This window comes from Talpa occidentalis, unplaced genomic scaffold, assembly GCF_014898055.3.
Source record: "Talpa occidentalis isolate TD23 unplaced genomic scaffold, MPIMG_talOcc4v2.1 talOcc4.8, whole genome shotgun sequence".
NCBI lineage: Eukaryota > Metazoa > Chordata > Mammalia > Eulipotyphla > Talpidae > Talpa > Talpa occidentalis.
The window spans coordinates 98,695,378-98,839,556 of record NW_023605194.1 but is presented as its reverse complement, the minus strand read 5'-3'; the positions used below and the strand labels follow the sequence as shown (position 1 = coordinate 98,839,556).

Sequence of the window (144,179 nt, the reverse complement as noted above, 5' to 3'; positions counted from 1 at the left end):
CTTCATAGGAAAATTGTTCATTGTTGAAAAAGGGTAAAACTTTCAAGTAAGAATGGATCCGACAGCTCAATCAGTAACACCCAGAAGGTTCTTTCCTCTCTCTTTCTATTCTGCCTATTCCAAAGTCAGCTTCGGCATCAAGACCATCTCTAGTCCTCTTGAAGTTTCAACCTTTTCTCTCACAATATCCATATCCACACATCACCCAGAAGAAGAGAGCAAGTATAATACACAAGTTTTTGGGAGTAAGAAGACTTCTCTCTCCCAAGAGCTCCCTAAGGACTCCTGGGTGCCACTGGTAATGATGGAAATATGTGTCCATAACTCCAGCCAGTTAGGCTCATCCTAAATCACGCTGGAAGTGACATAACATGGCTGAACATGGAAGGAAGGAAGGAAGAATGATGCACAGCAGAACCAGGTGTTCACTAAAGGTGAGTCTACTACACAGTCCTATCTGCCTGAGCCAAAAGCCTTTGAAGACAATCACAGTCTGTGCTCCAGACTACAATACAATCGCATGTTTATGTTGAAAGTGTATGAGAAAAAAATGCTTTTATTTTTGAAATAGAGTCTAGTAAATATACTTTTCCTTTAGGGGAGAAGCTACAGAGATTAAATGAATTACTCAAGGTTAAAAGGCTTTGAAACTAGGATTGTACTTTAGGTATCCTGAATCTCAGTCCAGTATCCTCCCTACCAAACTCTTGCCCATTAATATTTAATTTTATAATATTTTCTAATTTTAGTGAAATTGATTCTAATCATATTGCATAAATAGGACCCATTTTTATATTAGATTTGAGCTTGTGAGTCATGGGCAGGCATCTGTGAAAACAAGGAACACACACTCATCCATGCATAGAGTATCGACATCGAAGATTATGATAACTCTTTTACGTCAGAGTGTTATAATTTTGAGCTGTGAAAAAAATCAATAAATACAGTAACAACAGAATAGGTGCAGACAACCAATCACAAGACAGTGTTTATGTTCCAACTTTACTTTTAATTTGTGTGACATTCACACATAAATTCAATTGTGGGGCTAATTGAATTTTTAACAAACTTTCTGATTCCGGAATACTTTCAATCTACAAATTTTTTAGGACTGTGGAAAGGCTATGGTACCTTCACTTTTAAGAAACATACATAATTTGAAATTAGATTGGCTAATCACAAATTTGACCCTGGCCCTAAGATTAAACATGCTATTTAACTTTTTATGGTTTTCCACTAAATGAATGAATGAAATGAATAAAACTAAAAATTATCCATTAAGTTTAATCAAGAGTGTGTGTATATATATACATATATATATCAAAAAGCCATTCTTTTAATTCACTGAAATCTGTGAAGCGATTGGCAAGTAACAGAACATCAGAGAGCAATTTTGAGTAAGAAAAGATGGCACACTGGATTACATCATTGGAAAGTAGGAAGAGAATAAAAGAGAAAAATCTTGAAAGGTGAAAACTCTTGAAAGGCAAGTGTTCTAGGAAAAAAAGAAGGAAAGTTAAACATTCTTTTTTTAAAAAAGGAAAACTTGAGGAAGAGAAACACAAATCATGAAAGCAGTCAAGGAAAATACATATGAACAAAAGTGTTTGAGTTTTATTTTTGTTTTCTTCCTGAAGCCTCCTGAGGCATGGTTGTCAGGTACAGTTTGAAGGTGAGCAAGGATTAGAAAGAAATGGCCGATGGCCTCTTTTTTTCCCTATATGTAACTACCACACTCTGAGACACAGATTCTGTGCTGATAGATTACTGGCAGCAGGCAGAATGGGTGACAACAGCTCCCTTGGCACGCTGCCTGGCTTATCTCTACATTTGAAATACAGTGAACCTTAGACATTTACTTAAACATCCCAGAGAATTATAAGAAATATGTGCCAGAGGTTGACTAAATATTGGAATTTATACAATCACTATAATTTCCAGTTAGAATATGAAATGTGTTACCTTTAGGGGTCTAAGAATTTGATTATCCTTATAAGAGACATATGTCTTACAGATTCAAATCTCTAACATGAATTAATTGCAGCCTAATAAATGGTGTTAACCTATCTAAAAATGAAGGAAAAGATAGATTAATAGAAGTCAAGTGGCCCACTTAGAGGTTTAGGCAATGGGATTTTTAAAAAGTTAAATGGATCAGTTTCAACACTCAACTAGAGAAGGAGATAGTCTAAGCTATAAATCTCATTAGAGAGGTCTCTTTCCCCACATTTTCCCAATGTGGTTTTCTCAAGGTGCAGATGAACTATTCCCCACCCCAAACCATCTATTTGAGCTCATTGTTTCCATGCTATGAAGGAAAGTTTGATTTACTAATTTCCTTTCCAGAACTTTCCTGAAGTTTGCACACAAGCATTCCATTGGTAAAATAAAATTATATCCAGGTATAAATTAATAAATTCAACCAACCACATTACACATAAATATAATTCTGATTCATTTATGGTTGTCCTAAGAAAACATTGTCTTTAAAATGCGAGTTGGCGGCCTGGTCCTTCACCTGCCCAGGCGAAGGTCGCCCAGGCAACCTTCAGAAGTGATGTCTTTGCAAGTAAAATATGTATCCTTCCCCAAACCTAAATACCAAATAGATCCAAACTGGATATGATGCTTTTGGTTTTGTATTTCTGGAGTTATTAACCAAATGATGAATAATTGCAATGTTTCACTAGGCAAAATAAATCAAAGTGTATGTTCTTTATAAACCTTGTAGCTAGAATTAGTATTTTTTTAAAAAATCTTAATCTATTCAGGGGTCTCCCTGGTGGCCTAGGGGTTATGTCTCAGCACTATCACCACCATGGCCTGAGTTCGAATTTGACCCAGACCTCTCCTGTCTCACCCGCTGCTCCCCTCAGTAGTGTATTTCAGTCAATCTGCCTATTCTGTTCCCCACTCTGTTTCTGGTGAATCTTCTTACCCCCCCCAACCCCCCACACCTCTGGCCTACACTTCAGTTCTTGTATGCATAAAAAGAAAAACTTAATCTATTCATTATTTCTTATGTCTTCTTGATTATAATAACTGTTAATAGTCTCCATATTTCTTCTTTTTTTATATTACTTTAAAAAAAAAAACAAGAAAAATCTAGATGGAAAGTTAATAGATTAGTATAGCCCAAGAGACTCTTAGGTCTCTAATGGAACAAGTCAAATTGGCTCACATTCTTAATTCTTAATTAACAAATTCTTAATTCTGAAATTTGTCCAATGGGCACATGCATTATTTGGATAACTTGGAAACATTAAGGGAAATTCAAAATAGGTGCTAACTCTTTTCAACAGTCAGGACATGTCCATACATGTACAAGATGTTCTTTCTTTCTCTAGAGAGAATTGATGCTTAAAATTATAGATATCAGTATCCTGGGTAGATTCTTCTTGCTTTCCAAACATAGGGTTTATGTTCACTTTCCCTGGGTTTTCCCTAGCTGATGAGTAATGAATAGAAGATGAGTAATGTTTAACTGATATGAATCTCGCTGTAAGCAGGTCCATAACTATTTTCAGAATTGATCAATGTATATACCACATTAATTTATCTGCCTTAAAGGCACTTACAACTCTTTCAGGCCATTTATATAGTTCATCTCAACAAATGATTTAATGGCCTATCAGATTTAATAATATATTTCAAAGGAACTCCATCTTCTAGCAAACTAAGAATTCAAAACCTGAGAAGCGACACCCTTTCTGATACTCAGAACTATGTCTCTTTTAAATTTAAAATAATATGTAGGGCCCCCCTGGTGGCGCAAGGCTTAAGACGCAACTTATAAGGGTAGCTGCAACCACTGCAGCATGAGTTCAATTCCCAGCCAGCTAGGGAGCAGCCCACATGGCGCAGCAGACCTCTCCTGTCTCGCCCACTTGCTCCCCTCAGCAGTGTTCAGTCAGTCTGCCTATTCTGTTCCCCACTCTGTCCTCTCACTACCTGCACCCCTGCACCTCGGGCCTGTACCCCAGCTCTTGTATGCATAAATAAATAAATCTTTAAAAAAATAAAAATAATATGTAGCCTAGGAGTTTCTGTTCTTTGTTTCTCTGTTAATCTAATTTTCCTTTCAGAATACCCACTGACTCAAATTGTGACATATTCAAGTGTGTTTACCTCTGAAAGAAATGCAGCTGTCCATTTATGGAGACTTCTTGAAAAGATTTGTGAGGATAGATTTGTGCCTGAAGGTGACTTAATATCTACATCTGGATAAAGACTGTGGCTATTTTTATATGAGGTAGAATAATTTCATTGTTATTTCTAACATGGAAAAAATAAGTTTGATTTTTTTTTCAAAAGTCATGTAAACCATTCTAGCTTTAACCCTATCCACTGCCAAGCAGACATCAATGGCAGGAGATTTCTGATGATGATGTAATGCCAAGGGGGTGGGGTGTCAGGGTTGAATTAAGATAATTCTGGATATCAAACAAAATTACAGTGCTCTACACACCTATGAAATCTCCTTCAAAAATAAATTCATCTAAAGACTCTAGAAGATGAGTAATGTGCAACTTTTATAAATCTCACTGTTAGAATTTCCATAACTATTTTCAGAATTGGTCAAAGTATATACCACATACCACTTACCCATGCCAATAAACTTTTGAGATCACTTTTTGATCTAATAATCACATTACCAAGTCAAAGGAAAGAGGTATATCATAGAGACTATTTTCAATTAATAGTAAGCTGGTAAGTTTCCTCACTTCTCAGAAACCCCAGAAATGTGTCGATAATAGGACAATTGGTAAGGAAAATTAGATAATGTGAAGTTCTCTATAAATTCTAGCCACATCAAAATCTTGTTGCTTTTCCATGACAATTTCAAAATCACTTTAAAAAATACAAAACAGAAAGAGATTGAAAATGTCTTTGCAGTTGAAGTTGTGCATCTGCATTTATCACTCTTCTCCAGCACTCCTTAGCACTCCACTCCAATGTGTTGGTGTTTTCTTTTGTTTTTGTTTTATTGCCTTCTCTTTCCCTTGCAGCCATTCTTGGGGGCAAAAAGCATAATATAAACAACTGAAAGTGGGAAAAAACTCATTTTCTGCAAAGCTAATGAGACTTGAAAGACTAGACAACAGTTACGTGAAAGAGACAAGAGGATTACAGTTTCTGGCATTCACAAGCTGGCTTCCAGAGGAACATAACAACATTTATAAAATTTCTACTAATAACCTTGACTCTGCTCAATCTGTTTCTTAAAAACCTTTGAAACAAGGTCCTAGCATATGATCTTTGAGCGGTTTATCTCAGAACAGCAGCAGCTAAATTTCACGGCAAAATAAAAACCTAAATGTAATGAGTAGACTGTCCTCACCCCTATAAATTTCAAATGTGTTTTTCATGAAAAAAAAAATACAAATGAAACAGACTTCAAACAAAAGTGATACACATGCATGTGCTAAGAATGAGTATGGCGAGCAATAGACCTTGCTCTTCTGTCACCTTGTTAAGAAAGTCATTTAGCTTAATGGTCAATGAAAAAAATTAGCAAACATCAACAGCCCCACACTCTGAAAATGGGTGACAGCAATGTCCACAGCCACCCAGGACAACAGGATTGTGCCCTGACCCACAAAAGTCCAAAGTGACTCTGCAGAATGTTCAGAAAAAGAGGCAGAAGTTTTACCTGTGAAGCAGCAAGTGTACTTATGGAGTTCGTTCCTTTGTTCATTCACAAAATAAAGGTTACATTTAATGTGTTCCTGTTAGTGACAAATGACTCTCTTCCAATCTGCCATTACACACTGAGAGCTGGGGTCCAGCTGCTCTTAAATCTTAGTCACATCCTGTGGCACAAAGAGCAGCAGTGGTTTGGCTGTCCTAATTTATCAAATCAAACCTCCTCTTACCTCGACTTCCTTGTTCTTCTCTTTGTTTCTGCCCATTGAACTTCTCCCATTGCTGGCAGTCTCCCGAGCTGGGATTACGGAAATCTGGTGGAGGGGCATATTGGCAGTGCTGCAGGTTGCCAGTCCCTGATTGGATGCCTTATCTCTTCACTCGCCCTGAGTAGCCCACCTGCACAATTGTTCATATCCTTGCTTTGCCAAGCTCAGTTCTAAACAAAAAGGGGAAAAATGGTTTTTGAGACACTGTGCTGCAGAAGCCAGGGTTTCTGGCCAAGATGTCAAACACACTGAAAGGGAATTTAAAAGAAATGCAAGAGCAAATAATCCAGGGACTATTGCATTCTCAAAAGGACGATTTACTGCAAGTCATAACTGCACTGCTTTGTCACTGGAGCACCCCCTCTCCCTTAAGAGCATTGTGGGAGACAATTCAATTTCTATGGTACCTAATAACTGTCATGGAAACCAAGGAAACCTAGGTCTCACAGGCCCTTATTAGCAACTGCTTCCTTTAATGGCACAGACTCCCACATTTGCAGCGGCTGCCACTTCTGCTTTTGTTTCTCCCCTGATTCCCCAGGAGTCCACTAAGCACCCAGAGACACTGCATCCTGCTGACTAGGTAAATAATCAGAAGGCTGAACAGCTTAGTGTCCTATTTGGAGCCCAATTTCTTCCTTGAAAAGCACTGCTAGCTGATTGTGTCCTTCATGTACCCACATTAATCAGCTTAGGTCAAAGGATCTTTGTCCAAGTGAAGAGCAACTAACCAAGGAGGTGTTAAAAAAGGGAAAAAAAAAAGGAGGAGGTGTTTTTTTTTTTTAAAGAGGTATAAAAGAGAGAGAAAGAGAGAGAGGGAGAGAGAGAAGAAACTGGAGACAATTGCAAATGTGCTCCTGTGGCTAGGTGGCTACTTGTAAAAGAGAGTTAACTCTTCCCTGCATCTTTCTTAGTAGGAAATCATCAACAGGAGTGGGGTAATAGCATTATCATTCTAGGTAGAGCGCACCACTGTCCATTTCTGCTTTATTTCAACTCCTATGTTCCCTGAAACAGACCTGCTTGAGTCAGAAGTAGGATCTCCTTGCTTTTCCAGGAAGGAAAATACTCTACTAAGGATTTTATTGTCCTCCCAATTGTTATACCATTTGGAGAAAATAGATGGTTATCTGAATTCCTGCCTACTACATATATATCTACATATATATATGTAGATATATATGTGTGTAACATATATATATCTACATATATATATATGTAGATATATATGTGTGTATATATATGTATATATATATACATATTTCACTGGTGTGAATTCTCAAAATACATTAACTTTTAAAAGATGGCTTTTAACTTTTAAAAGATGGCTTTTCCCCTGTGCCTATTTCCTCTTTGTTACGTATTTGATATTCTGTCTTTAAGGGGACAGAAATGTCATTCTCATTTTAGAAACACAATTTTATATTTTCTGGACATTGTGAAAGACTGGATCTTCCACCATCTCTTGTGTTTCTTCACACATCCCCCACCCCCCGCCTAATGAAGCAGAATTCAGAAAATTTGCTGTGGTTTTGCTACAAAATCAGGCAACTGATTGGAAGTTCTAATTTGTCCCTAATAATACAGGAGATCTTCAAAGTAGCTTCCAACTGCAATTCATCTCTAACTACCTGTGTACTCCATAATAATTATGCTATTTCTACAAGATGTGTCAATTTTTTAAACTCTAGATAAAAAGTGAAAAGTGTAGGTGCTCTCATTGTCAATTAAACCCAAAATAGTCCACGTAAAGATTGTTAAAATGCCTTTAATTTAAATGTCTGAAGAAATAAATACTTCCATGTGCTTTGAACTTTTGTTGAACTCTGCATTCCTTTAACCTAAATTTGTCACCTTCACAAAAGGTCTGGAGGTGGTTCTCACCTCTAGGGTGCATCAGGCTCCTCTGGAGATATGTTACTTACAAAGATCTCTGACACCCACTACACCATAGATTCAGGTTCGTGGTGCTGTGGTAGGAACCTGAGGTGAACAAACTCTTTAAATATCACTGATGATTCTGATATAAACCAATTCTGGAAATCACTGCAATATATCAAGTAAAGAACCTCAGAAAAATAAGATGGTTAAGTTTTGCCTTGCAGCAAGTATCTCTGAAATAGTAAGAGAGAGGTAGGCCTAAATGTGGCATTTGTTCATTCATCATCAATCTTAGATTTACAAAGTGTATTTGTGAAACACAGAATGTAAGAAACTAACAGCCAATCTCTTCTAAAAAGTCACGTTAAAAGTTAAGTTGATAATGTTTAAAAACTGCCATAGTTTAAGGACCTGTAATTGTGAGGCAAACATTTCCTTATTTTAAAAATAATCATTAATCCTTCCATCTCAAAGGACTATCTTAATTTAGGGAATATTGGAAATAGAAGTCTAAACTTAATTGTGTGTGACAAATATTAAAATGTAAATTATGAACCTATTTAGAAAAGTAATATTGTCAATGTTTATCCATGAAAAGGTTCTAGATGATTTAGACTTCAGTACTTTTGCTTAAAATATTCACTGAAGTTATAGGAAAGGAGATTTTTGGCTTGAGTTAACTAAATGGCTGTCTTAATCCTTTACTTCATTATGTGTGTGGTTATACTTTGTTTACTCTGAGAATTTTAAAAAATCAGATTTGAATTTCAAGTTAATTTGATTTATGTGGTTGAGTTATTTCAATTAGATTTCTTTAGCTAAAACTTTAGAATATAAATTGAATTTCAGGAAAGCAGTATTTACCTTGTTAGAGCATTTTACACACCAAGTCAGAAAAAGTTTACTATGTCTTTTCAAGAGTATGCTTCAGATAGAACAAGAAAATTAATAGCCAGGATATTTAATAAATATTTACCTAGACTATATGAGTTATTGCCACAAATTGAGCTTTTAAAATTATCAAGCTGTATCAAGGGAAAAAATGCTTTTAACACTTTGTGTGTTCTAATCCTCCATAGGCTTGAGACACTGGAATGCGCATCAGCGAATGTCAATGACTTGCATTTATCTTTACCACCTTTGCTCAAGCAGCTCCCAACATGCTCTGCCAACTGGAAGCAGAAAGTCTCTCTGGGATGACTCATTATGTAACAATCCAAAGCTATGAAAACTGTTGTGGAATGCATTTCTCCTATGGGAGTACAGTCCATCTTGTGCAGTAATTAAACCCTACGGAATAAACAAGCACTACCAGACACGGGCCGGGCCACGTTAGAGAACAGCCATGGATTCTAGAAGCCATTGAGTTAATATGTATCCATGCACACAAATGCCATACTTGATTCAAATTTCCAAACTTGAAATTATCAACTATAATCATTGCTAAAAGCACCCTAGACTCCACCTGGACACTATCCCATACACATGCTTGAATTACATTTGTTTTGCTTCCACTTCCTAGTTTACAAACCTCAGGCTCTGGGAGCAGTACCTCAATTACTACAGCCAACAACTAAATTTGGCATTTTGCCATAGGTAATTCTAATGCTAGGACCTCAGCTTTCCCTAAGATACTCAAATTTGGAGCTTCTCTTTGCTCTCAAAAGCCTAGTTTGTTTCTAATTTAAAAAGAAAATGAGGGGGCCTCCCCGGTGGTACAGGCAGTTGAGAGCAGTGCTGTGAAGTTGTCTGCAGCCTCTGCAGCATGGGTTCAATCCCAGCCAGGCAGTGAGAATCCCACATGACGCAGCAGACCTCTTCTGTCTCGCCTGCCGCTCCCCTCAGCATTGCATTTCAGTAGATTTGCCTGTTCTGCTCCCTGCTATGTCTCTGGTGAATCCTCTCACCCTCCCACACATCTGACCTGTACCCTGGTTCTTGTATGCATGAATAAATAAATCTTAAAAAAAAAAAACTAGCACAAGCAAATTTAGTAATGAATGCTATAAAAATATTTTAGAAAGGTAAAAGAAGGGGCCTCCCTGGTGGCGCAGCGGTTGAGCACTGGGCTGCGAAGCTGCCCGCAGTCTCTGCAGCGCCAGTTTGATCCCCGGCCGCTGGGCGAGGGTCCCACATGGCATGAGATCTCTCTTGCCATGCCCACTGCTCCCCTCAGCAGTGTACTTTGTCAGTCTGCCTGCTCTGCTCCCCGCTCTGGCTCTGGTGAATTCACTCGCCCTCCCGCGCTTCTGACTGTACCCAGTGCTTGTATAAATAAATAAATAAATCTTTAAAAAAAATTTTTTAATAATAAAAATAAAAAGATAAAAGAAAATGAGGGCCTCCCTGGTGGTACAAGAGGTAAAGTTGTAGCTCTATGAAGATATTGGCTGCCACTGCAGCACGAGTTTGATCCCCAGCCAGGGAGCTATCCACATGGTACAGCAGACCTCTCCTTTCTTGCCCACTGCTCCCTCAGCAGTGTATTTTAGTTAATCTGCCTGTTCTGTTCCCACTCTGTCTCTGGTGAATCCTCTCATCCCCCACACCTCTGGCCTGTACCCCAGTTCTTATATGCATAAATAAATCTTTTTAAAAAAGAAAATGAATCAAAGTATGCATTTGATCCTGTAAAACCTACCTCGATCTTTGCCAGCTTCAAGAACAAAAATGGGCCTGTAAGAGGGTCATTTTGAGTGTAATCAGCAATCCTGCAAGATGGAGGCTGACTGAAGCAGCTTCTCTCCTCCAGCTACCAAACAACAAAACTATTACAAGGCAAAGCCAAAAAACCCTCGAGGGAAAAATGGACATATACAGCACAACTAGGAGCATCTGTCTGACTGAAAGGGGCAGAAAAAATTTTAAGTGAACTTTAGCATGATGATGGGGCAGCCCAGCCTACAAGAGTGAGGAGTGGCTGCTGTGCATAGTCACCTACGATACACAAACTCAGGCACACAAACTGAGGGTCCTGAGACCCAGGACTGCGCTAATAAAGGAGTGAGTGAGCAGGCACCCAGGACAGAGGGTGCATTGTTGGAGAGCTGCAGTGTGGGTACACAGAGCAGAGACAAAGGGCATGAGTCTGAGGCTCTTAATATAGCACAGCTGTAGCCTGAATCTGGTCAGATGAGCTGGCTCTCCTCGTGGAAGAGGCCTCTCCTAGAATTCCAGGCTGAGACATCCCAAACACCTGCCACCTCCACCCAAGGGCTGAAATCAAAAAAAAAAAAAAAAGTGAACAAACTTGAGCTCTTTCCCCTACCAGTAATAGGAGGAAACAGCCCAGGGTAAGAGTCCATGCTGGAAAAGAAAACAGAAAAACTCCCAGCCTTTGCAACCAGAGTACAATAGGAAGTTCAAAGTCAAGAGTTTCCTGCAGATGATCCTTCACTGCCCTGCTGTCTCAGTCTTCTCTATGCCTACAACTCCTACATGGTACTAGTCTTCAGATTACTTCCACAGGTACAAGACAACGGTGTGAAAATCTATCCCTACTAAAATCCATAAAAAATTAAAATAAAGAGACAGAAGAATACATCAAAAATGCCAGAGGAGGGGGGAAATAAAACACAACCCTAAAAGGAGCGCTGACTCAGTGGAACTGCAGAGCATGACAGAAAGAGGTCATGGCAACAGTTCTGGCAAAGCTTATGGAACTCAAAAATAATTTTAAAAAGGATATAAAACAACACAATAGAGATAAGGAAAATATGAGTGTAATGGCAGGAGGACACGGAGCAGGATCTCCATGATTCGAGCAGACAGGGTCAAGGAGGAGAGAGTCCTGGAGCCCTCGGTGGCTTTTGCAGGCTTTTATTGGGATTTACCAGGTACATGGCAGGCAGAGGTGGCAGGGGGCCGGGAGGCTCTTTCTGGACTCTCCAGCATTCTCTGGTGGTCTCTGCTTCTCTTTTGCTTTCTCTTTCGCTCTCGTTCTCTCTGCTTCTCTACTGGTGTCCCTGTGATGCCACCCTTAGAAGCCCAGCCTTAGCCCAGGTGCACCCACTTACGCATGCCCACACCCTACTCCAGGTGCCCGCCATCAGGCATGCATGCAGGACCACAAGGATCCATCATCAATCCTAATGGCGGGAGGGCAGAAAAGCCTGATACTTTTTATTTATCCTACAATGAGTTACAGTTAGAAATAACAGAGCTAAGCAACACTATGGCTGATTTAAATATAGTTGAAGGCCTCAATAGCAGACAAACAGAAGAATTTACTGTCACTAGGAAGATACGACTTATAATGGAAAGTCAGTTTTAGAAACACAAAGTACAATACAATCAATACTTGAAACATAATATGGATGATTGAGTGTAAGTGTCCAAGAAGCTTTGAGCACCAAAAATTTACCCTAGCTCTAAACAGTTCACATTAAAAATGAATTAGGGCCCAGATTGCACCATGGTAGGGATAAAGTCATTAAGTTGCTATCATCAAGGCACAGAGATAAGTGTGATATTGGCATGTGGGAGTTCAGGACACTGTTTAAAATAACATAGAAAATTTGTTTAAGAATATAAATTGGTGTAGGTCATATATAGTTGTTAGAATGTGACACTGATTAAAATTGGGGAGAGAAAAGAATAGAAACCTGGCCAAAAGTCTAGAAGAAAGAGAAGATTTATGGAGTGTAATAACAAGGTTATAAATACATTGATAGAGGGCACAGAAGTAATAAAGATAAGATCTTTAGGTGAATTCTGAATTGGGTAATGATATTTCACAACACATCCCTGGTAAGTGGGAGGAACCCTGGATTGGATGGGTTTGCAATATACATACCCCTGCAGAAGACACTTGTTGCCACTGTCACAGGTTACTGGGAAGAAAATTTGAGCAAGATATCACTGCCAAAAGAGTTTATGAAATCTTGTAAAATAGAAAGAAAGAGGAAGTTGGGTTGAAATCTATTTTTATTGGAAAACAATGAAGCACATACTTATGTTGTGTTAGGAAACAACTCAAGCAAAACAAGATAATGGGAGTAATGAGAGGGAAAAATAAACCAGAAGAATAATTAAGACTTTTGGTTCTGGGTTTACAAAAAATCTGCTATGAAGTGGTACGTCTTCTTGTGTCCTATCTGATGGTTGGCACTCACTCTTCCTATATTTGGTATGTACAGGTATCTTTTGTAATTAGAAGAACATCCTTATCATATAGAAATTTTTTCCCCATAGACCTTCAGAGACAGTTGGATGATCAACCTTCATTACTGACAACAGGATATGAATCAGATGACGTCTCAAGAGTTTTGATGTCAAAACACCCACTTTCATGCATCATAAAATTAAAGAGTAAATGAATCAATTGCTTCTTTTTTTTTTATTATGCAAGAACCAGGGTACAGGCCAGATGCGCGGGAGGGAGAGAGGATGCACCAGAGCCAGAGCAGGGAACAGAACAGGCAGACTGATCACATACACTGCTGAGGGGAACAGGGGGCGAGACAGGAGAGGTCTGCCTTGCCATGTGGGATTCTTCCCGGCCAGCCAGGATCAAACCCGCACTGCAGAGGTTGTGGACAGCTTCATGGCACGGTGCTCAACTGCCTGCACCACCAGGGATGCACGAATTAAGTGTTTCTTATATAGCTTTAATATAACAAGGAAAAGAGGAAAGCAATGTTCAGAAGGATAGATTTTCATTTCTAAACTTGAAATGTTAACTGAAAGAATTATTAAAAGCATCTCAGTCTTGTTTAGACATTATTCCTCATCAAGTTTGTTTTTCTTCAAATTACAAATGCTTTTTGGTGAGAGGCAAGTGACAGATGTACAAAAATTGAAAAATAATTTACTAAAAGCTGAGCATCAAAGAAGGTCACACACTTGGATGGTCAGGAAAGTGCAAATGATGTTGCAGTGGAGGTCTCGACTTCCATAGGCAGGCAGGTATGCTCAGCAACAACAAAAATGACCCACATGCATAGGAAAAACAGGAAAACCTAAGAGGCAGGATACACTAGATGTGGGTTCTGATAAAGGACCAAGCGAAGACAGAATCCTGGGGACAGTCTTAGCGGAAGGGTAATTGGACAGGTCCTGAGATGACACATCGTTTTTAGGAAATGTGAATGACGATCAACGAGAAATGAGACATTAATCAGATGATGATAATGAGATCATCTAAGGGAAACAGCTAAGGGCAGCAGGTGAGTAACAAGGGTGGTGTGAGAGCCAAGAACAGAGAAAAGCAGCTTAAAAGTAACCTAACTGTAGAGTACACATCAGGCTCTGCAGTTTGCATGTTACATTAGGTTTGCCAATAAGAGTTTGAAGGAGCTCGAAAGATGATGGGAATGGATTGGAAATAGCTGGTTAAGTGGCAGGTCAGGTATGTTTTGAAATAATGGAACAAGTCTTTTCTACCTTGAAAATGGCCAACAGTTAGAGATCTATCTAAATCAATGCAAAAAGAGAAAATTCTGACAATCAGCACTGTGAAAATAGAAATAAATTCTCTTTTAATCTAAAGTGTAGGAAAAAACTTTAGTGTTCAAGTTGGAAAAACACAAACACTTATTTGAATAATTAAATACATTAAAAAAATCTTTTTAAAGGTTGGGTTTAATGACTTCTGAAGTATCTTTTAATTTGTGAATTCTGTGACATTAATGGTGTTTATCCTTTAAGTGTTAAGATTATTACTTGTATAAAGATAGTAACATACAAAGAAATACACTTCAGAAAAGTAGGGCTTGATACAAATAGGCAGGGAATATACTAATGTTAATGACTTACTATAAAGAGGAGAAATATGTCAATTTTCTAGGCAGTAAGGGGCTGCTGTTTTCATTTTCTTTTTTATAAATAGTATTAATTATTAACATGGGAGTAGTATGTTCTTACATGTAAATTTTTTGGGGCATGGCCTGACATGAAGCAAGTGATAATTAACAGTCAACAACTCATATCTGGGTTAAAATTATAGAATAAAAGTTTCAGCCACAAAATTGTATAACACTGCAGATAATTTTTTTTAAAAAAAGATAATGGGTATGTAACAGGGTGGTCCCCAGGAAAGGGGGAAGTTCCAGGTTCCCTGCCCCACCCAAGGGAGGGTGGAGCTGAGCAGGAAGAGGAGAAGCTGCAGAAGAGACTGAGGAAGGAAGCAGGATGGAGCCAGGAGACCTGGAGGAGGCGCATGGAGCCTAGAGACATGTGAAGAAACTGCGCTTGTCTTTTGGTCGTGGACTGGGTGACACAGATGTGGGTGAGACCCGTGGAGAGGTGACCATGGCAGCTTTTATCTTGATGTTGATTTTGCTCTTTTCCTTCCGGGCTTGTCCGGTTGTTTGTGACCCTTTTCTGTGGGTCCCCACTGGAAGATGCTTTAGACTTTTAGCAGGCTTTGGGGCTTTGCTCTGCGCCATTCCCATATGGATGGACTTTTACCCACGAGGGGATGGGTAACTTTGGGTGCTTCATTTAGAAACTAGACTCTTTGCCTCACCTGTGTTGTTTCCTAGTTTTTATTAAAGTTCCTTCCCATTAAAGTCTCCTATGTTTTGTGTTGATGCGGCGGATGGCAGAACCCATTTAGAATAGGCAGGTTTGCGGGGCTTGGGCTGCCCCTCTCCCTGTCCTATAACAGATTTGGCGTCCAACGTGATTTAGGACAGAGCCATCCGTGGTTAGTCAGCCCCATGGGGAAATTGGGCTTCCCTATGGCACTGGCTACCATAAGCGCAAATGTGATTTTTGGTTTCTCCGGTGTGTTTGTTTCATATGTCGATTTGCTGTTGAAAAACTGGCTTGGGCTTTGCCTTGTTTGTAGGGTTCCAGAGACCTCCAAAGAAGGTGAGGAAGCTTGCCTCCATTGGCAGGACTGGACAACCCGGCCAACGAAAATGCCCTGGTACCCTCGAGAAGAGGAAAGCCCAGGTGGAGTCTGATGAGACCAACTTTATACCTGAAGCCTGCATCGACCAGATGCCAACGGTTCGCTCTGATCCTGTATGGAATATTTCAACAAAGCCAGCTAGAAATTGCTGTTGGTTGTTTCTGCCCTGTGATTTTATGCAAAAATGGGAAAAATGGTTTAAAGGTAGATTTAATTTGCAAACTTTTGCTATGCTGTTAAAGTTTGGGATCAAGGTTGAGAGAATTCGTTTTTGCATAAGTTGAACCATTTTAACATTTTTTCCCTGTGATTTTGATATATTTGCTGTCTTGTTTTAGCTAACGCTCCAATTTTTTTTTTCTTTTGGCTGGTATAATGGACTATTTTTCAGAATGGAAAACTGTCATACTGGACATTCATGGACAATGCTGCTGACTAATTGTTGCTTCTCTTATACACATTGTAACCCTAAAAAAGACTGTCTCCTAAGACTACACCCTGAGATTGTGCCACCATAGATATGGTGGAATAAAAATTAAAAGGGGGGATTGTAACAGGGTGGTCCCCAGGAAAGGGGGAAGTTCCAGGTTCCCTGCCCCACCCAAGGGAGGGTGGAGCTGAGCAGGAAGAGGAGAAGCTGCAGAAGAGACTGAGGAAGGAAGCAGGATGGAGCCAGAAGGAGACCTGGAAGAGGCGCATGGAGCCTAGAGACATGTGAAGAAACTGCGCTTGTCTTTTGGTTCGTGGACTGGGTGACACAGATGTGGGTGAGACCCGTGGGGAGGTGACCATGGCAGCTTTTATCTTGATGTTGATTTTGCTCTTTTCCTTCCGGGCTTGTCCGGTTGTTTGTGACCCTTTTCTGTGGGTCCCCACTGGAAGATGCTTTAGACTTTTAGCAGGCTTTGGGGCTTTGCTCTGCGCCATTCCCATATGGATGGACTTTTACCCACGAGGGGATGGGTAACTTTGGGTGCTTCATTTAGAAACTAGACTCTTTGCCTCACCTGTATTGTTTCCTAGTTTTTATTAAAGTTCCTTCCCATTAAAGTCTCCTATGTTTTGTGTTGATGCGGCGGATGGCAAAACCCATTTAGAATAGGCAGGTTTGCGGGGCTTGGGCTGCCCCTCTCCCTGTCCTATAACAGGTATACCCCTTTAAACTCTTCCTAGGGAGTAGTGAAACACACTACGAAGCCCAGTATCTCGTATGTAAAGAAAAATATTCCTACTTGTTGATTAAATATAAGTACACATGTTTTTTATATTAATTTTTATATCATTGTTCATTTTTAAACAATATTTGCTTCCCTCCACCCCCTCAGGTGTAGTCCCCATAGTTTCCTTCACCAATAATATAAGTACATATGTTACTGAATGACAATTTTTAAAAAATAAAATTTACAAGAAACTAGCATGTAACTTATACCCAAACTATAGTTCATATGCTATAGCTTTTCAAGATTAGAACATTATAATTGCTTGATATTATAAATTTGAGTCATTATATTTTAGAAAATAATAATAGTAAAAATAGTAATAACTGTGTTGAGCCATCTACTAGCTGCCAAATAATGTATCAATTATTCTCAATATTATCTCTTTTAACTTTTATTATCATTTTTCCAGGCAGAATTACTATTTCCATTTAACAGAGAAAGAAACTGAGGAACTAGAGATACTTGACTTGCCCAAGTTCTCAAAATATAGTCAGGTTGACAAGATTAAATTTAGCTCTACCGGACACCTATTAAAAAAACATGTCAATAGCATCCTGATTGGAACAAATTCAGTTTTGATTAGTAAGGTGTTGATCAGATTCATCATTTCCATGATTATATATGTCCTTGCCATGCCTGCTATAAAGGCAAACACACAATGAATGCTATGAAAGTTTTAGTAACAACAACACTCAGCATTTAGGGCTCCGCAACAAGGTCTTTGCTTTTACAGTAATTGGCAAAATGAGTGTATCTATTATAAGTTCCTGTACTGTCTGGCCATTTTCCAAGAAAGTGGAGTCGATAGAGTACTAGCAGCTCAAAACTCTAGAAAATTAACTTCAAAATGACTGAAAAAATACTTGAAACATAGAAACGCTAAACAATTTATTTTTATGCCAGATTATGAATCACTGAACTGAAAAGATAAATGTTTGGCAAAATATTATTTCCTGAAATTTTTCACAGATGGTAGTCACCACGAATGCCAAATAATCTTGAGAAGTACCTAGATTTGAGAAAACAAACCTAATTCCCTATCCTAAAAGCTCTGCAAGCATTGACTGGTGAATTAAATAAAACATTCAGTGAACATAATTGCATAAGAAAAGAGAAAGCTGGGAGTGGGGGGGAAGGTTGAACAACTTTATCTAAAATACTTAAAAAGTCTAAATTGAATTATTTGGGCTTGAATATTTGCTGATACAATTACTGAGTTGGGTAGAATTTAATAATTATTTTTAGTCCCTGCAGAGGGACTACATTGAAAAAGAAAGAGCACTTGAGAAGAATATTAAGAGGTACTTATTTCCAGACCACACAATGAACAAATATCTGTAATTGGTTAGAGAGTAAAATGCAATCTAAACCATGATTCTATTGTGAACATTTTACATACTTTTAAATTTGATGTCATTTCCCACATAGAAGAACAACTACCTAATAAAATGCTACTGTTATGGGGAAAATAGCAACAATATAAAAAAAAGTCATAAAAATAAAAAACACAAATCTCTGTTTAGAATTTAAACTTAACTGGGGATTTTTTCATCTGTTATAAAAGCGTCAGCAATTATCCAAGGATCATTTTTCTAAAAATAGCTATAATTAGCCAATGAATAAGACATGAAATAAAATGATCATCATTTGGGTCATATTAAAATTACCACTGAAGAACAAAAACTTTAATGTCTGCAATCATATTGTCCAATAATCTACTTTTCCTTTCTTTTTTTTTTTTTAACAAAAGGCTATATATACTTGTATTGGCTATAAACTTTTAAATAAAGTCAATCATTTGCTATTAGAGTTTATATGAGAAGAATACTAGGAAAAAACATTTAATGACCCTCTTGAGGCAATACATAAAGAGATAAAAGGCATGCAGCTAGATTAGGCAGCATGTAGAGCATAGATAGTTCATGACACATACTAGGCACTTGAAAAGGGTTAGGTTACAAGAACTTCGGAAAAAAAAAACAGAAATCAAAACATTGGGTGATGGTGTAAGAAGTGTGGCGAATAGTATTAGGTAGGAAGAAGCACAGGGTTTAAAATAAAGGTGGGAGTTCTTTTTCTACTGCTCTGAAGCTTGATAAATAACTGTGAAGAAATTTAAAAGTGGGCAAATATAATTTTCCAGACACTGGACAACAGGCAGCACAGACCCATGATTACTGGTTTTCTGCATGGAGGCAATTTCTGAACTGTGGTACACAGAGGACAAAGATCTACTAGCTGAGGAGATAGAAGACTGAGGGTGGGAAGTGAATGTGGCTGGAATTTGTGGAGCAATGAGCCACAGAAAAGAACCTACAGACAGATGGGGCCTCCCTGGTGGCACAGGGGGTTGAGCACCTCACTGTGGGGCAAGTCACAGCCTCTGCAGCACAAGTTCGATCTCCGGCCAGCCAGGGAGCTACCCACATGGCGCAGCAGACCTCTCCTGTCTCACGCGCTGCTCCCCTCAGCAATGTATTTCAGTCAGTCTGCCTCTTCTGCTCCCCACTCTGTCTCTGGCAAATCCTCTCACTCCTCTCACAGGCATCTCTGGCCTGTACCCCAGCTCTTGCATGCATAAATAAAAAATCTTTAAAAAAATGTAAAAAATAAAAATGAAAAATAAAAAAAAAAAAGAAAGAAAAGAACCTACAGAGAAAGAGCCCCAGGAAACTGGATAAAAGATCCTCAGGGTCTTTAGCAGCACACAGTCTGCACGTTTGTGAGGTAAACTCCACCAAATGAGGAAAGGCAAGAACAACTATTTGAAAGCAATAAATCAAATGCAATGTTTACAGCAGATTCAAGTTCTAACAGGTTAAAGGGGGGAAAACTGGTGGAATCATAAGACATGCAGCAGAAAACCTTGAATGGCTGTGCCTTAGAGTAAATCCTACTCCAGATACTCCCTAAATAAAGTTTAAAAGCTAGGCTTTCAAAGGTACAAACTCAAGCAAAAACAGCATTAAATTTGCCAAAAACAATTTTCTGTGCTTTTTAAAATGAAAACAGCAAAATCTAGATTCTAAACAATGGAACATTCAGAATATCTGACATTATAAAATAAAACATGACTAAATATGTAAAGAAGTAAGATATGATTCATAGTCAGAGATGAGGGGATTAGCAAGGAAGCCATCATAACAGCTATTACAAGTTGCCTCAAAGGAAAACATAAACACAAGGAGGAAAGAAGTGTAAAATATTAAAAAAGGTAAGTTCTAAATATAAAAAACATAGCATCTGAAATAAAATTCACTAAATATATTTAAAACCAAATTAGATATAACAGAAAAAAAGGTAAGTAGCTATAGATATAACAACAACAAAAAAAAACCTCTAAACTGTACACATATAGAATAAAGCATGATAGAAACTGAAAAATAAGTGACATATGAGAGAAAATCAGTTTAACATCCTTGTGATTGGAGAGTGAGAGGAAAGAAGTAGGAACAGAAATTATATTGGAAAAAATAATGGCCAAAATTTTTCTAGATTTTATGTTAATTAAATCCATAAATCCAACAAGTTTATCAAAGTGAAAGAATAAAAAGAAAATCAGATCCAGGCACACCAGCTTCAAATTTCTGAAAACATTTGGCTAAGAAAATTTTAAGTAATGCTGGAGAGAAAACAACCTGTTTCATACAAGAAAAATAAAAATTGCAATGACTTCATTTTAGACTATCTGGACTAAAATTAAAAAACACTTGCCAAATCCAAATTAAATACCAATGAAAATATTCTTCAAAAATGAAGGAAAAATAAATTATTTTCACCCAAAAGAAAATTTTGGGTGAATGCTAGTAGTATTGCATTATAAAAATCGTTAAAGGAGTTCTTAAAGCAGAAGGAAAGTAGCATCCACACAAAGACGTGATGAGTGCCAGAAAGACAATATGTAAGTAACTATAAAAGCCAGTTTTGTCTCAATTTGAAAAATCCAATTTAAAAATTGTTAAAAGTAATTCACTGTAGGGCCTCCCCGGTGGCACAGCAGGTTGAGGGCAGTGCTGTGAAGCTGTCCACAGCCTCTGCAGCATGGGTTCTATTCCCGGCCAGCCAGGGAGAAACCCACATGGCGCGCAGACCTCTCCTGCCATGCCCTCTGCTCCCCTCAGCAGTGTACTTAGTCAGTCTGCCTGTTCTGTTCCCCACTCTGTCTCTGGTGAATCCTTCCACCCTCCCGTGCCTCTGGCCTGTATCCCAGCTTTTGTATAAAACTAAATAAATCTTTAAAAAAATAAAAAAAATTTAAAAAAAGTAATTCACTGTATAGATTTCATACATAATGCTATAAATGCAAGGATCTTTCATATGTAAAATACAATCATATAGAATAGATATGTAGAAAAGTATGAAATAGGTGGGATCAGTTAAATATAAATATTTAAATACAGAAACCACTATAAAAGAGATACAATTAAAAAGTCAAAGATGGAGATAAAAATTGAATTCTAAAACATCTCAATACAAAATAAGGCAGGACAAATGGAAAATGAATAAAAACATAAGGGACAATAAAGCATACAAAAGAAGGATATATTATAATCCCAAATTATTGCTATTTATATTAAATAGTTATCTAAATACTAATTTAAAAGGCAGAAATTGTCAGATTAGATAGAGCCAGAGCAAACCAGATATAACCCACAAACACACTTTGAATGTATAGACACACATACTTTAAATATAAAAGTACTGAAAGAGATATAGCATGCAAACAGTATTCAGAATAAATTAGAACTCAGGCAAACTAGAATAAAGAAAAAAATACTAAAAATGACATTTTATCAGAATAAAGATAATTTTTCATTAGGAAGATAAAAAACATAAACATGTCTGCATAGTGCAAAAAATCTACATAAAGCAAAAATTGGTAGAAATGAAAGAAAAAGTAAACAAATCTACAATTACAGTTAGTGACTTCAAGAAATACCCAAACCAATAAAATCTCTAAATGGAAACCTAGGATAAAGATTTGCAATCTTGGTTTAGGCAAATATTTTTATTTATAAGAACGTTATGAGTAGGAAAGAAGAACATTTGATAAATTTCTTTCAAATAAAAAACTAACATGTTTGAAAGACTAAATTATTAAAGAAATAAAAAGACAAACTGATGGAAAAAATATATATATTAATAAGTAACAAGCTATGTTATATAAATAATATGCCAATAAAAGCCAATTTGAAAATGTCATCTGTTTTCTGTCTGATACTAATTCATAGAATAATTGGTATCATACACAAGATTCTGGTTTGTTTTGCTGTTGCTTAAAAGAATGGACTGAAAATGTGATAGTGACATATAAACTTAAAAATTTTCACTGGAACAATGAAACATGAACTACTGATTTGAACACAAATCCTTGATTGTTTTGGGCACTTAGTGGTTATGACAAAAAAAGTGATAGTAAAATTATGGTATGGAATGATTGTTTTCGAATGTTGATTGTTCAGTATTTCCTGCCAACAATCTGTTATTTTGTCCCAAGCCCTTCTCTTCTCTAAGACAGTAGTGGCCAATATATTTGTCACAAGCCACATGCAACTAATAAAGTGAAATTAAAATTCACTTTCTCAGTTACTCTAGCCACAATCCAATCCACATGTGGCTGTGATCACCTCACCATATACTGAAGAATAAAAAATGTCCAATGTCTAGGGAGCGTTGTTGGGCAGCACTCCTTAAAAACACAACCATGTTTGTGGTCATATAATGTTGTTGATACTAAATCTTACAAAATTCCATCTTCTTTAAATGTTTTGCAGTAATTTTATCAACTGATTATTAAGTGACAAATTTAGGGTTGTTTGAATATGACATTAGAGATAACTTTTTTGTTTCAGTATAAGCTAGGATTTGTAGCTGGTATCCATTAAAAACTTATGATAAGCACATCAAGATTAGAGAGTTGAGTTTGTTTAAAAGCAATATATATTAAGATATACCTGTTAATGTTTTCTCTATATATAAATAATATTTCAATACATTTAATCATCTTCAGTGAGAAAGCCTTTTTAAATTTAAAATTTGAAAATGACATTAATTTAATATGAGAAATGAAAAACTTTCCTAAAACAAAGCGAGTAAACCTTCCCCCAAAGATGACTTTTTGAAGAAATATGAGAATTGATTGTGCCATTTAAAAAAATTTAGAGCAGAAGCTTGTACACCTTTTCTACTGTTTTATAACCTTCAAATGTAGTGGAAGCATTTTTATTATTCTTCCTAAGGAAAAAAAAAACTTTCTTCATGCCATAAACTCTGTCAGTGAAAATGAAAAGCAGCTCTACAATAACCTTGTATAATAATCTGCCATCTATTTTCGCATCCTCCTTTAAGATCGTTACCTGTTTACAGAAACAGTTCTGTGAAATATTTATTTTATCACAAAAATTCACACTAATAATAAATGATATGTGTGATCATTTTTAATTAAAATTAAACAACTTTGTTGGATGTTTACTGAGTGTCCAGAAAATTTTAGGCACTGTTAGGTATGCAAGAAAGCAGGAGGAAAAAACATTGTGAAGCAGTTAAGACATAAAACAAGTTCTATTTAGCAATTAAGATAATACAGCATCACGCATAAATCTGTGTGGCATTGATAATAACGGCAACATAATTTTCAGCATGAATGAATCAGTATGTCTTTGAGGAGAAATTTGTTGCTGAGAAAGTGAGATTGCAGTGGTGTACTAAAATTTATCAGAAGAGTAGAGTATTAAAGTAGATGCAAGGGAAGAAAAGGTAAGAGAAGATAATTCTGAGTGAAAGAAACTAAATAATTCAATTTAGTTTCAGAACTACAAATCTAGGTACTGTATATAAATAATATCAATTTAATTTGCATTTGATTATTATGGACCACTCTAAAATTCAAGAATAAATTTGTATGTGGTAAACAAATCATCAACTCCAAAACAAGCCCTTTGTCTATAGTCACAAAGAAAGTTTTAAAATTTCTTTATGGTATTGGACTTCTTAAGTACTTACAGTATATGTTCAATTGAAAAATACAAATTTTATGCTAAATACCATCTACATCAAAAGTTCATTTTAAGAAGTAAATGAAGTACCTTCTACAAGTTACAAGAGGTTAATTTTATAGTTCTCTATTTTCCAGGTCTAGAAAATTTAATACAGATACGTGTTCTCTCTCAACTTCTACATATATGTCCCTAAATACATGTAAAGGGTCACACTATTTAAAAATATATTGTTAATATAAAGAGAAAATGTCACTGATATCCTTAATGTCATGCATTTCAAGTCTAAATTGACAAGTTGTGTTGGAGTCTAGGCATGCACAAATATACAAATAACTAGAACATGTTATTCAACTGAGATAGCGATAGTGAAGAATGCAGGTTGAGCAGTTCAGAGAGGAGGGAAGACATGATAAATTGGAGATATTTTCTAAATGTTCCAGCAAAGGCCTTCAGTAGGTATTAGGACATGTGAGTCTGAAACTCAGGAGAGGGCTGGACAAGAGATAGAAACTTTGGAATTGTCTGAATATAGACGAAGTTTAAGCTCATGCCACTCTAAGTTCATCAAGGAAGTAAATGCAATTAGAGAAAACAAATGAGGTAAAACCAAAGTCTAATTACAGCCAAAGTCAAGAGTGTGCGTATTATATGGAAATGAAATGTAAACTCGTAAGAAATATATCTCCGTCATCTTCACATGACTATTTTGGAGCACTTTTTCCAGCCCAGGAGGCTTCTTTCTCCTCTTCCATTTGCTGGGTGTTGACAATCAGATCTACTATCTAAGCTCTATTCCTCTTTCTCGCCTTCTTCACTCTCCCAGCATGCTTACCTTACCAGAAATGCTCCCATTTTCCGACCCAGTTACTCTCAAACCCTCAAAAAACCTGTAATTTTTAACAGGCAATGATTCAGGGCAAAGTCTTATCAGTGTGTTTGTGAATTTCCACAAAAAAAAATAATTATGTGTAAGTTGTGTTTTTCATACATAAACTTCAGCTTAAGTCCACACTTTTTCTAATAGATAATAAATGAGATAATATGAAAGTGAAGTGTAATATTTTGTTATATAAGACCATATAGTGAGACCATACCTGTCATGAATTTATGTTACATGAGAACCATTGTATTCTGTTATCTGAATGAATGTAGTCACACAAAAATTGTTATTTACAACTGTTATTTACAATAACAAGTACAGCCACATGCTTAATGTATTAGAACAAAACCTTGGCACTGCTGCTGCCATCTGAGTGGGAGCAGGCTGGGCTGTCTAGGCAAGATGGTGGGCTGGAGACTGTGGGAGCACAGCAAGGTGGCTGATGATGAGGATGAAATGCACCCCAACATTTACATGGGGAGCCTCTTCCACTGACGGCACCAGAACTGGGTACAGCGCATGGAGCAGTTCCAGAAGGAGGAGGAGCTAGCCAGGGAAAGAGGAGGAGCTAGAAGGGACTGTCGTGATTATAGGTGCAAGTGCCTCAGTTGCGAACCCAAGTGAAAGGAGCTGAGGTGGCTGAGGTGGCTGCTGTGCTGAGGCACACGCAGGAGGGGATGTGGGAGGAGAAATTGGAATAGATGTGCAAGAAGGAGAAGACTATGCCCTGGAACGTGGACACACTCAAGAACGGTAGCTTCAGCAAGGCCCTGGTCTGAGGCCATACCTACCATACTCCCACCACTTTGATGTGTGCTGAACTCTATGGCCTTCCTGCAGCCCACTCCCTCTTTTGCCCCACCACAGAGCATGGTCAATACCAAGCCCAAGCAGTCAGAGGAAGAACAGTCAGAGGAGGTGAAGAAGAAAGATAAAACCTTCCTATAAAAGTATAAGAAATAGACTGAGCACTTGGGCATGCTCCTCTGCTGGTACCACCAGAACTATCTGTCTGACGATGTCCACCTGGTGTGTGAGGAGATGGCCAACTCCTGGTCATCTGGGGCACTGACTGAGACGTGCAGGTGGCCCACCAGATCAGGTCTAGAGCCTGAAGGTGGCCCCCATGCCTGCTTCTGCAACAGGGTGGTCCCCAGGAAAGGGGGAGGTTCCCTGCCCCACCCAAGGGAGGGTGGAGCTGAGCAGCAAGAGAAGAAGCTGCAAGAAGAGACTGAGGAAGGAAGGAAGCAGGATGGAGCCAGGAGACCTGGAGGAGGCACATGGAGCCTAGAGACACGTGAAGAAACTGTGCTTGTCTTTTGGTCGTGGACTGGGTGACACAGATGTGGGTGAGACCCGTGGGGAGGTGACCATGGCAGCTTTTATCTTGATGTTGATTTTGCTCTTTTCCTTCCGGGCTTGTTTGGTTGTTTCTGACTCTTTTCTGGGGGTCCCCACTGGAAGATGCTTTAGACTTGTGGCAGGCTTTGGGGCCTTGTTCTAGACCAATCCCATTTGGATGGACTTTTACCCACGAGGGGACGGGTAACTTTGGGTGCTTCATTTAGAAACTAGACTCTTTGCCTTACCTGTATTGTTTCCTAGTTTTATTAAAGTTCCTTCCCATTAAAGTCTCCTATGTTTTGTGTTGATGCGGCGGATGGCAGAACCCATTTAGAATAGGCAGGTTTGCGGGGTTTGGGCTGCCCCTCTCCCTGTCCTATAACACTTCCAGTAGATCTTCACTAAGATCAAGAAGGCCCATGGTCAGTACAGTGAGGCTTTTGACCATGAGCTGGAGGCCTTCCAACTAACCAACCCTAAGCTTCCCTTTGCTATTTCGCCAGTTCCTTCCTGTTGAAAACACAATAAGACTATTTCCCAGGTCCAGAGCTTCCCTATGTTCCCCCTCCCCTACATTATGCTTCCCCCTCCCCCCAGGCCATGGTATGCTCCCTGCTCCTGGATCTTTGTGTAATAATCTTTCTTTGTACTGCCAATTGTCTCCTGCTTTCCCAGGCTTACTGTACCTTAACCTATTAATATACTATATTTTTAAAATATAACTTGAATTGTTAGGGGGAAAAGGATGTCCTAAAGCTAATTCCATACAGGCTTTGTGGACTCCACCCCCACCCCAGGCCAAAGCCAAAGACACTGGGAACTCCAAATCCCATCACCACCAAAGGGAAGGTGGCTGGGACCTGAGGGTGGGGTTAAGCAGCCAAGTGTAGTATAAAGCCAGACACGTGGGCTTTGGAAGGGTCCCCCATTTTGGCTCTCCCCCAACTCGCAGCATCCAGCCAGCTCAGAGAGTGCTTTTTGGGTTTCCAGGTCGGCGGATCGGGTAGGACGCATTAAAGACTTTATTTCCCTATTTTCTCCCTGAGTTGTACATTTTCCTTCTTTCCTTTTCCCTTGTAAATAAACCTTTTATTAACCTTTTGTGTGTGCCTGTAGTGGAGTATTAATAAGTTCCTTTTAAGCGCGCAGGTGAGGACCCACAGCCAGGCAACCCGCTCAATATCGGGGCTGCTCTATAACAGAAGGACTAAGTTAATATATTTCATACATGTCATCTATAGGCTAGTTGTGGCCATGGCTGATCCTTCTCCCCTTAGAGTCTTGTGCTGATTTAATTCTACCACAGTCTCCACCCTGAAATCAGTCAGGAGGAGAAACCAGCAATGCATAGCCTGTCCCTTAGAAAAATGCACAATACACTGTTCACCTTTGGCAACTACTCTCTCTTTCCCTCTCTCATTTACAAATACTATATTTATCAATCACATGGTATTATTTTATGTTAAAAACATTTTTATGAGATGAGATTATTAAACCTTACTAAACTATTTCCAGCTGCATGATTTCAAGCAATACTATCAATAATTTGTAAACTTGTTCATAATAAATTAAAAGGACAATAAAATGTTATTTCAAGAGACTGTTAAGCTGAAGTAAGATGAAGGAAAATTCATTAACTCAATGCTTATCTTCAAGTCTGTAGTCAATGTTAATTTCTAATATACTTGAACAGATACATACACATATGTGTGTTATAGATTAGGGAGTAAAATAGTCTATTTCACCTCTAACCATTAATTTGAAGAAATGGAAAAAGCTCTGTATATTTGTTTGTTTTAAATTCAACACACAGGATGTTTACTAATCGAGTTTTTTAAATATGTTGAAATAATGTAATAGGAGGCACAGACTTGGTATAATACTTGACTTTACTTGTGGAACTTTTTGCCTCAGAGAAACAACATAGTGATTTGAATGCCAATAAAATTACCCCCAAATAAAGTGGGTTGAAATTGCACTTGTCATGCAACAAAATTAGGTGAAGAGTGGTGTGTTCTTAAGAAGCCCTTTCTATGTGTTATTATTATCAAAGACACAAAGCTCAATGCAAGCACAGTTTGAAACAAATAAAAGAACAAAACCCTTCCCAGCTCACTTGGTCAAAGACAGGAACTCACTAGAGGTGGCATTAACATAAAGAACTGTGAAGAGAAGGAACAATGAAGTGTGAACTTCCATCTATTATTTACAACAGTTCAAGTTAATCTTATGCTTAAGACACTCTCCATAGTCTCACAACACATACAGATAAATAAAAACACAGATATGCTGGTTTCCTATTACAATGCAGTGACACTTGATAGAGTTGTGGAATATCAAATGAATTACTTTGAAAATTCTAGACAATTTGGCTTCAGAAAATAGAAGCAGGCTTCACTGTGAAGTATTTAAATCAGTGTATTTTCTCCCAGACTTAGTACTGTAAACCTGAGTTTTACCTTACTCTATTTAATATTTCCAGAAACCACCAAGTAAAACAGGCTGGCACTATGCATATTCATCTTGGATGAAATGAAGCCCAATGCATAAGCTATCGTATATACATATACATTATGTATATATGCATGTATTTATGTATGCATATGTAATGTATATATACTAGATATACATTCTTAAAATATATTTATAGACCTTTGAATTGTTATGAATGTGAGTTGAAGGTTGATAAGCAGATTTTTAGAAGTGGTGAATGTTTAATATATTTCAACATCAATATGGTTTGGGGTTTTTACATTAAATACATACATGGCAATGTTTTTTGTTTGTTTTTTAATACTCCATATATGATTTTTCTCAACATCTGCATATATGTGTATTGTTAATTGCTTTTCTCCTATTTTGAAAGTAGTGATTTTATTTTATACTTGGAGAGCTTCTAGTACAAAAAATGAATTTAAGAAAGTAACACTGACCATTTTCTAAATGAAGGATTACAGAATATAACTGGGAAATATGAAGAGAATCTAATATTAATTTGACAAGCAATGCTGAAAAACTCTACCCTACTAAAAATTGTGAGCATATATTATTTGCAAATATATGTTCACTGCTATCTTTCCTGAAAGTATGCAGTTTTATTAGCCCTCAGATATTAAGTCCAATTTGACATCTCATAGGTAATTACTATGATAGTGTTAACAAGTTCATAACACAATTAAACAGTTATCACATATTACATAATGAAGTCAACCAGCTACAACTTTCAGTATATAACAGATATATCCAGACATCTGTCACATAAATAAAGAATTGCATGGCAGCATCTAAAGGTACTAACCAAATTTTTTTTTAATTGATATAACATTGATTTAACATTGTATATGAGTTAGAGGTACAGGCTTACCTTCCCCCTCTCCCCCCCCACCCCCCGATGCATGTCACCACACACATAGCACCAAGGCCGTGAGAGTCCCTACCACAGAGCACTATGTCCCCTCCCCAACTTGCTCTACCTCATCTACCTCCCCCTTTGGTAGCCTGAATTCTATAATTTCTAGGATTTGTTTTGGTTTGGTTTTATCTAACCCTTTGTTTTGTTTCTCTGTATTCCTTATATAAGTGAGACCATGTGGTGTCTGTCTTTTCCTTCTGACTTACTTCACTTAGCATTAGCCCCTCCAGTTCTATCCAAGTTATCACAAATGGCAAGAGTTCACCTTTTTTGTTGCTAAGAAGTATTTCACTTTGTACATAAACCACACTCATAACCACACTAATACACTCATCTGTCCTTGGAGATTTAGGTTGTTTTTATAACTTAAGTCAATTATTATTTAATACAATAAAAAGAAAATTTAGCCATGGATAGAGCTATAGAGCCTACCCTAATCACAAGAACATCCACACCCTTTATACATCTATCAGAAATCGCTCCCGCCTTCGCTCTAGTTCTCTACACCTTTGCTATGGCACCTAGCCCTTCACTGTCTTCTACAGATCTCATGTCTTATTTTTTTAATCCTGAAAGCTATTTGTGGATAGGATTCATAGCTACCTCATCATTTTATGTCATCACTACTAGCATTCCAATTCCTTGGTTGACTGAGAAAATGACACAAATAACAGCTCTCACCTTATTTCCTTAATTAATATATTTTCTAATAGAGTGAAATATGTTTATCATTGCCTTATATCTTTTGTCCTCAGAAGCTGTTCATCCTGGGCCAGGATCCAAGAATGATATCCCTCTGTCCCTCCAGCTTGAGTCTCACCAGGCTAAACGAGTAGGGCTTCAAGTCCTAATTAAAATAAATCATTCTGTGAGAGGAGAGGCTAGATGTGAGGGACAGATGGTGGATGACTGGACTTAGGCCAGGCAACCGCTCTAAGAGCCTCCCTCCTCGCCCTTCCTCAAGTCACCCCGTAACAGCCCCAGTTTTTAAACATGATATTTCCTCCCTTAATCCTAAAAGAACCCTCACAGGGTTGTCTGGAAGTAAATAAGGGATGGAAACAAGCTCCAGTAGTAAGTCTATGAAAAAAGAACATGGAAAATGAAAATAAAATTAAAAAAGCACCCTGCAGAAGTCTGGAGAGCATATGGAACTGATGTGGCTCTGCTAGTATGTGTCACAACAGTGTGCACCAAGAGAAAAATGAGTCAATATTACTCTGTCATAACTGGAAAATAAAATTAAAATATTAAAATTTCAAAAAGAAACTAATTAACCAACGACAAAGGAAAAAAGAAAAAGAAGGACCTGCTAAAGGATGTTAAACTTTCTACATGTGTGACTTTGATTAAAATTTAAAATTAAAGTTTTCTTAGTAAATTTAAAGGTTATGTGATTCATGGTGCTTTGGTGGTAGGCTTAGTGTCATAACATACATTTGTAGATGTGTGTACCTAGAGCCCTAAGAAATGTCATATGTGATAAATCAATATTACCACATTGTTTTTTAAATATAATAAGCAAACAAATAAACATAGGTCATATAATTTAAGTTCATTTTTAAATGCAGAAATAATGGCTTATACAGATGAAAGTATTGTAGCTTAGTTTAAAAAATAAAATATATTGACCAATAGAAAAAAATGGTGCCATAATGCACTTCCTTCTCGTCTTTTTACTCTGTCATTCTTGTCTCAAATAAAGGCATTTCAAGATAGATTATTAGCAACATAAGGGTAACAATAAAGTTTATCTTACTTTGCACAGACAGCAAAATACCTGAAACATAATGTCAAGAACTGCAAAGCTAACAAGACAATCTGCTTCAATTTCATGGATGTTGGCAAAACACGCTGGATCCCTGAGTCATAGACAAAAGACAGTTAATTACTTTTTGCAACAGTAGTAGCCAAAGTATGACCATTGTCTTGCACCAGTTCCCTACATCCCAGTTAGAATGATGCAATAAAAGAGAGGTGAAACCTATTTATACAGTGGGTGGCATTCTAGGACAGGGACGATAAGCTTAATCTCAATGTTTTATTATGTGCCTCTCTGCCCCAGAGGGGCACAATATTTTTTATTATATTGGACTGACAAGATATTTCTCTTCTTTTCCAGAAGAGATTATTTCTATTTTCCAAGTCTGTTTTCTCTACAAAATACTCTTGAAAAGACCATCCAGAACAAAAGCTGTCAGCGTCTCTGTTCACAAGATGTGCAAAAACACAAAAGGCACATGGAGAATTATCTCTCCACACATAATAGGTGCTCATTTCCAGTTTTTGATTAGCTGATGAAAACAATGAAATTTATTCCAATTATAAGCTCTATTTCATATAGTGACACTAATTATTAGTTTACTCTTAAGTGGCCAATGTTAATAAAATAATTTTCACCTTTTATATGAAAATAACTCATTAAAAGCTTAATATATCTTTATTCTATACTAGAAAAAGTTCTGTTGGCAGAAATCTTATCCTTGTCATGAAATGAATTTAACTCCAGATAGGAAATAGCAATAAAACCACAAATATACCAGACCTATAATGCATGAGTGAACATAGAAAATATTATTTTCAACACACCTCTGCATTCTATGAATGAGAAGAAAATTGAATTGCAAAATAAGTGCAAGGATTAGTGAAAATAACTGTAAAATATCATCATTGAGGACAGGGTAAAAGAAAGTAACCAATTGGTTTGTTGAGAATTCACAGAAAATGTTTTATGGGAGCAGATTTACAGGTGAATGGAATATCTTTGTTGCAAATGGGGAAATGCATACTGAATAAAAATTAGTATTTTTATAAAAAGGTTAAAAAGAAGTGTGTTGTTATATAATAGATAAGGTATGTGGGCTTTGGCTACTAAGCAAATAGATAAGTTATGTGGATACTTCAAGACAAAACAACTGCCAAAAACTTAATTATATTAAAGAAATGAACATTAGTCAAGAAATTTTAAGTTTTCATATTTGTGATGAAATATCAATATATATTTTTTGAAAGAAATGGAGTCATTTAGTAAGATATTTAAAGGCATATCCAAGTAAGTTTTACTAACATTGATTTGTAATCATTTTTAATCTGTCACACACAGGCATAAATATACATATATATATATATATATATATATATATAAGTGAAAACATACATAGCTCATGGTGAACATTCATATTATTTTTTCAAAACTATTATTAACTATGATATTATTGATCCAGAGCTAACATTACCATGGCTAGTCACTAAATTATTATTTTGTATATGTTTTAAATTTTGCATAATAATTTTATTTAAATCCTACTATTAATATAAACTTTTTTCTTTCCTTATTTTTTTTAATCTTTATTTCTTTTAATTTTTTTTTCTTTTGTCTCTCACTTCGCTGGCAGGCACATTTCTTGGATATTTTTCTCCACACTTAGGATTGATAGCCACACTGCGATGACTGACTTACAGAGTCAGTACCAGGTAGCAAGGGTGAGGTGGAGGGCCAGGGCATGATGAAGACATGCCCAAGAGCAGAAATTGATAAGAAGAAAAGCTGATGTCATACTATAGTAGGAGGAGGTTGTGCTAAATGCAATGACCCCAACGTAGCCCTTTCTCCTCCAAACTCTCTTTTGACCCCCATGTGTTTTGAAAATCACTTCCATGTTTTGATTTCAAGGAATATAAGATATTGTCACATTGGCTTTGGCTACTAAGCAAATAGATAAGGTATGTGGGTAGAGAGTAGAATTGGGTAGGGGGCATTAAAGAAATAGAACATGGCTTCAACACACACAGAATTAGACATCCACTAACAGAGGCCCATGGTAACTTTTCCATATGGTTTGGGGTATAACCCATGAAGCTAGTCTCATGTTCCTGCCATTTCATTAGTGAAAAGATAAAATTCAAGGATGAAGACAACTTACCTTTCTTTTCCTCTTTTCTCTCTAGGAGTGCTTTTTTGTACATACCTGAGACATTTTCTTGAATTTATCTTTCATTCCTTCTATTAAGCTAGGTATAGAAATGGAATAATACAGGATAATAAAGATCTGTGGAGGAGCCTATTGTCTAAAGTAATATATTCCCAATACATACACAGGAGACCCACAGATGCTGAAGAATATATACCAGTAGAAACATTACAAACCTGGACTGAATGGCACAAAGTGAGGACAAAATGAGAAAAGGGTCTCAATTGTTAAAATTCTACAGGAAATGCTGAAAGATTGGTTGTAGCATTGGAAACAGAGTTAATAATAATTCAAAGACTTACTGCATAAGTAAGTCTCCATACTGCAAGAATGAAGATGCCATCAACTGTGTTGGGAAACCATGATATGCTCTATTACGGGTAAAATAAAAAAAGAAGTCTTTGTAACTTTGGATGAGGAAACAGTTTCTTAGATGTGATATCGAAAGCACAAGTAACGGGCCTCCCTGGTGGCTCAGCGGGTTGAGCACAGCGCTGGGAAGCTGTTCTCAGCCTCTGCAGCGTGCGTTCGATTCCCGGCCAGCCAGGGAAATGCCCCATGCCATGGCAGACCTCTCCTGTCTCGCCTGCTGCTCCCCTCAGCAGGGTATTTCAGTTATCTGCCAGTTCTGCTCCCCACTCTGTCTCTGGTGAATCCTCTCACCCTCCCCCACCTCTGGTCTGCACCCCAGCTCTTGTATAAAAATAAACAAATCTTAAAAAAAAAAAAAAAGCACAAGTAACAAAAGCAAAAAGATATGATGGACTTTGGTCAACACTTAAAACGTTTGTGCTTCAAAAAGACACCACTATCAAGGTAGTAAAAGGACAAACTACAGAATTAGAGAAAATATTTGCAAATTATATACCTAATAAGAGACCTGAATCTAGAACTTTTACGAGTCATTAAGAAGACAATCTAATTGAAAGGTAGGCAAGGACTTAAAAAGTCCTTTTTTCAAAGATATAGATGTGACCAATAATCACATGAAAATATACTTAGTATCACTGACTATCAGCACAGTCTGAAAAACAAATTGAAGATCCACTTCACACCCACTGGGTTGGCTCTGGTGGAAAGGCAGACAATGACAATTGTTGGCAAGGATGAAGAAAAATTGGAAGCATCATACAATGCTGGCATGAATGTAAAGTGGGACATCTGCTTTAGAAAAAGTCTGGCATTTTCTCAAAAGGTTAAACATAGATTTACGCTAGGAATCACTCAACACTCAACTCACTTCTAGGTATTTACCTAAGTAAAATATATATCTGTGACTGCATAAAAACTGTTGCGTGAATGTTTATGGTAGCATTCATAACAATAGCCAAAATGTGGAAATGACGTATATGTCTGTCAATTGATGAATGGATGAATAAAATGTGGTGTATTCACATTATGGGATATTATTTAAGAATGAAAAGAGTGAAATACTGATTCACGCTACAACATAGCTGGACCTTGAAAACATGCTGAAGGAAAGAGCGACATACATAAGGTCACACTTTGTATCATTCCACTTAATCTAAATGCTCAGAATAGACAAAATGTTTAACCTTTTGGAAAAATTTTAGAGAGACAAAGATTTAGTGGTGTCTAAGGAATAGAAGGATAGGAGGAAATGGAGGGTGATTTCTTTTTGCAAATATGATAAAGATAAACCAAAACTGAGTGTGTCATCTGTGAATATAATTAAAAAATCAATGAAATGTACACTTTATATGTGTGAATTATATTGATATGTTATGTGAAATATATTTCAATAAAGCAGTTACCAGAGGGAGAAAAATAAACTACTGGCATGATCATTTCACACCTAATCCCAACGACACCCATGTAAATAAAGCCCTGGCTAGAGAATGTTTATAAAAGCAGAGAATGACTGTTAGCCACAGCAAGAAAGCAGAGACCAGTTTTACAAACACATGCAAATAAGAATTTTGCCATGAATGAGTTTGGGAGCTGGCTTTCCTCCAAAAGCTCTAGATAGGAGCCCAGGATGGGCAATATGTTGATTTGAGTCCTGTGGGTTCTAGAGCTGAGTGGACACGGCCTTCAAACCCACTGAATGGTGAGATAAAAAATGAGTATTGTCTTAAAAGCCACTAACCATGTGGTATTTGTTATGGCAGCAACAGAAAACATATACAGTGACCTATAAACATAGGTTTATAAAAATTAATTTTGCAGCTTTCATGGCTTTAACCCCCCCCCATATACAACAAACAGTCTAATTCTAATACATCCTTATTTTTTTTTTGTTTCTTAAACATGCATGTGGTTTTTCAACACTAATATTTTCAACACAGAATTAATTTGGCTGTGACATGGGCCTACTATGTGCACAGCACCCATCTGAGCTGCTTCCCATTATCCCTTTCTTCAGAGAGAAAGGGAATTAATGCAACTGAGGTCATTCTCCCTGTTACACCCCCAAAAATAGACTTTTGTCTTTCCCTTACAGGCTTTGTGATTCTGTCAGCACCTATGAAACAGGCAGCTCACTTGCTATCTTATAAGCAAGATAAAATTCCAGAAGCATGCTAGTTTCTGACACTATGATTATAAATCATTGTGGGCACTAACAGGGGGTGAAAAATAATTAGGAGACTAGGAATAAAGGTATTTAGAAATCATCCTAGAGTAGAACCATGAAAGAAGTTAGTTCACTGCAGGACTCTCTTCCAAATCATGGTTTGTACCCCCTTGGCACCATGGCATTTATATCCAGATGACCTCTATTTTCAGTGACTGTCTCATACAGTATTTTCATCTTTTCTACTCTTAGAATACTTCCAAAAGAGAATATAATTAAATATGATTTGATGGTTAAGAAATAATAGAGTTATTAAATTCTGCAAATATTTAGCAAGATATTGGGAGAAGAGCATATTGATTTAAGGTGAATTTTGTGATTATAACACACAGGGTACAGTGAAAATTTCTTTTAATTCTACAAATAGAAAGTCTATTTGAATGCATATGAAAAACAAGAAGGCCTTTGATGTTTTTTACAAAGCTGCCAGTGATGCTATCTCACGGTTTTAGATTCAATTATATGAAATTATTGACATTTGAGCAGATTTGACCTTACCCTACACATATGAAATGAAGATAAGGAATCTAGTGATGTTTCTCATTCTACAATGTCCAGCCAAACACAGTGAAAGCCCCTGCTCAGCACTGATGCCCACACACGTGGTGGAGGCAGGGAAATTGTCAGGGAAACATTTGCACATGATGGAAAAGATTTAAGCATAAACTGTATTTCAGTTTGTCTTTCTGTTTGTCTATGGTGAATTTTTCTTTGACCAGAAATACTTGGATCTCAGCTTTTTCCCTCAGGCTACTTTTCCTATGAATGTGTTTTTCCTAACCATGCCGAGCCCTTAGGAAGCACTTATGCCATGCCTCACTGTGCCTTCCACAAGCTTCTTCCTCTCTCCCTACAAAATAACCCCGTTTCAAGTCTAAGTACCTCATTTCCTTCTTTCTTTTAGCTTATATTTCTCTTTCTTTTTTCACTATTTTTCTTTTTAGATTTCCATTCTTGAGGATGAAAATGATCTGTGGCCTACCCTGGTGGCCTAACGGTTAGTCTCAGAACTATCACTGCTACAGTGTGAGTTCGGTTACTGGCCAGGGAGCTACCCACATGGCACAGCAGCCCTCTCCTGTCTTTCCCCACTGTTCCCCTCAGCAGCATATTTCAGTAGACCCGCCTGTTCTGCTTCCCACTCTGTCTCTGGTGAATTGGTTCATGCCCCGCACCTCTAGTTTACACCACAGTTCTTCTATGCAAAAAATAAAATAACTATCTGTAAGGATATCTTATTCAACCTCTTTTTCTAATGCAGCAATCATCCCTTAAGATCTTTTTTTCCTAATTAAAGTAACAATGATTTGTAACATCATGCTAGTGTTAGGTGCACAATATTATAATTCAACATATTTAAACACCACAGTATAGCCACCACCCAAAAGACTAGTCCCCATCCATCTCCATACAACTGACCACCATAAACCATTTCACCCTCCCTCATCTATTGGTAACCACCAATAAGGCCACAATTCAGATTCTGTTTCAAAAAGTGCAGTAATAAACAACAAACTGTGCCATGATTTGCAATGGCTCTAATTGTTAGAAAAATATTCTTTATAATATAACATCACACAATATGAAAGTTGCAAGTGACTTTGAGTATCATCTAATTCAACCCTCTATCAATCTACTGGGCATTACTTAAGTGGGAGGTATGAAAAGTAAGCAAGTAACTGTACAAGGTAAGTTAGTAAAAACTGCAGTGAAGGAAATAATTCTGAATAATGTGATAAGATTTCAGAAAGTCCTTGTCCTGGATGGCCAAGGATATTCTCACTGACCCTTATTCTCCCAAAACACAAGCACCAGGTATTAAATAAATATTTATTAGATGGGAAACTAAGTAAAATTAAAAAGACAGTAGTCATAAATAAATGTAGACTTATATTGAACTTTTAGGCAGCCTACACATTCTTCTTTTTGGTTTAACATATGTTTAGTAAGTAGAATGGATTAGGTGAAAGAATCCAGTCCCTGAGCAATGGTCCTCTGGGGAACACTGCTTTGAAACTTGATTAAATTTATAGTTACTTTACAGAAAAATGCACACATACATATGCATGTAACAGTCTCCATCCTCTTTATTTTATATCCCCTTTATCAACTTTGCAGATGTGACTTGTAACAAGAAGAATTTAATTTCTTGAAGACTTTTGAATGTGACTTTTGGACGGGAAGTTAATTTTTATCAAGTAACTTTGTTCTTTGCTCCAAGTTTTCATTATTGAGGTTGCTCATCTATGTTACCAAGGAATGGTGCAAATATCAACCATGCTTTCAACATTTGAAAGCAACTTTTAAAGAATTTTTTTTGTTAACTTTCAAAGAATTTTGTAACATTTCCAATTGTCTATAAGTATCTGCAGCAAGAAAAGAAGTCAGCTGTAGCCTGCAGCAGCAGCTCTTTAGTGTGGTCAGTCCCAGAAGCACACACTACTGGTACTCAGCCATATCACCTGGTCCTATCATTTCCTAGTGCAGCAGCTCTCTGGCCTTGTGGGTTTTCTCTCCCACAACCAGTACCTTTATCCCAAAGATCTCCTCTCAAGCTGCCTAAATCAATGTTGCCTGTGTGCTGTTGGGCGAACACAGTAGCCTGCAAATTTGTTTCCATGGAGTATCCCTGAACTGAAGATGGGCAGAGGTGGAGTCACAAATATGTCAGATCTCCTGCTGACAGATCTCCTCCTCCTCCGGTTAACAAAGTTAACCTTAGCTGATTAAAAAAAAAGCAATTATTTCCCTTAAATAAATGTCTATCCTTCACTTTAAGTTCTCTTTCTGTGATGAACTTAATGTATTATATATACAGATGTTGATTTATAATGATGCATATCTGAAACATTAATAGTATTACACAATTTTATTTCAACAAGTTTTCTAAAATGTCTAAAATTTAATGAATCCTTTTGAGACACAGCCACAAACAACAACAACAACAACGAAAATCCCAGTGTTCATCAGTGTAGTATATAAAGACTTCACATTTTATTCCATTTCTTGATTTTAAAATATCTCTCTTGAAAAGCTGGTTATTCAAGATCCTGTCTCCGGTGAAACTGACAACTTTCAGAGCAACGGAAAAGATTTGTTTGGGATGGCTGGCAAAGCCTTTGATGCATATATTCACAGATATAGAAACCAATGAGTCACAATGATGCCTGTTGAACTTCTTTGTTCCCTAAAATTGCAAATTCAGATACATTGCCAAAAACTGCAGGTGCTTCATCTATGCAGAATAACAAGATTTTCTTTCTAGTTGAAGTCTGATTTGGCATAGAAATTTTTTACCATTTGAAGATACTGATGGCCTTAACAGTTTGAACAAGAGACCAAAAAATAGGAATTCTTTGTTGATATTTTATGCTTGCATATAAGAACTCATTGTATTACAGCAGCAGTTTCATCTAGCTATATGTTAGAGGGATATGGCAGCTTCCTTTCCTTCATCATACACTTCGAAATAGTAAAATAGTATTAGTAACTCTGGAATAAGTGGTGTCCTGCTACAGGAGCATTGATTCAGTTTGCCTCTTCGTAAACCAACCTAACATTTCCAGACATACAGCTTCACCAAAGCTTTGTAATGTGTATTCATTCTTTCTTTTAGCAGTATGATGAACAATTCTATAGAATGCTAAAGACGAGGTTTTTGTATCAAGATATTTGAGTGTTGATAGAACAGCAGCTTTCTCAAATTGAAAATTCTCCTACATTATTACACATTGATAAAATTTTAGGATAAACAAAAAATTCTTCTTCACCTTTCTAGGCATGATTTGTATTTACTGGCAAAAAAAAAAATATCCTGGCCATTGGCCTCCCCTGGTGGCGCAGGCAGTTGAGCGCCATGCTGTGAAGCTGTCCGCAGTCTCTGCAGCACCAGTTCGATCCCAGCCAGCCGGCGAAGGTCCCACATGGCACGGCAGACCTCTCCTGTTGTGCCCACTGCTCCCCTCAGCAGTATATTTCGTCAGACTGCCTGTTCTGTTCCCCACTCTGTCTCTGGTGAATCCTTTCACCTTCCCGTACACCTGGCCTGTACCCTGGTTCTTGTATAAGTAAATAAAATATAAATTAAAAAAAAAAAATCCTGGCCAGATAAAGGAGGAACTGCAACATTTATGTACATCAAGCTTAGCAATGAAGATGAAATTAAATTATAGGTCAGGTTTTTTTTGTTTTATACTTTCCAATCAGATTAACCTGATGTAAAAACATGCAGATGTCCACACTCATGATGGTGAGTACATTTTGTGTTAAATCCTATTGAAGGAAACTATTCTAAATGCTTTACTACATGAAACTCACAAATTTGTATTATCTGTTGATTCATTGACAATTGTATATTTTTTTAAACTAATGAAAATTTGATCACATTTGAGCTTAATATTTTTCATAAAGATGGGATATATTTTATAAGTAAACTTTATGTTTAACAAATCTATAGATTAGAAGTACATAATATCCATTTATTTGATTTTCAAGCTCACTACTTTATTGATGTAAACATTGTCAAGCTCATGGTGTCTCAGTTTTCTCATGTGTAGAATGAAACCTCTGCCTAAAGTAAATTATATAACTTCACAAATAAGCTCATTTGCAAAACCAAATGATTTTAGCTTTGTTTTTTGGGTCATGTTCTATGTATGTTGAAGTTTTTATACAAACAGACCTCCCTCGTGGCGCAGGCAGTTGAGCGTGGCACTGTGAAGTTGATCTCAGCCTGTGCAGCGAGGGTTTGATCCCGGCCGGCCTCGGAAATAACCACATGGCACAGCAGACCTCTCCTGACTCGAGCGCTGCTCCTCTCAACAGTGTATTTCAGTCTGCGCATTCTATTCCCCACTCTGTCTCTGGTGAATCCTCTCACCCTCCTGCACATCTGGCCTGTATACATTGGTTCTTGTATAAATAAATAAATCTTTAAAAAAAAAGAACAAAGTTTTTATACAAACAAAAGAAGGGATTTTTAAATCAATGTGTATTTCTTTTTCCCAATGTATCTACATTTTGACACTAGGTTGGTAAGTATAATGTGAAATTATAAAAATTTGGCTAAGGACTTGTAATTTAATCTTATTATAGATTAGATAAACAGTGGTTCAGCGTAAGCACATGCTTAAAAATGTATTAGAGTCTATAACAGTGATCTCACTGGAGCACTACTTGCTGTTGTGCTTTCAAGGTATGTTAATAGAAAACAGAATCTCAAAGGAGATGATAATCATACACTATTCTAATTTTATCAGATAATATTTCTTATTTTATTTGTAACCATGGAATGAAATTGATAAAAGGTATAAAAACATTTTGTTACCAATAGGTAAAAAGAAAGAATGCATTGAAATGCAGAACCACATCATTTGATGAACAATTGAAAAAAAAAGAGAATTTTTACAAGGACAAACTTGGAACAATCCTGAGAGATTTCAAATAATTGAATAGCTTTTATTTACAAAAAAAATTCAACATTCTTTAGTGCCTCTAAGGAACAGAACCAGGAAAAATAAGTGAAGTCACAAAAGTTAAATTTCCACTCAGTATAAACAAGGATATCATCTCTCTACATTTCTTCTAAACCATGTATTTGATCTTTTTCATTCATGTATTACACTTTGATCTGATAAATGTGTAAATAATCTACCCACACTATTAGTAACAAAAATGCTGAAGCGCCAGGTTACACATTGCTATGTGGTCGCCCTCAGAGTTGCATCAATTCACTGATCAAAACTCTGACCATGGTGATTCGATCACTTACAAACCAATACTCTGACAATGGTGATTCGATCACTTACAGATTCAACCAACTAACCTGTCATTGTGCTTTCTTTCATCTACTTGTTTTACAAGGTTTTCATAAAAGACTTTTATAGTCTTTCTATATCTACAACAGCCCAGTAAGTTTTGAGTTGAATAAAAGCAAGAAAGGAAAAAACTGAGTTATTTATACATGTTATTAACATCAGAAATTTGTCAGTTCCCACTCACTGTTATTTCTATTTGCTCACAATTTTAAAAATTAATTTCTTTCATAAATTATGTTATTCGTGTGCTTTGCTTCTGAATTGCCCCCAGTTAAACCACCTAGATCTATCATTAATTCTTTGATTCATTATGTTTTTTTCAAATATGAATAATTGATTCATTTTTAAATTTCTTTCAGTGCCTTAGGATAGAATTATTTTTCTCCAAAACTTTAATTTATTTTTGGAATATTTCTGCAGAACTGTTCTCAATGGAAAAAAAATTAAGCAAATTTGTGCTTGAGCAGGTCCATATTGTCATCTGTATGTATCACCTAACTCAAATAGAGTGTTGCCCTTTTTATCTCTCATAGCTTTTGTTTCTCTCAGCTTTTGTTTCTCTGTAACAAAAGCTAAAAGTACCATTTTCATTGTGCTTAATTGTTCCCCAGCCTTTATTCTGAACTTTTATAATCCAGATGTTATTCTTAAATTTTCAAACTGCAGCTCTACATTGCTTAAAAGCAATAAAATCAGAGAAAGTAAGTTGTAGCAAAGATTTCTTCAAAACATATAGAAAATCTGTTTTAAAAGAATTTTCTGTCATGACACTCAATGCTGGATACATGTAAGTTATATGTGGAGGTCCTTAATAAGATCCAGTATTAAAGCACCCTATAAAAAGAGTGTGGGGCATTTTCCCCCAAATGGTTTCAGATGGTGTTCATGAATTTAAAAAGCTTCTTGTCTAGATTTTTACTAGATTGTATATGTGTATATAAGAAGAGGAGGGTCATTTAAAAAGCTGATTGGTTGGGGAATTAGAGAAAGGCCAATATTTATTTTTTGTAGGGTGACCACATAACCTGAGTTGCCTGAGATGGCCCACATTTCTGCCAGTTGGCTCAGAATCAAACTAGCTAATGTTCCTTTCCCTTTTGAAAGTATCCTTATGGGATAAATTACATGTGTTTATCTTCATTTGAGAGTATGCAATTCTTCATCTGAAAGGATTTTAAGAAGTGCAAAGTGAATTCTGTTCCTGTATATTGAAAAGCAACTGAATACCTACTATCTGGCAGAGTCACAATACACTGTGGTGACTAAATGCCCCAATACATTCTGTAAAAGAGTCAATATATAAGAATTGGCTGTGTCCTTAATCTTTAAGCTATAGATCAAGTATCATTTTCAAATTGAAAACAGTAGTAGCAGAAAAGCAGTATCTTTCAGTGTAAAATTCTTCAGTTCTTTTGTTTTTAACAACAATTTGTAAAAATAATAACGATAAATAAGTACCCATAAAATTACAGCAGGTCCTTGAACAATATTATCTTGCTCAATATCATTTTGTAATCACATTGATGAGGTAAGAAACAAAATTTCCTGGAAGGAGCCACAGTGCAGTATGCATATTCTCCTCATGTATGGGTGGTTTTTTTCTGGGTACTCTAGTTTGGGCACCTTAGAGTCACTGCCATGCTTAACTGTCCCAATCTGAGTGAGTGAGTAAGTGCACTCTGCAATGGAAAGTCATCCTGTCCAGGGCTGGTTTCTGCTTCTTCCCTGAGATGCAGGTTCTGACCACCTCACATTCTAAACTGGAATAAGCAGATTACAAAATGAATGAATGAATAAATGAATGCATTCATAGAAACTAAAGTTTAATATTAGGAATCTTTGGTGTTTATTTAAAATTTGGGGATATTTTGCAACCAGAAATATGCCATATAAAATTAATTTACAACAACTAGACTATAGTAATAGTGAATTTACTATAAATTGTTTTCCTTAAAGTTTCAGTTTTCAAAAACCTACCAAATATGTTTACTGAGGTCATATATATTTAGCATTGCTTTTCTCAAATTTAAAAGAAATTAGGAAATATTTAATTTTTAAATATTAAAAACTTATTTTTAAGTGAAAATAAGTGAAAAACTTATTTTCTCTGATTCATTTCAAAACAAAAATTAAGTGATAAAAATCGAATAATTTTAAATATTAAGAAAATATGGGCCTCCCAGTTGGCGCAGGGGTTGAGCGCTGGGTTGCGAGGCTGCCCGCAGCCTCTGCAGCGCTTGTTCGAGTCTCGGCTGCCCCCTGGCCACCGGAGGAGGGTCCCGCATGGCGCGCAGGCCTCTCCTGCCACCCACTGCTCCCCTCAGCAGTGTACTTCGGTCCTTCTGCCTGTTCTGCTCCCCGCTCTGGCTCTGGTGAATTCTCTCACCCTCCGGCGCTTCTGACTGTACCCAGTGCTTATATGTATGTATGTATGTATGTATGTATGTATGTATGTATATATAAATAAATAAATAAATAAATCTAAAAAAAAAAAGAAAATATAAGAAAGTATTTTCATCCATGGAGCAATAAACTATTAATCTCACTGGTATCTAATGAAAAGTTGTATTTTATTTAATATTTTAAAAATTAACATTAACAAAGCATAATGGCATTTCTCCAGATAAATATCACTTGTTTTAAAGTTTTAAAAATATATATTTGTCTTGTTCCTTTATTTGAGATACTTTGCTGCTCTTATTTCATTCTATAATACGCTCCTTAGGTTATTCCTGACAACCCAGAGATTCCCAGTGGTAAATTTGCCTTTGAAATGTCTCATCCTGCTGTCTGTTTCTGGTTCCTACTGTAGACTCTATGAAATAAAACCTTACACTTCCCAGCTACTTCACTCTGGTCTGAAAGAGAATGTATTCATAGTTTCTTTTATGACTTTTTTAGTACAACAAGAGAGTAAATCCAAATCAAAACCACAGTGAGTTCCACCTCACACCTCTGAGAATGGCCCATATCAAAAGGACAGAAACAACTACTGTTGATGGGGATGTGGCGGAAAGGGATGTTCCCTATACTGTTGGTAGGAAGGTAGATGGTCCAGGCCCTATGGAAAACAGCATTGAGATTTCTCAAGATATTAAAAATGGACCTACCATGTCATCCAGCAAGTCCACCCTAGGTATCTACCTGAGGAATACAAAAATCTTATTCAGAAGGATATATTTACTCCTCCTCCTAAGCTAGTGAAGTGCAGCACTGTTTATACCAGTCAAGTTATGGAAACAACTTCAATGTCCAAAGACAGATGAGTGGGTCATCTACCAAGAAAGACACACTCTTGCCATTTGCAACAATATGGATGGAGCTGGAGGGGGTTATATTAAGCGGAAGGAGAAAGACAAATGGCAGATAGTCTCACTTATATGTGGAATATAGAGAAACACAGTAACAGGTCAGATAAGGCTAAACTAATATCAAATCTAACTGCATATTTGAGGCTACCAGAGAGGGAGGGAAGGAGGGAGAATAAAGTGGGGAAGGAGAATCTATGGTGGGTACAGTGGGATAACAGCTTATGGGGTGTTCCTCTAAATTGTATACAATGTTGTAAGCCAATGATAGCTCAATTTAAAGAAAAAGAAAGAAAGAAACTGAAACCCTGATGCGATTGTTTTATGAGATGGGGGACCTTTGGGAGGTGATTACTGTCATGAGGTTGGAGCCCTCGTGAATTATTTAATACCCTTACAAAAAAGACCCCAGTGTAGTCGCTCACCACTTCACCATGTAAGGACATAGTGAGACAACACAAAGACCACTAAACAGGCCACCTCTGGACACTGAATCTACTGATGACTTGACCTAGACTTCTCAGCTCCAGAATTTTGAGGAATATATTTCTGTTGTTCAAAACCATTCAGTCTTTGAGATCCTGTTAAGGCAGAATCTGACAGATTCTGTTAAGACAGAACTGACTGAAGCAGAAATTGTTAACAGGCAGCGAGGATACTGCTATAGCAAATACCTAAAAATGTGGAATTACTTTAGGAAATGGGCAGTAGGTAGAAACTGCAAGTTTCAAGGTGTGTGCTAGGAAAAGCCTACATTGCTGTGAATGTACCTTTAAAATCAATTTTGATGAGAGCTCAGAAAGAAAAGAGAAGAGCTGTAGAGATAATCTCAATCTTCTTAGAATATCCTTAAGTTATCCTGAACATGTCAGTAGAAATATAGACAGTAAAGATCATTGTTAAGTTCTCAGATGGAAGTAAAGAACATTGAAAACCAGGTGAGAGGCAGTACTCATTTTAAAGTGGCAAAGAACTCGGCTTGAGTTGTGCTAGTGTTCCAGTGCTTTGTGGAAGGTAGAACTTGCAAGTGATGAAATTGGAAATTTATCTAAAGAAATTTCTAAGCAAAATGCTGAAGCTGCAGCTTGGTTTCTCAGAACCGCTTATAGGAGTAGGTGACGAGAGTAATGAATTAAACACAGAATTGACAAGCAAAAAGGAAGCAGAAGTTAAAAGATTTGGAAAAATCTCAGTCTACCTATATTGCAAAAAAATAAGAATAGTAAGGGTTTAAACAAGTGACTGGTGAGATTAGTATGGATCAGCTATCTCAACAGAAGTCTGATGCTGTTCTTCAAAACAATAGAAGAATGCCTTGATCTCTCTTTTCTCTTTATTTTTTTTTTTTTTTTTTTTAATAATAAATTTTATTGTTGTATTCCCCATACAATTGCAGCCCCCCCATTCTGACCCCAATCCCTCCCCTCCCGCCCCCACCCCCAAAAAGTGTCTCTGGTTCATAGTTTTTTGTTGATTTTGATTTTCACTTTCTTATAGTTATTCGTTTTCCTGGTCCCTTATTTAAGTTTTCTAGATTCCTGCTATGAGTGAGACCATCCGGTATTTTTCTTTTTCTTTTTGGCTTATTTCGCTGAGCATGATCCCTTCCAGCGCCATCCATGTTGCTGCAAATTGCATGTGTTTATCTTTTTTGAATGCTGAGTAATATTCCATGGTATATATGGACCACATCTTCTTGATCCAGTCATCTATTTTTGGGCATTTGGGTTGTTTCCAAAGCTTAGCTATTGTAAACAGTGCTGCTATAAACATAGGGGTGCAGGTGTTCTTTGGAATTGATGTTTCTGTGTCCTTTGGGTAAATACCTAGGAGTGGAATTGCTGGATCATATGGAAGCTCTATGTTTAGTAGGTCCAGAAATCTCCACACAGCTTTCCACAGTGGTTGGACCAGTTTGCACTCCCACCAACAGTGTAGAAGAGTTCCTTTTTCTCCACACCCTCGCCAGCATTTGTTGTTGCTAGTTTTATTAATATGTGCCATTCTCACTGGTGTAAGATGGTATCTCATGGTAGTTTTGATTTGCATTTCCCTGATGGCAAGTGATGTTGAACATTTTTTCATATGCCTGTTGGCCATTTGCATTTCCTCTTGAGAGAAGTTTCTTTTTAGCTCTTCTGCCCATTTTTTGACTGGATTATTTTCTTTGTTGTTGTTGAGTCTCATCAGCTCTTTGCAGATTTTTGTGATCAGTCCTTTATCATTAGTGTTGGGTGCAAAAATGTTCTCCCAGTTGGTGGGGTTTCTCTTTGTTTTTGTTATTGTCTCTTTTGCTGTGCAGAAGCTCTTTAATTTGATGTAGTCCCAGCTGTTTATCTTTGCCTTCACTATCACTGCTTTGGGTGATGTGTTTGTAAAGATGTCTTTGATGTGCAAATCACGTAGTGTTTCGCCTATATTTCCTTCTATATATTTTATGGTTTCAGGTCTTATGTCTAGTTCTTTAATCCATTTTGAGTTGATTTTTGTGTATGGTGTGAGGTAGTGGTCAAGCTTCATTCTTTTGCATGTAGCGACCCAGTTTTCCCAGCACCATTTATTGAACAAACTTTCTTTGCTCCAATGCATAGTCTTTGCTCCTTTGTCAAAGATTAGTTGACCATAAATCTGTGGGTTTATTTCTGGATTTTCTATTCGATTCCATTGGTCTGTATGTCTGTTCTTGTTCCAATACCATGCAGTTTTGATGATTATGGCTTTGTAGTAGAGTTTGAAGTCTGGGAGTGTAATGCCTCCATTCCCTTCTTTTTTTTTCAGTAGAGCTTTGGCTATTCGGGGTTTTTTGTGATTCCATATGAATTTCATCAATAATTGTTCTATTTCTTTGAAGAATGACATTGAAATTTTGATTGGAATAGCGTTGAATCTGTATATTGCTTTTGGAAGGATGGCCATTTTAATAATGTTTATTCTTCCAATCCACGAGCAGGGGATGTCTCTCCATTTCTTTGTGTCTTCTTCTATTTCTTTTAACAGTGTTTTATAGTTTTCTTTGTATAGGTCCTTTACCTCTTTTGTTAGATTGATTCCCAAATATTTGATTTTTTTTGTTTCAATAACAAAAGGGATGGTCTTTTTGATTTCTTCTTCTTCAGATTTATTGTTTGTGTATAGGAAGGCTACTGACTTTTGCGTGTTGATTTTGTATCCTGCCACTTTACTGAATTGATTGATGAGTTGAATTAGCTTTTCTGTGGAGTTTTTGGGGTTCTCTATGTATAATATCATATCGTCTGCAAATAGTGATAGTTTGACTTCTTCTTTTCCTATTTGGATTCCTTGGATGTCTTTCTCTTGTCTTATTGCCCTGGCTAGGACTTCTAGTATTATATTGAAAAGCAGTGGTGAGAGTGGACATCCTTGTCTTGTTCCAGATCTTAATGGAATTGCTTTCAGCTTTTCACCATTGAGAATGATACTGGCTGTTGGCTTGTCATAGATGGCCTTTATGATGTTGAGGTATGTTCCTTGTATCCCAAGAATTTCAAGGGCTTTTATCATGAATGGGTGTTGCACTTTGTCGAAAGCTTTCTCAGCATCTATTGATATTATCATATGGTTTTTATATTTCTTTTTGTTGATGTGTTGGATAACGTTGATTGATTTTCGGATGTTAAACCATCCTTGTGCCCCTGGAATGAATCCTACTTGGTCGTGGTGAATTATCTTATGGATACATTGTTGGATTCTGATGGCTAAAATTTTATTGAGGATTTTTGCATCAGTGTTCATTAGGGAGATTGGCCTGTAGTTTTCCTTTTTTGTGTTGTCCTTGTTCGGTTTTGGTATTAGTGTAATGTTGGCTTCATAGAACGTGTTTGGTATTGTCCCTTCCTTCTCAATTTTTTGGAAGAGTTTGTGAAGGATAGGCACTAATTCATCTCTGAATGTTTGGTAGAATTCATTTGTAAATCCATCAGGTCCTGGGCTTTTGTTTTTGGGAAGGTTTTTAATTACCATTTCAATTTCGCTAATTGTAATTGGTCTGTTTAGGTGTTCTATTTCTTCTTTATCTAGCTTTGGGTGATTGTAGAGTTGTAGGAATTTGTCCATCTCCTCTAGATTGTTAAACTTGTTTCCATATAACTGTTCATAGTAGTTACTGATTATTCTTTTGATTTCTGCTGAGTCCGTTGTGATTTCTCCTCTTTCATTGATGATCCTGTTTATTTGTGCTTTCTCCCTTTTTTCCTTTGTGAGCCTGGCTAGGGGTTTGTCTATTTTATTGATTTTTTCAAAGAACCAGCTCTTGGTTTCATTGATCTTTTGGATTGTTTTTTTAGTTTCAATTTCATTTATTTCTGCTTTGGTTTTTATTATTTCTTTTCTTCTACTGGTTTTGGGGTTTTTTTGTTGTTCTTTTTCTAGATCTTTGAGCTTCGAGATTAGGTTGTTTCTTTGAGTTCTTTCTTGTTTCTTGATGTGAGCTTCTATTGCTATATATTTTCCTCTTATTACTGCTTTTGCTGCATCCCATACATTTAGGATATTGGTGTCCTCCTTGTCGTTCAATTCAAAAAATTTTTTAATTTCCTCTTTGATCTCCTCCTTAGTCCAGTGGTCTTCCAGTAGTGTGGTTTTTAATCTCCATGAGGTAGGAAAGTTCCTTGCCTTCTTTTTATGGTTTATTTCTAGTTTGATGCCTTCATGGTCAGAAAAGATGGTTGATATGATTTTAATCTTGGTGTATCTGTTGATGTTTGTCTTGTGCCCCAGTATGTGATCGATCCTGGAGAATGATCCGTGTGCGCTTGAGAAAAATGTGTACTCCGTTTTTCTGGGGTTTAGTGTTCTATAGATGTCTGTTAAGCCCAATTGCTCTAGGTCCTTATTTAGAGCTTTGGTTTCTTTACTTATTTTTTGTCTTGTTGATCTATCCATTGTTGATAGTGGTGTGTTGAAGTCTCCCACTACGTATGTGTTTTCTCTGATGTCTGTTTTCAGAGAGGACAACAGTTGTCTGATATATTTTGGTGCTCCTTCGTTTGGTGCATATATGTTAATGAGTGTTATTTCTTCTTGAAATATTGTCCCCTTGATCATAATGTAGTGACCATTGGGGTCTCTTTTTATCTTTTTGAGTTTGAAATCTGTTTTATCTGATATAAGTATAGCTGTTCCTGCTTTCTTTTTTGGCCCATTTGCTTGTAGGATTGTTTTCCATCCTTTAACTTTGAGCCTATTTTTATCTTTTGTAGCTAAATGTGTTTCCTGTAGACAGCAAAAGGTTGGGTTTTGTTTCTTAATCCAGGCTGCAACTCTGTGTCTTTTTATTGAAGAGTTTAGTCCATTTACATTTAGAGTTAATATTGATATGTTAACATCTGTATTTGCCATTGTGTTTGTCTTTCCTTTGATTTTATTTATTTATTCTTTTAATAACTTTTTTTTTTTTTTGGCCTTCTTTCATTGTTATTCGTCCCTCTGAGGTTCTGGCTTTAGGACTCCTTGTAGTATTTTTTGGAGTGGGGGTTTAGTTGCAATGAAATTCCGGAGTTTCTGTTTGTCTGGGAAGGTCCATATTCTTTCTTCAAAGAGGAAGGAGAGCTTTGCGGGATAGAGTATTCTTGGTTGGCCTCTGTTTTCTTGGAGTCTGTTGACTATGTCCCTCCACTCTCTCCTTGCCCGTAGTGTTTCTTCGGAGAAGTCTGATGTCAGCCTGATTGGCTTTCCTTTGAATGTTATCTGTTTCTTCCCTCTTGCCAGCTTCATTATTTTTTCCTTGTCCTGGATTCTTGGGAGCTTTACTATTATGTGTCTTGCTGTATTTTTTCTTTCGTCGTGGAAGTTTGGTGTTCTTCTTGCTTCTTGTATATCAATTTTCAGCTCCTTCTTCACATTTGGGAAGTTCTCTTCAATTATCTCTTTGAATATTTTCTCTGTTCCTACTTCTCTCTCCTCTCCTTCTGGTATTCCTATAACTCTTATATTTCCTTTCCTCATGGAGTCAGATAGTTCCCGAAGTCTTTCTTCATTCTTTTTCCTTCGTACTTCTCTTTCCTTTTCTGTTTTGGTTCTTTTTATTTCTGTGTCTTCAAGAGCACTTATTCGTTCTTCCATTTCATCAATTCTGCTTTCATTGCTTTTCCCAGAATTCTTTAGTTTTTCCACTAATTCTTTGATCTCCTGTATTTCTTTTACTTCCCTCTTTAGGGACTCAATTTCATTCTTCTGATCGTTGATTATTTTTCCCTTATCATTGTTTTCCTTTATGACTTCTGTCAGTTTTTTAATCACGGCAATTTTAAATTCTCTTTCTGGAAGGCTCAGAAGTTCTTCCAAGTTACTGTCGTTGCAATCTGAGGGCTGGTTTTCTTTTTGTGGTGTGCTTTTTTTCTGGAGAGTTGCTAGGTTGCGTGTGGTTCTTCTCCTCCCTACTGTCTGTTTTCTAATTTGCCGTATGCGTTGGGACACTGTGTAGTTGGGACTGGCCGGCATCTTGGGTGAGCTTCTCTGCTCCCCTCTGGTTCCTCCAGGAGTCATCTGTCAGTTTCAAGCAGTCTTTATTGGAGAAAGGTCCCTGTCCTAAAATGTCGATGTGGGGACACACTCCCCTGTGCACCTGGTCTGCCCCGGCGGTGGGTTCCTGCTCCCCCACTGGGCTTGGACTGCAGGCCAGAGGGGGTCTGGCGTGGGCGAACTTCCCCCGCTCACCTCTGGCTCCTGAGGAAGCCTTCTGCAGGTAGTCTTTACTGAAGAAATGTCCCTGTTCTAAAATGGTGATGTGGGACACACTCCCTGCGCGTACGGTGTCAGGCACACTCTTCTGCGTGCCTGGTCTGCCCCGGCTGTGGGCGCTCGCTCCCCCTGTGGGCTCAGACTACTGGTCGGAAGGGGCCAGGCGTGGGCTAACTCCCCAGCTGGCCACTATCTCCTTCAGGAGCCTGTGCTGGCTACAAGTCGCTAGGTGGCGCCAGAGATCTCTCCTAGAGCCCTTGGGGAGCTGATTTTCCACCCCGTGGGGCAGGGAGCAGAGCGGGGATGGTAGGGTACACCTCAACGGCTTTGGGGTGCTGTGTCTGCCTTGTGCCCCACCGTCGTGCGGAACCCACGCCCCTAATTTCGTGCCCCGGGTCTCAGTTCCAAAGCCCTCAGTTCCAGGACGCGGGCTGTAGCCCAGATCAGTGGCGCGGGAATGGCGCCTTTTGAATCCCGCTCCCCTGCCTGGGCGCCTGGTTCCTGCTCACTCCGGGAGGGCCTCCGCGCGTCTCCCCGCAAGCCTAGGTCGTCTCCCGGCAAGCCTAGGTCGCAGGCGCGGGGACCTGGGCAGCTGCGATCCGATCCGCGCAATCCGCGCCGCTTTCCCCGCGCAATCCCGCTCCGCGTCTGTTTTTCCGGCGCGCCGCTTCCGCGCAGGCTTACCGGGCGGCCGGGGCTGTGTGCTGGGGCTGGGCTCCTCCTGGGCGGGGCTCTCTGCAATGGCGCCCGGAGCTCACCTCCGCGGCGGATCCTGCGGGGGTTCTCCCCAGCTCCCGTTCACAGGGTGTGGTGGCTGCAATAGTTCCTTTCCACTCACAGTCCCGCTTGCTGCGTCCTTTGTTCTTGTTGGCAGTTTTAGTTTGTCATTTTCCTCCTCTCTGCGGGTCGGAGAGTGCCGCCTCTGTGGGCGGGGGAGGGGAGCAGGGTTCTGCGCTTCCCTGCCTTCTGGTCCTCTTTTATGGCAACTTTCTTCTTCGGGCAGTTTGCTGGTGTCGTCCGTTTATCTTCCGTGTCACAGTTCTCACTGGGACCTTCCGCTTTTCCTCCCTATTAACTTTTTTTTAATGGGAGATCTTACTCGCAGCGTCTCCTCGCCGCCATGTTGCTCCGCCCCCCTCCTCTCTTTTCTCTTTAGAGCATTTGCCAAATCAAATGAATTTGTGTGTTTTTGATATGTGTATGTTGCAAAATGATTAACACAGTATGGTCGGTTAACACAGCTATCACTCATATAATTACAATTGTGTGTGTTGGGGGTTAGAGTTAGAACTTTAAGTCTACCCTTAGTCGGGCCCTAATATACAATATAGTATTGGTAACTATAGTCACCATGCAGCTTATGCTTTTGTTTTGACATATTCATAGTGAGTGGAAAAGAGAAGTAATTCCTAGGGTGTTCTTCCAAGGTGGAGTCTTAGCACCCTCCACAGTAATGACCTAAGTGTTTGACAGAAGAAGATCAAAAGTTGATATCTCTTTGAAGAAAGTACGCCCTCATTTTTGGACTTAAAGAATTAAAAAAAAAAAAACCTTCTGAAAACAATAAGCCATTCAAAAGAAAAGGAAAAAAAAAAAGTCCAGTACCTTAGTAAATAAGGAACAATTAACAAACACAGAAGAAACAAAAGACAGGAAAAGACTTGGAAATACACTAAATATTAGAATTAAAAGAAACAGAAAGCAACTATGCTTACTGTGTTAAAAAAAAAGACAAGATTTAAATGAACATGAGTTAAGAAGTAATTGTGAGAAATAGGCTAACATTTTTAAAAAATAACATTGAATTTCTAGAAATAAATACTATCGCTAATGTTAAAAATTTAAGGACTGACTTAAGAGCAGTATGACTATTATACCCTCTGTATTGACAGTTACTTTTGGTGAATTTTGGGGTATAGAATTATGTTGATACTTAGAAATCACATTACATCCCTAATGCCAATATATGGGTCTGTTTTATCAAAACCTTTGCCAATTTGATGGAAGGGAAATTATAATCCATTATTTTTTAATTTGAATTTCTTTTACTCTTAAGGAGGTTCAGCATCTTTTTATTCGTTTACAGCATTTTTCATTTATTCCTCTGTAAAATACTCATTGATATTTTTGTCTGTGTTTCTAGTGAATTATCTATTTGCTGCTTATTCCATGGTAAAATATATTTTATGCTAGGATATTAACAAGGCGTGTTACATATTTTCTCCTTGTGGGAAATAAGTAAGGTTCTACTATTTCTGGAAGGCAACTATTTTAAGAGTCACTGAACCAAAGAGAGGAAGTTTGTATTTTCAGCTACAATGAACATTGAAAATGGAAATTAAATTATAACAATGACTATATTTATTTGCTACAAAGCAATCAATAATTGCATTGATTCCCAAAATCAGTACTTTTATGCATACTCTATTCTTTATGTTAATAAATAGGTGTTTTTGCTTGTAATATATTTTCCTAGACAAAATGTATTTTTATTTTTAATAAATTTGATCATAAAGTGGATATCTAAGAAAATATTGCCACAAGAGAGAATAAACTCAAGGCAGAATATAATTTCTAATTTCATAAACAATAAGTTTCTGAAAAATAACAACTTTGTAAATCTTCTAGTCTGAAAGTTTTCCTAATTATTTTCATTCATTTGTAAAGGATGTGTGTCTTTTCTTTCTTTGTTCAATTTTCTGTTTCTATTTATCTCCTTTGCAATCATAATTTGCAAAGATATTACTATTCTAAAAGATATTACTCGTACCTTAAGTAGCATAAATTTCCATTATATTAACATCATATATGTATCATAAAGAGTGAATAGTGGGGCCTCCCCGGTGGCGCAGCGGTTGAGCGCTGGGTTGCAAAGCTGCCCGCAGCCTCTGCTGCGCCGGTTCGATCCCCGGCTGCTCCTCGGCCACCGGAGAAGGGTCCCACATAGCACGCAGACCCCTCCTGCCGCCCGCTGCTCCCCTCAGCAGTGTAATTCGGTCCTTCTGCCTGCTCTGCTCCCCGCTCTGGCTCTGTTGAATTCTCTCGCCCTCCCACGCTTCTGACTGTACCCAGTGCTTGTATAAATAAATAAATAAAAAATAAATCTTAAAAAAAAAAAGAGTGAATAGTGATGTCAACATAATATACTAATATCATAGTGACAGTCTACTACACTGATGTCATTGTTTCAAAATGTAAGCACTTTTGGGAATAAAAAAGAAAAGAAAAAATTTTGTAAAAAAGTAGCTTTTTGGATAATTCCCTAAATAAAAAAATGCTGTTTTTCCCTGTTCAAAGATAGAAATTGAGCTCTCCAAGGAACAGAATCATCTCAGAATCTTGGGGTACCCAGGGGAATAAGGGAACTAAACATACCTTGTGAGTGCCTCCCTTCCCATCCTTAAAATGTAACAGTCTTTAATTTTGTGGCAAAGGGAAAAAAACCTTCAAAAATAGCCAAGGTCTCCTAGCTTTGCTTAGGAGGTATAAACACACACACAAACACAGCAGAAATCAGATCCTGGTCCTAATTTATCCTCATGAACTATTCCAAAAAAATTGATGATTAGACCTTTACCTAAGTTTCTGTTTTTTCCCATTGTGATGCTTTTCATCCGTGCCCCACTGGAGCTATACTGAACTGATAGTCATCTCGATCTAGAACACTAACAAAGACATCACCTAAGAGCAGTGTGCTAATAAATTGTCTCACACCATCTGGCTGGCAAATGGCTCTCTGCTCTATGCATGTCATCATGTCTACACTGTCAACCTGGCAAGGCAAGTTATTCAAGTATTAATGTTTTCCCAATTATGAAAGCAAATGCAGGAGGCTACTGACCCCAAAGCCTTCTTCCCATGTGTACGTGTGCATATTCCCTTTAAAAGTCAAATTCTCTAAAGAACACAGAAGTTTGTTTTTCTCCACTGAAGGCTGTCTTTTCTTTTCACCTTTGGAAGTCAAGAGTTTCTCTCTTTCTCACAAGGTATGAAATTACAGATTAGTGAAGTAAATTATGCTCAAGAACATTCGGGAGAAATGCTACTTTACCTATTGCCATTGACTTAAATATATCGATTTACAGACCCTATTATATCTTTTGCCAAAAACAAACAAACAAAAAACTACATAATAGGAAATGAAGCAATGAGTGAAAGTCTTTTGCAATAAATTTTATCTCTCCCACCTCCCAACTTTGGTCTTCAACAAAGTTTTATACTAACATAATTTAGAAGATACCGATTTTATAAGAAATTTAAAAAAGAAAAAACATAAACGGATACTAACATTTTCACTTCACTTAAAAGGAGCTTATATTTTTCCTAGAAAGCATACATATAAACATTATCTGTACTTTAACTTAGCTTTTGAGGCCACTCTACAAAAGACATCAAGTAACTGAGCATCAGATATTGCTGTCTTTGCACAGCATAATGGCAAAGAATGTCTGTGTTAAAAATAGACCAATTCATAAATTGTGTCTCATTTTCAAACCCATGTAGCAGGCAATGTGATCAATTCCTGAAATTAACCAAATCTGGTGCCTTCACCCTTACTTGCAATCCATTTTAAGCAAAGGAGAAACAGGATTGTAATGAAGCACATCCTTACAAATCACTGCTACAAATCAGCACCAGCCATGTGGAATACTTAAATTGGAATCAATGTTAAAACCTCATGTTGCCATTATTATGCCCTGAATCTCAAATCTCACCACTCCTCTCATATGTTGAGATGCTTTTTCCTACACTTCTCTAGGAATGATAAAGAAATGAGAGGGTGGATCTCCCTATTTACTATACTTCATCCTTTCCCTAATTTGGACTACATTTGGTGATGCTTCTGCTGTCTCTTTCCAAAAAACTACAGCAGGAGCTCAAGTGGTTTATAATGAGAAAATTGTAGCTGTGATAGCTATAAGACAGTAAAATAAAGTCGGATAAGGTTGGATATAGAAGAATTTTTATAGTTGCCAAAAGTTGTGTTTTTTTTTTAATAAGCAGTTGGCTTTCCCTTGATCCAGATACCATAAAAAAATTAATGTCATGATGTTTGATTTTGTCCTGTAATTTCTAATGGGATAGTTGCGAGGTAAGAGCTTGTGTGATCACTTGATTCCTGGTTCATAAATAGGCAACAAAGAATTGATACCAAAGGTATGAGAAAAGGGACAACAACCAGACAAAGGCGATATCTTGTTTTTATGCAGAAAACAGTGTAGATTCAATAGGTAAAGAGATTAATCCAAAAATAATGTGCTTTTTATAAATTAAGTAAGCAATCTTTCACAGCATTCCCTAACTGTAAGCTTCATCTAATGCCCTAATACAGACATGTACTTGGTTGGTTAGATCTTTGAAGAAACAACCAAAGTGAGAAAATGCTTTTCAAAGTCATAATAACGAAGTCTAGCACCACGCAACTCTGCTTCACTCGCCTATTTTTAAATATGATTCCACACTTTCACAGAAGAATAGTACTGAAAGGACCCCTAAGAGAAATTTCCAGCATTACAATGTAAAACCTAAAGGCACGAAAATAGAAGCAAAAACAGAAAGCATTTTTAGTGTGTTCTTTCATTAGAAATACTTATTTTTCAATTACTTGAACCTAGAAATGTAATTTGTTTTACTTGTTTTAGCTCCTACATTATATTCTCCATTGGCTTCATAAGCTAAAGCTTTCTAACTTTTTGGAAGGGGCTCCAAAAATTACTGAGCATTTACCAATTACTAAGAACTATGTTAAAACACTCTGATATGTTTATACCATTGCATTATTAATCCTTCATCAGAGAAATACAATTTACCCCATTTTATAGGTGAAATAACTGAGGCTATAAAAAAATTATGAAATTACCCTACGTCATAGAGGTAGTAAGAGAAGCTGGAATTATGCTGTCTCCCCCACTATATTTTCTAGAATAAAGTATTTCTATCTTAGAATGTTGAAGTCAGAATATTAACTATAACTTATTATAATTAAGTAATAGAATGAGATCATGGATTACTGTATATTAATTTCCCTAACTATACTAATTCATTTATTCATCCTAAAGGGACACAATAAATATTCCATGCATTAAACTGAACTGAGTTTCCACACTTTAGATGAGGTATTTTTTTAGATACCTTTTAGACACCTTTCAGGTATCTTTTAGATACCTCTTACATTTGTTTAGATAATGCAATTAAATAAGGAAAAGATTCACATTTCCTTTCTTTAGATTAAAAACTATTTTTCTATTTGGAGAATAATTTCATTATATAAATGCCATAGCTGTTTAGTATGTACAAGTTTAGTAAAGTAACTATTATTTGAAATTTAAGTAAGAAATATTGTGAAATAACCAATACTTTAACAGAGAGATGTATTTCATGGTTCCATAAGATTCAATTTCTTTAACCATCTTGTTTGAACCATTATTAATATCGAAGAAACAAAATTCATTGGTGATTTTATCACACCATATAAAAGAAAACAATGCTTTGTGAGAGTACTAAAGCTTAGATGACTTTTCTAACTCTAAGCTATAAATTATAAAATACAGCCATTTATGTTTTATTGAAGAACTTCACATATTAAGCTCTCAAAGCTCAAACTAGTTGTTCTTAATGCTGCCACTTGCTATCTTCTATTGCTTCATTGCATAATCTTAACCTGATTTACTTTAATACATTTTCTCTCCATTTCCCTTTTAATATATTTCTTTGATCTACATAATCTAATTTGACAAATCCAGAAATACAGGATTAATTTTCCAGCAACTGAAATGTTTTCCATTTAGTGGATCTATAATTTGAATTACACTAAAATTTGTAAATCTGTACTTTATGATTCTATTAGATAGGTCTTTATATCATTCTATGCTTTGACTTCTAATTTATTTTAAATCCCTAAATAAAACAAAAATACTTGTGTTATGAGATTTTTAGAGGCAATAAGCTGTAAAGGTTGGTCCAAGTTAGATTTGCTCTTACATAAAAAAATTTTCAGTACTTTCAAAAACATGTATCTTAGGAGAATCTTTTACTTATCTCACTATGTTCAGAGCCATATGGAGCTAAAGATTAAAAAAAAAAAAAAACATTCTCCATATTCAGATATAAGATAATATTCTTCAACCCAGAAGTAAAATTAGTAATACAGGAAGTCATATTATGCTTTTAACAATAACATTTTACCTTTAAAGCATACCTTATTGTCACTTACACTGAAGAAAGAATATTGTAATTTAAGAATTTTGTACATTAAAAATAATACATAGTTATCAAAACTATCACCTAAAGGGAAATGCAGGTCTTATGAATTTCCCAAAGGCAAATGTTAATTGAGGTTTTTATAATGTACCTGCAACAATTCTATGCTGCAACCTGAAACACTGTCTTGTTGCATAAAAATCATCTCCATTATAAAAGATAATTACGATTATGTATTCCTCACCAATTTTCTGGATAGAAATGAGATAAGAAAGGATACAATCTGGACAGTGTAAAATTTGAACTGTGAAAAAAAAATCTTGCCAAAACATCCTTGTTCCATAAGTTTTAGAAAAATTGTATGGGAATGAGTTATTTAATTTTTTAAGGAATTAATGACTTCAATTAATCAAAATAATTAAAAAGGAGAAAAAAGCAAATGACATGCCTTTTAGAAATAAAATTTTCTAAAATATTGTTTTACTGTTCATTTTAAATCTTAAGATTTAAAATATTATCACAAGTTAAAAATCATTAGTCCTAAAGGATAAAAATATGACTTCTTTTTGTAAGTATTATTTTGCTTTTCAAGAGTTGATTCAGTTTCACATACTTTATTTCAGATGTATGAACTTAATGAATTCTGGCTAAAAAAAATCTACATTTTCCATAGAGATGTGTCATGGATCTTATAAAATAATTATTGTTAGAAAAGCACACTATACTTTGATTTGATAAACTGAAATTGTTTCAAAATGTGAATATGCATTCAACAATAACCTCAGAACTGCACGAGATGACAGAATATCAAAATATATAAGGCGATTATGATCAAATCAAAAATAGACATAACATCACAATAGTGGTACGGAACTTCAACACCCCATTATTACAAATGCACACACCAAGACAAAAATTAAATGGAAATTATATCCTTAAGCATATTATACCATAGGACCTTAATAGACATTTATAGGGCACTATACCCAAAAAAGCTAAATATACATTCTTCTCAAGTAGACATAGTGTTTACTAGGCTACACGGAAATATATGCCTGTCAGTCTGTGCATTCATAAAGTGCTTTTTACAATTTTCATTATTTTATATACCTCTTTATCAAAATATTTTCCATGTTGATAATGACCTCACTCAAGCAAAAATCAGTTTGAAATAAACTATTTCTTGAAAAAGTCTCATTTTGGAAGATAAGTATAACACAGGCCACTGTAACAGGACCAATTACACGAGGCATATTAAGAAGCAATGATGCATAAAACCTTTTTCAGTATCAAGTCAGAGCAGGACAAAGGTGAATTCATTAATATAAAAGTTAAAACAAATGAAACAGAAAGTCACAGTTGTTAATTATGCAGAGAAAACAAATTAAAGTTTGTCACATTTTAAAAAAAAAGCCTTGTTCAATAAAGAAGTTATTCAAAAAGAATTTTGTCAATATTGTTTCCAAGGTGATAATGTTAGAAATGTGTGTATATACATATATACGTGAATTTTTTAAAGGCAACTAATGAATGTGGAGGAGCTAATGTCTTCAATATTGTATTTTCTATCATCCATGCACAAAGATGCAACGGACAGCAAATATGAATAAAAAATGAAATAACTATCTTCTCTAATCAGCAAGAACCACTGCTGTAGCTCATGACACGAAATAATAGATAAAATTGTGTTATATTAGTAAATGATGTTCATGACACTGATCTCTATTCTGTACATGAATTTCTAACTGAAGAGAAACTGAATTTTTCTTTGAGAGACTTCCCATTTTTGCATTCACTCATTTGTATTTAGAATTACATAGTAATTTGTTTCCATTTTGAGGTGTGAAGAGCTTTACTCCAAATAACAAAACTGCCATAACTCTCCACTGTAGAAAGTATATTTAAATAGAAAGAGGTGGAAAAATGCACACATTTTCCATCACTCAACTTAGATAAAATGTTTACCTAGCAAATTCATCACAATGGAGTTTTAATCAAGTGGAATTCATTCATTTGACTGAATTCTTTAAGGAATATAAGTTTAAGAAAAAAATATGAGTTCATCTCTACTGAGTTTTTGGGAAGAGGAAGTCTATAGCTAACTACCATTTTAAATGTGAAAAGTTATTTGTAAGCTAAAATCATTCAGTGTCCAAAATGCCAGTAAATAGCCTATGTTGATAGGTATTACCTCGTGAAGCATAATCCTCTCTTTAGGGAATAATCATAATGGATAGCAAAAAGACAACAAATTTTTTTTAACATGCTCATTAAACATTCATTTAGATGAATTCTAACACAGATGAAATGAGAATAACTTCTAAGGAAATTGTCATTGCAAAAGCTAAAACTCTACTTAGATCATATTTTTTTTACACCCTTAGCAAAAACTGAGTTCTCCATATGAGGACGAGAGAGTTATTCAACAAGCACCTAGGCTGAGTAGGACACGTTTTGCTAAATCAGTTAACTTCCTGCTCTGTAAGAGCTCAGAAAAGTCAATGTTGATTGAAACCAATGACTTATTACAGAATGTAAACAGTAAGTAATTTATGATCATTAACCCAAGATTTGGAAGATTTCATGTTGGATTAATTAGCACTTTTTCTCTGACATTGTCCCTGCAAGGTATGTTGGGTTTGTTTTAAATGATCTTTCGAGGGCCTCCCTGTGATGGTCTAGCAGTTAAGCCTCAGCTACCACTGAGAAGGCCTAAGTTAGATCCAAACCAGGGAGCTAACCTACATGGCACAGCACACTCCTCCTGTCTTGCCCACTGCTTCCTTCAGCAGTGTATTTCAATAGATCTGACTTTTCTGCTCCCCACTCTGTCTCTGATGAATCCTTACCCCACACACCTCTGGCCTAAACCCCAGTTGGTCTATGCAAAAATAAATAAAATCTTTAAAGGATCTTTCAAAATAAGGAATTTTCAAAATTCTATACTTAAAAATTTCCACAGCATGGAAATCAGCGCTGAAAATAGTCCGGGTTTATTACACTTCTAGTTTTTAAAAAATCCCTACAAAGTAACAAATTGGAGAAGCTTTTCAATAATATATGACATATTCTTCAATATATATGAACAATAATATAGTTACTTCACTAAGTTTTCTTTTTCAGATGTAATTATTCTACTTCTTTAAAATTTTTATCACATATACTATTACGAAGAATATTTAATCACAATTTGTACCCTTTACCTCCTCCACAGTTTCCAGATTCTTCATTAGTGGAATAGACGAGTGGTAAGATTATGTGACAAGAGTGTGATCCAGCCAAGAATACATTTGTTTCTGGCTCTTAAAAATCTTTCTGGCATTTTACTATTCTGAGCTCTAATAATACTGCCATAGTTCCCAATTTAAAATTTCTTAGATGTGTAGTGATGGGGGGACAAGAAGCTTCTGTGAAATTCTGATAAGAAAATGTATAGTCATCCTTGATAAAAATTGCATGGGTCATATTCAGTCCCAAATTCATTGTTATTTTTTTGTTTAATGCATCAAGCTTGATACAAATATTCAACAAATATTTTCTATAAATATAAAATTATTTAATCATTTCAATGCTGTTGTTATTCAATGATCAAAAAATTGGAACTTAAATGGCAGACAATACATAATCTTCACTTAACAAAAGAGTAGAAAATTGATAATTATTGACATACAGTATCCTAATGGAAAAAAAAAAAAACACATGATTTCCATGGAATAGAAGATTAATATAAGTGAATAGGTTCTGGGGAAAAAATGGATTTGCTAGCCATAATTTAAATTTTAGATGATTTTATTTGTTAATCTATATTTTTACTTTTTTATGAGATATATTAATAATTGTATTACAAACTTTCTCCCTTTTTCATATGTGACTCTCGATTTTAGATCTTTCTGAGCTGACTTACCACCTTTAAATTACTATGATGGATTTCTAAGATCCAGATCTTCGTGTGCTCTTCATGCAACCTATCTGCTTATTATGGCCTATATAGCATAGTTGTCTTACCCTGTTTAGTGGAAATAGTCTGCTTGAATGAAAAACAAAAGAAAAATGGAGAGGCAGAAGGAAGAAAGGAAAAAAAGGGAAAGGGAAAGAGGAAGAAGTAAGGAAAGGTAAAAGGCAAGAAGTAACAAATGTCAAAATAAACAATGCATATTGCATTATCTCAATCTACTGAGTCTATCATAGAAAACTGAAGAGAGGCAAATCTCAGCATCTAAAGGCAGTCTGTAAAAGAAAGGAAATCTATTTTTTATATTACATTTTAGAAACTGAATTAGCAAATTTTCTCAACTTCAATATAAACCAAAATGTTATAAATATCAAGGTTCAGGAAACATTCCATTTTCCGTCATTCATGACTCCACCAGTACCATTTGTTGGTTTGCTCTGCATCACATAAAATGAATTAGTGTTAGAGTCTAGAACATCAATGTCATGAGGCATGTTACCATTCTTGACCGTGAAGTCTATATACTCGTCACAAGATAACTCAATGCATTCCCTATAGATGGTCAGTATTGAGTCACTTTCATGAGGCCCTCAAAAGCCATTACTACTGATAAAATCAAACTTATTTGGTTGCTGAAATGAAGAACACTATATCTATTTCCTCAGGTCAAATCAGCATTCCTGCAGCACTGTCCCTTTAAACTAGCTCATCAACTGCAAACTTTTTATCACAAATAATTAAAAAATAGAATCATCTAAAAAAAAGACATACTTTGCACTATTTATTGAAATTAATAAAAGTTAGCTAAAAGAAAGCTTAAAAAATAAAATAAATTAAATCTTCCATTAAAGCAAAACTTGATCCTTAATTTTAAATAAAAAAAAATTAATGAATCTCTGCAGCACAATCTTCTTTATCTAGGATAAAAATAGGTGAACTTACAAAATTCAGCCGTGTCTTGTCTAATCACAGCAGGACAGCTGAGTATATTCTCTCAGACCTCTTCTTGGGTACATTTCCTGAAAAAGAAAATTAAAATAAATAAACTAAATGCAGAACTTTAAAAAAATAGTAACTATAAAGAAACCAAGCTTGTATAATGGAAAGACCACACAAATATTGTACAAATTGTGGGCCTATCTAAATAGTCTTAAAACTAAAAAGGGAGCATTTCTAATGTCACTTGTGCTTAGATTGAGATAATGTGAAAGAATTTATAACAATTTCCATACAGTTCCAAAATATATAAATACATCAGTAACTTCAGTTTTGTTTGCTCATAAAAACATTCAAAATTATCTCTTCTGTTATGTCAAAAAGGTCTGTCATTTATGAGCTGCTGAACATCTAAGACACTCAATAACCCCAATGACAGAGGAAAAACTAAAAAAAAAAAAATCAAACTGGAATCACTGGCCCCAATTTGGCACAGTTGTTTCATGAAGATACAGTCTGAAATTGACAGAATGTTTTAAACACAATGAGGATGAATAAAAAGATGAAGCACTTGAAGGATAAACAAAAGAACATTGTAGAAAGCTAAGCAACAGCTTCATTTCTGGATTGTTATATATTCTAAGCAATACATCAAGAGGAAATATTCATAAGTCATCTGCTTCACTGCTTCTTATTTTTCATGTATAAAACAGCATCCACTATTCCACCTTTTATTTCTTTTAGGATCCACTCCAATAGAAAACAAACATGAGTACAATATTGAATTGTCTGTGCTTGGTTGAAAAGGCTAAGAATGCCAACAGCCCATACAGAGAGCTGGCATCAGTCTCTTAGAGTCACTCCATATTCATTTTTATATGAAGAAGGATCACAAAATGGTATTGTGACAAACTGGACAGTGAAAGATATTATTGATCAGCTTTAGAAGAATACAGAGAGTAACATTGCAGTTATTGATAAAAATGACATTTTCATATCAGAGTTCTATCTATTATATTTATAGAATCAATGTGCATGGAACAAAAGCAGAAGTTGGATAATGCTATTTCAGTAATTTTGCTTATACAACAGAATTATTAACTTGATTAACAAAGTTAGCTTCTGTCACTGGAAACACACCATAACCCAATATAGTAGGAAAACTATATTGAAATTATACACCAAATAATATACAAAATAAAAATCAAATAACAAAAATGTATCCACAAGAGAATACACTGTATCAATCTGTAAGAATTTCCACTAATTTTTAAATTACTAATGAAATATTTAAAAGCTTAGTTATTTTCACTTTCATCAAATAAGTTTTTTTTTTTAAGATTTATTTTATTTATACAAGAACCAGGGTACAGGCCAGATGCGCAGGAGGGTGAGAGGATTCACCAGAGACAGAGCCGGGAACAGAACAGGCAGACTGATGAAATACACTGCTGAGGGGAGCAGCGGGTGAGACAGGAGAGGTCTGTTCGCCATGTGGGTTGCGCCGAGGCTGGCCAGGAATCGAATCAGTGCTGCAGAGGCTGCACACTGCCTCACAGTGCTGGGCTCAACCACCTGCGTCACCAGGGAGATCCGTCATTAAATAAGTTTTTACATGAACAATGTACTTCCAAATAACCAAGTAAGTAGCCTATTTTCAATCAAATATCCACCAACAATTGCAAGTGACTTGTGCAAACTAGAATAGCCAAATACTGACATCCTATTATAATTATGGTTATCTTCAATTTTCCTTAAATAATATCAAAAATATTACATCTTCCAAAGGATTTTGTTTTTACAGGTTTATACACTTTGGATGGAAATAAAATAATAATATCTGAGTTCCAAATACAATATATTAAGAATTGAATTGTAAATCCAGCATAAAAAATTATTGCCAGCATGAAAAAGAAACAAACTCTAACGAACTGTACAAAAGTCATCATTAACTGCAGGAGAGAGATTAGTATTATTTTTTTGCATTACACATTTCACTTTATTATCATTTTAAGTTCTCTAGCCAGCCTTGTAAAAACTTAATAAAGCACATATTTTCCCTCTTCATATGAATGCATCCAACATTTACTTCTTTTTTGTGTAATGTGGCATTAGAGATAGTAAAGAGGAAAGAGAAATCAGGAAAGAGCAAAGCTTACATAAATACCCCCCCACACACACACATGTCAGGGAAATATATATGTATATCTACACAGTATATATATCTGGGAAAAGGAGGTGTTTTGAGAATAGAATGTAGTCATTGTGGGTATTCTTACATATTTGGACATTTTGTGAGATGGATGTCAAGATATCTTTATATAAGTGCTTGAGGAAAATTCTGGGAGAGAACTAAGTGTATAGAGAATTATCCCAGAATTTAATGATTCAGGCAGAAGAGGAGGAATGTCAAGATTTAATTAACAGATAGTACATAATGATTAGACATGAAATTTACTTTTCAATCCATTCCCCTATGACTACTGCAGACTATTTTGAAATAAGGAAAATATAAGTCAATGGCAAATTTGCTGCTGCACAAAAATGTTAGACAGTTTTGGTTATTTGCATTGGACATAGTACATCTAAAGATACCCCACTTATTTAAAACAAAACTTTATTTTTATACTTTTATGATAACTGTTCAATCCAAACAATTATTATGACAAACTTTTGTTAAAAGGTTATAATTGTTCTATTATAATAGGCTAGGGTCAATATATATACAACTCCATTTGGATTTACAAAGAAGAAACAAGTTTAATAAAGATTTAATAATATAAAAAGTGTTGATTTAATAATATCCATTATAAACTACTTTGCTAAACAAGTAGTCTGGCTTCAAACTTTAATAACCATAAATCTCTCTTTTTATTTGATATACCTGTCTACTTATTGAATCTACTGTTATATGTATGTGTGTATATAATATATAATTAAATGTACAACATACATATTATAAAACTTAAAAATCTTTCATTGGTATTAATGCACTGACAATATTGAATACATTTTAATTGTATTTCACATCATCTGTCTTTTGTATTCTGCAACATAAAAGTATTGCTGGGTGTTTAAATCTAGAAGGAACTTTCATGATATAATTATTATATGCTTTAATTATTAATCCCAAAGTAAATGTTAACATACTTAAATTAGAGATTACCATATAATGATCAACTCCTTATAGCACAAGAAACATTCATTATATTTAGTGTAGAGATTTGGTCAATGCAAAACTGTTTGTTGTTAAATTCACTGTTTCTTTCCAATAAGGTTACATAGTGTCTCATCATAATATGTCTTAGCATTTTTCCTAGGAATTGGAAATGCATAAAACTTAGAGTAAAATTATCAGAAACCAATTATTTTCATAAGCTTATTTTATTATAATAAAATATATTACAACAAGAAATAAAAAAAAAAAAACTCTTACAAAAAAATAAAGTATTTGTAACATAGATAAACTTTAGATGATGAAGACTGAATGACTTTCAAGAAAAACTATCAAAGAAAAAAGTCCTGAGAAAACTATAAAAGCAAACGTGTTTCCTGAACATCCCAGAATGTGGACATTTTAAAAACTATTCATCAAGAGCTACTCTTGTTGAAAAAATCACCCATTTCATAAAAGAAAGTTTTTATTTTCTTTCAGTTTCACAGAAGCATAGTAGGGTTTGGGAATGTTTGCTCTATTCTGAAAATTTCAAATAAAGTAAATCAATACAGAGAGGGAGGGAAAGTCAACACATTTTGATACTTCATGTAGAAGATCTTGTAGTTAATCTGAACTTCTGTAGTTACAAAAAATATCAATCAGTAAATGAAAATAGGCATTAACCTATTAATGTCTAGTGAGTAGACAAATTAATGCAGTGAGTAGGCCCCACAACAGTCAGTGATAGCAACTTAAAATTATTAAAATCTAATTTGGAAAAATAAAAAAAAACTATTTTTGTTGAAGAATAGACACTTATTGAAAAAACAAGAAATGGCATATTTTGAACATATAATGTGCATAATCTTGAATTTGGCAAGACAAGTGTGTTCAGAAGATCATCCAAGAAAGTTTATGTGAGTGATAATGAAAATTTCCTGCATTTGGCAAAGATCATAGTAAAACTTGACAATATTATGAATGAATATTTATTCAGACTACAATATTGGCATCAAGTAATGTGACACATAATTTAAGAAATGTTATACAAAATTGGAATATTTATATTTATTGCTGAAATAATGAATAATTCATTTTGAAGGAAATACGAAATGTTACTCAAATTATTTTAGATACAGTGCACAACATAAGGTTTGTATAACAAATTATAATTATTGAGAATTTGATGATACAAAATTTCATGTATTTTCATGTGAACATTTTTGAGAAATTTTTTCAGAAGAAACAACAAAAAAGACTATTTTTATAAGCCCTTAAAATTCTTACGGGGCAAATTTTTATGATTAAATGGATGCCAGTAACACAAAATAGGCAGAAAACATAGTAAGTTCTAGTAAAATTTTGATTTCAGGAGAAAGAACTCAAAAGAATTTTTGGGAAGAGTCTCCAAACATTTTTGTGAAAGGTCAGATAGTAAATATTTTACTACTTTAGAGAAAAAAGTATATACCAACCCAGTATGTATGTGTGTCCCTTAAAAGCACAGGTTACAAAGCAAAGCAAAGCAATAATGTCTGAATCTTTACACAGTGATACTAACCTTTGCCACGTAGAAAAATACCAGAATTAACAATCTGACTTAATTCAATGATGAACTCATTGTTACTTCATCTTTAATCCAAAATTAAATGTTACATCAATAAATCAAATCGATGTAAATCAATATACTAAATCAATACATCAATTAGTACACTGAATCAAAGAACAGAATACTTTCTACTTTAAGAGACTATTTTGCAATATTAAAATAAAATAGCTTTGGGCCTCCCCTGGTGGCGCAGCAGTTGAGCGCTGGGCCGTGAAGCTGTCTGCAGCCTCTGCAGTGCCGGTTCAATCCCCGGCCACTAGCCAGGGTCCCACATGGTGCGACAGACCTCTCCTGCCATGCCCACTGCTCCCCTCCGCAGTGTATTTCATCAGTTGGCCTGTTCCGCTCCCTGCTCTGGCTCTGGTGAATTCTCTCACCCTCCCACGCTTCTGACTGTACCCAGCACTTGTATAAATAAATAAATAAATCTTTAAAAAAAAAAAAAAGCTAAGTTCCATCTTTTTTAAAAAAATAAAATAAAATAGCTTTCTTATTATTTTAGTGAGTGCTTATCCCACCTTAATGGTTATACAAGTTATCTATAGACCTTTATAAAAAGCAGATTCTGATACAGTAGGTCAGAAATGAATTGTAAATTACATTCTAAATAAATTTACAGATTTTTAATTTTTCTAAAAACATGTAATTTAGGAAAGAAATCCTTTAATACTGAATTTTGATCAAGTATATTTGTAATTTATAATCCAGAATTTTGTAAAAGCATAGGCAATAAATTAAAAGTGTTTTGAATAACAACAGAAATAATAATACATTATACTTTTACATATATTATCATTTTGAATTTAAGTATCAATAATAAAACCTGGGAGGTGAGATGGAAAAAATATTTCAAATATAAACATACCTTTGTAAGCATATATGGATTTTAGTTTCTTCATAATAGTTTATTCTGATAGAATGCAGAGACATTTTTCAAAATAATTATGCTATGAAAAGTTATTAAAATATGAATGCATAGCTGAAGGAACAAAAGTCATTTTTAATTTAGGCACTGAATATTATGGAGTGCTTTGGTTTCATAAGGAGAGGCTATGCATAAAGCAATTAACTTCCTTTTTACTCCTCAAAATTTCAAACACCAATAATGATTTTTATTTAGATTATCACTTAATTTCATTGTTTTAAATATATGTGCTTAGAGCTACAGTATCATTGTTAGGATTTAACTGTGTATAGATAATACAGTAATGTTGAGGTAGAGTACATAATAATGAACCCTACATTAAATAGTGCTTTGTCATTAATGAAGAGTTTTCATAGGAATCTCCTATTATCCCCACAATGTCTTGTGAATTTTAACCCATTTCTAAAATGAAAAATTGAGGCTTAGAGAAAATAAATGACTTTCTTTAAATACTGTGACTATTAAAGCCCCTTCCCCCACCCTGCTCCTTCAACAGATCCTAGGTTGGCTGAATCCTGCTCACTGTTCTTTCCAGTATACCACAATTTTCTCTAAGCATAAACTAACAAATTTATTGATGTAGTTATGTGTTACAAATATGTCATCAATGAATTTGAATTTTTTTCCTCCCACTAAAAATATCTAAATTTTTAAGATTTTATTTCAAATAACTTTCTAGGATCGAAGACTTCCATTACATAGATAAAAATGATTAACTGTCATTGTTTATAGACAGGACAGAAGTGATTTTGTGAAATAATGTGAATCATTCTCTTCTTTGGGATTTAAATATGATTTACAAACCATGTGAAAATCAAGTAATTTTTGGTAAGTATAAAGGGATGTGTATCAAATAGCCATTCTCCATAGGGGAAATTGTGGCGGGAATACTAGCAAACCAAGCAGCTTCCAAATTAATGAAAAATGCTGTCCTTGAAGTGTTAAGGTGGTTTCCCTGGGAGAGATGAACTCATCTGGGAAGCTGAGAGCTAAAATGCCATTGGGGGTTGCCATGGGATACAGTTTTATAAGAGCATTTGCAGAACAGATGGAAGGAAGCTAAATAAAGAATATTCAGGTAAGAAATGAGGAGTTTTCTATTTAATTTTCCATTAAACAATGGAAGAACTTGAATTTGTCTATGGGGAAAAAAATTTTCTCCTGTCAGAGAAAATTACATTTGGCATTTGGCAACACAATTCCATAATTGTGAACCAAATTTGTTTTAAAACTTGAAAGAGCAGTTTTTATAATGTTATCATAAAGCTCATGAAGGAAACATAGTTTCTAAGAACTGACTGAGACAAATTAATGTAAGTTTACTAATATGAATTTATACTTCCCTCTTTCGTATGATTATAAGTAAACAAATAGAAAACTATCTGTAACTGTCTAAGACCAGAAACAGAATTCTATGAATTATCAGAGGGAACAGCAAACTTTAAAAAAAAAAATGGTGATATCCCTGTTCACAAACTTACTTCCTGTGCTTGCTACTCCAAGTAGCTTAGTTTTCTCTCAAACAGCAACACTTTTTTTTTTGCAATTACAAAATTAGACATTTTATATTAGAAAAAGAAAATCAGACACAAAAAATAATTAAAAGTAGGAACCAAAACTCACCTAAAATTATACCCCTTATACCACTTTGAGTTATATTTATCACATACACTCATTATAGAAATGAGTTGACATATGCTTATATTTATACATTTTTATAAAAACAAGTTCATACTATATAGCATGATCTGAAATTGTTTTGTACTTTATAGTAACCATGTAATTGTCATATTTTCATGGCATTAAATTTCCTATAGTTATTTTGCCCATTTTGATTGGATTACTTTTTTTTTCTTTTTTTGAGTTGTGCGAATTCTTTGTAGATCTTGGATATCAGCCCCTTGGTGGAATATAGTATGCAGATATTGTCTCCCATTCATTAGCCCTTTTTTTATTTTGTCAAACAGCAACATTTTAACTAGATCTTGAAAGATCTTCAGTGAATTAACGAGATTCACATAAAATGCAACCACTGACATAAAGTTTTGTGTATTGAATACATGTGACATATGCCATGTAACTTTCTGTTGAAGAAGCGAAGACATTTTTACATCCTCACAAGTGCTCTCCAGAATAACTACTTAAGAAACCTATGTAAATATACTAACTTTTCAATTACTCCTTGAAATGTACTGACTTCTAGCGGAAAGAAATCCTATGCACAGCAACAGACGAAACAAAAATGTGTAGCTGCCTGTGTGCTAGTAGTATAAATGACTCATACTTCAAAAGAGACTAATTGTTGCAGTGAAGAAACAGAATGATCCTTCCTCATACTTTCCACCTTACCCTTCCTTGCTTTTCTTCCTTTCTCTTTTTTCATTTTGCTAGAATCTAGAATGAGACCTAGCAGCTTTATTAGAATCAGGTTAACATTATAAGCAGGAATACATTATAGGCAATTTTCTTTTTATTGCACCAATCAGAAAGCAAAATAGTTACCGCTTTGCTCTATCTAGGAGTGTGTACAATGTGCAATCAGATTTCAAATACCTAAAAGCTGAATTCTTAGATCATATGGTAGATCTATTCTTAATGTTTTAAGAAACCACCATAACGTTTTCCACAGGCACTGAACCAATCTACTTCCCACGAGCAGTGTTGGAGGGTTCCTTTTTCTCCAAATCCTGGCAGCCAACATTTGTTGTTTCTGGTCTTTATTATACAGGCCATTTCACAGAAGTGAGATGGTCTCTCATTGTGATTTTGGTTTGCATTTCCCTGATAAGTGATGACAAGCATTTTGTGTGTGTGTGTGTGTGTGAGTCTAGGCCATTCTTCATAAAAAGTATTACTCTTTTTCTCATTTAAGTATGTCTTAATACATATATATGTATGTATTTGTGTGTTATCACTAGGGTTGATATATTTTCATACCATATATTATAATCAACTTTAGACATTAACATTTTCAGATGCTCAATATGTCATAAATTTTTTCAGTAGGAATATCTTCAAATTGGGTTATCTTTCCTCTTAATCCCATCAGTCCTTGAAGAGCTTCCTTGCTTTCTAGTAGAATACAATGTCCCGGGCACTACTTGAACTGGATCTGAACTTTTGCTCCAAATCTAAAATCGACTTCCAGGAAGGAAGAGGAATAAATTATCTGATCAGTGCATTTGAGAGAAAAAGCAGGGAAAATATAATTCAGTCCCTTCAGGGTTCTTTCTAAGTAAGTCTTCGCATGATGCACACATTCTGTATGTTCTTGTTCATTGCAGTACAGGATCAGACATTATGGGGAATAATGTTGTTGCCCAGGTTAGCCAATGACTGGATGGTAAATCTTCCAAGGTCAAGTTTGGAGGATAAACCCATCATAGCTGTGAATTGAAACTATCTATGCCTTATTTTTATCTTCAGTCATTGGAACCATCCCCCCAAAAGTGGTTATGAATTTGGAAAGGAAGGAATAAAAATTATTATACAATTTATTTAAATAGATATCTCATCATATTAAAATATAAACAAATACATGTGCACATATACATGTTCCATGTTCCATGTATATGTGCACATATAAAAATAGAAATTTTACCTAAAGAAAGATGATATATTTGCAACCTACTTGAATTGTAATATTCTAAGGCTAAACAATCTTTTATAACTTTACCAGAAATAAATCACCTAGACTGTTGGTAAGGACTGGTGGAAGTACAGCTCAAAAGAGAACTTAAATATCTGAAATATGATTAAAGGAGTAGCTGCCACTTTTCAGAAGTGGACATTACCCACCTGCTTACTGCTAACGGTGATTCTCTCATTTACCTGAATGAGTTGAGCTGTGCAAAAGAGAAATAAAGTAGCTTAGGTGTGAAGAAAATCTGATTCACAGAGTCTACTTGGAATGTGTTCACTTTTTAAATAGTTACTATAATAGACAAATAATTTTTTCACTCATTCAATAATAAGTTGTAAACGTTGTCGTGTTATCAATCATATTTTTGTCTTTCTAAAGTCCTTTTAGACATTAGAAAACAGTTTCATAAATGGGATCAGGGAAGGAATTTCTCCTTAAACTTCCAAATTGCCTTCCAAACACTTCTCTACAAAAGAGCACTCCATGATCTTATTCTGCCAAAATAATTAACAATTTTGTACTAATAAAAACAATTTAAGGGGCCTCCCCGTTGGCACAGCAGTTAAGCGCTGGGCTGCGAAGCTGCCCACAGCCTCTGCAGAGCCGGTTCGATCCCCGGGTGCCGGCGAGGGTCCGACATGGCACGCAGATCTCTCCTGCCATGCCCGCTGCTCCCCTCAGCAGTGTATTTCGTCAGCCTGCCTGTTCCGTTCCCCGCTCTGGCTCTGGTGAATTCTCTCACCCTCCCACATTTCTGACTGTACCCAGCGCTTGTATAAATAAAAATAAATCTTTAAAAACAAACAAACAAAAAACAAATTAAACTGTTTCTAAATATGAAACTGGGAGAAATAATATAATTCACTTTCTCTTAAAATGTTTCTTTTCAATTCTGAAATTAAACAATCGGGGATAACTAGTGTTTCTAAGCAGTTTCTCTCTAGCTTCCATAGTGCCTTGTTTAATGGGCAGACTCCTCAGTGTATTGCAGGTCTCTTTAAGTGGCAATCTTGTGCTTCTTATTACCATCAATAGAACACTATTCCCCAAAATATGAGATTCTATCATTTCTTTGGAAATTTCTAGAAGCATTTCTGGCATTCCTTGGTAGCAATGACTGTTTTAAGAGCCCTACTCTCCTTTCAGAGAATTCTCTTTTTGAACTGAATCCCTCAAACAGTAATCTAAGAATCTTTCCTCATATTCTCAGTGGAGAATTTCTCACTCTTACAGCCCCCATTTGGAGAATTTGTCACTCCTGCAGCCCCCATATAGAATCTTTAACTTCAATGATTAATTAAATCTCCTTTTTTTTTCCCTGTGCAGTTTGGGGTCAATTTAAGTATTAGTATGTCATAACTGGGGTTGATGCTGAAATATATAAATATGCGAACAGTTACTACTCAGATTTATTCCTGACTATTAGGTTTCAGTTCTTTGCTAGACCAAAGAATTATTCAAATAAGCCTATAAGATTCTCCTGCAGGAAGCAGGAGGACACTCCATCCTCTTGCTACTATAAAGTCTACCTCTCATAGCCCCTGGTTTTTCACTGTGTTTCTGAGTGCAACCCATTTAAAGCTCTGCATGGAATGCAATGTCCTCTTCACCTGGGCTATGAGTACAAATAACTAATAAATTGCTGTCAATCTCATTTTTTTATTGTTGGGTGTCTGTGTTCATTTATTGCCATCCCAAGGCAGGAATCTCTCCCTCACCAGAAAGCGAAGGGAAGAAGGGTACAACATAAATTTGAGTCTGCAAAATTAATAAATTTGATTTAAAAATATTCACTTAAATGCATAAAACATACAATTAATGTTTATTTATATCAATATAAAAATAATTTTATATCAATAGAAGAAAGTCATTCTGATTTAATTGAGAACTAAAAATATTTTGGAATTATAGCAGCAATGGTTGCAGAATTTTATCAATATACTAAAAAACACTGAATATTCTACTTTAAAAGGGTGACATTTATGGTATATGATTATATTTCAATAAAAATAGCTAGAAATGGAAATTAAAATAGTAGCGCCCATAGCCAATGAAATATTGAATTGTTTCATACTAACTGTAATACCCATTTGGAAGTATACTATCATGTTGCATTGGAATGTATAGGAATGGCTACAAAGAATGAAGAGATGAGGATTTACTCACTGTGTGTGCTAAAATAAATGTACTAAATCAACCTTTATTCTAAGAAATATTACTGGTAACACCCCAAGTATATTTATTAGCATAAGTTATAAAGGAAGTAAAACAATTTATATGGAGAATACAATGCTTAGTTTTGGTTTGTCATGAAAGCTTCATTAACAAAATCAAAATAAGTCATTAAATTCAGCTCTGTTGAATCAAATTATTTAGTTATCTGAAAAAACACTTAAGATGGAAAAAAACAAACCATTTTTATACTTAATATCATTTTTAAAATACATCCACAGAATGTTAACACATAGAGGAAATCTAGAAGCTCTACCTCTTTGTTTTCCAGATGAAGAATATGGGATTCAGAGAAATCATGTGATGGCTCAAGGTAATGTATTTAGATAGCAACCCAGCTGGTACCAGACCTACAGTTTTCCCACTTCTACCCTGTGTTTGCTTTTCCACTGCCCTCTTCTCATCACTGACATTAAACACTGGGCACTAGTGAGACTGACGCTAGTCTTGGTAAATATTCTTATAGCCAAGATGACCCTGTATACTCAGGGTATTTAAGGATGTTTCTTATAATTTAAAAAAGAGCATTTTATCAATGAAAAGCAGTACATTTGACAAAGAAAAATAAGATAGTCATAATCAGGTCATTCTAAGTTGCTACCTATATCAATATGTGAGATTCACTCAGTAAAATGTCTATTTGGGCACTATCATGTACGGTCTATTTTTTACATCTACTCGTATTGTCCACCAAAATGTTGGCTTTATGTGTTTGAATCACCTAATCAAGGTTTCTAAGTTTTATTCCTTCTTAAAAGAGTTTAACTTAGCACTCTAAGACTATGCTTAATTGGTCCTTGAGCGTAAACACTACATAAAATTGAACATGTAGTTAAACATAAAAAATATTGGGCCTCCCCGGTGGCGCAGTGGTTGAGTACTGGGTTGCGAAGCTGCCCGCAGCCTCTTCAGCGCCAATTCAATCCCCATCCGCTGGCGAGGGTCCCACATGGCGCACAGACCTCTCTTGCCACCCGCTGCTCCCCTTGGCAGTGTATTTCATCAGTCTGCCTGTTCTGTTCCCCGTTCTGGCTCTGGTGAATTCTCTCACCCTCCTGCACTTCTGACTGTACCCAATGCTTGTATAAATAAATAAATAAATCTTAAAAAAAAAAAAAGGAAAATTCTAAAAAAAAAAACATAAAAAATATTTATACATAGTACAGCAGAAAAAAATACTTAAGACAGAAAGAGATTAGAAAATGCCACTTGCTACTTTTTCCCAATCCTTATCAGATTATGTGGAGTCTACCAGTGTGATCGGTGACTCACGTAATGTTCTTAATTGCCTCACTCTCCCTGGGGAATGAACATTATGACAGTCTGTGTAAAATATCATTAATGATTCCCTCACTTCTTAAAGGTAGTGGGAGTGGTAAGTTTGCTTAAAATACTGATCTGTCACAATACAAAAAAACACTATCATCTCAGTCTTTCACTTCGTCTTTGTAGAACTGATGATGTTGATTTGGAATAAATGGTTCTTTGGGGAGGGATTATAATTGGCTTTGTTTATTTCACTCAGATCAATCCTGGGGTCTTGCTTTTAAGCAAGACTATAATAGTTGTCAGGACTTCCTCAAGACTTTTCTTTTAATAGACAACTTTGTTATTTATTAGACAGCAACTCCAGAATATGTCAAAAGAATAAGTGTTCTGAATAAAATAATTGTATTAATACCCTTCTATGATATTATGATAATGGAACATGATAGATAAAACTTGATGACAAAATACTTGCTAGTATCTTTCACGCAACATCAACAGAGTGATTGTTTTTTAATAGCGGCAAGGAAAATTCAGTTATCAATGAGCTTTTTCCATATTAATGGGTTTTAAATTTCAGATTTCTCAGTCAAATGCTGTGGTTTAGGTTTAGCGGGACAATATCTAATAATAATAGCTTTTTCTTCTCAGAATTTCTTTTCAGGCAATGACAAAGCCAATCAAGACTGATTAGCATCAAATCATGACCTGGAAGCAAATAGCTAGTGAGGGTGGGAGAAATGATGATGCTTTTATTATCAGAAGACTTACTGAAGAAGGAAGACATTTATTTCTCATGCACTTTATTTTTATTTTTTACTAATCTCTGACGTGATCTTTGTTTTTTTTTTTTTTTCTGTTTTGTAACCTTTATTTTTTTTTTAATCCTGGGAAATAACCCTCCGAATATAAACTCAACATATGTGAATGAGCTACTTTAATTTGGTATTATACACACTACAAAAATATAAAATGTATGTAATTCACATACCAGACAAAATGACAAGTTGTTGACAGAGAAGCTTAGGTTAGAGATTGTGTATTTTTAGTATGTTTAATTCATCCTCTCTGGCTTAAAAAGACATTGTTCTTCCAGAGTGCCAGGGCAATGTTAACAATAAAAGTTAGTCTTTCAGGTGTATGAGCCATACATGTCAAACACTGATCTACGAGTTTTACATGAAATAATTTAAAATAATCCTTATAGTGTGTTCTCTATCCTAAAGGTACCATTTATATCCTCATTCCCTAGAAGATAAAATGGTTATACAGGGAGCGAAGTAACCTGCTCCAAATCTAGACCTAATCTCTCACACACAAGACAACCCGCCTCAGTTCATCTACATCAGTGATCCCAAGCTTCAACGCAGTAACTCAGCAGCTTTTACTGCTTTAACTTGAGGAGTTTAAAGCAGACATACAAACTGAGAGTCCATAACGTAAGACTTTTTTTTTTAAAGATTTATTTATTTATTTATACAAGCACTGGGTACAATCAGAAGCATGGGAGGGTCAGAGAATTCACCAGAGCCAGAGCGGGGAACAGAACAGGCAGACCAACTAAGTACACTGCTGAGGGGAGCAGCAGGCACAGCAAGAGAGGTCTGCACGCTATGTGGGGCCCTCGCCCGGCAGCCAGGGTTCGAACTGGCGCTGTAGAGGCTGCGGCAGCCTCGCAACCCAGCACTCAACTGCTGCGCCACTGGGAAGGCCCATAACGTATGACTTTTAAGAAACAATTACAGTCAAAAACACATTCTTTTCCCAAAACATTTGGTGTTCTCTCCAAAAGTAGGATATAGTAGTGTGGCGAGTCACAGAGATAGAATTAGCTTTGTCTCTGCCCTCACAGAGTTTATGACATATAAGATAGCAGTACCTGAACAATTAAAAAGCCAGTGATACAAGAAAGGATGAAGAACTATGTGAAATGACTAAGAAAGAAGACATTATTTCTGGCTGGAGAGATCAGGAAAGCCAAAACAATTATTAATAGTTCAGTTAATAAACAGCGAAAAAGCAAGTATAAGCCACAGACAAGGAGGGAAATCCTATACTGTCAAAACACTAGCAAAGATGTAAAGTAACGGTTCTTTAATAACAAGAAAAAAATTACAAAGGCAGAAGGGCCTCTGAAAAATAATTAAAAAGACTTTTGTTTGGTTGTTTGCTAACCTTGAGAGGTAGAAACTCTGGAGGAGTGATTTTTAAGTTGTAATTAGTTTGGGTTACCCTTTTGCTTTATCCATGAAATGAGTTTCTTCTTGAGTTCTGGAAAAATAGCTTGGGAAGGCTCTTTATTATTTCAATAAAAAGCATCATCTCTCATTGTTCCCAAGAAAGCCATTAACCTGAAAGCCTCTTTAGGAGAAATCCTTCTTAATTCTGTGTTAATTTAGTATTTGACTACTGCTTGTTCCATATGTATATATACATTGGCTGAGAAGTTACTCTCTGAACAACCTAAGTTCCCTAAAGCTTCAGTCTACAGACAGACGCATCCTTGAAAAGGACCCTGTGGATGAACTGTGGAAACTCTCTCTACACACATTAGCATTGCACTGTACTTCCTTTACTAGGCCCTAAACTTACAAAAAACCTGCAGTTATATTCTCCTGGTATTTGGGTAATTTTAGAAATGGACATGTCCACACTTCAGATGAAGTGGACGGGGCAGAGCAGTACAGAGGGTTGGTGAGAATTTGAGTCATGAGCCACGGTAAGCACATGAGGGCTGGGGTCTGAACAGGCACTAAATCATGGCTTTGTGCTGAGGCTCTTTTCTAGCACAGGATGACAGCTCTGCCCTTGAGAGGCTACAGGAGATCAGTAAGACAGTTTGAGAGGGAATCCTTGTGTAGGCAAGTAAAGCTCCAAAGGCCATCCTTGCTGACAATCTGATTGTTTTTTAATGAATGCATTTTGAAATCCTCAGTTGGTAAAGACACGACTTAGCCACTACACAAATTCTAAGAGAAAAAAGTCAGAACCGTATTCTTAGTTATCTCACTGGAACTCCTCACTTGGCTTCTCTGAAATGGAATTCTTCATCTATGAAATGGATATTAAAGCAATGATTTCTTTTTAATGTCTAGCAAATGAAAACGTATCTTTGCATTCTGTGAAAGCACAAAGTTTGACAGAAGAAGATAATATTTTATAAAACTGGGAAACTTAGCAAATTGGCAATGCACAAGAAGGCTCAGAGACCCTGAGAATACATAGCAATAAACACAGATGAATGCTGTGTTCCAGAGGAAATGCTTTAGTCTAAACATATTAACATATTTTGAAGAGAGCTAGTAAAATGACCTCAGAAAAGAACACTATTCGGTATTTCTGTCCTCAAGCTTAAGTAGAAAGCATTGATCTTTAAAAATTTTTCAAAATCTCACATTCATTAACCAGTCTTTTTCGTGTTAGCAATGTTGACATTCTGTCAGGTAGTGACTTCCCTACATTTAAACCTCAAACACTGATTAGCTGCAGCTGAACTGCCTAGAGCCAAACACAGAGATAAAGAAGAAAGGAGGTGCAATGTGGTGTCTCCAGCCTTCTCCTGTCAGCAAGGGGCTGGGAGCAGAGAGGAAGTGCTGGAATGTCAGGGACAACCTGCAGTATTTATAGAAGAGAAAAGACAGGTCTGAGAGGAAGAGGGGTCACCCTTGCTGTGAGGACTGCTCACAAAGAGCAGAAGTAAAGAATGTCTTGGTTTAAAAATACAGAGTGCTTTAAATGGAAACCCAATGCTAGAGAATTAAAATTTAAAAAACACTATACAGAAGCATGTATTTTTAATGGTTATTATAAATGCTAAAAATAATAAAATATATAATGTGTATCATGAACTATATTAGCTATTAGGAAAAAAACAAAATGTTAAATTAGATTTAAACCTATTTCAATTTCTGGACAACCAATGACATACCTCATTTCATTATGCTCTTCTCAATAATAATAGCTAATTATCCTATTTTCTCAGGTATAACCTGTCATGAATCTAAGGGCTGGTGAACAAATCCGTTTCTGGATTAAGTCTTTTATCTTTTGAACTTCTAATAGCACGAACATTTCTTCATCAATATCAAAGTAATATAAGCCTTTGGGTGTTAGGGTTATAGACATACTGGCTAATATCTAGCTGTTACAGAGTGACCAACATCCCTACACCTTCACCCAGAAAGATTATCTGTAGCTAATCACAACATCTTTAATCAACAAACCTGAACATGACCTCCTAAACACTATCAAGAGATGGATCAAACAATTTTAAAAATTCACAAGCTTAGCACAAGAACTGAAGGCTATTTGCTACCCTTAGCGTATTGGGGCCCTTCACGTAATTTAACACTATTATTCTCAATGGAAGCTTCTGAAATTAGCTTCAAGAAGGGGTTCACTTGGTGAATTTATCTTTAAGGAAAATGGGGAACTTATCACCAATTGCTCCCACTAGTGGTAGGTAGCAGAGGCCAGCAATGAATTCCTGATCCTTTTGTAGATAAGCATCACCAGTAGCATTTTTGAAGGATGGGAGTGTCAGGGAATCTAGAATCCTTTCCCTGTATAATACTATTTTAAAATCTACAATTTGCCTCTGAAACTGCCATTGGCACCTTCTCTATATAATCAGTGTTAACTTTCATCTGTTTCATTAAAAAAAAAAAAATCATAAGTTTCTATTGGGCTCCCTGTAGCAATGACTTACATAAAAATGTCTGACAAAGAAATTTATCTAAAAAATCCTCCCTTCATTTCCATTAAGGCTGACAAATCTATACGCTTCCTACCAAATCACACTCCAGTTGTGCCTGCATCTGTCTCTTGTCCTGTCTTCAGGCAATGCATTTCAAAACAAGACTTACTCTTACTCTTTTAATTTAAAGAAAACAAAAACCTACTAGAAATATAAAATTCCTCCTTCCAACTGTCATTATGCAAGTTTTAGGTAAGATTGCAAGAGGGTAAAAATACAAATTCTTCACATATATTCCCACAAATAACCTTAAAGTGATCTTTAGTAATAACTCTTGTCATTTCATATATTCACTCAAATAAGTGCAAGCTAAATTTAAGGTCATTCTGGATATTAACTATATACAGAAAGGAATAAATTCAGCATTCAGTATTCAATATGTGGTTAAAATTTAATATCAAAAAATTAACATGAACACAGATTTTTTTAATAACCAGTATTAGAAAATAGTCATGTCCTGAGAATTAGTACTCAATTCTTTTCATTTCTTATGACCAAAAATAGTATATGGTAACAGCTCCCCAGTTGTGATTATACTGAATCTAGGGGTAAAAACTCATATGCATTTACCCAAGGAAATCTATAGAGGATGTTGATATGATTCATTGGATTATGCTCAATTCTTAATATAATTTAAAAACATGTCAGTATGAAAATAAAGACAATTTAACTAATGGCAAAGTCAGCTTCCTCGGATCCTGGTTAAATAATCTGTATGGCTAGTGACAGACAGCTGTCCTCTCAAATAAACATGACCTCATTCTACCATTGTTTTATCCCTCTCCTAGTTTAATTTCTCATACTTAGCTTTCCCAAAAAGTTTTCATTCTATTAAATCTTTGGGACAGTAGGTTTGCTTCTCTGTTGCTTCCATGTAAATAATTTTCTGAAGTTGGAGTTTCTATAACATTCCATGAAGATCCTCAAAAAGGAAGAAAAACTGTCACTTTAACAAAAATGCAATTAATCAAGTTATTAAGAATGTTTCGGGTCCTTTAGAAAATTCTGACCTCTCTGCCAATTGTGAATAATTCTTTTTTTAAAAGAAAATTTTAATCATGAAAGGTAATTTTGTAAATTCAATGAAATGTTGTTTTTCCTTCCTTTTTACATCCATGACAACTTGGACAAAGACACTAATGCAATTATCTCATATATAGTTTATCATTATATAATATAAATAATATATCATGGAAGGATATAATAAATATATCTTAAATATGTAGAACATAGAATATAATATATATAATATAAATACACTGCACATATTTAAGATATATATTTTATTCATAGTTTATGTATATTTAACTATATATTTATACTTTTATATATTGACAATATGCATCTTAAATCCTCACATGATATATCATTACCTACAGTCAAGTATCATGCATAGGGCACATTTAAAGTTGTGGCCTTTGAACTCCATACTCTCTATAAGATATTCACATTTGAAACATAAACTTTTATTATACATTGCGCATACCATCTCAGAAGGTATCAGAAAATGTTATACATGGTTCAGAGAGTAAAGGAAGATATTTTTATGGCATGACAACAAGGGATGGGCCAGGCCTGGAAAAAGGTTATCACTACATAAAAGCTTTCCTGAGAAATAGCTGCATTTCAGAATTTTCTCCTGCTTAACCAAGAGATTTTGATATTATGTCTTCATTTCCCAAAGCTTGTTCCTTGGCAACAGCTTCAAAGACTCCTTCTGTGAAAACAATTATTTTTAGATTTGAGTCAGAGTAAAAATTCATGTTTTTGGTCAGGAATACCATGAATTCACATGGCTTCGGACATACTTAAAGTCAGATAAGCCAGAAGCTTCCTCAGTATAGTATTACATGGATGATATAGAGAAATTCATTCTGCTGGCCTGAGTGTGAATTGTCTTATTGATTTCTATATATTTAATAAATTTATGTCAAATTTCTAAACTTCTGACATTCAAACATCATTAATCATGGCATTTACTATAGTTATAAGTGCCTCATTCTGGCCAGGCTTGCATGAAAAATAATCTGATTTTGTGATTTACTGATGGCAATCTCTTTGTTATTCAATAGGATAAATTATTTGTGCACAGAGATTTTCTATTTAGACACTGTATTATTGCCTCATAAAACAATGTGATGGAATAGCTATTGCCAAAAAAAGTAAAATATTAGCAACTGCTGGTTTTACCTACACACAATTAGGAAGTGAAATTCCACTGCAAGTTAATTACAGAGATTAATTCTTATTAGAATCAGAGGTCAAATGCACGAGTCTTATTAAATTTCACTGGACAGATAAAAATGATTTCAAATAATTTGTTATTAACTTTATTTTCTAAAAACTTTTGGAGTATATTCATTGCAAGTTTAAAGTGCTAGTTTCAAGTCTTTCCCAGAGTTCAAATGTTCCCAGTAAGTACAGGAAATGTACCCAAAAAACTGCACATAAAGTTCTATTTCAGGTATGTGTCTGCAAATCGGCTGTTATACATAATGAAAAATGTAGCTACTTTATTCACACAGAAAACAGGCATTTCTTCTAAATAGCAAGAAAGTCTAATTGGAAAAAAATAAATTGAGGCCAGGACTTTTCTGACCTTGCCCTGCTATGGCAAGCTTGATCTTGGTACTCTCTGAAGAATAAATTGATCCCAAGAATAAACAAGGGCTTAAATTCTTCTTTCTTCTAGATTTAGGGCATTCCAGCCAAACATTAAAGTAGACTTGGCCCCTTCCTGTTCATTTTTGGAGAACTACAATATACCATTTTTTTAGGAGAACACAATTCAATTCATAACACACATTAATCTTTCTTTACAAAGATAATAAATGATGTGGTAGATAGGAGAAATGTCTCCCAAAGTTGCCCACTTCCCAACACCTAGAATCTATGGGTATAAAATATTACATTGCAAAAGACTTAGGTAGCAAAAGGAATTTGGTTGCTAATCAGCCATCCTGATCTTGCATCATCTGGGTGGCCCCAAAGCAATCACTAGGAACCTTAAATGGGGGCAAAGAGTCAGAGGATTGATATGAGAAATATTTGATCAGTCAGTCACTGCTAGACTTGAAAATGCATGAGCCAAGGAATGTAAGTGATCTTTACAAACTGGAAAAAGTAAGTGTCTCCAGAAAGAATGCACTGCTAATATTTAATTTTAATCCACTAAGCCCAATTTTAGATCTGTGACTTCCAGAATTGTAATAAATGTAAATTGTTTTAAGCCAGTAATTTGTAATAGTCTTGATACAGCAGCAATAGAGAACCAAGACAATGATGAACTATAGAGCTAAGACAGTTCCAAGGAAAAAATATTACAAAAAGTCCTCCACTTGAATTTGGAAAGACTGGTAGCAAGTACTTTGCTTTGTAAATTCAAAAGTACAGCAAGAGAGGCCTCCCTGGTGGCACAAGGGGTTAAGCACAGCACTGTGAACCTATTCACAGCCTCTGCAGCATGAGTTCCATCCCCAGGAGACCTGCCAGGGAGCAACCCACAAGGCACAGCAGTCCTCTCCTGTCTTGCCTGCCGCTTCCCTCAGCAGTGTTTAGTCAGTCTGCCTGTTCTGTTCCCCACTCTGTCTCTGATGAATCCTCTCACCATCTGCACCCCTGTACCCCAGTTCTTGTATGCATAAATAAGTAAATATTTTTTAAAAAAATTACAGTATGAGAACCTATGCCATCTGTTGGTGGTGACAAAGTTACCATCCTTTATTTCAATCAACTTTTTTTTTTTTAAGATTTATTTATTTATACAAGCACTGGGTACAGTCAGAAGCGCGGGAGGGTGAGAGAATTCACCAGAGCCAGAGCGGGGAGCAGAACAGGCAGACTGACAAAATACACTGCTGAGGGGAGCAGCAGGTGTGGCAGGAGAGGTCTGTCTCGCCATGTGGGACCCTCGCTGGTGGCCGGGGATCGAACCAGCGCTGCAGAGGCTGTGGGCAGCCTTGAAGTCCAGCGCTCAACCGCTGCGCCACCAGGGGAGGCCCTTTTTCAATCAACTTTTGATCATTAAGTCTAGGTTTGTTTTTTTTTTCCCAAAACTACTTGCTCTAGAATTATCTAGGCCCTTGTTAAAATGCAGAAACTGTGTCCTACTGAGTTGAGATTTTTAGATGTGAGGCTTCATGCTACATTTTTAACAAGAATTTCAAGTGAATTTTTCTCACACCAAACTTTCATTTAAGTTCTAAAAGATAATGGCAACTTCATGTTTGTCTTTAGATATTTAGTGTCCATTAAGAAATGTCTGGTATATAGCCAAAAACAACTCTTGTGTTAACTAAATAAAATTATCTCTGGATTCAACCGGAAAATAATGGAAGAGAAGTACTGGTAGAAAAATGAGGAAAAGAAAACTCAAATTCTTGTCATTCATGTAAAAGTTAAGAATACCACATAAATCCCTTCTTAATGGGATTTATGGCCTAATGTCCACTGATCTGCCAACAGGTCCTTTCTGAGAACTTAAAGGTTTACTAAGAACAGTATCAGATAAAAAGATGTGCTCTCTTATTTCATCTTCAAAACATCTCTGCATAAACCAATTTTATAGAGTAAAAAATTGTGACCCGTGCAGAGATTTAATGACTGAAGGACATTCTGCACCTAAATGCATAGCAAAGTTAAGTCTAAAAGTCAATTATTTTGACTTTCATTATAAGGTGTTTTCATCTGACTTTGTTGCCTCTCTCACTTCTGTGACTTAATTTCTATTTCCATTATTTATACCCACACAAAAATTTATGCATTCTTCTATAGGCAGAAAATCTTCAGAACTAGAATATAGTGTATTTGATTAAAATATTATTGTCTATATTTGTATTGTAAATTCAGTTTATATTTTCAACAAATCAAATCAATACATTAGAGAGCAATAATTCACTAGATGACATCACCATATCTAAAAATTAACTTCTGGGCATAACTTTATTCAGGTCACATAATGTTTTCGTTAAGAAATTAGAGGAGCCTTCATAATTGTGAAAACAATGCAAACTGCTCTATGTGGAAGTTCAGCACATCTGATTTATTCCTTTACACATTGTATTCATCTCTCTGGGTCTGTGATAGTGTATTCCAACATAGGTGGCTGTCAACAACAGAAAGTAAATGTTTGACAGGACTCGATGCCTTAAGTAAGTGTCATCAAGGCATCCTCTGAAACTTGTAGGGGAATACTTCCTGCTTCCTCTTAGTTTCTGGTCTCTCAATAATCTCTAGCATTTGTTAATCTGCAGTTGGATAACCCCATCTTTGCCTACATCTTTCCACAATGTCCTCCATGCATGCTCTTTTGTATCTCCATGTGGCCATCTTAGGAGGACACAAGTCAGAGGATCAGCCTACTCCAGCATGACCTCATCTTAATGTAACAAATTACACCTGCAACAACCCTACCTCCAAACAAGGTCACATTTCTGAGTGACTATGGGGTTAGAACTACAATATACCATTTTTTTAGGAGAACACAATTCAATTCATAACACACATTAAAAAAAAATACAGCTACAATAATAATTCTATAAGGTTCCCCAGTGCCTTGTTGATGATTCTTCAGAAGCATGTTTCAGTCATTACTATTCTTAGTAGTTGCCTCTATACACTGTGCATGCATCTTATAAGGAACTTTAAGCCACACACATGAACACAAAAAATGAAAGAAATGTAATAAAGTAAATAAATATTTGATGTGGATTCATTTCTTTTACCCATTTATGTATTTACATTAATTTCTGCATATGCACAAAATTCATAAAGTATAAAACAATGAAACAAAAAAATGTTTCCTTCAAATCTGCACTCCAATGTTTACTGCAGCACTGTTTACAATAGCTAAGATATGGAAACAACCTAAGTGCTCAGAAACAGATGAATGAATCAAGAAAACGTGGTATATATACACAATGGAATACTATTCAGCAATCAAAAAGGATAAACTACATCTGTTTCTGGCTTGAAAGAAGCAAACTATCATGAATGTTAAAGCCAAAAAACGAAATTCTGTGAACTGAATTTTCTCAACCATCTGAGGGACTTTAAAGTTGATTGCTCCTCAGTCAAGTCTCCACATGAAAATATAGGCTGATTGACACCATTAGGAGAAAATCTAATTAAGTCATACTAGGACTCTAAACTACAAAACCGATGGAACAAAGACGTTTTCAATTGCCAATTTTGTTACACATCAATAGAACACTGATAGATACTCCTTCCAAAAATAAACATTTCTCATTCCTGTCACATTGCTCCCTGAAGATGGGGTTTTACTTTTTTGCCTATTGTTAGTCAATTTCAAATGTCCTTCATTACCTCTACCTGGCAAAATCATGACATTAAGAGATCGATTTAGACTCCAACTCTACCTTCATTCCCATCCAGACACTTCATTCATTCCCTGCTGCCCTGCATTACTCTCTCTCACTCCCACAAATGGAAGTAGTCACTCCTTGCTACCCTACATTTTAGTACTTTGTACTCTACTACTGTCAGCTATGTATGAGATTATGCAATAAACTGGGAGTTCCATCAGAGAAAGAAAAACACCCTACTTACCTGCATATTCTCACCACTGAGTGCAGGGTCTGGCACACACGATATATCAAATATTTGTTCTCTAAGATTTCTAGATTTTTCTAACTTTCGAATACTTGTACTCAAATTCTAATACGTTATATTTTTTTTCCATTTGGTCAATATATTTTCCTTTATTTGCTTCTACTCTTTGTAAGAAATGATCCCAGTAATGTTGTTTCCTTTTAATTCTGGCTCTTCTTTTTAAAGATGACTTTTTATACCATCTGGTTAATTGGTGCATATCAGTTTATGAGTTTGGAGTCTGAAAAGATTCATCAATTAAGCAGTGAACTTATGTAATGACTACAGATAGTCCCCATAAACCTATGTTTCAATAATAATCATAGTACTCAAACATGTTACATGCAAATTTCAAAAATATTTCTGCTACTTCAATATGCTTAAGATTCCAATATGACATGTGGTTAAGGACTTACAATCCAATGAACTCAGACTCCATCCACTTCACAAATGACTATGATCTAATTACATCTTTCTCATCTGTTTGTTCTTATACAAAATGGAGATAATAAAGTAATTAACCAGATATGGTTAATGTAAGGATTAAGAATCACACCTATAGCTGTGATAAAAACTGTTAACTTGAAACTATTGGAAAGTAGGGACTATGTGAAATGGCCCAAATATAAATTTCATAAATGATCATATATCATTTCCCTAACATAAAACTATTTAAGAAAAATATTATAAATCTCATTTATTTTAATTTTTATTTGAGCAGTATTAATGCTTTTCTCTTTTTCAGTAAACTACAGATAAGAGAAAACTAAGGAAGAAATAACAGTGAATAAATTCACTAGGGCTTTTTACTGTATTTTACTCTGAACAATGATTTTTTAAATGTGTCAGAAATGTCATGAGTAAAGTAGCTGATATAGACTTTCTTCACCTCAGGCAATCAAGAAACTTCTCATGGTGCAGATCATTACAGAATGTTCTCAACATTACTTTGCTCATTAGCTCAGGTGATACTTGTAAAGGTGTACAGAAAATTTTATAATATTAGAGCAAAAGAGCTATAAGTGAAATATTTATAAATATATCTGGAGGAAATTATGAGAGATAGAAAGTATGTAAGCTAGCAGGAAAAGTAGCATAGTGGAAAGAGCATGAAGTTTTAGAGTCAGAGTTGCATCTAAACCCATTGAGAGCTACCTGTGTCCAGCAGATTTTTTTTTTCTCCAGGCTTTATTTTTCATCTGTAATATGAACACATAAAATAATCACTCCGGGTAAACATGTGGCATCCAGGGACTAGGACATTCAAATGTCTTTGAAAAATACTACCTATCCTTCAAAACACCCATTCCACTGAGTCAAAACGGAACCCTAGTGCAGTTCTTAATATTATACTCAAGAAACCACTACCCATTACATTTGATCACATAAATGCATAGTGATACATATAAATATATATTTACACATAAATGTAGATTCACATAAATGTGAATTTTTCCACCATTCTATTACAGTTGAATACTAAAGACTTTATTACATTATAAATCCCACATTTTATTAGAAATATAAAATAAAATTTCACTTTTATAATCTAAATTTAGATTTCCACATAAACATTGATTTTAGAAAATGTTTTCTACTCAAAGAACTATAAATTATTCATTATTAGAAAAATGTACATTACTTAGAAAGGTAAGGAAAAATTCTTGGACATCATTTTATATGGTAATTTTGAAATATGGGAAACAGAATGATCTAAAATAAATAGGTGAATACAACTGAATTCACTGAAGGAAAGCCAGTGTTCTTTTCTGCTCTTCTTATTACTAAACTTCTTTGACAGATACCGTCTCCGTAAAACTTAAATAATAACCCAAGTGAAGAATTTGAAAGCTCAGATAAAGAAACAGATCACACAATTAAAAGACATAAAGTCTCAAATACAATAAAAGTAAAATCAACTCTATGCTCTTAATAAAAGACATACCTAATAAAAATGACAAAAAGATAAGAGTAATATGCTGGCTTCTGATTGTAGCATTTTGTCTAATGAGGTATACTAAGTGACTGTTTTGCTGAAAACAATTACAAATGTTGGATGAAATTTAGGGAGGCATATTCTTAAATCTCTCCATGAGATGTCATCTTCATCATTATCACAGTAATAAAACTCAGGCTAAAATATAACTTAAAGGGAAAACGAAGAGTGAAGCACTGATGACAGCTTTTTATACTAAAGGTAATTGTTGGGCCTCATAAAACTGAATTGCTATTTTTATAGTATTGTGTTATTTAAAGGTTAAGAGACAAAGCCTGATTTTTTTTTCAGATGGACTATCCAAAAGAAGAAATCCACTCTACAGATCTATGAGACCATATGATTGCAAAGATGAATCCGATACACCCACTTGTAGCTATAATTAGTAATAACCACAAGTTATCTCTCATATGTCCCAAATTGTAGAAATACATTTTAATTTATAGGGATCCTCGACACACAATTCATTGAGGGGCTTGTCAGAGGAAAAGCCAATCCTTTCATGGACTCTATCTTTATCCCAAGAGTCAGAGAATTTCCATAAATTAAATTCCAAGAAATATGGACTCACATTCAGAAAAGTAGAAAACATTAAAAGAGACAAAGTATAAACAAAACGCAAAAACAATCATCAGCAGGAACAAACTATGAAGACTTCAGATCTAGGAATCATCACACAGCATATAAAAGAAATACACTTTGCAGGTTTAAAAAGACCTAATACAAGAAGGTAAAATATGAATGAACACCACCGACAACAATTTGGTAAAGAATCAAGTAGAACTTTTAGAAGTTAAAAGCATAATAATTTGATGCAAAAATAATCATTAAAAATTTCTAAAGAAGGAGGATTTGAACTGGAAGAAATTACATAGAATATAGCATAGATACACACAGACTCCAGTTATGAAAGGCAGGTTAAATGTCATGGAGGACACAATGAGGACGAGGAGGTTTCATAAATAGTTGCATCAATCAGAGTCCAGTTGAAAAACAATATAAATCAAACTGGCTAATTTAAGGAGATGTTAAGAGTAACCATAAATTTTTGGCTACATTTGAAGGCAACTATATGTTGCATTTCAGTACCCAATGATTAGTTAACTCTGGGGATCACTAGCAAAAAGCATCTAGAATTATAATGTTACTTAAAGAGACATAAGCCTGATAATGAATTCACTAATGCCAGTGCACTAATGCAATGCAGAAAAGTTACAAAATAATCAAGAGAAGTGGGACCAGATGCCTGGAAATGCAAAGAACACATGGTAGATAACTATGGAATTCTGCTAATAAAAGAAATAGAAGCCGTGATTCTAGAAGTCTTTCTGTGTGGCTTAACCCAGAGAAAATTACTATTATATATTCAGTGCTATGAAGTAAATATTTGTGTCCCTCAATTCATATGTTGACGATCCAACCCGTAAAATGACTGTATTTGGAGAGGAGTACTTTCTGAGGGGAATAAAGGTATAGGAGATCATAAGGGTGGGGCCCTAATTTAATAAGGTTAGTGTCCTCAGAAAAAGAGATACAGGGCCTCCCTGGTGGCGCAGGTGGTTGAGTGCCGCACTGTGAAGCTGGCCCCAGACTCTACAGTGCAGGTTCGATCCCGACCAGCGAGAATCCCACATGGCAAGCAGACCTCTCCTGTCTCACCCATTGCTTCCCTCAGCAGCGTATTTCTGTCAGTCTGCCTGTTTTGTTCCCCGCTCTGTCTCTGGTGAATCCTCTCACCCTCTCACACATCTGGCCTGTCTCCCCCTGCCCCATTCTTGTATAAATAAATCTTTAAAAAAAAAAAAGAAAAAGAGATACAGTAAAGGTCTTTATCTCTGTCCCCCTTTCTCTCATCTTCTGGTCTTTCTTTACCTCCATGTGAGAACACAGGGAGAAATGAACAGTCTGTAAATCAAAAGAGAGACTTTATCTGAACTCAATTATGCTGTCACCGTGATCTCAGACACCCCCCTCCAAAAGTGAGAAAATTAGTTTCTGTTGTCAAAGCCACCCCGTCTATGATATTTCACTATGGCACCAGAATTCAGACATGCAGTTTTTTTCTCTTCATCAAGCAGATTGTGCCTCCAGTATATGCTGTATATTTAAAAACATAAAGTTACATATTAAAATAAAACAAAACAGGGCCTCCCCAGGTAGCGCAGTGGTTAAGCGCTGGGTTACGAGGCTGCCCGCAGCCTCTGCAGCACCAGTTCCATCCCCGGCCACCAGCGAGGGTCCCAGAAAAAAAAAATAAATAAAATAAAACAAAACAAAACAAAACACAAAATGTGCATGAACTGAAAGATCCTGTGCTTTGCATCAACACTTGGTGGTTATGGTGGTTATGGAATGTGAGGTGACCTGTGTCCTATTCTGCCTGATGATCTTACATTCCACTTCTGAGTTTCTCCTTTGAGACTGTCAATTAAGTTGGATTACTTCCTGCAATCCCCATCTTTTTCTTGTCTTTACTACTTTAATACATCATGTAGCTGCTCCGTCATCAGGCTCCCCAGACCTTGGGGTGCAAGATAGCAGAGGCGCGAAACATGAGTACAGTTTCTTTTATCCTTTCATGTTTGCTTGAATCACATGAAAGTACAGAGGCTAAATATGATAAGCAAATAATGCAGCAACTCATTTGCAAAGAAATTTTAAAAATTAATCCATGCAAGGAATAGACTGATAGCTCAGGTCTTAAAAAAAAATACACTCTCACTGGATTTTGGAATAAGAATTTCAAAGAATTTTATGCCTATCAAAAATCAACCTGGGGATAGAATTCCATCAGCCTAATCAGGACTCTTGCCTTTGAAGTGCTTCTTTTGTCTCTTCATGCCTTTTCTGCTGGCACCCTTAGTTCAGCACAAGATGATAAATATATAGGCATGTTGGCTGAGCTTGTTCACTCTAATAAAACTCCATCAAAGACGAAATGAAGTGTGAAGCTAGTTAAAGGCTTATCATTATTTCCTCACTTATTTAATCAATTTATCCAAAAATATCTTCCATCACAATGCTGAAAAGGACAGAGTCGGAGTACAAGTAACTCATTTCTAAACCTGTCTTTACCTTAAAAAATAAGTCTGTTACGATGAAGATGACAACTTTTAAACCCCCAAAATAGAAATATAAGTTATGATATTTAAGGTATGTAATGGCATTAATAACTATAGAAAGGTGAAGAGTTTTCAACACAATTAAAAGAAGTCTTTATTGAAAAGAGGAAAATACACAAAACCATGATTGCCCAGGACTGTGGGCACTGGACACTGGTGCTGCTGTGCCAAAGGTAACTTGGTTCATTGTCCAACTTTCCATCTTACCCTTGACTTAGAAGAGTGACTCACTGAGTAATCTGTACAGCATTTCAACCAGCAAGCACACAGCAATTTAAAACCACTTGGAGAATTAAAAATCTATCACCTCCACAAATATGCATTTACCTTTTATGTAGCAATAGCAACTTGCATACCTTTTCCTGGCCAGTTTTTCTTACTTTTACTGCTCCCCATATTTCCAGTCTGCTTAATTGGACTCAGGTGTGTTTTGAAAGCCAAAACTCTCAGCTATCTTTCCAGAAAGGCAGACATTCAAGAAAACCAAACAAAAGGAAAAAACGAAAGGACAGCACTTTTGGTCCATGAATGTGAGCCAGCTCTTACCATGAAAATTGAAATTTCCCCATTTTAATGGAAACAGTAAACACATTTTGACAATGTCAGTGTGCCATTCTGAGGGCATAATGAATTAAACTATTTTAGAATGGCCATAAAAAGCATTAGTATATGTTGCAAAGGTTTATGCCCTCATGAAGCATAACAGGAATTAACTGTCTTTAATGAAAATACATTTAGAATTCCTCATATCAGTGGGACCTACAAAAGGACCTGGAGTTTTTATAACTTTGTGTAGCCTATATGTTCAAAAGGGACATAATTATGTATTAATAATATGGCCCACAAATGTTTAATAAAAATTGGGGTACTACTTTTCACAATCGCTACTGTTGTAATGATTGATAGAATGTATGTGACCATGCCTAGCACCTAGTAAGTGTTTCATAAATGTTAACTCATTTGTGGTTTCCATCCTCAAAAGGCTTATAGTCTATTAGGGTTGCCCACAACACAATGTGATTTTTCTGTCATTGTAATCAAAGAAACATGCCCAGTGATGCTATAGGATGGAGTAGGGTGGAGTCATTTAAATCTAAGAATACCAGGAGAGAGTACTCTTAAAATGAATTTTGAAGGACATGTAAAAGTTAGCTAAATGGGGGGCCTCCCCGGGGGTGCAGCGGTTGAGCGCTGGGTTGCAAAACTCCCGCAGCCTCTGCAGCTCCGGCTCGATCCCCGGCCACAGGCGAGGGTCCAACATGGCCCACAGACCTCTCCTGCCACCCGCTGCTCCTCTCAGCAGTGTACTTCGTCAGTCTGCCTGCTCTGCTCTCCCCTCTGGCTCTGGTGAATTCTCTCACCCTCCCATGCTTCTACTGTACCCAGTGCTCACATAAATAAATAAATAAATCTTTTGAAAAAAAGGTTAGCTAAATGGAAGGAAAAAAAATATTTAAAACTGATGGAATAAATCCCTGTGGAGGTAAGATGAAATATAACCCAGAAATCAGGTGGGGGGGGGGGTTGCCATCATGATGTGCCAGTGGACATGAAAAATGGTCATAGACACAAATGTTCATGAGAAATTATAATGGTTCCTTGGTACTTACATAAAAGAAAACCTGATGAAATTAACTTGTAATTACATAATGAAGTATTGTTGGTTACCAATATAGACCCTATACTGAAAAACTGTTTATCCTTTCATAATATCAGTGTTTTAACAGCAAGGAAAATAAAAGCAAAAATAAACAAATGGGACTATACCAAACTAAAAACCTCTGTACAGTGATCCAAACTACCATTACAATAAATTTCATCCTACCAAATAAGAGAAAATATTTGCACGTCATGTATCCAACATGGGGGTAATATCTAAGAGCTAATCTGATATCATCAATTCAATTTGGATAAAAGAGCCCAATCAAAAAAAGGACAGAAGAGCTACCCAGACACTTCATGAAACAAGACATACAAATGGCCAACAAGTACATGAAATAATATTTAACATCACTTATCATCAGGAAAGTGCAAATCAAAACCACAAATGAGATATCACCTCACTCCTGTGAGACTGGCCTTATCAAAAAACCAAGAAAAAAACATAGAAACGCCATTAGTAGATCAGTAAATATTTAAATTAATTAAATGCCTTGTATAATTAACCTACCAGGAAAAACTGTCTTATGTAGTATTTGTACTCCAAAATACTTTTTGTCCATTTAGTAAACCTCTATTATGTCAGCATTTGTAGCAATATTTCTTTCCCAATGTGAACTGAAAGCTTATAAATTCCATCATCTTAAATGGTACAATGAAAGGGTGATTATTTATGAACATAAGTGTTTCCATTATTGTAATTTACTCTTGACTTAGAAAAATGACTATATAATGAAGCAATATTAACAACTATATTCACAATAGAGTGAAGACAGAATAAATATGCATATGTCTGTTTATGTCCACCCACTTGTTCTGAGGTGCTGTGCAGAGGCCACGAATTATCACAACGCTTATTATATCATATTAAGTGAACTAAGTGAGTAGAAAATTCCAGGAATGACTATTTCTCAAATATTTGTTAAAAAGCAATAAATTTTATCAAAGTTATATTGTTAATAAAAGGAAAAAGTGAAGGCACATTATTTTATTGCCAGAGCTTATTAAGAAAGGAAGTCAGTTACTAGAATCAAAGGTCTAACAGGACTTTAAGTACGCTTAAAGAAAAATAAATAAATAAAATTCATTATCAAGTCCCTCAGTATACCAACTCTTCCTAGCATTCAAATGCTTTTTTACATAGGACTAGGGCTGAGAAAATAAAATTAGGGTCCTTTAAACTTTGCTGTTTCAGATATTTCTCAACTGATATGCAAATATAGTTTTAAAAAATGATGCAATAGAAACCCAATATTTCTCTAGTTTTTCAGTTACTCTGTTAAGAATGACATTCTGATTTTACCAGGGAATACTGCATTGTATTCCGGAGAATTTACTCTATGAGCACAATCTATCTGGCTGGTTCCACAGTCTCTACATGACAGCAAGTGTCTCTCACAGCCACCAGCTCGCCTTGGGGTTGAATTAAGATACCTGAAAGGAGCCTTGTATTCTAACATGGAACCTTTATACTAATCACTTCTGTCTCCCCACACTCAGATGCTCCTCTCTGGTCTACCACATGACCATGCATTACCCCCATTTGTCTCTAATCAATTACAGCAAAAACTTAGACTTCTCATTTCTAAGGCTTCATCATTTGCCCTAATGCCTAAAACAGAGAGGATGAGTAAATTAGCCAAATAAACTTAAAACGAAACCCATAAGAAAGATGATTTCTTGTTTATGTGTTTATAATCACTTTACGGGAAGCAAACATCATACATACTTTTAAATAATCACTTAAATATTTGTTGAGTTTAAATGAATATTAGAAAGTAACAGTTTCTGAGCATTGGCGTACCATGTCAGTTTTTCACTCAGAAAGAATTAGCTTGGGCCTGCCCTGGTGGCGCAGCAGTTGAGCACTGGGCTGCAAAGCTGCCCGTAGCCTCTGCAGCACCAGATGGATCCCTGGCCGGCAAGGGTCCCACATGGCACGACAGACCTCTCCTGCTGTGCCCACTGCTCCCCTCAGCAGTGTATTTCATCAGTCTGCTTGTTCTGTTCCCGGCTCCGGCTCTAGTGAATTCTCTCACCCTCCCCTGCTTCTGACTAAACCCAGTGCTTACATAAATAAATAAATCTTAAAAAAAAAAAAAAGAATAAGCTTAAAACTTGAATTTTCCAGTGTTTCTTAAAATAGTACAAACTCATTGAGTCCACTAAAAGCTTATTTTTCATCAGTCTCCCTGTATACTGACTAGACATTGACAAATAAATTTAAAAAAATAATAAATCTATAGTAAAGCACACAAAATTTTTGAATTAAAATCAATTTACCTCCTTCAAGTCTCTAATGTATATCACAAAATATTAGAACACAGAAGAACGAACTTTGTATATTACTAACTGTACAGAATATTAACATATGAAAGGAACATCTTCTACATTATATACACAGGGTGCACAATCTCACTATCTTCATTCCTATGGAAGAATGTATGAAAAACAGAATTTTTAAAAGTCCAGTCACTATAATATTTAGTTCAAAGACATATTACATATCTATTTCTAAATATTTAGGTTTTGCATTTTTCATTTTGATTTCTTAGAGTAATTTAAAGTTTCAGCATAGATCAATTTCTAACCTCAAAAGTATTTTTTTCTTTAAATCTAAAACAAAAAAAAACCGGAAGGCAAAAATGCTTGAATTTAAACGAAAACAAATAAAATTAACAATTGGCTAAAATATAATAATATAGCAGTTTGACTTACTTAAGGTAAAATTCCATCTTATTACTGCAGGTTCTTCTAGTCATAAACTTTCAAACCAAAGCTGGATGAGGTTGACAATTTGTGCTGAATGCTATCAGTATAGATTACTATAGCAGACCACATAAATTCTTAAATTAAAATAAAATAGTGAATACAATCTCTATCCTTCGTCATCTTTAAAGTATGTTTCCCAAGTGTCATACTACAGCTGGGAGAATTTCTTGGGAGGTTTTTTAAAAAGGCAATTACTCTGAAGAAATTATCTCACATTACAATGTCAACCTCCTAAAATTGCCTATTAAAAAAAGCTGGTCAAGATTACTTTCTGCATTAAAATAAGAAAGTTCAAAAATGATAAGCATTTTTCACTATGGTTTAGCACATGGTGAGATCCTAATGTGCAATCTTGGACCTTAAAACGTGTGACAAACCCACAGCAAAAAAAATGCAAAAGAGCAAAAGAGCAATAAAGGCAGAGAACTGAAATGGCTGCATAATCACCTACATCAACACAAACAAATTTTCATAGTCTCCAGCTTTTTGGTAGCCAATTATATAGAAGTAAAATACTCTTATAGATGTAAAGGAATAGACTGAAGTGAAGTAAATACAGAGCAAAAAAGTGTTCCTAGGAAATATTCTTCCCTTTTATACTTTCTAGAATCATTTCTTTAATATTGTGCATCAGATATTGTATTAGGTATTAGAAATGTAACTATGATGTTCACAAAAACCAGAAGGGACATCAGAGTGGTTGCAGAAAGAGGATTATGTGTGGACTTATTAGGAAGGTTGGCAAAGGAAACTCAAGCTTATTATTGGATCTATTGAGATCGTTTCCCCAGGTATTTACTCTGAAGGTGGTATGAAAAATCAATAGGCAAGTTTTTGGTTTTTGTTTGATTTTTATTGAAATAACACTGCAATGTAATATTATTTAAGTTTCAGTTGTTCATTCCCGAGAATCATTAAGTTCACCACTAAAAATCCAAATTCTGCATCATGCATTGTACCTTTTTCCCACAATTTTTTAATAAAGTTTATAAGGTTTAACTTTTTTTCCACTGGTTAAGGGTCAAATTCAAATTAATTTTGTTATTCTAATAGATTTCTTTAAATTTAGGTACTCTAATAGTAGTAAATAGCAGACACCTATAACTAATATTCACACAATCCTCATGTAAAATGTCAACCAAAAACTAATTATGATAAATTATAAAGAGGAAAAAAACCTTATTTTTTAAAAGGCATTACTATTCAGCTACTTGTTTATATTTTGAAGGAAAGAGTTTTTCTTTATAAAAATGGACTATAGCATACTCTGATTCATCCAGACAGTGTATATAAGAACAAAATAGTTCAGCACCTTCTATTTAGGAGATGTTTGAACTGTGATGGGAGCACAAAATCTTTAGTAGCTGCGAGGCCTCCCTGGTGGCGCAAGGGGTTAAGATGCAACCTATGAAGCTATCCACAGCCACTGCAGCACGAGTTCGATCCCTGGCCCGGGAGCTACCCACATGGTGCAGCAGACCTCTTCTGACTCTCCCGCTGCTCCCCTCAGCAGTGTATTTCAGTCAATCTACCTGTTCTGTTCCCCACTCTGTCTCTGGTGAATCCTCTCACCCCCACACCTCTGGTCTGTACCTAGCTCTTGTATGCATAAATAAATAAATCTTTAAAAAACAATCTTTAGCAGCTGCTATAGTTATTCTATTTCTTACTACCTCTGACCTGGCACAAGTCTCTACCACTGACTGTCAATTTCCTCATCTTTATAGTGGAAATAATATTGGTGTCTATCTTAGATTCTTGAAAACGTGATGACAGAAATGATACAGTGGCTACCTCATTTAATATCACTGAAATTACTATATTATCACTACAAAATTCTCCATGATTTATGTATGTTTATAAAAGATTACCAAATTTAATTCTTCAGATAGAAATCTAGATCTATCAATAGGTTTCTACAATACTACCCATTACTTCCCCATTAGATGACAATATAAGTAATTTCTAAAGTTGAAATCCAGGTTTTCTCAATACAATTTATTATACCTCTTTTATTCCAAGGCAATATAACATATAAAGTAAAATTCATTTTTCATAGGATTGTACTGTAATGGTTAATTTTATATATTAAATTGGCTAGGCTATGGTACCCAGATGTTCAGTTAAACACCAATTTAGCTGTTGCTGTGAAGCTATGTTTTAGATGTGATTAACATTTAAATCAGTAGGTTTGGGTAAAAGAGATCACCCTCCATAACATGAGTTTACTTCATTCAGTAAATAAAAAAGTAGAAGGCCTTAGAGAAAAGGGACTGACATTGTTTTCTTAATTTCTTCCTCTTTTGGTTCACTGTTTGCCTATAAGAACATAACTGATATTTGTGTATTGATTTTGTACAATACTTTGCTGAAATGAATTATTTTTCAATTAGTTTTCTAGTGGAGACTTTAGGCGTCTCTTTGTATATTATCATGTTATATGCAATTCTGATATCTTTACTTCTCCTTTTCCATTTGGATTCCTTTTATATTCTTCTACCTATTTGCTCTAGCTAGGATTTCTAATATGATGTTGAATAGTAGTGGTGAAAATGGACATCCTTGTCTTGAATCAGATCCTAGTAGAAAAGCTGTCAGTTTTTCACCATTGAGAATGATGGTAACTAAGGTCTTGCCATATATGGCCACTATTATGTTGAGATATGTTCCATTTATACCTGTTTTTTCCAGGGGATTTTCATCATAAATGGATGTTGAATCTTTCAAATTCTTTCTTGGCATTTATTGAAATGATCATATGATTTTTATCTTTCTTTTTATTGATATGGTGAATTGCATTGAATAATTTCCAGATGTTGAAACATCCTTGTATCCCTGGAATAAACCCCACTTGGTTATGGTGTATAAACTTTTTAATGCATTGTTGAATTGGTTTGCTGAGATTTTGTTGAGGATTTTTACATGTATATTCATTAGGAAAATTGTCATATAGTTTTAATTTCTTCTGTTGTCTTTGTCTGATTTTAGCCAAAGCAATCCTGACTAAAAGAAAAAAAAAAGAATGGTGACATCATACTCCCAGACTTCAAAATATACTACAAAGCTGTAATAATCAAAGTACTATGGAACTGGAACAAACACACACACACCAATGAAATAGAATTGAGAGCCCAGAAATAAACTCACACATAAATAGACAGTTAATCTAGGACAAAGAAGCCAGGAATGTACACAAGAGCAAGGAAATTCTCTTCATAAATGATGTTGGGGAAACTGAACAGCCCATGCAAAAGAACAAAACTAGCTCACTTTTTCACATCATATTTGAAACCACAAAATACACAGGCAACACATTGTAAGATATAGGTTTCAGATATATCCTTGTAAATTGTCTCCAACAACAAGGAAAACAAACTAAAAAGCTTCTGCACAGTTAACAGTTAAAGAAATCATCACTAAAACAAAACAAAACAAAAAAAATCACCTTGAATGGAAGAAAATATATCCAAACCATTTATCCAAAAAAGGAATGATGTCAAAGATCTACAAAGAACTTACATAACTCAACAAAAAGAAGACAAACAACATAATTAAAAATAGGCAAGAGAGATAAATAGGCACCTCTCCAAAGAAGACATGCTGTGGCTAAAAGTGTATGAGAGAATGCTCGTCATTACTTATCATCAAGGAAATGTTAATCAGAACCACAATGAGATACTGCCTTACACCTGTGTTAATGGCCCATATCAAAAAGCCCAAAACAGCAAGTACTGGTGAGAATATGGAGAAAAAGAAAATCTTTTACATGTTGGTGGGAATGTAGAATGGTCCAATCCCCAATAAAAACAGTGTGGAAGTTTCTGAAAACTTACAAAATGAACCTAGCAAGTGATCCAGTATCTACCCGAAGAATACAAAAACACTAATTCAAGTGGAAATATGCTAACCCATGTTCTTCATTTCAGTACTATTTACAACCCACATTATTGAAACCACCTAAGTGCCCCAAAACAGGGCATGGATCAGGAAGATGTGGTATACAGATGCAATGGAATGCTAATGAGCTATCAAAAAAGATAAATTCTTGCCATTTGCAGCATCATAGATGGAGCTGGAGGGGATTATGCTAAGAGAAATAAGTCAAAAGGAGAAAGATAAATACCAGATTGTGTCACTTACATATGGATCATAGAGAAATAAAACAATGGGTCCTATAAGGCCAAACTAACAACAAGCCCTACAAAGCTGACTGTAGAACTAAGGCTACTGAAGGGGAAGAAATGAGAACTAAGTGGGAAGGGAGCACAATGGACTATGGCAGTGGAATATGGGTGTTTTCGTGGTGAGTGTGGCATGCTAATAACATCTGAAGGGGGAGATCATATACTTCAAACACAAACAGCATTGCAAACCAGTGTTACCTTAATAAAAATAAAACAAAACCACATACATCCCCCCAAATCAAAATAATAGTGAATTCACTAGCAGAACCCTCAAAAAAGAAAAGAATAAGGCTACCAAAAGATAAAGGAATTCTGCCTCCCCATTGTCTCTGAACTTAAGTTTGGAACATGAATTTATGCAGGAGTTTCCAGTCTTCTAACCTGCCATGAAAACTTTGGGCTTCATAGAACCCATGATCATATGAACCAATTCCTTAAAATTAAAACTTCTCATTCTCTCTCTTTCTCTCGTGCTCTCCTTCCCCAACCTCCCTCTTTCTCACACATGCACACACACACACAAACTCACATATACACTATGAGTTTTGTTTCTCTGGAGGACCCTAAGATAACCACATGGTCTTTTCTAAGTCGTTTTCACTTGATGAACTAGAAGAGAATGAAATCAAGAAAACAATCCCATTTACTCTCAAATCAAGAAGAATTAAATACCTAGGAATAAACTTAAAGAAAGTGAAGGGCCTATACAATGACCATTTTAAAATTTTCTGCATACATCTTCATTTTAAAAGAAAAGATACTGACTTTTCCAAATATGGTATAGTATTTGAAATTGTAGTGTTTAAATTTTCATATGCCTTGGTGGGTTTTGTGGTATGAAAAGGCATGATCCTAAGTCTCAAACAGTGTTGTAAACCAGTGTAACTCAATGAAAAAGAAAATTTAAAAATCTTAACTAATTTTAAAAACAGTGGTCCATTTAATTATAGAGTTAAAGAAAAATATGACTCTGGGTGAAAAAAATTTAAATGGGATAAGAAAAAAATCAAAGTCACAAAGATATAAACTGTTTCTCCAAAGAATCAAATAAAGTTACATCAGGTTTTTTTTTTGTTGACTTTTTAAACGTGAAATGATGATGATATCTATAAAATAAGTCCAGGAAGAGATCATACTCTTCCTGGCATCCTCCCTAGGAGTCTTTTGCTGCACAAGTGGTTTCTCAACCACCCAGCCACAGGTACACAAAGAGCAGAAATAGCAGGATGATGGGGTAGTAATGACAAAGCCATAACTTCTTCTTTCTAAGACTCAATAAAATTAGTTTTTAAGAAAATCAGTTAGCACAGCATCCTGTATAAAGTCAAGTACCATTAAATCGAAGCTAAACACATATGACACATAAACCCTAGTCACTGGTGGGGACACAGTGACGAATGTAGCAAGGCACCTGCAACAGGAGTCTTACCACCTAATGTGGAAATATGTTTTGTTGGTCTGTGCTTGCTATAAACAATCAGCCAGTATGCAAACTCTCCTCCTTCTGGGAAGTTCTGAACTGTACTTGGGCCTAGCAAAACTTTCTTCTCAGTACTTTTCCCATCTTATTTAGTCATTTTATAGGTGATAGACCATCTAATTGTTTTTATGCAAATCGAAATTTTCTTTTGAGAAAAAAATTCTGCTAGAGATTTTACCAGATGGAGAGTAATTAACTGCAAATGAGAAGACATATTAATAGTATCTTATAAAAAAAGGACATTTGTCATAATAGCCTGTAAGATTGAATGTGCAAAGTTTTCTCATTAAAGTGCCCTTTACAGGTATGTGGATATGTGTGTGTTAATTCAGGTAATTAATTTTTATAGTTGCTTTTATGTTATTCCCCCAGCATTAATTAGGAAAATTACATTTTTCAGTGATTTCTTTAGCCCTTTAGAGACATATTGTGACTTTGAAACTGTTCAATAGAATTATACTAGTATATTATTTCATAATTCTTATAAACTTGCTATGTTTTCCCCTTATTTATTGAAGTATTACTTACTTGACTGAAGGCATAGGATGCTAACAAAGGTCACATCCTTTAGTAATGAGAGCACTGAATTAAAAAAAATCAAAATTTTCCAAAGTTTAGTTGTCAAAAATTTCATGGTTAGGCACATTCTTTTTTAATTAGGAGTTTAAATTAATTTTTAAACTAGAATTTTATACTGAATTATGGCTTCTTCTCTAGTAAAAATTGTTAGGTGTAATAAAAACATTTGTTAAATAAATTCAGCATGTCCTAAATTTGGAGAAGATGAAGAATTTTTTATTATCTGGTTTTGTAAATATCCCTGCCTAAAGTTGAAGATTAGTACAATCAACCTTTCAAGGTTAATTACCTGAAATTGTCCTAATATTATTATAGTGGTCCATTTAATGTCCCTACAGTAATATTTAAATTATAATTCAAAGTTGCATTGACAGTTAAAATTATACAGCACATGGTAACAATAAAATAATTTGAAGCTTTAGTTTCATTAAAATATGGTAATTGGTACGATGCCATTTCATGTTATAAGGGGCTTATAAAAGAGAAGGGACAATGATACATACATCATCTTTAAGCAGAAAACAAACATATTTACATTGAGACTACAAATACATATGCAGGTATCTTGAATTTGCCCTAATCCTCAAAAATAAATTTTATTACTTATCTATTTTAAGTCACCCTAAATTTAAGTATTTTGTTAGTAATATTTGACTTTAAATTAGTAAGTAATAAAATTTAGACTGATGCAGAATTTAGTGTTTAAGGGACAAATGCCATTAGAATTGCAACGTACACTCAGTGCCTGTATTTCCACTGCTCTAGTTCAAGCTGCCATCTCTCATCTGACCCTTGTAATGCTGTAGTCTTCTCCCCAGGCTACTTGTGTCCATCCTAAGTACCACCTGCCTTCCTAAAATTTGTTTCCAGTTCTGCAACCAGAGAAATCTCCCCAAAGTAAACATCTCACCATCTCATTTCCATACTTAACACCCTGAGTTCCATTGCTCTTAGGATAAAAGCACAGTCTTAGTATGGCCTGAAAGCTCCATAATGCTTGCCTCCCCCATGTCAACCAATTGAGCCAACCTTAGCAACTCACTCCCACAAAGTTTTCTTCAAAAAGCATTTGGGTTGGGAGTTTCTCTGCCTAGAATACATTAGCCTACTTCTCAGACCAGTTAGTTCCTGCTCACCCATCTACTGAAGTCCAACATGGTCCTGTGTAACTCTTTTTGATCACTTTTGCATACACATTTATGTGCATATCACACACTACATATGGACACACTATCTTTATATACACACAGATATATATTACGAGGTATACAGATTACACACACACACACACACGCACACAGACTATTTGATGAAAGTCAGTCTACAGACTGTAAGTTCCATGAAGGTACACATTGCATATATTTTTTGCTCATCACTTTACCTCCAAATCTATATGATTTTGGCTACATACTAAGACCCAATAAGTATAAATTATGTTGCTACAACTAATTCCATGGTAGAGAATAAATGGTCAAATGAAAAGACTCCACTATGAGGACACATAGGATAATTCTGGAAGCTAACAAAATAAAATCCTCAAATAAAATCTCTTCCAAGTTATTTACTTCTGTGACAGTTTTTTGATGAATTTTCTATAATGAAACTGTTAATTTATGATGCTTCTTTGGGAAGCTGATTATATTTTTAGTACCATCAGATTGATGTGCTAAGTGTTATTTAGAGCATTATAATGTAGTCCAAGATCAAACACTTTTATACATAAAATAGATTATTGTTCCTTAGGCTTGTCAAATTTTGTGTACATTGCTACAATTACTTTTAAATTCAGTCAAGTTAATGTATTTCAGCTAAGGACAATGCCACAGCTTTTTGAAATTCTGTTTTTAGTATCACATTATAAATTCCCTGAACGTAAACAGTATTAAATAATTTGCCAGTATCAGCTTTCTCCCTTGGGACTCAATTATGCATACGACTTACAATTCATGATATATGTTGTATAATTAGGACTTCAGGTAAAAGGTGTGTTTTCTCTTCTCATGCACTGACATTAATTAAAATGAACTGAAGAACAAAATGTACAGATAAACATCTCCAATGGCAATGAAATGATTAACAGAAAACACTAAGAAGACAATCATAACAACATCAAAGTTTACATCAAATCAGGGTGCCTCTAGATCTTTGTATACTTCCCTACTGAGCACTGTGCAATGGGGGATGGGCAGGAGTTAATGAAATAAATGAAGGAAGCTTGATGTAGAAAGGATTATAAAATATTATCAATGTATTGACTGACTGATTTATAGCAAATATTTTCTCCTATTAATGTTCCCACAGAATGTTTGCTTAAAGAAAGTCAATCACCATAAAGTACAGATCTCAATAATACAAAATTTAAATTTCAAAAATCAAAAATCATATAAAACATACATTCTAAGATAGATGTGTAGGTATCAGGAAAATTAAATAAGTCACATTTGACATTAGTAAATGAAAACAAAAAAACTTGTATGTAAGCATTTGTAAAGGAAACCATCCTCTTTCTCACCCCTCACTACCTCATTTTATATATCCATAACATATAACCTATATACCATCTAGTATATTTGTACATGTATAAAAATGTATGCTATGCAAGAAAAATGTTGCAATACTATCATTACTTTGCAGAATAGAACTTAAGTTGGAGTCATATTTTTTCTACTTTTGTATACGTTTATACTACAAAAGGTTTTCTATCATACATATTACTTAAAATGAAATAAATTAATTTTAAATGAAACAAAGAAGAAGTACCTAAGTCAACAACAGAATAAAACCTAATAACTGCAATTCAAAATAGTTATCAGAAAAAAAAGTGTTATCAGAAATGCATAATTTGAATTTCTCCCAAATTAATCATCATATTTTTGCTTTAAAAATTTAAGAAACTTTCTTTGTGCTATTCTGAATGGAAGCAGAAAGTATCTGGACATAACACTTCTCAGTGAAATGCTTCCTGTCAAATGCTAAGATCTCAGAATCTGAAGTGACCAAGAGATCAGGGTCTAAATCCCTCATTTTTGCACCAAAGAATTTAAGCTTGAAGACTATTTCCTACTTACCGGTAACTTCCTTTGTCTGTTATGAACAAGTCCCATTTCTTAAACTTTCCTCATATTTTATATTTTTAAAACTTAACACTTTCCTTTCCCTAAGTGTTTTGTTATTGAAATTAATGGGCAATGTCTCTTTGAGATTCAAAAAAAAAAAAAAAGTTAAAAAGCAGCATACAATGAAAAGTTCACTTTACCTAACCACCTAGGGTCTCGCCCATCGTTCTAGGTAATCACACTCATTATGTTTTTATGTTCTTCTAGAGATGTTGCATGCAAAATTCTATGAATTTTTAGGAATTAAAAATTCATATTTCCTAGAAAAATAAATATATTATCATATATAATCACCTTTTTTATACCTAAGAAATATAGCATGCATAAAATTTTGAAATTTCATTTTAAACATTAACAATCAGAAGCCTATCCGTTTTAAAACACAAATAGTTTCTTCATTCTCTCATATACAAATTCCATTGCAGAGATGCACCATAATTTATTTAACCTCTTCCCTATTGATGTATAGTTTATTTCTACTCCTTTGCTCTTAAAAACAATGTTAACATAAATAATTTAGTACCATGTCATGCTTGTTTTATAATTCATCTCTAAACTAAATTCCCAAAAGTGGGATTACTGAGTCAATTTACAGTTTTTAAAGGTATTGACAAATTATCTGCTATTGGGTATGTTCAAATATGCACTCTGAAATGAAAATCTGTTCAAATATGCACTCTGAAATGAAGATCTGAGAAAGTCTGTTTCCCATAGTTTCACCAAAAGAGCATATTGTCAAACTTAGAACTTTCAAATGCTGCAACTAAAAAAAATCTAAGAATTATTTGTTCAAATACTTTGCTCTTTGATTTACTGAGTTGTCTTATTTCTTTAAAACCCTTTGTGGTAAGAGTAGAAAATCTTTTCCCCAGTTTGCCATTAGTATTTTTACTTTCTGGGAAATCTTGCTCAGTATAGGCTTTTAATTCTTACATGATCAAAATCATCAATCTTTTCTTTCAGTCTTCTCAATTTGAATCAATTAGGAAAGGTTCTCACTCCAAGTAAATAACCTATGTTTTCTCCCCGCATTTTTATAGTCACATTTTTTACATGCAGCTTTAACATTTGGAGCTGAAAGTATTGTAGGCTGATGCCCTAAGCCAGGCATCGTCCTGGAGGACAAAGCATGAACAAAGCTATCAGGAGATACCTGTGATCATGGAACAGCAAATATAACAGAGACACAAGTCCTGGTGCTATGAACTTCATGAGAAATAAAGTTCAGGATTTCATGGGAGCATAGACCAATGGGGTTTCTAGGGAATTTGAGAGAGAGGTTAAACAGGGGGGGAAAAACCTTCATGAGGAAGTGACATTTAAGCAGAGGCAAGAAAGAAAATTACTAATTATTAGCCAACACCAGGAAAGGAGAAAAAGAAGAATGTCTGAAAGAGGTGCCCTCATGGAAGGTTCTAAGCGGTAGTAGGAGAATCTTGAAATTCAGATCTGGAATCTGGGCTTGATGGGAATCATCATGAACAGAGCTACCTGATCACTATAACAGGGGCATAAACTCACTAAAATGTAAAGCTAGTTTGTTCAACCACATAACATTGCTCCTGGAAATGAGTTTCTGCATGGCTTGCAGCAAATCACCCGAATTTTACAATTTGTTCCTAAACTAGTCCTTAGTTTTCCATTCACAGTTCTCTATAGCCCTCGCTGATTGTAGCTATGGACGTCCAAGATTTGATTTGGAATAACCTGAGGGGAAAAAAATCTCCCAAAACCTACTGAGTGTTTCGCATAAAAATACTGGTAGAGCAAAATGACTAGATTTCTGTGCACACGTGGTAGTGACAGTAACACAAATGAGAGAACTTAAAACCACCACAAGGTATACATAAAAATGGTTGAGGTGGCAAATATTGCGTTATGTGTATTTTGCCACCTTTTTTTAGAATTAAATTGAATTAGAAAAAAATGCTAATTGATTAAATTAAAAAGTAAACCAAATTAAAATTTTCTAAACATTTCATTTTGTTGTCCTCATAAAATTATTTTAGAATTATATTTAGACACACAGAATGGATGTGAAGAATAGGCTAAGACAGCAGATAAATTCCTACTAAAAGGTTTCTTCTCTTTGGATTTGCTTTATTTCCAGGCATACTAAATTAGTTTTGACTAAGGCTCCAATGCTGATATATGGAGATAAACAAACAGCACACAAAAGGCATTTAGGTGGGATGCTTATTTCAACTGTATTCAGCTTTTATTTAAAGGACAGAAAAATCACAATTACTATATTCAATTAGGAAAATTTCTTTTCAGTGTTAATCAATCTGCACACAGCAAAGAGGTCTTATCTAACATTACCATATATTAGCACAAGAGGTTGTATTACAGAATAATCTACAGTTTTAAATCCTTAGAGATGTAAGAATTATTGAAAAGGAAATGGATTTCAACAATTAAACTCCATGCTTGTTTTCATGTAATCTGAAACTTGGATCTTCTAAAAGAAGAGCTATTTACATAAATCTCTGCCAAAATTCTAGGGAGATTGAAAAAGTAATTTTTTTCTTCCGTTGAGGTTAAGAATATACCCAGATGAGTTATAAAAATAAGTCACTTACTTTTAGTAAAAATAAATATTAACATTCCTTTTATATTGCAGGAGATATGAGAACTAGTTACAAAAACATATTTCAGTAATATCTAAAGTTCTTGCAACAGTCTGTTATCTTGACCAAGGATTTAATAGAACAAATGCTAACTGATGGTTTCAATAATTTTTGAAATATAAAGTAACCCTGAAGCCCTACAGTAACCAGTATGAATAATATCATTAATTGGTATTCAGGATCTCCCCAAGGATATAAAAAAAAAATTGCTTCTATCAATTTGTACACTTCTATTTGGTTCTCCATTTAAAAATGTATCATTCTAAAGAAATTTATATCATTTTCAGCCATGGCCTATGTACAAAATTCTGAAAACAGATACTTTGCTCACCTACCTTTCTGCTACCAATTTTCATTCAAGCAGTGACTCACGCTACAGGCTAGTTCCATTTATGAACCTTGTTTGGAAGGAAGACTTTTGTACTATCTGCTCCTACTATCACATCCTTTAAAAAAATGAAAGATTTATTTATTTATATAAGCACTGGGTACAGTCAGATGTGCAGGAGGGTGAGAGAATTCACCAGAGCCAGAGCAGGGAACAGAACAGGCAGACAGACGTAGGACACTGCTGAGGGGAGCAGCGGGCGCGGCAGGAAAGTTCTGCGCGCCATGTGGGACCCTCACCTGCGGCCAGGGATTGAACTGGCACTGCAGAGGCTGTGGGCAGCTTTACAACCCAGCACGCAACCGCTGCACAACCAGGGAGGCCCTATTACAACTTTCTTAAAAGAGGAAACATTATCTGAGATGAACTCTCACTTCTAATTAAAAACTGAGGTTTGCTCAGATCTACACCTTTGTATACTTTCTAAACAGGGGAGGAGGTGCAAATGAGTAAAAAAGCCCCAGGACAATGTTAAGCTATTTAGAAATCTAAGGTTTTAACTAAAAGATCTCAGAAGAGTTAATTCTTATCTCATCATTAAATCAGCTAGGTACTAGTGGTTTCTTTATAAGAGTTATCCTCCAAAATATTATCTTGGGCAAGACTTAAAGGTATGTGCTTAAATCTCAATACTGGGTGGAGGAAGAGAGGGGAAACAGAGTATATCAAAGGGTTTAGTCTAGAAGAAGGATGTCTAATTGTATCAAAAGTAGGTCCCATGTTTATAAATCAATATATGAGGCTTTTGTTTAAAAAAAAGTAATTTGAGATAGTTTCCGATTGCTTTCAACCAGGACTGATACAATCATCTTTTGATCTTCCTAAAACATTTAGCTTCTGCCCACTATTCATGGCTACTAGATGCATGTGTATGTTGGAAGTAATTCACCATGAACCTGGCATTTCTGTACACCTGAGCAAATGGCTTTGGAGCTTTATTCAAGGACATTTGCAAAGCTGCTGCAGGTCAGGGAACAGATGTTTATGTATTAGGTTAATATGTTATGTATTAGGTTAATATGTTAAAATATCTATCCTTCCTGAGGAAACTCCAGAATGTCTCCCTCTGAGTCAGATAGATTGATTTCTTGGAAAACGTATGGCTAATGTCTCTCGTCTCTCTCTCGTGTGGAGGATGCACAGGTTTGAAGGCAGTCCCTTATGCCTCAGAAGTTTCCTGGGCATATAACCATGACATAACCACTGTGTGAACAATGTCTACCTGGGTATCCTCCACATCAGGAAATGATATGATCTTGAAGCTCCAGCTTCCTACTCTGCTATGATGAGTAAACTCTCTTAATCACTTGGGTTGTCATCTCCTCACTGGTTAAATCCATGGAAGCCTGATGAGTATATCTGGCTGCTGCAATAGTTACTCAAATTAGGACCTACCTGAGTGCTTGACAATATGGATCTCAATAATCAGTAAATTAAAAGAAATTAATAGATTGTTTAGCAATAAAAATAAAGCATAGTTTTTAAAAAGTACTAGTCGCAATCATTTCATATGATAGGATTATACTGTTTATAACTATTTTCACCAAAGCAGATTGTAGTCAACCTTAGTAGCAGAAAGTTTGTACTGCATGTCAGTTTCCACATCGTTTATGAGTCTTCAATGTCACAAATTAGAAAATTCAATCTCCCAATATAAATTACTGTAAATGGTAATCATTTTTGGCATGATAAAGTCCTTCAGAATTCTCAAATTGAGCATGATTCTAAAATTGTAAGGGTTTTTTCATTACGAGCCATTTCCATCACTACTTCAGATTCAGTCAGTGAATAAGGCACATTCAAATCAAGAAAGCTGAGTATTTTATTTTAGGGAAAAGCATAATGAATGAAATTCAAAGCTGATTTTTGACTGCCTACAGAACTTCGAAATTACTTCTCCCTGTTTTTGCTACATTTTGTTTTGGTTCTTACATAAGCATAGGTAAAATATTCTTTCAAAGAAAGGATTTTTACAAGATGGGGGAGTGTCAAATTCCTGACTGCTGAGTTTCATTTTCATGTGAAATATTGACATATCCACACAATAAGAAATCTTTTATTTTCAGTCTTGAAGCAACAAGTTCACATTTTTAAGGACTTGGGATATATTACTAAGATAGTTACTTGGGCATGTCTCTTGAAATCAGAGAACTTCTCTTTCTTGTGTTTTTGAAATCAGAAAACAATTATTTTATTGCTTTCATTTTTTGTTTTTCTTTGTTTCCTTCTTTCTTTCAAACTCTTTGAAAATTATCTTTACCCTCAACCACCAGCTGATCTACATGTAAATAAGCAGAAATAGGTAGTTCTCTTAGAATATTGGAATGAATAATACATGGTGGTATTGATTGGATAATAATTGGCACTATTTCCTTCCATATACAATATAATCAAGACTGAGTATGAATTAAAATTCAGTGCAAAATTCTTTCATTTCAAAGTAAATAAGTCCTTTCTTAATCCTCATATAGCTCTGAATCACCAATGAACATTTCTCTCTTACTCTGTACCTAAGCAAGAACTAACTCATAATCTGCACATAGATTCATTCATCCAGCTAGAAAATCAAGTGTGTTACTTTTCTACAATGTATATCATTGTGTAGCATCAAGCAGTATCATTTAAGAAAGAAATTTTTTGAAAATGTTCATTTTTTAAAGCAGTTTTTTTTTTTAAAGATTTATTTTATTTATACAAGAACTGGGATACAGGCCAGATGAGTGGGAGAGTGAGAGGATTCACCAGAGACAGAGTAGGGAACAGAACAGGCAGACTGATGAAATCCACTGCTGAGGGGAGCAGCGGGTAAGAGAGGAGAGGTCTGCTCAAGTGGGTTGCTCCAAGGCCGGGGGCATCGAACCGGCACTGCATAGGCTGCGGACAGCATCACAGCACTGCGCTCAACTGCGTGTGCCTCCTGAGAGGCCCTAAGAAAGAAATTCTGCCAATAACTTGGTCTACTTTATCTCAACTACAGTATTTGTAATTATCTCTCTATTATTTCTGCAGTATTTGGAGGGGTAATGCTGTTACTTATTATTTTTGCCATAAGAAGAGCAATTTTGAGACCTAGAACAATCAGACTAGCATCTACAGTGTGTTAGATAATCCCCCAAACAGAAAGCATTATAATAAACTGTCTTAAAGAAGGAAATGTCTCTTATTCACATACCTCAAGAAATTTGATTCCTATGGCTAAAAGTTTGAAATAAATGGCTTTGGTAATATAAAAATTTCAGTATCCACGAAAGAAAAATTTCCTAGAGACTTTGGATCATGATTCACATGGATGAGCTGTCCTTAAAGGAAGGTGAAGTTGATCAGAAACATCAACAAAATAAAAATATCAGGAAATTGAAGCTGGACATAAGAAGATATACTTAATATTCTTAGAGCATTATAGTTGGTCGTAAATTAAACTGTCCTCATGACTATACTTCATGCAAGTTCCATTTCTTTGTGAAAAAGAAAATGGTAAAAACTATAATTTCAATTTCAATTTTATAATTTTTTTTCTTTCACAGTTTCTGCCTATGGTGCCAACAAAGTATTAAACTTTAATGTCACCGCAGTATTCTAATTTCTAAAATTACTTTCAGAAACATATTAAGGGCACTGCAGGTGGGAAGTGCATTATGACTTCACTGGGAACATAATATGAAAACTACCATGATGGACGAACAAACCTAGCTCATGGAAAATATCCCCTTTCACATCTCTTAGCATCATCATATGAAATAAAACATAATTAAAATTTTTAAAAACTATTTTCGTTTTAATTTTTAATTACCTGGTGTCTGTCAAAATCTTGCAGTTAATTAACTTTTCATATAGCTTATGTCTCTTAATTATATGCTGTCATTCTATAGTAAATTTTAGCAGCATGCTGTTGACTAATATCAAAATGTTAAGGCCATAATCTATGATGTATTTATTTTTTAAATTGCATTATATTCTACTGAGGTAACATTGGATTATAATACTATATATGATTTAGGGGATAGAGTCACACTTGCTCTACCACTGAAGCACCCATAAACCTCCATCTCTATAGTATCTTTAATAAACTTTCACAAGTAGGTTGAAAATCATGGCTTACTCTACTTTATATTAAGTAAAATAATACAAAAGTTTAACATTTCAAAAATTCTAAAGTGAATTGTATCATATTAAACTCTACCACAAGTGTATACACACAGGGAAACTATACTGACTGTAAAAAGAAAATGTACTTTCCATATACTCTCCATTAACTAACTTCACGGAGGACATCATCCAGTTTTTCACCAGTCTTTGTAGCTCTCCTCAATAACTAGCTGATTGTTCTTTCATATAACATGTATTCAAATGTTTATTGAATAAATAAAAGGGAAATGTTTTCCCAAATATAATTCTAAAAAATAAAATTTTAGGATTCTTACACGACTATAAGAAAATATGAAGAATTTAAAAAGAAAATGGAACTTTTATATTACTATTTAATGGGACGTGACATTTAGGATATTAGAAATATTTTAAACAATGTTACAAGGCAAAATATAGTGAAACTAAGTAAAATACATAACTGGTAGTCTCTAATCCCTTTTTATCCAGACAATCTCCATGACAAGAGGAAAGAAAAAGTAATTCTCTTGTTGTGTAGCACAAGGGACCCTGGATTTCCATCTTTACCCTTATCCTGGTGCTGCAACTCTCTGGTTTGGGCCCTGGATCTAGAATTCAACCCCATCATGGTCTCATTTGCATGACTTGAAAATGAAAGAATTTCAGAACTAAAATGGACCTGACAAAACCATGTAGGCCAGCAGTCAAATTCTACAAATATAGACCAACGACATTTCAAATACTGTTCTTAGCATGTTGGTGATCTTAGAGTTTCCTCTGAGTTTTGCATTAATTAAAATTCATGTCTTTCTTTGACTTTTTACTGAAATTCTATAATTATAATTTATGCACAAGGTATAATAAATGAGTTATTACAGGCTACTAAAGTCTGATAATAATAACTAAAATGAGCTTATAACTAGAACCTATTAGTCTCCAATTCTGTATTATACTAATAATAAAGACATCAGTCAATGCTAAGAATTCAACCTGGATATAGTTGAAACGCTGCAATTTTCTTGTGGTTCAACACACTGAAAATGCCTTGATTGATAAATTGGTGATGCCATGAGTTAGATCACAGTGTTTAATTACTGCTATTTATTATCATTGATTACTGTATTTATTATTACTCACAAGATTTAGATATCTCTTTTCCATACTGTTTTTGCTAAAATAAATATATGCATAATGCTGCAAGTAGTCTTCACTGGTTCTATACAATGACTTTATATAATTTAAAAGATCTGATATACTATTTATTTATAAGTATTCTGAGTTTCCTTAGGCTTATAAATCATTCCTTTAAATATTAAATCAGTATAAAACAAAGTATTATATTATTATCCCCAAAAGTTATATAAAATTTGCCTTAGCAATACATTTATTGTAGTTTGTTTTATCATTTTAAGCAACAGTTCTATTATAATTTTTTTCTTTCCACTTTTGTTTGTAATCACAGAGCTACTGCAGTTGACAATAGGAATTATTAACTGGGTGGTAGTATCTTTTCCTCTCCCAAGAGAACTTCCCTTTTAAACAGAAGAAGATAAAAGAGAATGGTTAAGAGACAAAGTACATTGATAGAGAACTATTCTACGAAGCTGTTACCTAATTAATATTCACCAATCTTATGTATTAAGGGATTGACAGGTAACATGGGTCAAGCAGAAAAATTATTCCAGCATGTAGATCTTCCTTGGAAGAAGCTATGTGTGACTGAAGATGAAAAGAAATGCTACTGGTGCTGAAATTGATGATTTGTGAATACACAAGGGACTGCTCTCTATTTTGTTGTCAGTGGGTCACTCTTCACAAGTATCCATTGGATGTTTCAGCTTTAGAAACCTGGAACAGGAGGATCCTATCTTTGAATCAATAGAATAGATTAAAAGCAACTTGGGAAATATGTAGCAGATAATAAATCACAAAAAAGCAAAAAAAAAAAAAATCCATTATTTTTGGTGTGATTCCCTCTCAAATGGAAGACTAAATGAAATAACAAAACCATTCACTAAAAAGCTAAATCTATCTTTGATGCTTTCCAAAATGTAGACTGTCTTTAACTTGAAAACCTTTCAAAGCCTTAGACACAAACTTATTTGAAACTGGCAATTAAAGAGTCATAAAATATGATTTTTTCATTTTTCACTTATGATACAATCTCAGTTTTATTTGTTCTGTCACATTATAAATAAAAGCAAAACATTTAACAGTTTTACATGTGGCATATTATTTAGGAATAGAACTTACAAGCCATATATTCCTTTAAAAAGAAGTAATTTTCTCCTTTCTGAGACTTATTTATTCTTAGTAAACAATAAAAAATTATTATCAGTTTGAATTAGTTCTTCCACAAGAATTACAAGATCTTTTTTCCTAATAGGATGCATACTGGGTATGTAACATGTATTTACCAAATATGCTAGATTTTAAAAGAATATCACCTTAAAACATTTTTTCATAGGTGTAGGATATTTAAGGGAAAATATTCAAGAAGAATATTGACAAGATTTAGCAGAATAGGCATTAGAAAAATTGAGTGTATATTACTGATAATATCATATTTTTGAAAGCTGCTAAGGGAATAGATCTCAAAAGTTCTCATCACAAGAGAAATATTTTATAAATCATGTGCTATGATTGATGTTAATTAAACTTGTCATGGTGGTTATTTCACATTGTATACACATATCAAATCATCAGACTGGACACCTAAAACAAATATAATACTATATCTCAACTATATCTCAGTTTTTAAAAATCTGTTATTAAAAAGACATTAAATTAAACTAAATATTTCTTAAGAGAAAGAAAGAAACTTTGTGTTTAAGTGTTTAAGTCATAATTCCACCAGGAAATAGAACTACAAACTTGGGTAATTTATTTTTCGGCTTGTTTTTTAATCAGTGAATTGACAAAAGAAGTATCATTTTGTCCTGCTTCACAATACATACCAGCCAGTGTGAACAGCTAGTGCAAAGGCTCAGGAAGAAAGAGAGTTGTCTGGGAACAGAAAGAAAGCCAGCTCAGACTCATGCTCAGCGAAATAAGCCAGAAAGAAAAAGAAAAATACCGGATGGTCTCACTCATAGCAGGAATCTAGAAAACTTAAATAAGGGACCAGGAAAATGAATAACTATAAGAAAGTGAAAATTAAAATCAACAAAAATCTATGAACCAGAGACACTTTTGGGGGGTGGGTGGAGGGAGGGGAGGGATTGGGGTCAAAATGGGGGGGTTGAAATTGTATGGGGAATATAAAAATAAAATTTATTATAAAAAAAAAAGAAGTGAGTCAGAGCAAAGGGCGGTGGGAGGTGATAGAGTTGCAAACCCTTAAATGACTTACTAGTCAAGAAAAAACATTTGGACTTTAACTTATAAAGAAAAGAAGATACTGAAGTCTCACTGTAAGATTTGACTTGCTTAGGTTTTTAAAAACTGCTTTGAGAATATGGACTTTTAATAGGACAAGAAGGGGTAAGCTAGTAGTGGTACAATCAAGGCAAGTTAGTAGAAAGGGGAAATGATGATGAATTAGGAGGTAGAGGCAAGACAAACTGTTAACAGATAGCATATGGGAAGAAGGGAGAGAGATAACTAAGAATATTTTGTTTCTTGGTTTGAGCAACTCAAAGGATATTAATGTCACCTCAATGGAGAAAAATAAAGAAAAATCAAACTTGGGCATAGAAATTCAGATTTTTTTGAAAAGTTAGTTTGAATTCAATATATCATGCATTTCTCAAGACATTAGGGAGAAAAAGAAATGTAATTAAGGATTATTTTACCCATTGAATTGTTTGTTTTATGTTTCTACTCAATTAAACAAATATCTATTAAGCATTTACACTCAGAGACTATTGAGTTGTAGAAATATAATGGTGATCGAAACAATATTAAGTTGTTTGCAACTTGCAGAAAAGAGAAAAATGCAACAAATAATTTTATGTGTTATGAAGGTTAAATAAGGGTAAATTTCAGTATAGAAACCTATGGCTTGAGGAGCTGACTTGGTTAGGGGGTCAGAAAAGTCTGCCCCAGAAAATGACATTGCATGTAGATGATTTGAAAGAAGAACAGGAGTTACCTAAGCTAAGGAAATATTGAGGGAACATCCAGGCAGAGGACACAATCTAATGATACACCAAATCCAAAGGTGAGAGAATGCATTAGTTTTCACAAACTAAAAAGGTTCTATGTGACTGAATTATACCAGGAAAAGGATAAAAGTATGGTTACTTATGGTTGCAGAAGCAGGAAGGGGTTATTCATGGATTGTGGTTCTAGGAAATAAAATTTTCTAACCCTTATTAAGGAATAAAATGATATTTAAGCAAGCAGAGTGGTAAAACTTGATTTATCTTTTTTAAAGACTAGAGTATATAAAAATCAATTTCCAAAATCTTTATCAGGCAGATGACTCAGTAATATTCCTATTATATATGTGAAAAAGATAAAAATTTATCTTGTTTAAGAAGCCTGTTCAAGACACAGATTAGAATTAGACCCAGAATTTAAATCCAATTTTGTCTGATTAAAGTCCACACATTTCCACCACACCTTGCTGCATGACATCCTGTTACCTCCTTCAGCAGTACCACATAATAGTATCTGCAGCTCCCAAGTATTTCCAACTGTTTGCTTATGTCATCTGCAAAACATAAAAGCATACTTTGAGATGTTTGAATCTACCACCTATAGTAATAGCAGTGGGACAGTATTTTGAAAGCCTGTGTAATTCTCTTAATTCCTTCTGACCTATTCACAGACTCCATAAAACCAAATCATCAAAACACAACACATGCACGGATTCACACACAGAATAAAGGAGTGAACTGAGTTTCAGATTTTAGGAGATTTTTTTGCTCCCTCTTTATTTCTCTTCTTGGTATGGGCAATGGTTATGAAAGCCCTTGATTTCAATGCCTAGTATCAAGCACTAACAGGGATTTTATGTTTTTTTTAATTATAAGAGATTTGCTTTTTAAATGACATGTTAGGGCTTCCCTGGTGGCGTAGGGGTTAAGACACAACCTATGAGTCTGTCTGCAGCCTCTGCAGCACGAGTTCAATCCCTGGCCAGGGAGCTACCCACATGGTGCAGCAGACCTCTCTTCTCTCGCCCCGCTGCTCCCCTTGGCAGTGTACTTCGGTCAGTCTGCCTGTTCTGTTCCCCACTCTGTCTCTGGTGAGTCCTATCATCCTCCGCACCTCTGGCCTGTACCCCTAGTTCTTGTAAATCTTTAATAAATAAATCTAAATAAATAAATAAATGCCATGTTAAAGACTTGCAGACTCAAGCAGAAAGCTTATAATTAACCACAGAGAAGGAAGAATATATGATAATGGATCCATTTTTCTGTATACTCAGGAAAGATGAGGGAGAGAAAGAGAGAGGTGGGGTGGGATGGAAGAGCGAAGGAGGCAGGCAGCAGGGAGGAGAGAAAGAAAGGAGAGGGAAAGAAGGAGGGAAGGAAAGAAATAAGGAAGTGAGGAGGGACTGAAGGTGGGGAAGGGAAGCTTTCTGAACTATGGTGGGGCCTGGGGACGAGAGCACAAAGTGACAGCTGTAGAATGGTTATGAGGGATCCTCTTCTATACACCCTACCCCAGGGTCAATGGATGAGGGTACAGTGATACAAAACACCATAGATGCAAACTGGTCATGGGAATGCGTTAGTCAAGGTTCTCCCAAAACATACAGCCAACAGGCTATATAAAAAGCATAGATATGTGGGCCTCCCCGGTGGCACAGAGGGTTGAGCGCAGCGCTGTGAAGCTGTCTGCAGCCTCGGCAGTGCTGGTTCAATCCCAGCTGGCCAACGAGGGTCCCACATGGCACAGCAGACCTCTCCTGTCTTGCCCGCTGCTCCCCTCAGCAGTGTATTTCGATCCATCTGCCTGTTCTGCTCCCCACTCTGTCTCTGGTAAATCCTCTCACCCTCCAGCTCCTCTGGCCTGTACCCCAGTGCTTGTATAAATAAATAAATTAAAAAAAAAATCTTTAGTTTACCATAGTGATTTCAACAAAACTCTATTCCCTCCATCATAACTGTTTTGATGTGATCTTTTCCCATAGACATGAGGAACGGGTCTTATTATTTTGTATGCACCCAGAGTTATCAGGTGCTAAGTAAGTTGCATGAAATCTCACTAAAAGCCAAAGATGGGGCCTCCCCTGGTGCCACAGCGGTTGGGCACTGGGCTGCAAAGCTGCCCGCAGCCTCTGCAGCGCCAGTTCAATCCCTGGCCGCCGGCAAGGGTCCCACATGGTGCACAGATCTCTTCTGCCGCGCCCTCTGCTCCCCTCAGCAGTGTATTTCGTCAGTCTGCCTGTTTTGCTCCCTGCTCTGGTGAATTCTCTCACCCTCCCGTGCTTCTGACTATACCCAGTGCTTGTATAAATAAATAAACAAATCTTTAAAAAAAGCCAAAGATGGGCCTCCCCGGTGGCGCAGCGGTTGAGCGCTGGGTTGCGAAGCTTCCCGCAGCCTCTGCAGCGCCAGTTCGATCCCTGGCTGCTCCCTGGCCACGGGAGGAGGGTCCCACATGGTGCGCAGACCTCTCCTGCTGCCCGCTGCTCCCCTTATCAGTGAACTTCGGTCCTTCTGCCTGCTCCCGCTCCCTGCTCTGGCTCTGGTGAATCCTCTCACCCTCCCACGCTTCTGACTGTACCCAGTGCTTGTATGTATAAATAAATAAATAAATAAATAAATAAATAAATAAATAAATAAATAAATAAATAAATCTTTAAAAAAAAAAAGCCAAAGATGATAATTCTTGATGATTCACAAATTTGATCGCAGCTAAGACGATAAATACTAGAAATCAACATATAAAGGTAGCCAAATAAAAAAAGAAAAAACCTGTTTATACTTACGGAAATTGTTTGGTATGAATAATGTTTTCCTCCTCACTTTAGACATGTACCTCCATAAAGGAATCTGTTTTTAAAATCACAATTTCACTTTTTGCTTTTTGAGACAGCCAGGCAAAGAGAAAATAATACGAGCCTTTCACTTTGCGTGAGTCATATTTCACTGTAAGCACAGAGCAGATTTGCCAGTGAAAAATGACATTAAATGTGTCATTCAGCATTCAGTAGCAATGACCCAGTTATATCTAAGCATCCTGTGTTAAAAACTCTGTGCTTAATAAAATATGCAAGAAGCTTGTCTGATTCAGAAACCCTGGAATCCTGAAAATGCACTCTATGACAGGCATCAGAAGGCTGGTAATGGCTGAGGCTGTGAAAAGAATGTCAAAGGTAATGGTGAAGGTGTCAAAAGACATTCAGAACAGAGCACGAAGGATATTCCTTGCAGGGACACTTTCAGTCTCATTCAGCTTCATCAGAAAGTAATTTCCTCAAGGGCTTGTAAACTCAAATGGGAGCGTTAAATATTTAATTGTATATTTAAAACATGAAATTCTCTTCTCCCATTCTAGTATTTAGATGTCACTGTATTCTTAAGGAGTCTGATTTCTTTTAAGATAAACAGAGTTAAATGAAATAGTATCCAATTATTTTAAAACTAAAATTAATCCAAATGCAGTGAACATTTTCTTTAAGGACATGTTTGAAATTTATCTAATGGTTTTCTGTATTCCCCCCTTCAATTCATGAATTAAAATCCTGTATTCTTATTTAATCTTGAATGAAAAGATTAAATCTTAAACCTGTATTAAAAATTTGGTATCTAAGAATGTCAGTGCTAGTCACTGACAGAAAGAGAAACAATGTGCATAAGTGCTGGCTATATTTTATCACTAAATAATGTGCTTATAATTATTGAGCAGTCATGTCTCCAAACTGTGCAAATACCTTTTATTTTATTTACTATTTATAACAAATTAGTAATAGGTGGGCTCTATTGTCATGTACATTTGGAAAGTGAAAATAAGGCTTACGTAGGACAAACTGTCCAGAGTCACATGGAAGAGACTGAACTTGAACTCGGTCTGCTGTCTCTCTCCATTAGGAAATGAACTGACATGAAACAAACAGGAATTACCCACCTTCTTGGATCAATGTTATGTGATAAAAGATCTTATGACTAAATTTAAAATAACAAAAATATTCCAAATTAGGAATCACGTATGTTCCATATATGCCCATTGGGGGGTTGGTAGTGGCATGAAGGTGGGTGATTTTTGTTTATTTTCTTTGAAATACTTCCTTGGAGTTTCAGATGTTGCTCTGATCTCTTTGCTCTGACTATCCACTAACACAGTTACTCAAAGTTTCTAGTTAAAAAGTCTTTCTAGTTGTTCTTGAAATGCATTTAACCTAAAGTACTGTCAGGCAGTTCTACAAACATAATAAGATAATAAAAATAATAAAAGATAATTAAAAAATTGTAATTAAATACAAAACTACACAATTTGAGAAAACTTTCAGACTGATATATTCACAGTAATATCTTCTGAGGGGAAACAATTAGTTGTTTAGACTCATATTTCATTAACAATGACCATTAATAATAGGCTCAGCATTAATCATGTAGATAAAAATTAAGTTCAAGTCTGAAAATTATAAGTCACTCTCTCTGTTATCTTCTGTATTCCTAGATTTCTACTCCTAGCATGAAAAGTAGAATCACACCTTCACCCCTACTCATCTTTGGCAAGAAGTGAAAATAAAAAAGAAATATTTATTTTATAATTCATGAGCCAAGAAAAAGCTTTTACCATTTGTTCTTTATTGAATGGAGCCAAAGCTGCTGCAGAAAATTTACTCATAAAAAGCAAAGTCAAAAGAAATTTCAATTTCTAAAAATTTTAATTTGACTTTGCTATATCAGACATCAAGCTAAGAGTTAGGGAAACTAAGAATAAGGAAAGACTTTGGTCCATTAACTTTTAACACAGACTCGGTCTTTGCTTTGAATAAAGAAGGAAGACTACTTAGTTTTCTGCTTATGTTTGACTAAGTGCCTCGTTCCTTTCAAAATTGTTTCTAACAATTAGGTTATACTTACTTTACTAAGTCATCATTGGGTTCTCATATATTTAACTAGGATGGAGTCAATATATTTAGTAATTATTACATATTATAAATGCTGAAACTAAAAGTTTAAATCTGATACACCTCTCCTTTAATGAAAATAAGATATTATCACCCTTGCTTTTATCACCTTCATATTTTCATTCTTTTGTGATCTAAACTGCCAGGTGTTCCTGCAGGATCAAATGAACAACATTCTGTGAGGTCAACTTGAACAGAAATCACCCCAACACTACAGTGACTGTTTCCAGAAAAATCACTACTGTCAGGTCCGCACACAGAGCCAGGTCTTTTGATGTAAAAAGTCCACAATACCTTAATTATAAATCTCCACCCCAACTGGTCATGGGACACGTAACATGTATGATGAATGAGTGAGCAGCTTGCCCACCCCTTCTTAGGAATACCCAAACTTTCCCTGAAACTCAATGCATATGTATAAGGCCCTATGAATATCCCTATGAATATGTATAACCTCCTTACAAAATCAAAAACCCATTAAAAGTCATGAAGCCTGGTTTGGGTCTCAAAGATCCCCTTGCTCCTGACTTGAACAACCCAAAAACTATCTGCTTACAGCTCAAACCTGGGTCTCTGGGTTTCCATTGGCGTACACAAGAGACAAGGACCCCAGACATTCTGCCCAATTACAAATCAAAAACAAAGAAGAACTGCAATGTAAGCCACAGAGAAAAACAAAATTTAACATTATGATTGACAAGTATGATTTTACCAAATAAAAATTACAAGTGATGATAGAATAATAATGCTAAAGTGTCGTCCTGAGAACTTACCACATTTATATGCAAGTACTATTCTAACCATTTTTTGTATAAATTAATTTAATAAAATAAATTTCTTCTCTTTTTGATTTTTTGGGGGGATAAAGAGGAATAGAAGACAATTGCCAAAAAAAAAAAAAAATTGCCAAAACAATTCAGCATTATTTTTTGTATCTTAGAAGGCATAAAAGCATTATTTCCTAATATATCTATCTAACATGATCACACACATACAGCATTGCCAATTTGGACATGTTTACTCAATTGTGGGTTCATAAATTTAATATACTTTTCAATTTTCTCTTTTAATTTCATTTATGTATTCATTTTGACAAATATTTTCTACTATTATGTTGCAAGCAATGCAAATAAACACAGATGGAAATAGAACAGACTGCATTAAATAAATCACCACAAAAGTAAATTCACAAATATAAATTGTGATGTCATAATAAAGTAAAAGTATATTTTATTAAGAAAATTTACAAAAAATATCTTAACTGAGATAGATTGAAATAAAGAAAGCCTCATTAAGTGACTGATATTTAAGCAGAACCTTGAAGGTAAGAGCTTTCTGGGCTAAGGTTTCAGAAAGGAATATTAAAGGAAGGGAGGTGTTGAATTTTTGAATCCCTGATGTCCGAGAACACTGTCTTCAAGAAATGAAGTAATCAGTGTGGCTGGAACAAAATAAAGAAATCCTGACAAGAGGCTGTAGAGGGAGGCAGAAGCCACCGACTAGAGGTCACATCAAGATGAAAAATCTATCTCTAGTGCAATGGGAAAGAATTTTACAAAGGAGAATGACAACATTTAAATTACATTTATTAAAGACAGCTTTTTCTGACATCCTAAGCGAGATTCTTCATGTTACTACTGCCCATTGCACATTGCAAAAGATGAACTTTAATGCCTAGACCCAAGTATCTAGAAAGTTTAACCTTCATGGACCAACTGCAAAGATTTAAGTTAAATCTGAGCCTTCCAGATGGTATCTAATGATATTTCCCAAGAAGAGACAGCAATCTTTGCTTCCTTATTTGGATTTGCATATATAAGTTTAGGGATAACTGCTATTCCTCACTGGAAAGAGGCATGCGGCTGAGAGACATGTGGGAAGGCTGAAAAAGGCAGGCACTATCTTGATGTGGGATCTCCTTTTGTCCCAGCTTTCTGGGACCTGTTTCAGAACCCTTCTCCAGTGGCTTCCTGACAGAAGGAGCCTTCTGGCAAACTTTCAGGCCTCAGAGGCACTGCTTCAGGCCCACCCTAATTGACTGGGCATCTGTCCATAAGGGGTAGGTAAATTTGGGTGTTTTATTAGTATATTAATATCATTTCTTCTCTCTCTATGCACACTAATTCTATTAAAGTTCTTTTACACTAAGAGTATGTTTTATCTTTGTGCACACAGATGGCCAGACCCCTTGCAGCATGCATGTTTAGGGATTACAGGGAACCCCTTGGTCACGTGCTAACAGTATCAGGTAAACACAGTGATACTTCAGGAGAAAGAGATGAGCAAGAGTTCTGGATAATGAAAATTGCACATTTAAAAGCTTCCTTGTATTCTAAACTTTAATTGAAAAAGAACGATAATTGGGTTGCCATTTCATAGCACTAATCTCAGTGGCTTCACATATTAGTTTCTCTGCTCAAATCAAGGATAAAAGGTTCTCCTGAGCATTTCTCCTGAGCACTCTCCTCCAAATGGTAATTCAGGAATATCTCCTTTTGATGTATAAGCTCTACCATCTTGAAAATGTCCGAGATCTCAAGCTATATATTCAACCTCAGAAGGTACATGGAATATCATATAAAGGAGGTTTGCAGAGTTCAGGGCTGGAATCTTCTCACAATTCACATTTACAGCCCACTGTTCAGAGCTCCAGTCATACCGAACTTCATGGTGGTCTGAGGCAGATAGTTGAGCTGCATATCAGAGAGAAGAGGAAATGGGCTGGATTAGAAGCCAGACAGTCTCTGGCCCTGCCAGGCTGCCTTAGGCAATGTATTTCTGGACAGTTTGCAGTACAAAGCCACCAACATTAAGGTAAAGACATTCAGATTTATGGAGAAACAAGAAATGGCCAAAAACAAAATAAAACAAAACAGAAACAGTTTTATTCTATTTTATAGCACTGATACCTGACATCACCTATAAAGATTCTAATCTTTTCCCTCTGTCTTCATCTCATTTGTCCAGCTTGTAAAGAATGTAAGCTAATAGAAGCAAAGAAGCAGAAATGACTGTGTCTTCTTGGGAAATGCTTTAATTATGTCAATGCTTTTAATTGTCCCCATTGTATAAATATAGCATTACAAATTGCCTTTTTCTTCATGAATCACTGCCTCTTCTCCTAAAATCAATCTTCTTCATTTAACATATATCTGTAATTGGAATACTTTTACTGATGCAAAAAATCTTAATTAATTAAAATTAATTAAAGTTAATTAATTAAAATTCTGAATGTCCTCCGGAAATTTAGATTTCATGAAAAGCATGTGTAATTTAAAATTAACGATGACAAGAATCTCAACTACTAAAAGAAGAAAAAGTTATTTAAAAACACAGTAAAAGTGATATATAGTTAGGTCTTAGTGACTCTGAATTAGTTATGTGAATAAACATCTTTGTTATGAAAGTTACATAAACTTAAATGTTTGCAAATTTTTCTTGAAAATTATTCTTCCATGAGTAGTAGGAAAGAAATATCTGCTATACAATTTCAGTTTTCAGTTACAAGTAAAAGAATACATAATGATATACTGATACAGCACTGCTTTCAGTAAAGGGAACTGATTAGAAAGAGGCAAAAGTTGAAACAGTAATTGATAAGAAAAGTTATTCCATTTGCCTAAATCAGAGAGGGGTTAAACCACTATTAACACCTTTGAAGATGCAGAGAAGTTAATGACAAAGCTACACAACAGTTTTAAAGTAGAATTGACAGTTTCCTATCAGGTTACAAAGGAAGCATGAGGGAAAAACAGACATCAGTTTCTAACATGGCCATTGGACGAATGTAAATTCCATAAATTGAGAAGGAGAAAAACCAGAAGATAGAAATGGGAGAAAGATCAAGAGTTCAGTTTGGGGCATAGTAAGTTTAAGACACTTGTAATTAAGAAAGTAGGCAGAGGGCCTCCCTGGAGGCGCAAGGGGTTAAGCACCGCATTATGAAGCAATCCACAGCCTCTACAGCACAAGTTTGAATCCCCACTGGCCAGGGAGCAACCCACATGGTGCAGCAGACCTCTCCTGCCTCGCCCGCTGCTCCCCTCAACAGTGTACTTCGGTCAATCTGCCTGTTCTGTTCCCTGCTCTGTCTCTGGTGAAACCTCTCACCCCTGACATCTCTGGCCTGTACCCCAGCTCTTGTATGCATAAATAAATAAATCTTTAAAAAAAAAAAAGGAAAAGAAAGTCAGGCAGATGGGTGAAGATATAGCCCAGAGCACAGAAGATAAATCATTTGGAGATACAAATATTCACATGCCTTGGCCTATAGATAATATTTAATACTAAGAGAATAGAAGAACAAAAATGAGTGGCTAAGTCCAGTACTGAGCCATATGGAGTTCAAAATATAGGATGATGTTAAGAAATAGGAGCCAGCAAAGTTCATGAGATACAGCAGAGAGGCAGGAGGCAAATCAAAAGTATCATGACAAAAATCAAAGGCCAAATCCAGAGAAGGCCTCAAAAAAAAAAAAAAAAGAGTGAACAATGTCAAAAGTTCTTAGGAGAAAAGGCCTGAAAAATAAATTTGTCACTGACCAAACATTGACACAGTGTCTGCACAGTGTCTGTTAATAGAAGGCATATCCTTGGAACCAGAAATAAACAAAACAAATTCTTTGCCCTGATGGAATTCTATTGGATTTAGAAATGTGAGAAATGGTCAACATAATCACCCCTGGAGCCTGACATAGCTCCTAAAACCTTTGTAAACAGAATTTTTTTTCTAATATCCAGTCTTACATTCTGGCTCCTGACACAAGTTCCTAAACCTTTGTCCTCTCCTGAGTGAAAGAAATGTCAGACACTGAGTTCCGTGACAGGAGTATCTATTATTCTAATGAGATGACTCATGGTGTACCCCTGGAGAGAGGCTGGCCTCTCTATATTTTACTATATTTATTAAACTTTAATGGCTTTTATATAGGGTAAATGTTCCATGATTTATCACAGTCCTCACCAATCCCTCTTGATTTAATCCCTTGTCATAGTCTTCCTCTATTACCTGACTCTTTAAATCATTTTATTGTGCTGCATGTAAGAACTTCAAATAATAAAAGCATGTGAAGTTGAGGAAAAATTAAAATGCAAGGGACTTCTAGAATAGCTAGAACATTAGGACAAAAATCAAGAGGACTGGTAACAGACCTAAAGAACAAAATAACATTATCAGTGATAATTTGTCAAGTTGAAATGTACTTTTCTAGAATATCAACTTTCAGTCAACCATGCTAGAAGAAATCTGGAACTATCTTTCTATTCTCTATATAAAAAACTGATACAATAAAATTTCTAAAATACAAAGTGACCAAAGAAAATACCATTGAAATATATACAAAGGAAAAATGTTATTTCTGTGCCTAATTTGATTCCTATATAAGACTTATAATGAGGATACTTAGGTCCAGTTTTGCTTGGGGGTCAGCAACATAAGAAATATTTCCTTAAGAAAATACATCCAGGGCCTCCCTGATGGCACAAGGAGTTAATACACAACCTATGAAGTTGTCCATAGCCTTTGTAGCACGAGTTCGATCCCCTCCTGGCCAAGGAGCTACCACATGGCTCAGCAGACCCACTGCTCCCCTCAGCAGTGTATTTCAGTCAGTCTGCCTGTTCTGTTCCCCACTCTGTCTCTAGTGAATCCTCTCACTCCCCTGCATCTCTGGCCTATACCCCAGCTCTTGTACGCATACATAAATAAATCTTAAAAAAAAAAAGAAAGAAAGAAAATACATCCAAACTTCACTGAAAGTTTTTGAGGGGAAAAAAATGTGTTTTGATGATGATGCCAACATTTGAACACAAGAAAGGATTTCTCTTTTTGACTTAGTCATTTCTCATCCTTGACCTGCATCCAATAAAACATCATAAGTATTAACTCTGGCAGCTGATTCATTTGTTTAGAGTGAAAAATATCTTTTAGGAGAAACTATCAGGTAGCTAAAGGAAAATGATGTGCAATTATAGCTCTTTATAAATGTCTTAGGAAATAACATTGTTAAACATTTTCTGGAATCTAAAAGTCTCATTAGTATATTTCATTAAACTTCCCAATTTAAGGTGAAAGGGTATGTGATGCTAATAAGGAAAAAGAAGAAAAAAATGTGCTTTACAAGGAATGGCAGCAAATTAAAAAAAATAATTATGTGGAAATTTCATTAGCTGAAACCCAATCGCTAACAAAGGAATGATCAAGTTTTGTTAAATTTTTCTATTAATAAAATGTACTCATTTACTGGATTAAATTACTGATAAAGAAAAATATTTAAATTTTAATTATCCAAATTTCATGATAGAATACAAAGCTCATATACTCTTTTTTTTTTTTTTTTTTTATAGAGGCATGTTTTTTATTTATTTATTTATTATATTTGTTTGTTTGTTTTGTTTTTATACATGCACTGGGTACAGTCAGAAGCGCGGGAGGGTGAGAGAATTCACCAGAGCCAGAGCGGGGAGCAGAGCAGGCAGAAGGACCGAAGTACACTGCTGAGGGGAGCAGCGGGCGGCAGGAGAGGTCTGCGCACCATGTGGGATCCTCCTCCGGTGGCCGGGGAGCAGGCGGGGATCGAACCGGCGCTGCAGAGGCCGCGGGCAGCTTCGCAACCCAGCGCTCAACCGCTGCGCCACCGGGGAGGCCCAAAGCTCATATACTCTTATGTCTTAACCATATCGAGAAGTAAAGAGATTATCTTTGACCTACAGGTGTCTCATTTCATAAGAAAACCATGGAAAAGCAGGGCTTTTCAAGAGTCTCTTGCAAAGAAAATAGTTAACTTTAAAAAGATGGTGATGTCCCTACTTTTCTCTGTGATCTATAGATATCAGTAGCTATTATTAGAGTTCAAGAGTATTATTAATGTTCAATTAATTTTAATAAATAATGATAAATTACCAATTTACTTATGTATATATTCTAGAAATATTCAGGATAATTTTACTTTAATCAATACATGAAATAAAATATAGCTTGGAGTACAAAGCTAGAGCTACTAGAAATAAGTGAAACCCTTTGTAGCAAGCACCTTTTCATTCTCATTTATCAGAGATTACAATTTATCAATGTTTCAACTGCTTGCCATTACATTTTGTCCTGCTGTCTCACAGAATGACATTACCCAACTAAATTATTACTGAATTACAACTCACTTATATGTAACCCAGCTTTTTCTTGATATCCCCATTCAATCAGACTAGATAACATTCCAAAATAATTTTGAGACAAGTTACCTTGCCTGTATCCCACAGTGGAGATCTGATACAGGTATGAATTGATTTTGCCTGCAATAAAATAATATACAACCTAAAGGTAAACTTATTGAGACATTTGTTAAATAATAAAAAAATTGATCTGTATAATTTATCTATCAAAAGCTAAAAACTTTATATAAGTTTTTGGGAAAGCAATATAAAATATTGCTATAAAATATTGAGGATAACCTACCAGCAGGTAAGAAAAAAAAAATTTCTGATGTCATTTATTTATTTATACATACAAGAACTGGGGTGCAGGCCAGAGGTGTGAGGGGGTGAGAGGATTCACCAGAGACAGAGAAGGGAGCAGAACAGGCAGAATGACTGAAATACACTGCTGAGGGGAACAGTGGGTGAGACAGGAGAAGTCTGCTGTGCCATTTGGGTAGCTCCCTGGCCCGGGATCAAACTCGTGCTGCAGTGGCTGCAAGCTTCATAGGGTGCATCTTAACCCCCTGCACCACCAGGGAGGTCCCTGATAAGTCATTTTTACATAGTCACAAACACATAAGTAATAGGAGTGCTTCCAGGAATAAATTAAGATATATTCAGTAATAAATACTCTGCCAGATGCCAGCATTGGCAGACCATTGGTCCATTTACAAGGTTTATTAATATAGTTAAGAGTTGAACCATAGTAAATATCTAGAGATAATGGAAAATTTTTCCTGGAAACTGCTAGCAAGAAATTACTTTTCCTTAATGAAAAAGGGCCATGAATATCTAAGAATTGTCATTTTAAGTATACAAATTTAAGTGTCATTTTTGCTCTTTTCTGTTCTGTCATTTCTCTCATTCCCAAACCTTCAGAAGATGTCTTCTAAGTTCACAGTGTTGCCTTAAAAAATTTAGAGAATAAATAAAGAGGGGTAAAAGGATATAACCTGAAGGAGATGAAACAATGAGCAGAAAGGATTTAGAAAAGAAAGTGACCACAGATGACAAGCCTCCAGGGAATCCTTGCTTGAAAACTGGGTATGAGCCATTTTAGTTATTAATGTAAAATGTGGTCCCAGAGGGCTGGAACATGTAGTCTGCCTAAACAGTAGTCATTTGGGTTACTAGAGATATTACTTTATTCCCTCATTTCCTACTATTTGTACAGATAATTTAATTTGACAGAGGTTTATACATTTTTGTGGAAAAAAAAAAAAACTCTAGTTTTTAGTATCCATCAATTTTTGCATGCATTGCAGATGATCATATGATGATAATGTGTATTGTCATAATCATGTAGATTAATATTAAATTAGAATATTTAGTCCTATAATTAACACTGTCAGTATATATAAAATTATGATGGTTCAGAAACAAAAGCTCTCCACAAATAAACAAAATAATACCTGTCTTCTCACACTCACTACTTTCCCATTTTTGAAATAAACTTTTAAGTTCAGAATGTATTTTATATCTGTAGTCTAAAATTAATGACATTCGTATAAATTTTTCTTCAAGGCAATAGAAAGACTAATATAACAACTACAATTTCAGACTTGAAATATTAGTATATTTTACATTTCTATTGATATAATTTTTCATTTTATGAATTTCAGAGAAATGATTCATCCAATATTCCAATTCAGTCTCACTGATGAAATGTTAATATAAGGTAGAAAGTAGTATCTGGGTTATGCCTTCATAACACTAAAATGGCTTAAGGAACAAGAACTGTCAAATTTCAAAGGAAGTCAGTTAAATTCAGTGCTTTTTGTACATTTTTAAAGGTTATTAACTGTACATTGTCTGTACTATGTTTAATCATACTGTAATTAAAACTAAGAAAGGGGATCCCCCCAAAAGAGTGGTCAATGTTCTTTCAAGTTATACCAAGAAATAGTTGATCAAGTCGATTGAAAGTTTACTTAAATACTCATAAAAATACCCATTTGACTTTGTCATTTCTATTCAGTTAGCTAAAGACCCTGTGAAGTTACAAGATAATTTGTAGATTTATGTCCACCAGAGAATATACTCCCCTAGTTTATGATCTCGCTGCCTTGTAAGACACAATGTCCAGTTTTGCGTGTATTTAACCTATCAATTTTATTCTAATATGTTTAAAGCTTTTCCAAATGTACTATTTAATCCCTATTTCTCAAGGTAATTAAAAATAGGTTTGCTATTTTATTTGTCCCTATCTAAGTAATGATTTGAATAAAATAGTATTCATTTGGTATTTTGTGAAAGTTATACATTTTTTTTATTAAAGATTTATTTTTATTTATTTATACAAGCACTGGGTACAGTCAGAAGCGCGGGAGGGTGAGAGAATTCACCAGAGCCAGAGCGGGGAGCAGAGCAGGCAGAAGGACTTAAGTACACTGCTGAGAGGAGTAGCGGGCAGCAGGAGAGGTCTGCGCGCCATGTGGGACCCTCCTCTGGTGGCTGGGGTGCAGCTGGGGATCGAACCGGCGCTGCAGAGGCTGCGGGCAGCTTTGCAACCCAGCGCTCAACCGCTGCGCCAACGGGGAGGCCCAGTGAAGGACGATTATATTTTTAACTTTTTGAAATTATAGTTTCTGAAGAATACTGAAAAGTTTTTGACAATTATAAAGATCATAATAAAGGTTATGAGAAATGAAGTCCATTAGTATAACAAAAGTAAAAGCAGAAACGGACACACTAAAATATCTTTTAGAGATATTGAAGGTAATTTCTTTTCCCTGCTTATAATATTTTGATTTGTATGAACTACCCTTCCTCCCACTGAAGTTTGCAAAAATGTAGAGGCGGGGAAAGAAGGGAAATTATAATGGGTGTTGTTGATTTTTATATTTCTGCATGTTGCCTCCTGGTCACACAGTAATTGCTCTTGTACATCCAAACTTCAGTTCCCAAGCAAGAAGAAGAGGGAATTGCCAGACTGTTGAACAGACTCTATATTTTATTGATCAAAACTGGGCCTTTTCTATTTCTAGAACAATTATTGATCAATGACTTATGAGAACTGATTCGGATCAAATATAACCATTTCCTGAACCACATTCTCTGAGCTCCAGGGACATAGGTTGGTGTTCAGGTAACATAGAAAAAGCCCTGGAAAGAAGATGGAAAGACAACAGTCTCTGTCTACCATAAACATCTTCCAGAAATAGCTCTTTACAAATCATTACATTTGAAAAGTTTAAAATTTTATATTGGTGACCTTTAAATTAATTTAATCTATTAGGCAAGTACACTTTATTATTATTATACTCTTTTTAGAAGGATAATTGTGAGCTGCTGGATTGTCATTTTAGTTAAAAAGCATATATTTAAATATTACCTGTCAACATTTTTTTTAAAGAATAACAGTTGATATTTTTAGCATTATAGATCTTAAATCAGCATGTCTTTTTTATTTTCTCCTGCCTTTTTGTTCATTTAGATTATATTTTTTATGTTTTACATATATGAGAAAATTTATGGGAAACATTACATAAAAGCCAAAAAAAAGGCAGCTCTTCAGGTATGGGAACATGTGATTTATTAGGAAGGCAGGCAGAATGGATTGCAAGGAAGGCAATTTTCTAAAGGGAAAAAGGGTTTACTAGAGTAGACTTACAGAGAGAACAGAAATGATACACTCTGTGAGCACATGCAAGCAAGGTACCTGTCACCCTGATTTTCACAGACAGTTCTACAGAGTCTACCACACAGTTAACATGGGGGGTGGGGGTAAGAGGAATTACAGAGAGAGCTCATTCAAATATTGTAAATGATATTGTAAATAATATTGGAAATGTCTGATTAATTACACCGTGTAAGGATTAACTGTAAATTCTGAATGGTAGTTTTACAAAATGATGATTATTCAGTGTTTATGTGTCACATCGCCTAAGGGCAGTATTTGATGGAGGGCATAAGCTGTGTACCAGTTAGCACAGTAGAAATAATAAAAAATGTGGGGAAATTTGAGGGAAGACATCAAAAGGAATGCTGTAGGGCTGAACCAATAATGAAGTTTTACAAGTTCAAAGGATAACAGCAAATCTAGGAGGAGAAAATATGACCTGTTTGTTTCAATATCAATCAGAAGACTAAAGGGAGAAATTGGAAATTATTGTGCAACAACGTAAGTGTGGTGACAACTGAGGTTGCTGGTAGCAACATTTAAGGGCTTGGCCATTTCAAAACCCGCAGAAAAGTCAGAAGATTGAATAATGAGTAAAACAACATAAACTGATTGGAAAAGCAGATTAAAATGTTGATTGCATTAATTCTTGCACCAACAGATATTGATGTGACAGAGGGAACAAGAGGAAAAACAATAAACTTCACATTTATTGTAAATGTGAGTAGATGAGTTCTCCCCAGAAATGTTTATGCCCATCTAATGTTCAAATTCTTTAGCAACAAATTTCTTCGGTCATTGCATTGCAGTCCATTTTCCAAAATGAACTACCAACCCTACTTTTTCAAAAAATAAACTGTCCTTTATTAAAATATACACAGGAAACCCTACATATTATATCCCCCTTAGAGAATATTAATTCACATTAGCATATTAAAGGCTCTGAAAATTGCTGCAAAAATCTGTTTAAGTTTGACTAATTTGTTCAGTTCATGAATTTCTGAATTCATAAATAGTGTTAACCCATTAGGCTCCAAAGACTCTAATATTCCAGTTTAGGAAATTTTAGTTCTTACCTACGGAGATTTCTAGCTTTCTCTTTCATAGCCTCTTTCCATACACACTATCTTTTAGTCAAAATGAAAAACTAGACAACTCTCTAAAGTATACATAACCTAGATGTCACACCTCTGTTGCTATTTTAATTGTATGTTCTTCTCCCTTCATTTACTTATCTATATTCTTACCAGTACCTTCCCTCCCCAATCAATCTGACCATCACCACCATTAAAATCACTCACAAATATTGATTTAGGGTCTCTCCTCTAATAATTGCCCCTATAAAAATAAGAAAATAATAAAAAATAATAAAATAAATAAAAATAATAAAAATAATTGCCCCTATAAAAATAAAAAATAAAAATAGTTTCACATGAATGTTCAATATGTAACATATATTAGAAAAACCTAAAACATTACCTAAATATGCTATAGAAAGAAATTGGTTTAGTATTTAGAATATTTAGATTGTCTGAATAAACAATGATATGTGAAATAAACATCACAATAATTACAAAGAAGTTTTAAAATACGGTGCAACTCTAAGTTGTCTATTTAGGCTAATACAATAGTAACTAATACAATAGTAACTTTTAAAACAATATATAAAATCATATGCAGACTATGTCTTCAAATACACATGATAAAAGAAAGAAAGGCTAAAAGTGAAAGACACTCAAATGTTAAGGATGGTTTTATTGGGTGGTAAACTCTTAGGTGATTTGTTCTCCCTAAGCAACTGGATATTCAACCGGATATATATATATATTTTTTTTTCAAAACTTTCTACAATAACTTACTAATTCTATAACTAAAAATCAAAACAAAACGAATAGACAGCCCTAAATGCAAGAAGACTTCCCTAATTCCCTCTAACAGATGTCATTTCTTCTGCTTCGCCACTTCAAAGTTCTACATTATAAGTCTCTCCCATGGTGCATTTCACAGTCTACTTTGAACCAGAGATAACTGTATGATTATCTTACCCTCCCTATGCCAAATTACATTCTATTTTTTGTCTCCTGTTCCACTTACAGAAAGCTCTTAAAAAGAAAACACTAAGAAGTATTTGTTCAATCCGTAGATTTGCTGTCTCCAATTTATTATTTTGAATATTTTTAAGAGAAATTTTAGGGCCTCCCTGGTGGCACAAGGGGTTGGGCACAGCACTGGGAAGCTATCCCAGCCTCAGCAGCACGAGTTCGATCCCCCCCAGTCAGGGAGCTACCCACATGGCACCACAGACCTTTCCTGTCTCGTCTGCTACTCCCCTCAGCAGTGTATTTCAGTCAGTCAGCCTGTTAAGTTCCCTACTCTGTCGTAGGTGAATCCTCTCACCCTCCACACCTCTGGCCTGTACCCCAGTTCTTGTATGCATAAATAAATAAATAAATAAATAAATAAATAAATAAATAAATATTAAAAACCGAGAAATTTTATAAAATCTTTTGTATATAATTTTTAGCATTTTAGATAGTTCACCACTATTTTTTTTGCCTATGACCTCCAAATCACCCGATACCTTTTAACAAGATTGATAAACTCTAATATAATTTTTGCGATAACTAACATTGAAAATAAAAATAACTTGGGCCTCCCCGGTGGCGCAGCGGTTGAGCGCTGGGTTGCGAAGCTGCCTGCAGCCTCTGCAGCCGGTTCGATCCCCGGCTGCTCCCCGGCCATCGGAGGAGGGTCCCACATGGCGTGCAGACCTCTCCTGCCGCCCGCTGCTCCCCTCAGCAGTGTACTTCGGTCCTTCTGCCTGCTCTGCTCCCCGCTCTGGCCCTGGTGAATTCTCTCACCCTCCCACGCTTCTGACTGTACCCAGTGCATATATAAACCAAACAAACAAATAATAAATAAATAAATAAATAAGACAAAAAAAAAAAAAAAAAAGAAAATAAAAATAACTTGAAAAATGCACTCATGAGTAAACAATCAGTCTACGTTCTTGTCAAAGAATTTAGTTATTTAACTGGTCTCTGATATCATTATTCTTTCTAGGTCACCCTATTATATAGATCAAATGGAAGGGTAAGCCTTTCTAATGTGAACTGAAATAAAAGGCCCAATAATTGTTAAACAGTTTATTATATAACCAAAGTGGGAATTTGAACTAGGAAGGCCAACAGATTTTTTTAAGATTTATTTTATTTATACAAGAGCCGGGGTACAGGCCAGATTCGCGGGAGGGTGAGAGGATTTACCAGAGACAGAGCTGGGAACAGACAGGTAGAGTGATGAAAAACACTGCTGAGAGGAGCAGCAGGCGAGACAGGAGAGGTCTGCCACGCCATGTGGGTTTCTCTGAGGCCGTAGGGGATCAAACCGGCACTGCAGAGGCTGTGGACCGCTTCACAGCGCTGTGCTCAACCACCTGTGCCACCAGGGAGACCCAGGCCAAGAGAATTTTATACTGAGAAAACTGCTCCAACAATCATAAGTTTGAGCTCAGTATTTATACCTCATTACGGAGTAGCACTGCATAAAAGAAGAAAAGGAACAGTGAGTCACTGAGGACAGAAATGTAATTAATCTTGACAGGGGGCTCTGGGATTTCATTTAAAGGTTAGATCTTTTGATTTTCTAAGTTATCTGGCCTAGAGAAATGTCAGAGGTACCTGTGTGCAGAGGAGGACAAAGGGTGGGGTTTAATCATTTTCTTGATTTGTGAAGAATTCATTGTGGAGATGCAAAGGCTAGACATCATCGTTAAAATCGTCAGCTCCTTGGCCATCAATGGTGGGAGAAAGGTTGGTTTACCCTCAGGCATCAGATATTTCCCAGAACAGAACTTGTTCTGACTTTAAACCTATAGAGGGAGCTTTGCTCTCTTGCCTGTTTAGAGCGGTATGAAGGGGTCTCTGATCATTCACAATATGTTCACAGTAACTAAGAAGTGCTACCCAAGCTTCCAATGAGATTTGTTGTTTTTTTTTAATTTTCCATTACATATATACTAGATGTTATAATTTTAAGAGTTTAAAAAAAACTGACACAAAGTGCTGGTTATAATGTGAAGCAACTGGAACTCTCATATATTACCAGTGAAAATGCAAGATAGTGGCCCTCCTTGGTGGTGCAAGGGGTTAAGACGCAAGCTATGAAGCTGTCCACAGCCACTGCAGCACAAGTTCAATCCCACTGGCCAGGGAGCTACCCACATGGTGCAGAAGACCTCTCCTGACTTGTCCACTGCTCCCCTCAGCAGTGTATTTCAGTCAATCTTCCTGTTCTGTTCCCCACTCTGTTTCTAGTGAATCCTCTCACCAGCTCCCAAACCTCTGGCCTGTACCCCAATTCTTGAATGCATAAATAAATAAATCTTTAAAAAAAAGTAAGATAGTACAGCCACCTGGAAAAAGTTATACAGTTTCTTATAAATTAAATATACTTTTAATTCTTTACCAAGTTTATCAGGCTTAAGCACTCATTTGAAATGTTTCCCACTGGTTTTAATGGATTCCATAAATTCAAGCATAACTATTGTTTTCTGCTTTACAGCTGGTAAAGGAAGCTTCATACATGGGGAAGTATACTAAGAGGATGATATAGCGTGATGGTTAACAATACAGGAATCCTGGATTTGATCCCTCATTTTTATTTCCTAGAAATGCAACCTTGGACAAGTCGTTTGATCTCTCTAAGCCTTAGTGTCCTCATGTATAAAATGAACAAATGATAATGATAGCAACATAACGACTGAAGGGTCAGCAACCCCTTAGTTTACCAAACTATGCAATTCAGATACACCAGTAATTCCAAATTAATTTAAAGTCATGCCCACCCCCACCCCCCCCCCACACACACGATAGAGGGTTGAATTTTCTTTGATATCACTATGCTTTATTTGGCTTTTAACTTGAAAAGAGCCCTAAATAAAAGAGCCCACAATTCTTTTGTCTTCAGATATCAAATGGAAGAGTAGATAGTTTTATTTTCCAGTCCCTTTGATAAAGATCACTTAAGAAATTTCACTCAAGTAAACAAAAGGGTATAAATGCAGACTTGCTTAATCAGGGAAATAAATAGATATTTCTGGGGTTAGGACACCATTCCTCATCCTGCTCACAGTAGAGGAAGGAGAAGAGGACAGACTAATACATGAAGGAAGATCCATAATGAACAACAGACAAATGCAACAGACAAAGAAAAGTTGGCATTTAAATCAGGACCACAAATGGAGGAAAAGGGGAAAGAGATAGCACAGTTTTGTGAGATATGCTGAGGTGGGACATCTGTGTACATCCAGAAAACCTGCGGAGGAAAGGGAATTTAAAGTTGCACGTAACCAGTTTTGGGCTTATGCAGAACAGTGTGGTCATCTGTAATGACCTCTTGCTAAATGGCAGCAATTAACGATATTAGAGCCATATAATTGCTTTAATAGTAGAACTATGTAGTTGTTTTAAAATAGCCACAAATTCTTTAACAACACTCCTTCAAAAGATAATCTGCTTACCTCTCCTTGGGTATGGGCTAGACTTACTGCATTGCTTCTAATTACAAAAGGGATAGCTTAGGTGTGCTATTCAGAGACCAGATCATATGAGGCATCTTTCTGATTTTGTGTCTTCCTTGTTGGTCTTTACCTCAGGGTTACTCACCCCACTGAAAGTTAAGTTCATGCTGTGAAGCTAGTGCTGTGAGCAGTACTATGGAATGTTCCATGTGGCAAGGAAACGAGGCTAGCTGCTAATAACCAAGGGGTTTTTGGCCAATACTTATGAGTGGTCTTTCTTCGAAGTAGCCTCAGCTCTAGTTCACCTTGCAAATGGTGGTAGTCCAGACTGACACATTGACTACAATTACATCAGACACTCATAGCCAGAACTACCTAGTTAAGTCACTCCTGAGTTGTTTTGAGTTTCTAAATTTGGGGCTAATTTGCTATGCATCAATAGATAGCCAACATGTATCTAATAGTTTTACTTCTTATTTTTTGAATTATTAAAGAATAAGGAGTATAAATGTGTATTTGCTTTTACTGCTTGGTATAATGATTTATAAGACCGTAATTCAAGCAGCAGAGTATAGAACGTTCAGAATCCATGGAGTATCACAATAATCTAATATCTGTAAATACTGCTGCCTAGAAATCCAGGAATGTTACATAGAAATAAAGTACAAATGTTGAAGAATACTACTTTTTCCTTATACATGGTAGAATCCCAGTTTAGTGAGCAGGATATAGATGGATATAAAATTCTGGAACGTAAAGGTGATCAGCAAAAGAAATGATGTATTTCTTCAGCTTGTCAAATTCTGTCCAAATTCTATCTCCAGTATTAATTCTATGTTCCTTTCATGGAGACAGAAAAAAAATAAGAGATTTTTTTTTTTAAAAAGTAAAGTAATAATAAAATATTTTGAGATGGAGCAAAAATACAGATCACCGAGTGCAATTTCCATAGAAATTTGTTCTTAAGTATTCCTGACCTATCAAAATATGATTTCTTCTTTCATAATTCTATTAGAGGTATAGCCAATTTACTTTTTCAAGCATGCTAGAATTTAGAATTCAAAAAGCTTCTGCACAATGAAAGAAACTTTCAGCAAAATGAAAAGATATGCTACTGAATGAGGTAAGATATTTGTACATCATACTCCGACAAGGGATTAATATCCCAAACAAAGAGCTCATAAAACTCAATAATAATAAAAAAAGAAATGGGAAGAGGATCAGAATAGGCACTTACCCAAAGAAGATTTACAGATGACATAAGAAAGATGTCCATTATCTCTTATTATTAGAGAAATGCAGATCAAAACAATGATGAGATATCACTCCATACCTATGAGAATGGTTATATTCCAAAAATCAAAAAACAAGTATTAGGGAGAATGTGGAGAAAAGGGAACCTTAGATACTATTGGTGGGACTGGAAATTGGTACAGTCATCATGGACACCAGTACAGCAAATCTTAAAAAACTAAAAACAGAAATTCCATGGGATCCAGTTATTCCACTCAGGGTAATTACTCAGAATATATAAAAACACTAATTCAAAGAGATATATGTACCACCTGTTTGTTGCAGCATTATTTACAATAGCCAAGAATTTGAAACAACCCAACTGTCCATTGATTGTGGAATGGGTAAGATGATATGATACATTTACACAATGGGATATTATATAGCCATGAAAAAAGATGAAATTTTTCATTGTCAACAACATGTATGGCCCTAGAAGGTAATATGATCAGTGAAATAAGCCACAGAAATATAAATACTGCATGATTTCACTCATATGTGGTATACAGAGAAAACAAACAAATGAACTAAATACAACATGGATAAACTTCTGAACTATAAGACCAATTTGTGGATCAGAAAAGAAGTGTGAAGGAGGATGAGTAAATCAGGAAAGTGGGGGACAATGGAATGGTGAAAGACAGATTCAGACTTTTAGCAGTAAATTTAGTGTAGTATATACTCATGTTGATTCTGAGCAATGAAAACCTGAAACTTAATCTAATTTTATAATGCAGTTACTTCAATTAAAAGAAAAAAACACACCGTAAACTCATTCAACCAAAAAAAAAAAAAAAAAGGCATAGGAGAAACTCTGAAATGCTTGACAGACATATTCCTAAGTGAGAGAACAGAATTACTTACAAATGTCTGCAGGCATTTTGATATGCAGTGGAAGTCTAAGAGCTAAGAGTTAAAATTCATGACTTTAGATTAAATGTCTTGTCTTGTAGCTCTCTGTCAAAATTAAATGTAAATACCAACACTAAACTATACAAAAATAAAGAAGTGTTCTCTTCTTTCATACTCTTTTCCCTGAGCCTCTATTATAAGTCAGATTCATAAAGGTAAGTGAGAGCAATACATTTTGATAGGAGAATAAGTTCTTCAATCAGTCCACTTTCAAGCCTTCATGATGGATTATGGACAATTTATATGTCATAATACTATAATTACAATGAAAATGATTGAATGACCCCTACTTATATCATCAACAAATATCTTGAGTTAATTCATGCTATAATATCATAAAAGATATGCAAGAATGACTGACCAGCAAGAAATTTTAGAATTAAATCATCATTGTTTCATTTACATAGAAGCTATTTTAAAGAAAAGAAGGCAACCACTTACATGACAAGCATGATTCATTCACAAAGAACAAAGTCAGTACTAATTTTAGTAAAACCTAATTTTAATCAAGCAACATCATTTTCATTCATCATCTTTGGGTTTTAATCACTATCTTCACTTGAATACTGAACAAAAATGATTGCTGATTTTTGAAGGTTAATGAAAAGTTATCCCACTATATTTATGCCCACTGCCATAAAATATAATGCTTAAATATTATTCCTGGGACTACAGTTGAATCTACTTAGATGTCCTTACAGTTATAGAGTGTTTGCGCTCTCTCTCTCTCTTTCTCTTTCTCTCTCTCTCTCACACACACACACTCACACACACACACACACACACACACATACTGAAAAGGGAGCACAAGTAGTCAGGGGAGTATGCAATGCCTCATGATGACAAGGAACTATATAAGTACAAGAAAATATGTATGACAGGGAACAGGCACAGCAAGATTTGTATCAATGAATGATAATGTCAGGGTACAGGGGAAAATTCCCCCACACTTCTCTCTGTTCTTTTAAGGCTAGATGAATGAACAAATTAACATCAGACAAATTCGTAGGAGAAAAAGATGTAGCACGTGGAGACTTTACATGAATGTACATTCAAAAGTAAAGTGGGGCAAACCAGAGATTTATGTCCTATATTTGGGATCTGGGGGCTTCAAAGAGAGAAGCCCCGGGAAGGAAAGATTTCATCATTACTCTAAGGGTAGAACAGTGAGTCTCGCAGCTAGAGAGGGCATGTTCCCTGATAAACCAATACCTGGATAATGATACCTGCCAAACTACGTTCTTCTAGGTCATTAGAGGGAGCAGAGATCACTTCTTCAATTGGGAATAGGGCAAAGGGATTCATCCAAGTAAGTCTGAAGATCTAATTGGTATTATTAAATAATTTATGAATTGGGCAGCATCAAAATGGAAAGTTTTTATTGATAAGAAGAGGATGGGACAAGGAGGTTATTAGAGGAAGACAGGAGGGTTCTTATCAGGTAGATTACCTCACTAGCACTTACCAGGAAATTATAGACTGAATGGCTTAAAATTCTGACTCCAATTAGGGTCTACTGTCTCCTTTTTAACAGTTCCTAATGGTGTCCCTTGCAAACAACTGTTATAGCCATCTATGGTTGATGCCTACAAAGATGTGATAAAGTGTGTATGTATCTTTTCTACAACGTATTTTGCCAGAAACTGAAGACAAAATGAATATAATGATCATAAAAAACATAAGCCCTTTCACCAATTACCTTTCTTTAGCCAGTGAAATTACTTTATTGGCACATCTGCACTAAATTATAATAAATGACCAAGATGCAGTTTCAAATGACTTGTCCTTTTTTCCTTGACAAACTGAGTTACTTTATTTATTTTAATTGTGGGTCTTAGGCTTTCTTTTTTAAAGATTTATTTATTTATGCATACAACAACTGGGGTACAGGCCAGAGGTGTGTGGAGGGGGCGGGTGGAGTGTGAGAGGATTCACCAGAGACAAGGTGGGGAACAGAACAGGCAGAATGACTGAAATACACTGCTCCCTGGCCGGGGATCGAACTCGCGCTGCAGAGGTTGTGGATAGCTTCATAGGTTGCGCCTTAACTCCTTGAGCCACCAGGGAGGCCCAACCTGAATTACTTTAATACACTTTATTTTTTTTAATTAATAATAAATTTTATTTTTATATTCCCCATACAATTTCAACCCCCCCATTCTGACCCCAGTCACTCCCCTCCTGCCCCCCACCCCCCAAAAAGTGTCTCTGGTTCATAGTTTTTTGTTGATTTTGATTTTCACTTTCTTACAGTTATTCATACACTTTAAAGGGGAACAAAGATAAAGATGATGAAGTTCTATAATGCATATACTTGGAGTAAGGTTTTTTGAGCTATGCCCTGGTATTAGAACTAAATCTCCTTAATCTTTTAAAATCCAGAAAAATATACA

The 144,179-nt window shown here is 35.5% G+C and overlaps 1 pseudogene; it reads left to right on the top strand.

Annotated features, from left to right (window-relative positions):
* The first annotated feature begins 25,154 nt into the window (after positions 1 to 25,154).
* Positions 25,155 to 25,828, top strand: LOC119234749 (hsp90 co-chaperone Cdc37-like; annotated as a pseudogene).
* Positions 25,829 to 144,179: the final 118,351 nt, after the last annotated feature.